The 144,179-nt window shown below is 38.8% G+C and overlaps 1 protein-coding gene across 1 annotated transcript; it reads right to left on the bottom strand.

Annotated features, from left to right (window-relative positions):
- Positions 1–75,559: 75,559 nt before the first annotated feature.
- NDFIP2 (Nedd4 family interacting protein 2) lies at positions 75,560–135,072 on the bottom strand. Its single transcript, XM_059903095.1, has 8 exons — positions 134,675–135,072; positions 103,981–104,146; positions 99,796–99,929; positions 93,754–93,847; positions 86,152–86,276; positions 80,749–80,815; positions 77,936–78,041; positions 75,560–76,521 (listed from the first exon to the last, which is right to left on the bottom strand). The coding sequence occupies exons 1-7, from the start codon at positions 134,993–134,995 to the stop codon at positions 77,938–77,940; spliced, it is 1,011 nt and encodes a 336-aa protein (XP_059759078.1). The 5' UTR covers positions 134,996–135,072; the 3' UTR covers positions 75,560–76,521; positions 77,936–77,937.
- Between the last annotated feature and the right edge of the window lie 9,107 nt (positions 135,073–144,179).

The following is a 144,179-nucleotide window of genomic DNA, read 5'->3' as shown; positions in this document are numbered from 1 at the left end:
TTAAGATAAAAGTAACTGCCAGGCAAAGCCGATCATTAGCTGTGATTTAAGAACAGAGAAAGCTTAAGGCCCTAGGGCCTCACCACTCAGAATGTGGCCCCCAGGATACAAACAGCAGGTCACCTTGGTGCTTCTTAGAAATCCCGAATCTTAGGCCCCTTTTTATGTTTATATTCATATCTACATTTAAGTGGAAGAAAGCATGGTCTGCCCATATTAACTATTACCTCCTTCACCTGATGCATGTGATTCCTTTTTATAGTAATAAAAATAATTTTCAGAACTTAGAAAAATATCTACAGCTATTTTATTTTATAACTTGTACTAAGAGATAAACATATTTTTGTTAGAACAGATCTTCAACCATTCAATGATGATGGGCTAGGCTCCCACTGAGAGGGAGGCACTGCTCTCTTCACTGAGAAGGGCAAGACTGAATCCATGTCCTCCAAGTAAAAGAGACAGGAATAAGCAGTCGGATGGAAAATGTGTAAAAATGGTATAAATAGGACTGCCCTGGTGGCGCAGTGGTTAAGAATCCGCCTGCCAATGCAGGGGACACGGGTTCCAGCCCTGGTCCGGGAAGATCCCACATGCTATGGAGCAACTAAGACCGTGTGCCACAACTACTGAGCCTATGTGCCACAACCACTGAAGCCCGCGTGCCTAGAGCCCGTGCTCTGCAACAAGAGAAGTCACTGCAGTGAGAAACCCGTGCACCGCAGTGAAGAGTAGCCCCCACTCGTCGCAACTAGAGAAAGCCCACGCAGAGCAACGAAGACCCAATGCAGCCAAAAATAAATAAATAAAACTAAATTTTTTTTAAAATGGTATAAATACAAGGTAAAAAGTGAGAAAGAGCCACAACTAATCAAAAGGCTGTTGTGCTATTTGGCTGAATAAAGAATATCCAATACTATCTTTGCTAATCTTGCTGACTTTTCACCCCTCAGAAGTAGAGGAAGGATATTGATTGGAGTAACAAATTCTGGAGTTAATTGTGACCATCAAGGAAGGATAAGTTGGTGATATAAAACTAAAAAGGAATTGGGGGTGGGAAAGTAACAATGTCATCTTGAGCTTACCATATTCACAACAAAAGAACAATGGGTACAGCTAGATTTTAGACAAGCCACATTGATCTGAGCATCTAAGATGAACACAGTTCAATTAGAGGCGAATGTCCTGAAAATGAATCATTCGGTCTATACATCTGCCCATTGTCGAGATTGGAGGAGAAACACTTGTAAAAAAATGTAAATGGCTCTAACAAGAACTCTCTGGCGATTTAAAATTTTAGAAGGTCACTTACACACAATAAATGGGTGTGTAGATGATCTAGGGTTTATGACACGCCCCTTCAACATAATTGTATTTGATTTTGGGCCCATGTGAATATGGAAATGATAGTTACAATTTTACTCCTAAGTCCAATTCATAGGAGCTTAGACTGGTGAGTTGAAGATGTAAAGTCTTTGGGAGAGGTTGATCTGTGTGCTCCCTTGGGAACTGGAGACTTGTAGACTGCCAATAAGAGAAAATGACAGACTATGCTGGTCATTTTCTGAAGGAAGAAAATAAAAGGCTGGATAAAAAAGGTGCTTTGAAGTACCATTACACGCATGACTTTGGTGGACAGCCCTGGAGGCTGGGGCAAGAGAGGATGCACTGACCATTTAAGAATCAGGGGCTATTCGCGCCTACAACCCTAGAGTCTGCCACACATCTGGAACATTTCAATAGAGGCCTCGCAGATAAGATTGACAGCTTCATGTCAGACACAATTAGAGGAACCAGGGTTTCAATCCCTGATATGTAAGATGAAAGTAAAGTAGGACAAAAGCAGAAATAATAGCAACTCTTTAGATAAAAGTGAATAGGTCAGAGATGTTTGTGAAATAAATAAGAGAGATCCACCCAAGTCACCCTCCTTTGAACCCAGCAATGTCTTGACAACCCTCACTGACATGCCAACACTTGAGCCTAAAGAAATATTTCAGCAGAATCATCCATCCAGGATTCTAGTTCTCATTATTACTTGTCATTTCTAAAGAGTAATATCAGAGCTTGTTAGTTGATCTCTATAATACTTAAATGGAAATATACAGAGATCGTGTTTAACACATGTTCCTCACACATAGCCCTTCTCCCCAACCCTCCACAGAAAGATAGAAAGAGCCTCTGATTTAATGGATAAAAGATGCTGCATCAGTCGAATTATTTAACATGTGGTCTATTTCACTTGGATTTAACTCTCAGTTAAAAAACCTTCAAATTTTTGAAACCAGTGCTGTCAGACTAAAACAATGGAATTAAAGGCATTGGTTTATACTGTTACCTCGTTCAAGTAAAGATTTGAGGTGACTTACAGCCAAAAGCATGTGTAATAAAATTAATAGTATAGAAATTTAAAGAAAAATTAGAACCCAAGAGAAGGAAAACAAAAAAATATGACTACTCTGTGCTTTATGGTTTGCAAGATTGCTGTGCATGAGTTGTAAAACCTTGCCCTGGTCTTTCTGGTAGAGAATAATTGTTCTCATTGTCATGAAAAACTATGAAATCTCTACCTATGAAATGATGTAGAAAAAGCACGTGTTGGGACTTTGCTGGTGGCACAGTGGTTAAGAATCCGCCTGCCAATGCAGGGGGCATGGGTTGGAGCCCTGATCCAGGAAGATCCCACATGCCTCAGAGCAACTAAGCCCGTGCACCACAACTACTGATCCTGCGCTCTAGGGCCCGCGAGTCACAACTACTGAGCCCATGCGCCGCAATTACTGAAGCCCACACGCCTAGAGCCCATGCTCTGCAACAAGAGAAGACACCGCAATGAGAAGCCCACGCACCACAGCGAAGAGTAGCCCCCGCTCGCCGCAACTAGAGAAAGCCCGCGCGCAGCAACGAAGACCCAACGCAGCCATAAATAAATAAATAAATGTAAGAAAAAGCACACGATTGCTTTCTTTCTTTTGTTAATATATGGACAAGGTGGGGTCAACACTGATCTCTGGCTTTTTGGAAATCCTGCAGCATCGACTATGCTACTCAAAGTGTATTCTCAGGACCAGCGGTGACAGCATCACCTGGGGGCTCCTTAGACGTGCAGACTCTCAGCTCCAACCCAGACCGGCCAAATCAGGAGCCGCATTTTCTTTTTAACATTTATAAAATTCATTTTATTTTGTTTTTAATTTTTATCGAAATATAGTTGATTTACAATGTTTGTTAGTTTTACATATACAGCAAAGTGATTCAGATATATATATATAATATCTATATGTCTATATATTATATAATATATACGAATAGTCACCCCTAGGGATGCTTCTAAGTATAATATATATATATATTCTTTTTTGGATTATTTTCTGTTATAGGTTATTATAAGCTATTGTAATATATAGTCAGGAGCTGCTTTTTAACAAGATCCCCAAGTGATCCACATGCACATTAAAGCTTCAGAAGCGCAGATCAGTGACATTAATGATCACATACTGTCTTGTTTTTACATAAATGTTTAGTATGTGTCTACCTAATCTTGTAGCAAACTATCAATTGCTCAGGGTAGAAACTAGCTTATTCCTTTTTTTCTTCCATGACACCAAGCACACCGAGAACACTGTAGCAGAAATAAAATAATTTTTCAATGAATAAATAATCATAAAGGGAAAAAAATTAGACCAAGAGGATCAAAATCAATTTATACAAGATAAAACTATAGTATGTATTATACACCTTAATAACTTGATATTATTTTAAATAACATTAATAATGACTAATATTTATTACTTATTTGTGGCAAGTACTAATAAGCACATTTTATTATCTTCTTCACAGCACTATAAAGTAGTACTATTACCCTCATTTTATAAATGGGAAAATTGAGATTTGAGATTAAACAAAGTGTCCAAATCAACTGCTCAAATGTAGTAGAACTATAGTTTAAACATAGGGTGTCTGATTACACAAACCATATTTTTAGCCACAATTGTCTAATGAGAGCGTCTTATACCTGGGTTTCTGAGTGATATAAAACCCCAGGACCAAGTAATGAGATTAGAAGGTAGGAAAGCTCATAATGGATCAAGTGATTGGACCTGATCCAAGTTGATAAGTGAGTAGCTCACATTTTTAAACAACGATAGCATGCTTATATTTTTGTGACTGTGTAAAATCACAGGCCTGCTTTTACGAATTTGAAAAGTATATTCTAATATCAATGGAGATGAGATATAGGGAAATGAACTAGGTAATAAGTCACAGTAAGAAATCTTATACATTACAATGTTCCAAACTACAAAATATTTAATGAATATTCATCCCTAGGGATGCTTCTAAGTATAAACTATCTATGTTTCCCTAGACAATAGTTGCCAAAGATAATTTATCCTTTCTACAGCTAGGGAAACTGAGGCTCCAACAGGTCAGCATGAATCAGAGGTCCCTTTGGGTGACATGTGTGTTAAGTTATCCATGTTTGTCATGATCCACTACATTTTCTCTCTCTTATTGATGGAAACCATAAAGAAAGAAGATAGCAGGTGTGTGTATCTATTTACATGGGTGTGAAATATGTATATAAGGAATGTCGGACTTCCCTGATGGCGCAGCGGTTAAGAATCTGCCTGCCAATGCAGGGGACAAGGGTTCCATCCCTGGTCCGGGAAGATCCCACATGCCGCGGTGCACCTAAGCCTGTGCACCACAACTACTGAGCCTGTGCCCTAGAGCCCGCGAGCCATAACTAATGAGCCCGCGTGCCACAACTAATGAGCCCGCGTGCCACAACTACTGAAGCCTGCGCACCTAGAACCCGTGCTCCACGGCAAGAGAAGCCACCGCAATGAGAAACCCGAGCACTGCAACGAAGAGTAGCCCCCGCTCAGAGCAACCAGAGGAAACCCGTGCGCAGCAACGAAGACCCAACACAGCCAAAATTAAAAATAAATAAATAAAATTTTTTTAAAAAAAGGAACGTCATCACAGGTGAAGGTGAATGTGTAGGTGGAAAGATACATGAAAGGTGAGGGTTGTGACCTGCAAGGAAGATGATACATTCCTCCTAAGGGCTGGAGTTTTCTTTTATTCCTCTTAACATCCCCAGTACCTAGCACTATATTTAGTACTTAGAAGGTAAGTTTTATTGTATGAGTACCTACTGTGTGCTTAGCTAGTAGGTACTCAAGAATTACCTGTTGAAACTTTACAATCACATATCTAGTTTTGAGTACCAGCCTGACTAGTACAACGATTTTAAGTTGTTTCACCCATCTATGCCTCAATTTCCTCATCTGTACAATGGGCACATGAGGTTAACTTCATTAAGTTATGAGGATCAAGTAAGATAACGTAGGTAATTTGCTTAGCATGGCCCATGTCACACTAAGTGTCCAATAAATGTAGCTAGAAATATGAACCTTCCAGTGAGGTTACATTCAACCTCAGTTTTTACCCATGACATCTTAGCCCAGCTTATGATTTTTTTCAGATGTGTAGACCAGAAAGAAACATGAACTGACTGCCTTTGAGTGGCAGAGCCAGGACCATGACAGGCCTTTGACCAGGTCTACTCCTCCTTAGTCACCATTCACAGGGAAAGGTTTTTCCTTAAGTTATTGTCTGGGTATCTCTCCCTTAGAAAGTCTCTCTTCCAGGCTCTTACACAGCCCCAATGAACAAATGGGTTTCCCACTTAAACAACAAGGAAGATCCTACAGTGGAGTTGCAGCCACAAAGGTCAAATTTGTCATCTTCATTTACGAAGAGGAACTGTATACACCACTTCCGCTGCAGAAGTAGGTTGCTCATGGTTTTGTACTGCAGGAGATCATTCATTCAACTACCCCCAAATCCAGATTTCCTTGAAACTTGGTGCCTTTGGGTTCTTTATATTCCTTTATCTGGGCCCTAAAAGGACATATCTGGTAGACAAATTACCTGGAAACTCAGGCCTTATGCTGCATACTTTCATGAATGATGAAAACAGGAGGAAATGAATCCAATGTGTCATAAAGGAAGAATTAAGCCCTGGAGGATGGCAGAGTTTCTGAGGTCATTCAGACTGTGACCATTATGATCATGTTGACCAGAGGCAGTGTAGTGAAGTGGTTAGAATCATAGGCAGTTTTAACTACAGTATGGTATCCTGGAGGGAATCCTGGTACAGTAAAAGGACATTAGGCAAAAACTAAGAAAAACTAAATAAATTATGGACTTCGGCTGATATTAACATCAATATTGGTTCATTTTTTAAATTTATTTATTTATTTTTGGCTGCACTGGGTCTCCATTGCAGCACGCGGGCTTCTCATTGCAGTGGCTTCTCTTGTGGCGGGGCACCGGCTCTAGGCACGCAGCCTCAGTAGTTGTGGTGCACAGGCTCAGTAGTTGTGGCTCGCAGGCTCTAGAGTACAGGCTCAGTAGTTGTGGCGCATGGGCTTAGTTGCTCCGCAGCATGTGGCATCTTCCCGGACCAGGGCTCGAACCCATGTCCCTGCATTGGCAGGCGGACTCCCAACCACTGCACCACCAGGGAAGCCCCCAGGTAACACTTTAACAAGCTGCATGATTTCTGTGTGCCACCAAGAAGACTCACTGTTTCACCCTGCCGTTATTAGTGTAGCTTACAACGGAAAAAGCCAGTTTCTTGCCAGGGGCCTCAGTAACATGCAGAATTCTCAGAAACACTGAATTCTATGCTGATGTTAATCCTCGGCGATTTTTTTGAAACTCTGCATGGTTTAGCTTCACCTACAAAAGACCTAACAGAGATTTTCTACAGAACAAACATCAGCAGAGACAATAATTGTAAGGCCTTTTACAAAAACAACTGTTAGGACTATTTAGAGACAGCCAGCAACGTACAAACCTGTCCCCACTTGCTGAGAAACCCAGAAGCTGTTCTGTTGAACCAGCCTAACTCACCCAGTAGACAAGCCTCCCAGCCTAGCTCATGACGGGTCTTGTCATAATTCAGCTGGAGCCACTGGTAAATATCCACCTGTCTATTACTCATTAATAGAGACAGGATGTCAGCTGTTTCCGTGACTTGGAGAAACATAGGCTTTTACCACCTTCTGGCTTACTCTCAAAGTAATATTAGAGACAATAAGGCAGACAAAGAAAAAAAGGACAGGAAGATGCAATGTCAAAAATAAAAATAAATCATCATTGTCTGATGGATATAAAGATTACAGCCTTTAACTTGCTTTACAGGTTTTCGTAATTCAACTTCAGCAGTTTGGTCACCTTCTTAGGAGATGGAGAAAAATAAAAGTCTCCAAACTGATTTATACATTAGCACATTTTATTCTGCTAAGGCTGATAGGTATTTTGATCTTGGGAAGTTATTAACCCCCATCGGTGATCTTTTGATTACATAACTGGTGCTGACATCCGTTTGGGCAGTAAATAATTTGTCATAAAATGTTTAGTTATGATATGATTAGAGACCTTCTAATTTGAATATTAAACAGAATTGCTTCCTGTCTTCAATTTTAATCTCAGGATGTACTTTCTGTGTCAGTTACCACACTGGTGGTTGTAACAAATAAATGTGCAAATTCAATGGTTCAACCCAACACAAGTTTATTTCTCACTCATCTAGCAGTCCAGGGTGTGTGTTCTGGGACAGCAGTGAGCTTTCCATCACACAAGGAATCAAGGACCCAGGCTCTGCCGGGCCCTGGCTCTCCCCTTCTCCCATTCCTTAGAACCATTTCATCATCTGCATTCAGCAGTGGGAAGGGATAGGAAGCATGAAGAAGGTACAGCCCTGATCAGATGCCTTGGCGTTGAAGCGACACACATCACACGTGGGCAAGGGAACTAGAGTCAAAGGGACTCTCACATGCAGTCCTTACTGGGAAGCCACTTCCATGGCGTCTACACCTTAGAAGGAGGAACACAAATTCTAAGAGACAGTGAGCGCCCCCCTCTGCCGCAAGCACAAACCTAAAGGGATGAGACACACAAAGCGAATTATTCCCAAATGCCTCTCCAATTCATTGGGCAATGCCTGAAATTTTACAAAGTCTTTTATTTAGGTTCAGACTGTGACCGCCTGTTACAAGGTAAACGTGCTTCCAGCTGTTCAGTTATTTACATCGTGAACGACTCTCTACTCCTTTCTTTAGAGAAGATATTGGTAGCGTGAAAGAGGCATGAGAAGAGGAGAGCCTGAATATATGGAGGGGAGAAAAGGGACCAGGAGGATGGCTGTGGAATTCCTTCCTCTGAGTTCTTCTCAAATCTATAGCCAGAGCCCTGGGACCCGCAGAGATACTTTCATCCTCAGTGAAACTGCAGACAAATTCTGACCCCGACACTGAAAACTGAGGATCCTGAATTCAGTAGCTCTGGAAACTCAAGGTCAGTCACACCTGCAGCCAGTCAGGCTCTGGTCCTATAACCAGGACTAGTGTTCGGCCTTCGGTCAGCCGCCGTGACAAAGTCCCTGCCTTAAACAATTCCTATAACTGGCTCTTTGCCTCCATATCTGAGTAATGACTTAACCTTGTGTGGCAATTTCATGAGCATCAGTCTTATATAATCTTTGCAATAATTAATGCGTAGAGGAGGCATTACTATTCCCTTCATAAAAACAAAGTAGAAGAATCATAGGCAGGTTAAGTACTCATTCAGTTAATGCAGCTATTACATGGCAGAGCCAAGACCTGAAATCAGACCTCTCATTCCCCATCCAATATTCCTTCCACTAGGAAATACTGTCTTATTTGCCTTATATGCCTCTTCCTCTAGGCCTCAGGTTTTGGGCCCATTTGCTGGCACAGTCCCCTGGCCCTCTCTGTGTCTAGAGGTCTGTTTCTTTGATGCCTTTATCCCATAGATAATTAATTATGGATCATTACTATCTGCCAAGCACTTCCAAACCAAACAGGCTGCTTTTCCTCATAGAGGTTAGTCTATTCACCAACAAATAAGTGCATACTTTCACATAATAAGTGCTACAAAGGAAACAAATGGTAAAATATAAGAAATGCAAGTGGCAGATGTAGAGACATGGGAAGAGGAAACCTGCTTGGATGCGGCTGTCAGGAAAGCCTCTCTAAGGTGTTATTTAAGCCAAGACCTGAGAAATGCTGGGTCAGCAGTGAGAAAAAAGTGGCGGTATCTGTGGGTGGGAGTCTCTGGGCCAAGAAAGAGACAGACAGGAACAAGGAAAGGGAAGGGAACCCATGGAACTGAAGCAGGGTGGGGGAGAGGAGCAAAGTTGTGTTTGGAGAAGTAACAAGGTCCAATCATGGAGGAGTTTGGATTCTGCTTGATTTGCAGTTGGGATCCACTGAAAGGTTTTTTAAACAGGAAAGTGATGTGATCACATGTATTAAAAGATTAGTCTCCCTGTGCTAAGGAGAACAGAGGGGGAAAGGGAACAGATGAAGGCACAGAGGCATTCAGTGGCCCAAGGATGAGAGGCTGGTGTCTTGGAATATGATCGTGGCAGACAGATGGAGCTCAGAGCAGAGCTGAGACGTACTTTGGAGGTAGATTGACAGGACTTGCTGATGGAGTGGCTTTGAGCACCAAGAGAAAGGGAAGAATTAAGTTTCTCTTTTCCAGCCTTTGGCTTTTGCAACAAGTTTCTAAAGGTAGTATCTTTCTTGTTTTGATATAACTTTATTTTTAAAATTTTTATTGGAGTATAGTTGATTTACAACATTGTGTTAGTTTCAGGTGTACAGCAAAGTGAATCCGTTATACATATACATATATCCACACTTTTTTTTTAGATTCTTTTCCCATATAGGCCATTACAGAGTATTGAGTAGACTTCCCTGTGCTATACAGCAGGTTCTCATTAGTTATCTATTTTATATACAGTGGTGTGTATATATCAATCCCAGTCTCCCAATTTATCCCTCCCCCTCATCCCCTGGTAACCATAAGTTTTCTTCTACATCTGTGACTCTACTTCTGTTTTGCAAATAAGTTCATTTGTACACTTTTCTTAAGATTCCACATATAAGCAATATCATATGATATTTGTCTTTCTGTGTCTGACTTACTTCACTCAGTATGACAACCTCTAGGTTCATCCATGTTGCTGCAAATGGCATTATTTTGTTCTTTTTTATGGCTGAGTAATATTCCATTGTATATATGTACCACATCTTCTCTATCCATTCCTCTGTTGATGGACATTTAGGTTGCTTTGATGTCCTGGCTATTGTAAATAATGCTGCAATGAACATGGGGGTGCATGTATCTTTTTGAATCATGGTTTTCTCTAGGCATATGTCCAGGAGTGGGATTGCTGGGTCATATGGTAGCTCTATTTTTAGTTTTCTAAGGAACCTCCATACTGTTCTCCATAGTGACTGTACCAATTTACATTCCCACCAACACTGTAGGAGGGTTCCCTTTTCTCCACACCCTCTCCAGTATCTATTGTTTGTAGATTTTTTGATGGCGGCCATTCTGACCTGTGTGAGGGGATACCTCACTGTAGTTTTTATTTGGATTTGCATTTCTCTAATAATTAGTGATGTTGAGCATCACTTTTATGTGCTTTTTGGCCATCTGTATGTCTTCTTTGGAGAAATGTCTATTTAGATCTTCAGGCAGTATCTTCTTCAAGTGCTCACTCACCCTGATGGTAAAACTTGGTTAAGCTTTTGGATTGGGGAGGGATGGGACTTGGCTCATTTTACAGTGACTGTATTTCTCAATTCTAAGATGCATTTTTTCCATATTTTAATGCGTCTTAACATTGATATCAAAGGAAAGCTCCAGAGCAGTAAGCTGTAACAACACTGTCGTCGCTTGTAAATATGTGAACTTAGCCTAGAGTAGAAGCTATCTGCTCAGATTGTCAAGTCACCTAGGTTATTCACACCAATTGCACAACAAATGGTGCATTTTAACATCTTATTTAACATGTTTGCATAGAGATTACACTATAAAGCTGTCTTGAAACAATAAGGTATTGTGCAGAAGAATAAGAAATAAATAAAATAAAGAAGGAAGACACAAATTTACCATAAGTGAACCACATATTTGACTCTGGAAAACTGTTCGTTTTAACATCAAACAATGAGCTAGTGTTTTCCAGGCTCTAAAACCAAAAAAGAGCCCAAGAAGATAAACTGGGGCTGAGAGGGTGGGGAATGGCTGGAAGAGCTGTCATTGAGAAATGTATAAATGTATTGTCTGTCACATGGCAGGTAATGTATTAAAGACAGTATAAGTTGCTCAATCCATGCATTTTGTGATTTCATCATAGAATTTTCAACGCTAGTAAAGGTTAATTTGAGACGTTCAAGTACCGAACATCTATCTGACTAAAACATTAAGCTGACTTTCAAAGAAGCTACTTGAATTCCAGTGAGATGAAATTCAATTTATTGTAGGAAGATGATATGCCAGACATTTTACTTGTAAAGTAAGTCCCCTACATACGAGCCTTCAAGTTGCAAACTTTCAAAGATGCGACTGTGCAATCGCCTGTCCAATCACGTAAGTTAGCTCACATGTCTGGGGTACATTGTCACGTGCGTGCATCCTCTACAAGTGGTTGTGCTTTTGTGTACTTTACTGTACAGTAGTACAGTATCTTTATTTCTGAGGCACAGGACCCAAACGTAGAACGGTACACAAAGGTTGTAACAGCCGTTCAGAATGCAATCCAGTGCTACCGTGTCATCTATGATGGGAAAAAAAGAGCTACTACCCAGACATCACTAGATCGTTTTTTCAAGAGGGTAGATAGAATTGAATCCAGCAAGGAACCAGAACCTGTGCCATCAACGTCAGGCGTGAGTGCAATTGCAGCTTGCCCTCTGTCTCCTATTGCTGATGATCCTTCAGCTCTACCATCTCCCACCTCCTCTCCCTCCTCCTGTCAGTAACTCTTCTTGCCTGTTCCCTCAATGCCAGCCCCCGTATGCCAGCTGTTGTACTGTATTACCGTACTTTTCAAGGTACTGTACTGTGAGACTAAAAATGTTTTCTTTATTTTTTGTGTTTGTTTTTTATGTATTATTTGTGTGAAAAGGATTATAAACCTATTACAGTACAGTACTATATAGCCGACTGTGTTAGTTGGGTACCTAGGCTAACTTTGTTGGACTTACGCACGTGCTCTCAGAACAGGACTCGTTCATATGTAGGGGACTTACTGTACTTTGACTTTCTCTGCCTTAGCAAGTAAGAAATGATTTTGATTGCCTTGTTGCAGGAAGGAACATCTTCACCCAGGAAAGCTAAACAGACATTGGGTGTCTAATGTCTAAACCCTACCCAATAGGTTATCATGCATGACAGTGAGAGAAAGAACCATTTGTATTCAGAGGGTTAATGGAACCTGAGCTCTAGGTGGGTGACCAGAGAGGATAAGGGGCAACCAACCTGCATACAGTAGCTCTGGGCTGAGCGGGCAACGCCTCAGCTCTGATGCAACGACCAACCTTGACAAACCATGCTGACCCATGCCAGGAGCCAGGTGTGAAAATAAACAAATATCAACGATGGCCTCACACGCGGTGTTCTTGGACACACCCATGGGTCTTAATTAAGGTAGCATGGAATTATATACATGCTTCACTGTAAGAAAAGCAATTACAAAAATCCCAATTCAGGAAATAAAAATGGCATCAATATTATGATATTAATGTCAAGTACCAACAAGCATCAGATATGCAGATAATGCCAATGGGATTAAAGATTTCCTTGAGGAAGGATCTATTGCTCTTTAACATTGTGTTTTAGTTGAGGACCACATCAATGAAAAATAATTTTGTTAACCCATTTTTGGTAATTATTTGAAGATGTCCAGCAATTGGTCTGGGTTGACGTCGCAGGTACCAATACTGCATTCATTGTTTGCCTGTTCTGAGCAAGACACGGTCAGTGTCATTCATTCTTCCTTAAATATCAGAATTCTGTTAAGACCACTGTGTTAGCTCAGGAAATGTTTTCTAATACATGTCAGAACCGCCCCCACACAAAAGATTTTATTCCCATTTTACTGGTATGAAAACTGAGGCTTAGAGAAGCTTTGAGACTAAAGTCACCCAACTAATAAGCACGAGAGCCAGACTCAAACAGTTTTTTCTCCTTCTTCAAAACTCTTCCTATTCTTGTTTCCATGTGGCAATCTTCCTGAGAGGTGGAAATATTTGAATGGGATTCTTATCAGCTATACCAGAACATATGGTATTGTGCTTCAAAGTATACTTCAGGGGGCTAGTTAGCCCCTAACCACCAGTTTCAACTTAGAACTCTTTCCTGGAAACTGCCTTCAGAGCCTGTTTACAAACTGCAGAAGATAACGAGTCTGAAGTTTATAATCATCTCTCATAAAGAGAATAAGTAGCTGCCTCCTCTGTGTGAGTTTAGGGACATGAAAAATGCCTCAATGTCTTCCCCAGATAACTCTCTCACCCACTGGGTGAAGCCTGAAATCCCCCCAATAAGAGCTTAATCCCTTTAATTTAAAAGTTTGATCCCGTGTTAAAATGGAAAACCCTGCAAGAAGAGTAACAAAGGATCTAAAAGCAAAGTGCCAAGCTGGCTCATTCTCGCTGCAATTATTCTAATTCTCTCTTATCCTATTGTGAATGCTCACTTATTCATGTTTTTTTTTTCTCACTTTTGCTCCTGAGTTTGGGAAACAAACTCATGCTGGAATGTTAATAACTATGTTTGTAATTAATGTCTTATTTGCCCAAAGTAATTTGCATATTTTAATAGCAGTTTTCTGGAAATACATTCTTTTTTTTTTTTTTGGAAATACATTCTGATTGGTAAAATTTTCAAGCCAATAGAAACTATTTTTGCTGATGTATCATCCCATGCTGATAATCATTTTTCAATCTCTTAAATTCCATTTCTTCTAATTAGAATATGGTTTTGGAGAATCAATCAGATTTCATATGGAAACTTGTTTTACAGTCAAAAATTCCTAGGAAATTTCAGTCTATCCCAATTGTTTTCTACAAGAAGAAAAGTAGAATTACTGTGACTCTTTGTTTGGCATGAGTAGAGGTCTTTCAAAAAATAATTGATACAATGCATTTGCTATTCCTTTTAGAAACCATGCAGAATTATTTATTTTACTACCTATAACTGAAATACTGTAAAAAATCTTATTTCCAAACCACAGAATGACATTTTAGAATTTAGAACATGGATGTTTTTATCCTGTTACACGACCAAACAGAAAGTAGTAAGTCCAAGCATTCAATTTAGTAGTGCATAAAAAATCTTAAATACTCATCAAATATCGCCTTCACTTTGTGCTGCATAGAAGTGCATGCAGGTATGAATAGAAGAAACACAGCCACATCTGTGTTTGTGAGAACAGGACCTCATACATCAAAACAGACCATATTACATTCCCATTTTCTTGTTTCCTCAAGTTCTGTCACTCATTTAACATTGACTTATTACTTACAAAAGACAATTGACAGAAGGTCTTTCCATCGGAAAGGCACAATTTAGGTCACATATTTTGCTTACTCTGTTTCTAAGTCTTGACGCAAGTGGCAGTGAAAAAATTATTCTCACACCCAGCCTGCGGCGATCAGTATGTGAAACAAAAGGGAAAAACAAATCTATAACCACCCCACTTAATCTTTAACCTTGACTTTGTCCCTATCCAATTCTTATAACTAAGAATATTCAGAGGAATTTTTTTAGATTGGAAGGAATAAAGCAAAGACAGAGAAAGAGAAAGAGGAAAGAAAATAAAATCGGTATTCTAGAGAGAGTTACACCTACTTACAGTAAAGCAAAATAATTAAAGACAGACCCTCTTTGCTTTCCCTCCCTCAAGCACACGGTTAAATAATTTGCAAAATGCTGGGGCAAAGAATTTTTGCTTTCTTCTTGCATTCTCCGCTTTCAATGTCTCAATACCTTCAGCAAGTTTTTTGGTTCATCAAATCCCCTCCTCCTATTCTATTTAAATGACATTAACATTTGCCCACTGGGAATAGGACTGATATTATCAACTTACTTGTAACAAAAGCTATGAAATTTGAAACAGACTGTGGGAAAATGTTGGCTCAATGGATAGTACTATATTTCTGTTTCTCTTTTCTGGGCCAGAATGTCAAAGAGATAAGTCTCTGAATTCACACAAGTTACTTTCCCTGCCCTGGTTGCACATTGCATGGCAGATGGCCGAGTGTGGACTAATGTTCTTTAGTAACTTAAGTGTGGGATGGAACCAAAGCCAAGTTATTATCTTCACTTTTTTTTTTTCTCTTGATCAGAGAAACAGCTTCAAAACTCATGACCCCATTCTTAAACAGTGAAATGTCTTCTTTTTAAAAATCCTCGGTCATTTTGAGTAACAAACCAGGGAAAGACTATAGTCTATGCTTTTGTCACAAAGCTACAAGAGCAAGAGGTTTTTAATAAATAGCTATTTTCCAGGCAATATTTTTCTTTCATTGAAAAATGTTTTTATAATATACCTACCAAATAGTATATAAAACATTCTTTTGTATACATTTTATATAGAATGTATATAGAGAAATAGATGTTACCAATATAGCACACGACTCCTGGGTGCCCCTCCTTGAACACCTCTCCCTTCCCTCCAAGGGCAATCACCACCCTGAATTTATTAATCGTTCCTTTCCTTTTATAGTTTTACTTTGTATATGTGGATCACTAAACAATTTGTTAGTTTTGTCAGCTTTGAGCTTTACATAAATAAAACCACGAAGTATGCATGCTTACATGATTTGCTTCTTCCACATAATATATTTTAAGATTCATCTATGTTAACATTGTAGCTTTCATTCATTTATATATACTGCTATATAGTATAAATACACCAGAATTTATTTATACATTCTATAGTTGGTGAACATTTAGGTTTTCTTTTTTCTGGTTCTTAACTCCTCAGAATCATGCTACTATGAACATTCTTGTACATGTCTGATAATGTTGCCGTGCAGGAATTCTTCCAGGAGTTTTATCAAAGGGTCCTAAACACAAATTCTACCTTTACTGGATAGAGCTAAACTCTTTTGCAAAGAGACTCTACCAGTTAACACTCCCACCAGCAGTGGATGAGGTTTCCATTGATCCATATCCTTTCCAGTACTTGGTACTAACTTTTAATTTTTGCCAGTTTGATAAGTATTATATGGTATTTCACTGGAGTTTTATGCTTCATTTTAGTGATTACTAATAAAAGTAAACATTTTCATATGTTTATCAGCCAGTCAAGTATCCTTTTCTATAAAAGACAAGTCTATTCATGTCTTACCTACTTTACTATTGAGGAAATTTGTGTATGTCTCTCTTCTTTATTAGTAGGAACTCTTTATATATTTATAGTACTAATCCTTTGTAGTTGTAGATGTTCATAATATCTTCTCCCAGCTTTTTGCTCATCTTTTCATTTTCTTTGTAGTTATCAAAAGTTGTTCATTTTAATGTGGTAATTCATCAATTATTCTATGTATGGTTTGAATGTTTAATGTCTTAAAAAATCCTTTCTTGCACAAAGACTATAAAATCATATGAAATAAGTGATGTTCTTGTTTCCTTTACAGTTCTTTTCCTCCCTTCCTCTTCTGTCTGCCACCTAGCCCATGCTAGGACCACTTTCTTGATTATAGCCCAGTCTAGTCCTACTCCCTGGGAATAATTCTCTATAACTCCTGGCTGTGTGCTCTTGGTTCTACCCTCTGAGTCATCCTTCCTTTTCCGTAAAAATAGCCCAAGGTTACAGCAGAGTAGAATTCTAAGCTTGTTCCTGTTAGCAGTAAGTTGGAAATCCAAAGTCCTCTTTTCACTTTGTGCTGGCTCTGTGCTCTTCATTCCAAGCTAGTATAAACAGATATTTAACTTACCAATATAAGATGCTAAGACAGATAGCAATAAATTAAAAGTATACTCAACACTTATATAAAGAGATAATTAAGAAAATAAGCAGTTTTAATCTCTGATGCCAGGCAGACTTTGGTCAAACACAATCGACCACTTGCTAGCTCTGTAAACATGGGCTCATGTAAGTTCTCTCTATTTCAGTTCTATTATCCTAAAATGTGGATAAGGAATGTAAATGAGTCAACATTTAAAATACTTTCAGGACCTGCTACATGGTGAAAACTAAATACATTTTGGTTATTGAAAAATTGTTCTTATTCCTTCCCACATAGCATTTATGTTCAGATTAACAAGAAAAAGTTGACAGTAAGCAAAGAAGAATCACAAGCTGTTTAGCCATTTTAACCAAGATTTTTAAAAATATAATAAGTAGTGGTAGAATTGTTTTTGCCGTTTTATATTGTTTCATTTTATTTATTTATTTATTTATTTGTGGGGGGTAAAAGCAGTATTGTTTAATGAAAAAAAGCACTGAACAGAGTTAGAAGTCTTGGCTTTTCATACAAGCTCCTCCTCTGACCAATAGCTATTTGATGTGAGTAACTCACAACCCTCTTGAGGCTTAGTTTTTACATCTGCAGAATAGGAATTCTACCCCTGCTCTGTTTTCTCTCCGTGGTTATTGTCACTATCAAATCATACAATGAGGCTGTCCAAAGGAGACAGAACCATCACTGAGTTCTGTGATGTATGGTCTCCCTTTTAGACCTCTCAAATACCCTGATTTTGAGCAACACACATATAATGAAACAGACTAAGAAAGTTTAAGTAACTTGTTTCGGCTTACTTGCTAAATAGTGGAGCTGGATTTGAATCGAGATGTGTCTCCAGCCCACACACTTTCTCACGACACTGCACTTGGAAAACGATCATCATTTTGGCATTACGTCCTGGATGGCATTAACCAGGATGAATGAGGCGGACTCAGGAAGACAGACCTGGAAGCAGGTGTGTTCACTGAGGCGAAGGTGGGGAGTGAGTGGGGCAAAGCCAGTGCTGGAAGGAGAGTCAGGGAGCCAGAGCCTAGGTGGGTAGCAGCAGCGCAGTCGGATAGATATAGGAAATCTAAAAAGAGGGAATGAAACACCTGGATAGAATGGCAGCCATAAGGGACCCACAGGTGAAGAGGCTTGCAATCAAGACAGATAAATTAGCTTCAGCATAAGGACGCCAGCAGCAGACAGGGGAACCTCTGAGTTAGAGATCACGGGGAGGGAGAGATTTTTATCTGTTTTGCTCACTGCTGTACTCCCTATGCCTGGTAGATAGTAGGTGCTCAATAAGTAATTGTTGCATAAATTTGGGGGCTCTAAGAAGAAGACAACAGAGTTCCAGAAAGTTACTGAGACAGTGAAGCTCAGTTATCAGAACTAAAAGATCACTGCCCCCTAATCAGCAGGAATGACTTACTGCCAAGTCAAGAAACCCTGTCCTACAGGGACCTCTGATTGAAAGTCAAAAATAAACCTTGGAATTCAGGTAAGGTTAGGCCAGCAGGTGGGAGTCACATGACTTGACTACAGGGTGGGAGAAAGGACTAGGGGAGAAAAATCAAGCCCATCTCCTTCTCAATCTTACCTCACGTTGCTTCATGAAAGTCCTGCCTGTCCTAACCCCATTCCAGCTGCCACCTCCTCCCTGGACCAGTGAGCGTGGGCACCCCGGTACATTTGTACCTGGGCTCTGAAAACATTTTCTTCAGGTAGCCAGATCCTGGTTCTCACTCAAAGCTCTCTTTGGAGGAAGAACCCTAGCTCTCAATTCCAGCTGGTTCCTGCAGAATTCAGTCTGTGTTTCTGTGGCCTCAATTCTCTGGTGGCCCCTTCGTTGATACGAAACGCAAATTCATAATGCGATTGTCTTTTGATACAGAGCATTGCCATCACTGAAAAGGAACTATCAGAATGTACCTTTAACTCTCCCTGGGAGAGGAGAACGTCCATACTGACCCCTCCCTAGAACCGGACCCAAGTCTGTCCTTGATGTGTGAACTTATGGGAAAGGACTGTGCTTCACACAGGCCCATCCTCAGTTTTCACCTTCTCCCCTCCATCCTCTCCATGTCAGTGATCTCTCTCTCCTCACTCCATCCCTAGAGCTTAGCAGGAATTGCCATCTTGTTTCATGGCCAGAACTGACTTTATGATGTGCAGGTGGTATCCTTATCTTGCTAACTGTTCCCAAATATGAGTTCTGGAAAGCTGCTATATTTTCAGAACCTCTTAACTCAGGATAAGGTATGGGTCCTACAGACTGTTAGAAAGCTTTGGACTTTGGTTTAAGGAAACTACTCATAATCTGCTCCAGTTATTGAAAATAGCAAAATAAAGGTCCCTGTGGTCTTTTAGTATATCGGTCTCCAAATACTGAGAAAATAATGTATCAGCTGAGTTGGACAAATGAGTTGTTTAACAATGTTCTGAAAGGAGATAACCCTTAACCAACATCATCCTCTGTGCAGTAGAAAAAGAAGGGCCATAATTAGCACAGAGGATTTACATTTATCTTTCTGTTATGATCTGAGCTTAATCAAAATATACACTGGTCATATTTATGTCTATCCAACACAAAATAATTGAGTAAAAGCAATCATTATCTATCTTTATTTTAACTCCTGATACAGATGCAAATACTCCTAGAATGTCTACTGAAGCTTAACAATCAAATTAATCATAGCAATTTCCCACAGCAGAATATTTAATTATATTCTAAAATGTGGATAAAGGGAAACAGTAAAAACATTGATTTGGAGACAGCATAAAAGGCAGATGTCATCAGTAAGATTACACTTGGAATTTTATTTAATGTAGGGCAAAAAAGAAAAAAAATGCTTTTCTCCCAACTATATTTTTTCATAGAGGACACTGGCAATTTTTGTCCTTCAGAAAATTACTGAATGGAGGAATACAAATGCTAATAAAAACCTTTTGGCTTCTTTTCAGTTCCTGACACATACTCTAGAGTTCAAGCTATGGTTATCAGGGGAAATCTATGGAAAATAAAGCTGAACAGAACTGCAGATCATCAACTGGCTTAACCTTGTCAAGTAGGGATGAGACCGGAAGTGCCAGGTGACACTGACTGACAGAAATGAAAACCCGTGAAGAAAACACACTGAGGAAAAGACAGTGAAAAACTTAATGAGATCTGTACCCAACCATGGCCAAGATCAGAGAAAAGTGATATATGCATTATGTGTTCTAGCAAACCGGCAAGTTCCAGCAGCCTTTTTTAGCCTTTCCACAACCCTCTTTACACAGTCTTGATGATGGGCAGAGGGTCATTTGGAGAGGTAATATTTCTAATTGTATAAATTATATTCCTGATGTCCTAATACCAAGGTTATTACAGTTCAAAAATCATGCAGTGAATTATGCAAGTTCATAAATTAAAGAAAAAAGGTTTGGAAACCACAGGAATTTTTAATTTCCTAGGATTTTTTATTATATATATTTTTTTAATTGTGGTAAAATATGCATAATATAAACTGTACCATTTTAACTATTTTTAAATGTGCAGTTCAGTAGTATTAAGTATAGTCACACTGATGCACAACCAATCTCCAGAACTCTTTCAATCTTGCAGAAAACTGAAACTCTATTTCTATACCCACTAAACAACAACTCCCTCCCCCGGCCCCTGACAAACACCATTCTACTCTCTATCTCCATTAATTTGACTTCTCTAGGTATTTCATATAAGTAGAATCATACAGTATTTGTCTTTTTGTGTCGGGCTTATTTCACTTAGCATAATGTCCTCAGTGTTCATCCATGTTGTAGAATGTGTCAGAATTTCCTTCCTTTTTCAGGCTGAATAATATTCAGTTGTAGCATGTATCACATTTATCCATTCATCCATCGTTGGACACTTGGGCTGCTTCCACCTTTTGGCTGTTGTGAACAGTGCTGCTACAAACTAGTCTTTCCACTTTAAGCCTATGTTTGTGCCTCAGACCTGCAATCATGAAAAACTGCCATATCAAGTCCCTCACATTCCTGCTGAATGGGAAGACTGACCACAAAAACGTGATGGGTCTCCTACTAAGATACTGAATTCTATTAAAGAAAGGCAGAGTTCCCAAACATATTGCACGCTCACAAATTTCTTGTTCTGTGCTATTGAGTGGGTGGGATATCAAAATCAGTAGGATAGCACTATGTCCTCTGAGACTTTTTTGAACCTATATAACCCTGCCCCATCTTTCCTCCCTTCTGATGTTTTAATGTGTACCTATAAGACACTTACAGAAACCTTAGGGAAGAGGTATAACATATGAACTTTGAAAAATTATATCCCACCAGGGGAGAAGGAGGTATGTCAGAATCTGGGGCAAGGGGCCAATGTGTATGACTTGAAAAATCCTGTACTTTATCCTGACACACATAATGTCTTGAGACCTACACCAGTGGGTCCCTGGCTTTAAGATTTCACTGCCCAGTTAAATGTAAAAAAAAATTCCTTAAAGAAAAACATTCAAAATTAAGCAGTTTGGAATTTAAGGAAATTCCTTAACTGTAAAAGATTTAACTCAATGAAAAATTCACTTCTTTGCTAGAACAAATAAAAACTATCTCAAGCCCATCCCACAGGAACCATTTCACCCATATGGTTTGTAACGTGCAATTAGCACCTCACTAGTTACAAGTCAAGTTCCTCCCTTCCTGCCACATGACCTTCACCAGGCCCAAGAGAAAGAGGAGGAGCTGTTAGATCCGTTTCGGGGGTAAGAAAACTCATGCGCTGGGTGGGGGTAAATGAGCTGCCATAGGCAACACGATCAGGAAATGGCAAAAATCAAACGTAGAACCCTAGACTGTTCTGTGGAACACAGAACTGAGAGTGTTTAGAAACCTTTATAGCAATTTACAAAGTACATTCTGTCTGTTGAATCTAAAAAATAAATAAGGGTTTGTACTTTATGTCCTGGTAGTTTTCATCTCATTTCTCATAATTAATTTCACTGTATTCTAAAAAGTATATCAGCCCACAAAACTTTGAGGGTTAAAGAAACTAATCCTTCACCACAAAGAGTCTGAGAAGCTCTGCTGGACTCAAATTCCTCTCAAAAGCAAATCAGCCCCTAATGGATGTAGGTGAAAATAAGCATGTATCAGGAATTCTATACACCATCTCAAAATACTTTATAAGTAATAGTTAAGAAATGCAAATATTCACAAAATATGAGACTTTTCTAACCAGCTTATCCAAAACAGCATACAAGGCACAAAGAGGTAAAGACTGCCCTTTAAATAGCAGATGTCAAGGACAGAATCTGAAAGTGAAGGTTAAACGTTACCGTCAAGGACAGAAGATGGTTTGACAAGGCATAGTTCCTTCTTCATGGCACATAGAAGAAACCGCAGCCCAGCGCAACCACTGCCCCGTTGCTGACCTTTCCAGGGGTCTCTGGTTGTCAAGCATTCCTTAGGTCACCGAACCTCCCTGCTGGAGAGAACTCCAGTGTCTCCTCGTCACCTAGGGTCACTCCACAGGTCGGGAATAAATGGCAAAAGGGGTGTCTTTGGCACCCAGCTAAATAACCACATCATCTGCTTCGTGCAATCCTGTAGTGTTTTCTTTTTTTCTTTTAGATAATAGTTAAATTCAGGTTCAATACAATTTATAGCATTAAAACCAGATTCTTTTTTGAGGTAATAAACTATGTTCTACAGTTTCTCTCTCTGGTAAATTGGTCCTTTAAAGCCACGAAGTTTATGATAGGTCTGCCATGAACACTCTTGTAAACATGAATTGTTTCATATTCAGGTTTCTTTTCGTTGCCTTAATTTTCAGGTAATTATACTCCTTTGTTCCACCCCAAGCAGCACTTTACCTTCCTTGGTATTTATACATCCAAATAATTACAGATGGTTATCAAAGCCTATCTTTGCTGTCGCTAAGCCAAGATGAACCTATTTAATTCCCTTACCTGTCCTCTTAAGTCAGTCCCTCCAGCCCCCTCAATCATCTTCCTGACTCCTTGTCTGAACGTTTTCCAAGAAAACGTCTACATCTTTCCTGGTCTCAGGCTCCCAGAACAAATGTGGTTTTCAGGTGCCATTTCATCAGGATCACTTCCCTACCCCGGGGTAAATCTCTTGAATTCTTCACATCCCTTTGGTCTTTTTCCCCCTTCCTATATCCAGCGTGGGTCCAAGGTATTTTGCTGCCCAAGGCAAAATGAGGCTTCTTTTCTTTTATGCCATGTAATTGGATTTATTTCAGAAAGTTTCACATTCTATCCTCCACCCTTCCCACTCCTCCTCCTGCTCCTGAATTATAGATACACTGCTAAATTATCTGGCTGCAAAAGACCATAAACAAGTCCAAAGCCTTGTAGTATTTGGAAAGGTCAAAGGCTCTAGGAAGCAAAAGCGTGGATCTGATCATTTATTTCTAAAAGCCTCAGGGTCCCCATCTTTAAAACTGGGCAATGACAAAAATAAGAAATTGTTTGTAAAAATAAGAAAGAATATACAAAATTATTTGTAACAGGTAAGGAATTACATAAAGTAAGTTTTTTGTTCTTTTTTATAATAATTCAGGCTTTGTGGGCTTCCCTTGTGGCGCAGTGGTTGAGAATCTGCCTGCCAATGCAGGGGACACGGGTTCCAGCCCTGGTCTGGGAAGATCCCACATGCCGCAGAGCAACTGGGCCCGTGAGCCACAACTACTGAGCCTGCGCGTCTGGAGCCTGTGCTCCGCAACAAGAGAGGCCGCGATAGTGAGAGGCCCACACACCGCGATGAAGAGTGGCCCCCGCTCGCCACAACTAGAGAAAGCCCTCACACAGAAACAAAGACCCAACACAGCCAAAAATTAATTAATTAATTAATTAATTAATTAATTAATTTTAAAAAAATAATAATAATTCAGGCTTTGCTAGAAATAATGTCACAAAATGACTTAGCAAAAGTAAATACTGCATGTGGAAGAAATGCTACCAGTAATCCAGACTTTACGCTTTCTCGCTCAAAAGGCTTCAAAGTCATGAAAGGTCTGTTGCATAAATATTATCCTGTATATTTAAGGACCATAAATATAGTCCTATCCGGGAAGGGATTTTGTGTAAGGATGAACAGTTGGCCTGCTGGACATAAGGACTGCCTCACTGGGAGTAGGGACAGCACAGAAAGCCCCTCCCACAGGTAGCAGTGCAATTGTTAAAACTTTCCCAAGTGGAGATCTGGGCCTCTGTACCATGCAAGGGAATGCATGCGCTGATGCCATATATCAGACATTTGGATGCATGTTGCTGGGATCAATAGATGCTTTGGGGAAAGACCATAAACTCCTGAGAGTGAGTGATCACCAATTAAAGTATAATTGTTCACGCCAGGGGCCTCCTTAAGCTGTACACAAAGAGACTCTCATCTTTTACAACCAGAAGGCAAGAAAAATTTAGGATCCAACCCCAGAATTAATTTAAGAGCAGCAGAGCTCCAGAAGAGGTTGTATTCTCAACCTTGACCCATTCACTACTCCAAGGTCAGGGCTCTGATTCTGAAGTGGTGGGAACATAAGATATGGGGTGAAGATATCTGAGTTGATACATTAAAAAAATCTTAAATGCTAAGATTTTCCTGAGCCTTCTGGGCCTGCAGAAGTGGTCCACTCCTCCCTGTTAAAGGCTAGTGTCAATGCAAATTGTCACTAAACAATCTATGATAAGGAGTAAAAGAGAGTTTTGTTCGAGCCAAGTTGAGGACTATAGCCAGGGAGACAGAGATTCGAGAAGCACTCGAATTGTGTTCCACTGGACTACAAAGCAGAGGAGGCTCATCTAGGCAAAAACTGCAAAATTGCACAAATTGTTTGTCAAGAACTAGGATTGGAGCTGGCAAGAAGTAAGGGTGCTTGTTAAACAAGGATTGGTCACATAGTGACAAGAGGAGACCTCAAGACCATAAGGTTGCGGCTAGGAGCTGGTAGCAGATAACTGTTTTGAGAATAGCTGGTGGTATCCTTGAATTTGATACAGTTCAGAAAATTCAAGTTCTCAGTGATGCAGAAACATGTCTGAAACCACATCCATTATGGCCACTGGGCTCCATTTTGGATGCCTGAGCCACAGTTACTCCATTTGATTTTTAAACGATTTTAAATATGTCATCACTAGTGACAGACCTCCCTTTCTTAAAAATTATGAAGGAACTTCTGCCTTACAAGATCACACACACACACACACACACACACACACACACACACACACAGCATTCTTGATGTACTCCCACTTCCTGGCCACCAGACAATAATTAGGACTAAGTCAAAATAAAATCCTGCTGAAGAAGTATTGGATCTGCTAACAAAGCAAAGAGATTATACCTTAATATTGCCTCAGGGTCCCAAGATGTACCAGCAGAAACTGGAGGAGTACAAGACAGAATTCTGAGTACCACATCAATAGGAGCAGAACATACAACTGGACTAGAAAGAGTTTCTAGGATGGCAGCTCTCTTCTGTGATACAGAACTTCACATAGTGGCAAGGATCCAGGGAGATAACACTAATACATTGCTAGGATGGCTCTGGGAAGCTTGGAGAAAGTGATAGCACTCACTAAATGAGTAGAAATGCCACAACTATCATGGTGAATAGTAAAGAAGGGGTCAAAAGACTCAGAGACGTGGGCATGCTAGAGTGGAATTTAAATGGTAAAAATGAATGCATAAATGAATAAATATCCTCCCTTACCTTGGAAAGACACATTTATACATTGCTGCAGGAATTTTCTTTCTAAAACTCAAATCTGATCACATTACTCTTCATTCTCACATACCAAACAAAATTTAATTGTTTTAGATTTATTATTTTTATTTTTATTATCTGTGCCTGGTATGTATTTGCCATATCAAAAAATACTTGTTGAATAAATGAAAGGACCTGCTAAGCTCTCAAGACTCAGTTCCTCCCACTACCTTCTCTTCTAAATACCTCTCATTTCAAAGGACAGACACGATGTCTTTCTCACCACTCCCCAAATACGACAACCGTTCACAGCCTGTGCCTTTATATAAGCTGATCACTCTGCCTCAAATGCTATCTGAACCTTCTTTCATCCATTCACCCAACAAATATTTACTGAGTGCTACACACACCCTCCCTGCCAACTCCAATTCACTCTTTATGACATCCTCTCTGAGAAGGGATTCCTGTCTTCCCCAAGATAAGCGGGCTTCTCTGGGCCATGGCACCTCGAACCTTCCCCTCTAGACACCTCCCCTTTGAACTTCTATTTGTCAGTTTACATGTCTTTCTCTCCACTGAGTGCACTCAAAGCAGGAAGACCACCCTCTAGCTCGGACCCCAGTGAACAGGAAGATGTGTTGCAGATACCTATTTCTTTCGTCTGCCTGGTCTCATTTTCAACGTTCTTGTAGCGACACTCCTGCTTCTTTGGGGAACTACTGCACTCTCCCCCTGCCCCCCACTCTGTGTGGCTCCAACAGCTAATCCCAGTTCATCAGTCATGAGTATCACACATGCCCTTAGTCACAGAGGTGGGCATGTGACCCAAGCAGGGACCTGTGTGGTCCCTGAACAGGAAGGCGCTCCCCCTTCCCAAGGGGTGGGGGGTCACTAACTTAAAGCAGCCTGTGGCCATGACCTCCTGCTCTCAACCACATGAAATAGGGAGAATGTGGCCAACGAGCAGAGAGAAGTAGAGCGGGGAGAGCAGACTTAACATTATTTTAGTCTCTGAAATCCCTGAGGCCAGATGCACCCCTAGTCATTCAGGTAAATCATCCCCCAAAATTGTTGAATGAACACAAATGAAATGTTTAAAAATGCTTTCAAAACAGTGTTCATTGTCAAAACTCAATTCAAACATATTAAATTATTCCATAAATTATTATCGAGCCTCTACTGTGGGCTGGGCATTCTTTTAGATGCTAGGCTGGCACCAGCAACTTACTCTTTTCATAATATAATGCTATTTGAAATTAGCACTTACCTCAGAAAAAGGAAACAAGCCCTTAGAATTTTATTAAATATTTGTATTTTAGAGTGATAAGCCCAGTCTTTTTTATTGTATCTATTCTTGGTTATTGGGATAATTTATGGTCTAACGTGAAAGCAGATAATAGCCCTCCAAAATGGTATAGATTTTGGATCAGTCATGCGAAAGTCAGCTAAACAGTGAACATAATATATCAAATGAGGTGAGGAATAAAAATGTATATTTTACCCACAAATGTATATATTTAACCACAAAAATTAAGATTGATTTGATTCTCAATAAGGCAAGAATGATAATGTAAGAATCGTATTACTTGTTAATGATCTAACTAACTTGCCACCTAAACGCGTTGACACATTTCCCCTGAAATAGAGTAGCATGGAGTGGAGGTACCAGATGGCATATTCAAGAGGTCAGTGTTCCTCTTGAAAAGCATGCAGCCTGAAACTTAACATCCCTAAAGATGTGATCTATCCCAAACAGAATACAGGATTCCTACCACCTGGTACTGTGAATCCTGACTGTAGAACTTTGGCATTCAAGGATTAAATACATGAGGTATAAACTCTTAGAGAATAACTCAAAACAGTGACATGTATTTTTCCCAAGGCACCAAATAACAAGGCTGGTAATTTCAAGCAAATCTCTTAGCTAGACCTATGTGTGTTTCCCAAATCTGGCTATGTCTCAGAATTACAGCTTTTTAAAACTAAAGCTATCTGGGTACTTACCTACCAGTCAGATTCTGAATCAATGGATCTAAGATAAAGCCTGAGCACCAGTATTTTTTTTTCAGTTCCCAAGATCAAAGCGATGTGAAGCCAGATTTGAGATCTAGGAAACGGCCCAGCACTCCTATCTGAATAAATCTTTCTTTTTCTCTACCAGTCATCATGCACACTCAACTTTTTTTTGATGTCCATTAAGTGAGATATAAAATTTCATCTAATATTGAAGAGATGGTTGACTTGTGTCATGAAGCTATACTTAGGAAACGTGATGTTTTTCCATATCCAAGAATTGGGGAATCCATGAAGATCTTAGAACACAACCCTCCTGAATATCAAGAGTCTACTATATCTTATAAATTTTAAGATTGCAATGGCAGCTATATTATATTTAAAATCTTGAATTTTAGAACTCACATAGACTTGGGAACTCATTCAGTCTAACTCCCTCATTTTACAGAAGAGAAATCAGAGCTATTGATGTTAATGTATTAACATCATTAATGGATTTCATTCAGATGGCAAATGAACTCTGAAATGTATATTTTAGTGTAAATTTTTCAAATTCTGCTTTGGTGAACACAGCAATCTCGCAAATCACAAAAGCCTTCCAAAATACTGAAACTGATCTGTGGAGTCCATTGTGCCATTGGGTCAGTAAATTGGGAGCTGATTCCATCTGTAAAAACCTCTCAGTTGGCAACCATGACTACCTTCCACCTATTAAAATGGTCAGTTGACCTGATCATTTATAAAGCCTCTAATTTGAAAAACAAGGAAATTTCTATAAATCAAGCTGAAAAAAATGTTGACAGAGTATTGTGTTCTCAGATGGAGCATATTCTAAAATAGGGTGGATCATAACAGGTTTGTGGCTCAGGGTTACCTCCAGGAAACACTCAAGGCTTCTGAAGTTTGATTAGTGAATCTAAGCAGACCATGTAACTTTCTAATCATAACAAACATAATGTTCAAAAAGAATACTACTTATTGGTTTTCAAGAGAATTCTACCTCAAGTGAAACTGATACAACATTTCTTGTAGACATGCACAAATTGGTTCATTTGTATACAGCGCCAGCTTTTATAACATTGAGAATAAATACACTACAAAGTTCTCAAAAGTTATCTTTAGATGTTTAATACCTGTATGATTGAGGAGACTTGTGGCTTTAGGTGACTTATAGTATGTCACCATTTTATATAGCAACACTCCAAAGAAATCTCTCAAGTTTAGACTAAGTTTGTACAAGGCAAGATTCAGTGTGAAACCTATCTCAGATCACTTCAGACATTTTTAGCATACATATGAAGCTGGCCAGAGACAGAATGCCCACACCAGATCTACCGCAAGTCTGTAGCATATGTCATTGGCCAACTATGCTTCAGATCGTGGGGGAAATATTCCTGAGATGTAGGCGATTTTCTAATTTGTAACGAACAGAGACATAGAACCAGGCCCAAAAGGGTCAGAGCTTGAAGGGGGATTACTTCTTTTGTTCATTAATTTGTTTATGCAATAATCCCATGTTAGGCACATTCATTACAAATACAAACTAGCAACTTAGATCTGGAACTTTCCATTGATAAGTTAACAGGTTATATAGTATAACCTTGTCTGTTTGAGATTTACTGAACTGGAAAAAGAAAATTTATTATTTCAGTCTAAAAATTGACTTAGAGAAAGAAAAATACATACTCTCAACTAGTTATTCATACTGTAGAAATTATTGAAACTATTATTTAGGAACTCTCGCAAGACTGTGCTCTAAGACTTTCCCAATAAGGAAAATAAATCCTCCCCTGAGTCTCAAATCAAAACCAATAAGTTCAAGTACAAAGTCAACAAGTAAGGTCATCCCATCTGTGAAGATTTCTTTAAATAGTGACATAATACAAGGTGGATCCCTCCTATTACTTATTTAGTAATTTCATCTTAGCACATCTGAAATTTTAAGAAACAGTAATTTTTTTCTATGCCATCAAGTTTACTGGTTATTCATTCATGAATAATATCAGAGGTAATAGATGCTACATTTAGGAAAAACAATGTCACATGCTATACCAGGAAGTTTTTAAAAGACAAGAATGGTTTGGAAAAAATAGAACTCAACATCATATTAAAGAAATTTTTATTCTAAATATATTAGAGGAAGTATTTGGAGGCATGGGCTCATATTTCTAGTTCAGAACTTCCTTTCAACTCTTTCTACTCAGTCAACAAGTTTCTCATTCCAAAAACACCTCTAACCTCACCTAGGCTGTATAATTTTTCTAAAAGCACTCAGTTCTCAAAATGGCCAGTGTCCCAAACCTTCCTATTTGAAAAAAAAAAAGGGCAAAAGACAAAGAAGAACTCAATCTAATGATCTGAATTTCTCTTTTTTCCTATTCAAGAATGAGAAGTATTTCAAAGTATAATGTTAGTGACATGTAGAAAAATCCTTGTGCCATAATGCACAGTATAGAAAATACTTAGGACACTTATAATACAATATTGTGTTACCTTAAAATGTTTTATTTAAGTCCCTCATCTTTCTCAAAAATAAAAAAGCTTGGAAGAACCCAACAGAAAAAGACATCTTAACAATGATTAAGAAATGAAATTATAAAATAAAAACTTAAGTATTGAGGAGAAAGCAAATATTCTAAAAACATAATTGAGAGTGAAATTTATCTGTGATCATCCTGAGAGGTAGGGATAAAATAAGAAACACAATCACCTATGTTGATCCTTTGAATGTAGAAGTGGAAGCACATCAATTTCTTGACTAAAATAGTATTATTAATATCATCTAGGATTTTATATTGTGTGGCTCAATAGCTAATGTTCTTGACAACGGTTTTCCAACAAATACAGAAGTCCTCTTTAAATGACTCTTTCTTATATAACCCCCAGCTTTCCAGAGAACACATCCTGGAGATAAAAATAGGGTCATGAGAAGAGTATTCTCCAATTCTATGCCAATTGAGAAAGTGTAACCCATGGTAAATTCCTCAACAAATGAAAAGTCCCCAAGAAGGGCCTTCTTGGCTACAATTTGGCATCCACAGTTTTCTTTCTCTCCTGTTCTATAGTGACAGCTCTGTCACTGCTGAGGCCAAAAATGGGGGCTACATCACTGTAGCTCCCAGAAGTGGCCATCACCAATGGTTGGCAAGGACATTAACGTTGTTGCTAAGAGTTGATGTCTGTCCTGAGACTGCCACCTTCCATTTGAATACACTAAGCTTGACTTTACCTTAGGGGCTTGCCCTAGCTATTCCTCTGCCTGGGAAGCTTTTTCCTCATGTCTTCATGTGGCCAACTCCCTCAGGAGCCCATGTCTCTGCTCAGATAGCCTCTGTTTCCCTGAACATGCTACCTAAAGTTATCATTATCCCCTAGTCCCTCTCTATCCCATAACCCTGTTTTATTCTGGACTTGGACCAAGTCACCAAAACAATCAATGACTCCTTCTTTCTGATTCTTCCTAGAGGACCAAAACACAAAACCAATCAAATCAAAACAAACAAACAACAAGAAAAACACTTAAAGTTGGCCAAGTTAATGGGCAGATAGTGGGATGAGTTCCTCAAAGTTGTGCAGCATCAAATAAATAAAAAGCAGTCAGTGCCCTCCTTCTATCTGGTTTTGAAATTCAGGTTTACTTCCGATGGGTCCTGATTGGACCTTGTGCAGCAATATAGCAAAATGTTAAAAGGTAGCAAATATATTTCAGGAGGTTTTTCCCAAATTAAATATCTGCACAAGGGACTTCTCTGGTGGTCCAGTGGTAAAGAATCCACCTTGCAATGCAAGGGATGCAGGTTCGATCCCTGGTCAGGGAACTAAGACCCCACACACCATGGGGCGACTAAGCCCGCAGTGCCTCAACTACTGAGCTCATGCACCTCAACTAGAGAGCCCACGTGCCGCAAACTACAGAGCCCTCACGCTCTGGAACCCACGTGCCACAACTAGAGAGAAGCTCGCGCACCGCAACGAAGAGCCCACGCGCCCCAACGAAAGATCCCACAGACCTCAATGAAGATCCCACGTGCCGCAACTAAGAGCCAACGCAGCCAAAAATAAATAAATAATTAAAATAAATAAATAATAATTCTTTAAAAAAATCTGCACAAATTAATAAGGTTAATGTACTACTAACCTCAAATTTTCCATTTGTCCCCAAAGTACAATCAATTAAACATATTTTTTTAAAAGAAAAAGTGCTGATCTCTAGAACAGAGGTGTTGGCACATGTGGTACAAATAGGAAGAATTTCGACTGAAACAAGTACATCTCTGAGAAACAGGCACTCTAAAACTTAGAGCACTGAGGAATCCAGAAAGTTTGGTTAGGTGTGAGAGGAAGTTCTTTACTTAATGGCAAGCCAGAGCATGCGAAGATGGCAGAACTATTTCATAAGATTGCACAGTGGCTCGTTACAAACTGAAAGGATTATTTAGCCGTAATCTCCGTACTTCCCAAAACAATGACACTGTGATCACAGCGCATGCCCAACACTGATAAGAATAGTCTTATTACTCACCAAGTTGACTTCAAAAAGGTTCAGGATTCATTTGCAGAATTTAAGACAAGATTTAAACAAGTAAATAAGTATTTGTTTAGGTTGTCCTTTTTGAATGTTGGCATGAAATTGAGGCTGGTTATGAAATGTTAACATGCCGACTGCCATGGCGTTACCTGAACCGGATAGCCTGGCATTGCTATTGAAGTCTCAAGGCCACAACAAGGTATATTAAACTTTAGGAAATACAGCCACAGGACACACCAGCAGAACTTGCAAAACTCTGCTGTGATATCCCAAGGACTGTTTAGTTAGTATTTATAGTTGATGTTTCCCAGCCAAGTCTCTTAGGACAAAAAAGTAGACTTGGCATTGCAAGGACTCATCTACCCTCTCAGACTTCCAGGACCAAGTATTCACGAGACTTTATGAGAGTAAACTTAATTTTTTTCCATTATAATGTCTGTTACAAAATTGGTGAGTGACTTCAGGAAAATATTTTGACCAAATCTAAAGATCATAAACAAAAAAAAGTTGGGGGGGGGATTCAAATTACACTTTTTCCTATTTCCTAAAGACAAATTTGTCCTGAGAAGTAGAATCAAACATCTTTAGTTTAAAAATAAAAACTAGGTTTAAAAAAAAAAAGGAAAGATACACCATGCTCTTTGATAGAAAGGCAAAAATATCAACTTGGATTTTTCCTAAATTAGTATGTAAATTTAGCTTAATTCTAATAATCATGCACATGGATTTTTTAAATTAGATAAACTAAATGAAAAAGAAAATAAAAACTTAGAAATAAAACAGCAAAAATAACCACAAAATGTGATGAAATAACAATAGAATATTTCTATATTGTAAAAAAAAATATGTGTATATATATATATATCTTAAATCAAGTCAAAATGCTAAAAACAAACTGGAAATATTATTTGCAATTCATGTACACAATGGGGAAAGGACAGTCTCTTTAACAAATTGTGTTGGGGAAACTGGACAGCCACATGCAAAGGAATGTAACTGGACCACTATCTTACATTATACACAAAAATTAACTGAAAATGGATTAAAAACTTGAACCTAAGACCTGTATCCACAAAACTTGTGAAAGAAAACATAGTCAGGAAGCTCCTTGACACAGGTTTGGATGATGATTTTCTGAATCTGACACCAAAAGCTAAAGCAACAAAAGCAGAAACGAACAAGGGGGACTACATCAAGCTAAAGAGCTTCTGCACGGCAAAGGAAACCACCAACAAAATGAAAAGGCAACCTACTGAACAAATGAATGTATTTGCAATTCATATATCTGATAAGAGGTTAATATCCAAAATATATAAAGAACTCATACAAATTTACAGGAAAAACAATTTTTTAAAGAGCAGAAGATCTGAAAAGACATTTTTCCAAAGAAGACATACAGATGGCCAACAGGCACATGAAAACATGTTCATCATTAATCATCAGGGAGATGCAAATCAAAACCACAATGCGATATCACCTCACACCTGTTAGAATGGATATTATCAAAAAGACAATAAATAACACGTTGGTGAGAATGTGGAGGAAAAAGGGACTCTTGTGCACTACTGATGGGAAAGTAAATTGGTACAGCTGCAGTGGAAAACAGTATGAAGTTTCCTTAAAAAATTAAAAATAGATCTACTGTATGATCCAGCAATTCCACTTCTGGGTATTTGTCTGAAGAAAATGAAAAGAGTAACTCAAAAAGATATATGTACCCTTGTGTTTATTGCAGCATTATTTACAATAGCCAAGATAACCTAAGTGTCCATCAAATGGATAACTGGATAAATAAAATGCGAGATATAAAATAAATATATATACACACACACATCACACATGCGTGCACATGCACACACACACATGTGCACACAATGGAATATTACTCAGCCATAAAAAAGAAGGAAATCTTGCCATTTGCAACAACATGTATGAACCTTGAGGGCATTATACTAAGTGAAATAAGTCATTCAGAAAATAGAAATACCATATGATTTCCTGTATATGTGTAATCCAAAAACAAAACAAACAAAAAAACCCCACAAAAAACAAACTCATAAATGCAAAGAACAAATTGGTGGCTGCAAGAGCAGGAACAGGGGATGGGGAATGGTGAAATGAGTGAAGGGGTCATTAAGTAATTTTTTTAAAAAAAGAAAAGTGGCATTCTTGGAATAGGCTGCATAGTCACAAGAAGTAGAGAGATAAAAACACTAGATATACTTATTTATTATGTGATGTGATACAAAATGGTTTGTGGAAAATGCTTTTGCGACACCATATCTATGGTGGTAAGGAACTAATTTTGGATCTAATCATCATTCTTGAAAAAAATTGTAATCCAAGTTAGAGTTAAATAAATAAATAACCTTAAAACAAAACTTTTTAAAACTCAGTATGAAACCTTACGTTATAGAAACACAACTGAGATTTTATGGATGTGGGTGGTTAAACATATGTGGGCCACTGAAAATTTAATCTGAAAACTTTCAGAATATATTTCCTTATATGTATTTGTCCATAGTAGGGTTAAAGCTTTTAATCTGCAGTCTGTCTAGTGATCAGAGAGGTAATAGTTAAGGGAAAAAAAGAAAGAAAGAAAATGCCCAAAACAAACTGAGAATAATTTGCAATTCGTGTCCAAAAAAGTCTAATTTCTCTAATACCAGGAGCTTCTAAATATCAATAAGATCAACAAAAAGCAAGCAAAGTTTAGAAGATTAGTCACTGAAGAATAAATACAAATGTCTTCTAAAAATATGAAAAGATCTTCAATAAAGAGTAATTTTAAAATGCTAAACTCTACTGAAATTCCATTTTTCACCCACCAGATTAGCAAAGTTCAAAAAGTTTGATGAGGTACAGTGATGGCAAGTATATAGTGAACCAGGAATTAAATTGCTGCTGGTGCGTAATTGAGTCCAAACTTCATGGAAAGCAATTGGCAATATCTATCAAAATTTACATGCACATACTTATGGAAATTCCGCCTCTAGGAATTCATCCAGTGGAAATACTTGCACATGTGCAAAACAATATTTACATAAAGATCTTCACTGTAACATAGTTTGTATTAGCAAAAGTTTGGAAATTGCCATCAGTAGGGCATTGCTTAAATAAGTGACAAGTCATCTAAACCATGGCAGCACACTTGCTTTTCTATATGTTGATCATTCTCCAACATCTGTTTTGCTAACAGGCCGTATTTCGCTAATCCTCTCCCCAGCCCTAGGAGATTAGTCTTGAAGAGTGTAAATCGATCATGGTCATTCCATTCTCCCTGTTGGAATACAATAAAACCTCCAGACCACTGTCTCTGGAGGAAACCAGTGGTTGGGGGATAGGAACTGAAAGGAGATTTACTTTTCTCTAAATGCCTCTTTGAACTCTCTGAATTTTTCAACAAGGATAAGTATGTATGAAAAAAAATACATAAAATTTGTAAATAACGTCATCTTCCATTTTTAATTAAGAAACTGAGGCCTAAAAATTATATTTTTGAAGGTTTTGAAAGTAGTAGCAGAAATGAAACCTAAGTCTATGTACTCTAGCTGTAAAGTGAGTCCCAGCAAGGCCCAGCCTATCTGGATATAAGGTCTGTTGTTATTTACTTTAATATCATCTCTTTTCCCTGGTGAATATGCAGAATGGTTTAAAAACTGATAACCGTAAATTCAGGCAAAAGAGTTCAAATTCTGTCTCTGCCACTCCTTGAGAGCTGTATGAGTTTAAGCAGGTAATGTACTTATTTGCACCTCAGCTTATTCATCATCAAACAAGATAACAATGAAACCTCAGGGCAGTGAGTATTCAGTTACAGCTGACCCTTGAGCAACACAGGTTTGAACTGCAGGGGTCCATTTCTACGCGGATTTTTTTCAATAAATACGACAGTACTACTTACCCCTCCTTGGTTGAGTCTGCGCACGCAGAATCGTGGATGGGCCCACCTTGGGACTTAAGTAGCAGTGGCTTTTGATATCCATCACGGGTCCTGGAACCAATCCCCCAAGATACCAAGGAAGGACTGTGGTTTAAATGAGATAAATTAGAAAAAGCTGTTAGCCTTGTGCTGGGCTTTAATGAGTACTCTAGTAGACATTGGTTGTTGTAACGTGCTCACTTAATGAAAGTAGATTCAAATGAAGTTTTGGTTCAATATTTTGGGAATTTCTCAGCCCTTCTTAAAATAACCTGAAATACCGCATCAGGGATCATAAAACTAAGATTGGGATAACTCCTTTTAAATCAGCTAAAAGAGTATTCTGGTCAGTGTTTCTCACACTTAAGCTTTGCCTGAACATTGGAATTACTTGAAGAGTTTCTTAAACTCCTGATGCCTGAGTCCTACCTTCAGCGACTCTGATTTAATTGGTTTGGGCTGCAGTCTGGGCAGCAGAATTTTTAAAGAATTTTTAAAGGTCTAATGTGCAGCCAAGGTTGAGAACCACTGGCAGAGACTCTTCATAAATCATCTGCTCTTAAGTTATCGCTATTCTCATGGTGTTGGTAGAGGTTTTGAGGGCTTATGTGTTTCCCTCAAAGATTAGAAGTTTCACCAGGACAAGAATTATCTCTTTCTTTCTTTCTAATTCTTTTTCTTTTCAACCTCTGCTTTCTATCTTTCCTTTCATCTCATTAAGTGCCCAGTTGAATCTCTATCTTCTTCTGTTGATTGATTGGCTATTAAAGATTGCACACTCTGACAGCAGCTGGAAGCCTCGCTCCTTAAGCGTTTTCCTCCTCAGGTGGTTACCTGCTTAGTGAGAATCACATCAGGTGGGGCATATCTGCCACACTGCTAGGGCTCCGTCTACAGGCAAATATTTCAGAAATGGGTCTGGTTCCCAGCCAAAGCAGTCAAGTTCCCTGTTGTTTTTCCTTTCCTCCCATTTGTTTTCAACTTTTACTGAATTAAATAATGATGCACATGAAACCATGCCCGGAAGTAACTAACTATTTTGGTTCTTGCTTTCAGGCGTTTAGGGAAGGAGTGTGATACAGCAGAAGAGCACTGGATTTGAAGTCAGGGTGTGGGTTCAAGTCCTGGTCTACCACTTACGCTGAACAATCACTTTGCATCATTGCTAGGCCTCAAATTCCTAATGCATGAGATGGGTAATAATAATATAGGGTTGTTAGGATAATGAGATTAGGTGTCTGGAAAGCACTTTATAAAATATAAAGCATGTTTCAAATAATAATTATTATGATTGTGAAAGAAATAAGTGAAAACCTTAAGCAAATGATTACATCGGTTCCATATAACAATCATTTAGCATCCCTCATTTAGAAGAGAAATAATTTCCCTTAAGTCTTTCCTTGTTTGCCAAATCTATCAGATCCTACATCCCTGTCTAAAATTTAACGTGGTTACCCGTATTCCCAACCCTGTAAAATTTGTCATCTAAACACAAAGCAAGTATGTCATTGTTGAGATATTCCATTTCCCAGAGAACTCTTAGAAGGAAGATATGATGTAAAAAGCAAAGGGAAGGCAGCTAGTAGGCATTCGCTCATTTATTCATTCCGCAGGTGTGTACTGAGAACCTGCCAGGTGTCTTGAGAGCCTGCTGGGTGGCCAGAGCTATGTGAGGAACTGTGGTGAAGTACCAACCAGGACCAGCGGAGGAAAAGTGATAAATGTTACAACTAGGAAAGATGGCGATCATCAGCAGGAGACCTCACGGAGTCAAAAACTATAGAAGTGAAGCTTGAATTCACCGTTCAAATGGGGCTGGGCAGGATTGGTGCCCAGGCATGGAGAACAGGAAGGTCTGGGCGAGAGAGAGCACGGTTCGTTAGAATAACTGAAAGAAACTGAGTATACCTGGAGTGTGTGAGAGGGAAAGTGGTGAGAGAAGAGGCTGGAAAGGTAAACAGGAACCCTAAACCTTGGAACCCCTGTCAAGGGATTTGGATTGTATCCTAGGGGCATTGGGAAATCATTAGAAGATTTGAAACAAGAGTGGGAGCCTCAGATTTCTAGGGGTTTTTTTGTGGGTTTTGCTCTGTTTGTTTGGTTGCAGTTTGGAGCATGCTTTTGAGAGGAGAAGGAACGAGGCAAGGAAACTGGTTGTAATACTCCAGGGGGAAAATGCTTGTGATCTAGTCTTGTGACAAATGGAATCAGAGAAAGGAAGGGAGCATTCTTCCTAAAACTCAAATCTGATGATGTCACTCCCACACTTGAAACCCTTCAAACTTTTCCCATTGTTCTTAGGATAAAATTTCAAAAACTCTTAAGACGGCTTAAAGGGCCCTTCACGTTCTGGAACCCCCTTCCTCCCCGCTTACACACCAACCCTCTCTGCTCCTTGTATGTACTAAGCTCTTTCGACCTTGAGGTCTATTACACATAAGCCGCCTAGAAACTTCATAAACTGTTTGGTTTACTGAGGAATAAATGAATGAAGTGAATGATTTAAGAGATAAGTATCAGTTAGGCTTGTAATTGATAAAACTTGGAGGGGAGAAGGACATCAAGGATGAAACAAATGTTTCTGGCTTGAGCAACTGGTTGGTTTAGGGAACCTCTGAAGAAGAGGCAGAGAAGATCGTTCAATTTGGCTTTTATTGAGCTTGAGATGGCTGCAAGTTATCCAAGAGGCGATCCTAAACAGACTATTGGACCTCAGTACTTAACATACACCTGATTCTGTGCCAGGCACTTTCTCATCTATTATCTCCTGTAATTAACTAAAGCCAAACGTAGACGAAAAACAATTAACTATATGATCTAATTTTAAAACAGGCGCTGCACTAATTATGCTAATCCGGACTATGAGTAGCCCACATCTATTCATCTGCGGAAATGAGAAATTTATCCCTGGAGGAGTTTTAAACTATTGATTTCAATCACTTCATTTCCAAAGTATCCCTATGGCACAATTATGGGAAGACTTAAAAAACAAAAACAAGCATAGATGGGCTGGCGAATAATTTTATTCCCATGGAGCCATTTTAGCCTGTCCCAGTCTTTTGCATGAGTAATCCTGGGGCCCAGCTCATTTTAAATAAGCCCAACAGAGGTAAAGAGGAAAATGCCCTACCACCTTCAGCTCAGCCAACATTCTGCATTCCATACCACCCTCAACATCAGTCCCTGCAAGAGTTCTCCCTTCCTACTTTTGGCAAAGTATTAAAAGCCAGACCTGTGAAATATTTCTTCTACCTGGTTTATATATTTTATGTATCTTTGTTTCATCTCCAGGTACACATTAGCATTCCAGAATACATTTCTATTGCATCCTTCAAACCTGCGGACTCTGAGTTCCCCAGCAATAGAACCAAGCTCCTTGCTCCATAATATTTTAAAACAATGTTTCTCAAAATATGATCTATAGCTCAGCACACTGGAATCAACAGGGCTGATTTCTTAAAACACAGACTTGGGTCCTTACTCCCAGATCTACTAAATCATCATTTCTCAAGACAGGACCCAGGAATCTGCATTAGTAAAAAGCTACCCAGGTGTCATATATTCACACTAAAGTTTAAGAATTCAGATAATTTTTCTTAAGTAAGGTAGACAATTCTCACTACACATCTTGCTATCAGAAATAGTTATGCCTTCTCACAGAGAAGTAATATACCAGAACAATAAATACATTCAATAAGTTAATAAAAATTTGAATCCACAGGTGAAAACAAGAGACTGTTTGAACACTCTGAATTGGACTCCTTGAAAGAAAATTTTAGAAGATTTTACCCACCTACTGCTGCCACTAGAATAATTGCTGGAGAACAAATATTTTACACAGAACTACTACATACCAGGTAAGTGTTCGCTGATTACAAAAAAGTAAGCTAATTAAAGGGGGTACTTTATTTTTTTTTTGAATTTTATTTCATTTTTTTATACAGCACGTTCTTATTAGTTATCTATTTTATACATATTGGTGTATATATGTCAATCCCAATCTCTCAATTCATCCCACTAAAGAGGGTACTTTATAATTAAGGTATCTTGTTGAGAGTAGGGAAGATTCACGTTACAGAGTAATTCCTGTGTTATGAGGGTTTTGTTTTTAGATTTTGTTTTGTTTTGTGCCTATTTGTTTGGTTTTTGGTAAGTGCTTTTCAAAGACGTTTTCTAAAAGGAATGGCAGAATTGACTCACTGAATTAAACCCTCAGCTATTGCCCACAAACCTTCATTCAATGTCTGTGTCTTTCCCATAGAAAGATTGTGTGCGTGTGTGTTTATATATATATTTAATACTCAACCTAAATACAGGTATTTCAGTGTGTTTAAAACTCTTGTTTCTGAGACAAATAAATACTGTTATTTGAGAGATGCTGGACAAACAGAGATATGTGAGACTTAATCTCTGTGTTTCTCTGCATTTTTTAAATTTGAAAAAGAGAAGACAAAATCACTTTTGTGAACATTTTCATTCACAAAGCTGCAGTCTTTTTTTTATTATTCAGATACTGAAAGGTTAATTTTTAAGTACTTTTCGTTTGCGAAATAAATAGAAAATTCTATTATCCATCAATTAAACATAGGTAAGAAGTAACAGACTTTGAACAGAGGAGAGATACATATTATGCATGCAAGGAAAATTAAAACTCGAGATGCTGCCGGGGTGCGGGGCACGTGTTTTGATGTACAAAAGAACCATTGTTCGTGTGGGACAAAACCTCCCCAGTATGGAACAGAGATAAAAAGGCGGGAGTTTCTAGCAGATCAAGGTCAACTGAGATCTATGAATAACATAAATGCTATTAATCTAGTACCGAATGAATCACGGGAGTTCAGCAGGGTATGGTTATGTGGCAGAGTTCGTGGCAGGAGTGTTTTATGTCACTTTTGTATTAGATAATGAGCATATTCATCCAGATTCCTAAATACCATCCAAACTGGCACAGAAGAAGCCTTAAGGAGCTTGAGAGAACAAATCAAAGAACTAGATCTGAAGCTCAGAAAGGTAATAGGGATGTTCAAACAGTGCGGCAAGTTACGTTTGCAGGCATCCGTACAATCTCACCCTGCAGGAAATAGCGTGAGAAAGGATTTCTTAGTTGGATGGCTAGCAGCTTATTATGTATAATGTCGCCTCCCTCATTATGTCCTAGTTTAATACTTAGAAACGACGCAGACAGTAATACCTTAAAAGACTGGATGCTGGAAAACATGGAATTCTTTTCCTCTGATGACTAATTTAAAATACAAAATGAGCTACTTCTTTCTTCAGGGAAACGTTATAAAATCAGTAAGTATCATTCTCTTTTTTTCAGATTAGAATCTACCTAAACATTTGGGATTCCTTTCATCTAAGTCTTATTGAAATATATATTTATTTTATATATATATATATATATATATATGTTTATTTGTTTATTTATTTATTTACATTCCACACCCATTTATATGTTTTTATTTTTTACTCTTTATTGGAGCATAGTTGATTTACAATGTTGTGTTAGTTTCTGCTGTACAGCAAAGTGAATCAGCCATACATATACATATATCCACTCTTACTTAGACTCTCTTCCCATATAGGTTATCACAGAGTATTGAGTAGAGTTCCCTGTGCTATACAGTAGGTCCTTATTAGTTACCTATTTACATATAGTAGTGTGCATATGTCATATATATGTGTATACATATACATATATATAGTAGTGTGTATATGTCAGTGTGTATATGTATATTTTAAAAGCACAATTAAAGGAGTTGAGAAAAGGAAAAAAAGAGTTGAAAAGGAAGGAGAACTGGGCAGAAAACAGAGGACTTGTAACTGGTGCTAGTAAACTAATCCAACAGAAAATAGGAAGGAAACAAAAGAAAGAGAAATAAGAATAAAAGAAAGTAAAAGTAAGGAAATAATATAAAGATGAATTTTTTTTAAGTAGACTGCAAAGTAGTACACTTTTCACTAAGGGACTGCATTTCCATCCACCCAGTGGAGCATAAAACCTGTAGAAATACATTAAAAACTCACAAAAAGCAAGCACCATAGAAGATTGGCCCATGATGACATATTAATTTGAACACAGCTGGCCACATGTACTGAGCTCCTACCGCTTAGACCCTGTTTCCACTTTATTCATTCTTTTATTCAATAAATATTAAATGCCTTGAATTGGGCATTGAGGATACTGCGGTGAACAAGACATACATAATTCCTGCCTCATAAAGCTTGTTGCTTTAAGATTGATTTCGGTGGTTAAAGAGGGTTGAATAGTGCTCTCCAAAAATTCACATCTATCCAGAATCTCAGAATGTGACCAATTGGAAATAGGGTCTTTGTTAGGATTTTGAGATTAAGTCAACCTGGATTCAGAGTGGGCCCTAAGTCCAAGGACTGGTGTCCTAATGAGAGGAGCAGATGTAGAGACACAGAGAAGGTGGCAGAGGGAAGGTGGAGGCAGAGATTGAAGTGATGCATCTATAAGGCAGGGAAAGTCGAGAACTGCCAGCTGCCCCCAGGAGCTAAGAGGGCAGCACGGGATGGTTCTCCCTCAGCTTGCAGAAGGAACCAGCCCTGCTGACTCCTTGATTTCAGACTTCCTGGCCTCCAGAACTGTGAGAGAATGAATTTCTGTTGTTTTAAGCCACCCAATCTGTGGTCGTTTGTGATGGTAGCCCTAAGAAACTCAGATAGTGATGCACAGAATTAATGCAGACGTCAAAACCCAGACTACAGTACCACTGAACATGTGAGCAGCCAGAGGAAACAAAAATGCAGACATCAACAAAATCCTTAATAAAGGAACCAAAGAATGAAGGTGGGCTCACCAACAGAAGGGACTTTAAGATCATCTGGCATCATCCTATTCATTTTAGAGCCGAAGAAACTGAAGGAGATCTGTCCTTTGGCTTCTTTTCTCCTTTGTCTCAAGTAAGATGTAGATGGTCTCTTCTGTGTCAGGCAGGAAATCTCTGTCTGGCTGACACCCCGAATGATTAAGCTGGATTCCCAGGGAGTGGGAAGTTCTCACCAGTAAGATAGTAACTATAAAATGCTTTTATTCTAGAGTACTTAACCTGTAGGTCACAATGGGAGAAGCAAGAAATATGGACTCCTGTCCTTTAGAAACACGTCCACAATCCCAAATATGAGACCTGTTACATTTAAGCTATGAGTAAAGTCAAACAAGTATATTTTTGGTTCCTTGGGTTAAAACTAAAGGCTTAAAACAAGGCAGAAGAAAGGGAAAGTAGAATGTTTCCACCAGTGGCATTTAAAACAAGGGCAGGATGTTGCTATCTGGCTGATAGCAGACCAGTTCTATCAAACCAGAAAAGCCGGACAACACATACACACACACACACACACACACACACACACACACACACACCCTATTTAATTATGTTGAAGGACTACGAAAGTAGCCAAAAGCTTGAGGGGGTCAAGATCCTTGGCAGAAGGAAAGTTAATTGAGAAGCTGGGGAGAAAGTGGCTGCTGAGATACAAAGAAACTGGGCACAACCGTGAACAGTCTCATGGGACAGGAGAGTCAACAACGGGAGCTCGAGACCATCAGGAGACCCGAGATGTGAGGAGCCAAGATCCCAGAGAGAAGGGAAACACGGGAAAATAAGCCGCTTTTGCTCCTGAGACGCTCCCCCGTTCGTCTGTGGTGCAGGCCAAGAGATGAGGAAGCAGATCCAGAAGGCGCTTTGCTAAGCGGCTGAAACACTGAGCAGAGCTATTGGCAGTCTTGCTGCACTGGGAGATTAAAAAAAAAAAAAGAGTATGGGGGCTGCCAACGTGGAGGTGCCCAGGCAAACATTTCAGGGTTTCAAGTGAGATTTCCTACACATTCAAGTAAGGGCAAACCCCAAGTAGAGACGCCTTAAAGATTGGAACTCGGCCCCAAATCAGCTTGTTCCCTAATTGGTTTAAGGTGATCTGCTTGTCTACCACCTGCCTTCCAGAATCTAAAGAAATTCTCTCTGAAGAAAGAGAACATCTTCGAGCCCTTGTACAGTTTTTCACATGTGAGGTCCAGCCTTCCCTGGAAGATGAGCAGACACACTCGAGAGAGAGAACTAGAAGGAAAAAAGCCATCATGGAACCAGACCCAGCTGTGATTCGGATATGGAAATGATCAGACCCAAACTCTAAAACCAGAGCAGGTTTGCACATCCCTTTACCACGGACGGTTCATAAGGCATCACAGACAAACTTGTAATGCATGAAACTAGAATGGGACCTGGCTAAGCACCTTGGTGACTCAGAAACTTCTCCTCTGAAGGCTGTTGTTCTGAGGAGGAGGAGGGAACTCTGACCATTGCCCCAGAGGCTCAGTCCTGTACCCCCTTAGTGGCTGAAGCCAGTATTTCCCAAAATACTGCCAACCTGGCAGTCTGCATAAGGGATATGCAGACCAAGTCCTGGCACAGGGATATCCTTGAGGTAACAGCTTCTGGGACCAAGACAAGCAGGCAGAAAGGAAAGTGAGGGGGCCCCTGGCTTTCCCCACTGGCAGCATCAGAAAGGCTCCGAACGGAGGGAGGAGCTCTGATGCCGACAGGTGCCAACCTGGGAGGGAACCACTGGCTCCACGGTACCAGGACAGGCGACGGGCTTTGCCCTGGTCACTCACGTCTGTGCTCTGGGTGTCTTTGCATGCTAAAAACCAAGGACAGGGGTTTTGCTCTCTCTCTCCCTTCCCCTAATGACTTTTAGTGGTGAAGCAGTTAAGGCAGTATTCCTCCTCTTGGCTGGGACTTTGCATTTTTTATTGGCACCGTCTTATCCCCGGAGACAATAGCAGATTGTGTGCCGTGTTCGCAGAGGGATCTTGTCCTGGCAGGCAGGCTTCCAGTCAACACGCTTCACATCCTCTGCAGAGACCGTGCCGCGTGCCTTGTTCCAACCTGACTTTCAAGTGTCTTTTATAAAGACAATCATCCTAATCACAGCGGGCAACTGCGTGAGGAACTTGCACAGAACTGAAACCAAAAATACTCCTAAGAGAGTCTGAGGGAGAAGCAAAGAGAGAGAGGATGCCCCAAAGAGTAGTAGGGAAGGGAACCTCGACTGAAATCCTGGGACCAAAATGCTCCTGACCTCCTGCCTGTTCCCTGATTAGAAAAAGCCCTTCTCTTCCTCATACCTCGGACCTGGTTAACAGCCTAAACAGCTTTCTGTTGGGTAATTTTAATCACAGCCATCACCCAGGTGAGAAGCTTTCCTGGCAGAAAGGTAAGAAATTTCAAGATATGCAGAACTGCCAACCAGGGCCCGAGGGTCTGTGTCCCCGACCAGCAGCCACACCCCGAAACCACAGTTCCTCCCCAACAGCCGGGGGAAAGCAGCCCACAGGTCGCCTCCAGGAAAGGCTCTCTCGGGCGACGAGAAATATGAACTAAGAGAAACAACGACTAAAGCCCTCGTATAGTAACAGTTCAGAAAGCACAAAGCATTCTGGACTTCCATATTTCAAAAACTTATGTGAAGAAGACAGAGTTTAAACATAAGGAGACAAATTCATCAAGGTACAGCAGCTTGCCAGAGGTCACGTGGCTGGCAAATGACAAAGCTGGTTATTCAAAGAAACTTTCTGGCGGAGAAAAGACAAACCCGTCATGCAGAAAAATTCCCAAATAATTTACGGAGCTGCTCTGCCGTCAAGGAGGTGGCACATACTGCCCACTCCGTATGTGTGGGCTGAGCACCGTGACGACCTTCCAGGAGCACAGCGTGGGATCGTGAGGGTAAGTTCACCGTGGAGAAACCTGACACAACCTCAGCCATCAGGTGGTCAATGTCAACATCAACACTGATAATTCACATGGATAGTATGTCCCCTTGATTGGATGTGATGAGAATGGCACTTTACCTCTGTGGTCTGCCTCCCAAAAACCCATCAACCCAGTCCAATCGTGAGAAAAACAGCGGACAAATTCCAACTGAGGGACTTTCTACAAACACCTGACCATTCTACAGACACCTGACCAAACACCTGACCACCACCTTCTCAAAACTGTCGAGTTCAGCCAAGACATGGAACGTCTAAGAAACTGTCTCAGCCTAGAGGAACCTAAGGAGACATGATGATTAAATGTACTGTGGTATTCTAGACAAAATCTAGATGGGAAAAGGTCATGCGGTGAAAACTAAGGAAATCTGAATAAATTATGGACTTCAGTTAATGATAATGTATCAATAGTGGTGCATGAATGGTAACAAATATACCATGCTAATGTAACATGTTAACAATAGGAGGAACTGTGTGCCAGGTAGATAAGAATGCTCAGTAGTATCGTCTCAACTTTTCTATAAATCTAAAACTGTTCAAAAATTAAAATTTCACTTGACTAAAATGCCCGAATATCTCTGCCTAACATCTTTCTACAACAGCACACAGTTCTGTCTCTTATTAAGCAAGCATTTTCTTGGTATGTAACTCAGTTAATTAAGTCTGGCTCCCTGACCAGACACTAGATTCTGAGAAAGCAGGGACCACGCCTGGTTTTGCTGAGCGTTTGACCCCTACCACTTTGCACAGTAGCTGGCACATAGTAGGTGCTCAATAATGCTGAATGAATGAAACTAGTTCCAAGGGTGTTTAGAACAGCTTTCTCTAAATGCATTAAATTCAAACATTCAAAGCTAGGTCAGAAAGGATGCTAAAATATTTAAAGTATCAAAACAAGAAAACAGGATCCCAGCACTGATTTCAATTAAGGTATTAATTCTGATGGTGGGGATTAACATGGACATTTAAGAACAAAGCACAAACCATATGATCCAGCAATCCCACTCCTGGGCATACATCCTGAATAGATGAAAACTCTAATTCAAAAAGATACATGCACCCCAATGTTCATAGCAGCACTGTTCACCATAGCCAAGACACAGAGACAGCCCAAGTGCCTATTGATAGATGATTGGTTTAGGATGTGGTGTATATATATATACATGTATATAATGGAATATTACTCAGTCATAAAAAAAAATGAAATATTGCCATTTGCAGCAACATAGATGGACCTAGAGCATATCATACTAAGTGAAGTCAGACAGAGAAAGACAAATATCATATGATATCACTTATATGTGGAATCTAAAAAATAATACAAACAAATCTATATACAAAACAGAAGTAGATTCACAGAAATAGAAAACAAACTTATGGTTACCAAAGGAAAAAGGGAGGAGGAGAGGGATAAACCAGGAGTATAGGATTACCAAATTCAAACTACTGTACACAAAATAGATAAGCAACAAGGATTTACACAGGGAACTATATTCAATATCTTATAATAACCTATAATGGAAAATAATCTGAAAATATATATATATGTATAACTGAATCACTTTGCTGTATACCTGAAACGAATACAATATTGTAAATCAACGATATTTCAATAAAAAATAAAAATAAAAAATTTTAAAAAGAACAAAGCACAAACTAGAGCAAGGTTACAAGCATGAGTTGGAACCCACATTACACAGAAGATGAATCAAAGAGTCAATGAACTTCAAGATACGTACAAACAATGTGGTATCACATTAAAAGTCAGTGTTATCCATGTGTACTCACAGAAATACAGCATTTGTAGGCCTGAAAGTTATCCTTTCACTTTCTTGGCTTCTTGGCTTTATTCAAAATTCTGTGTACAGTCTGAGTTTCCCTACAGAAAGAAGACAAAATATTTAAATGGTTACAGAATAGATAATCATCCCATGAAGAAAAGTTAAGAAGTTGAGAAAGGTTAGCCAGAAAAGGAAAAAGCTAATAAGTGATCAATAAAAACGACTTTATATGTAACAAGTGTCTGTAAGGAGAGACCTGACTACTTTTGTGGCTTCACAGAAACCACATAAGAGAAAAATTAGCTTAAATTGCCATGAGCCTTTTTCATCAGAAACTTCCTCTCATATCTTGGATAGCTTTAAAATTAGAATGGCCAGCCATCTGGTTGACATGGCCCTACCAAGAAAGAAGGGTGGCCTTCAGGAAAGTCTTTTAGATCCTTATCAATCTATGATTCTATTATTTGACTCTGTCTTGACTCTGCACATAACTAAAATGACGGCCACAAGGCTTTCTTCCATCACCAGCCAGACCACAATCTTCACATGGGCAGAAACCATTTCTGTTTTGTTCACCTCTCTCCTCAGCACCTAACCTTAGTGCCTGGCTTTTTGGTGTTCAATCAATATTTGTTGAACATGCACATTAATAAGTACATCAACCTTGAATCATGAAAAAATGGCCAATTATTTTCTGCTTTTTTAGACTTATGAGAACTCAAACTAGAAGAACAAGAGCAAAAGAATGTTGCTATCGTTGATTTCTATTCAATCATCTAAAAGAACTTAAGTAGATATTCTACAGAAAAGGCTAGGAAAAGGCATTAACAGAGTGCCTGACCCACTATAGTCACTATGGCAAATGTAATTTACAAAAATGGCCACGTTTAATGTATAACCCATCCCACTCGTCTTACAAAGTGACACTGACACACCTCCATTAGGGTTCACATTCCCTTTCCTTGAACCCAGGCATACCTTGTAACTGTCCTAAATGTTACAAAAATGATGCAATGTTATTTCTGAGTCTAAGCTATACAAGGCAATATATGGCTTTCTCTCTTTCCTTTAGAATGTTTACCCTTGTAACCCAGCTACCATGTTGGGGAGAAGCCTAGGCCACATGGAAAGGCCACAGGTGGTGACCCAACATCAAGCACTAAACATGTGAGTGAATGAGACTTCAGAAGATTCCAGCTCCCAGCCTTCGAGCCTTCCCCCTGGGGCCCCAGTCACCATGGAGCTATCTCTCCTGTGCTATACCTGAATTTTGGACACACCAAAATCATAAAAGTTAATATATGATTATTTTTGTCTTAAACATCTGAGTTTCAGGTAATTTGTCACACAGCAATAGATAAGTAATACAGGGGTTACTCGATGTTTGTTAGTTCAATTGGTTTAACTGGCTTGAATATCCCCAGGTCAGCTGAACAAATTTGCTGAACACCTACTCTTATATGTCTGGCACAGTTTTAGGCGCTAGGAATACATACACTTGAGTCAGGCCTCTCCCTTCTACTAGCTTCCTGTAAGGGGAATAAACACAAAGTAAAAAGTTAATTTCAGAATAATATGATCTATCTTTCTATTACTAGTGGATCCTTCCTGGCTCAAACTTGGATCCTGAAATGGGGAGCTGGTGACCCCTGTGGGCACCTCTTAAACTGATTGGCATGTGATCTCCTGGCTTTTCTTGTGATGACGAGGACAAGAAAAGTAGCTGAAGAAGGAGGTGGAGGTTATATTTGCAGTGGGCTGGGGCTCCTGAGGAGAGGGAGAGATACAGAGCAAGGACTGGCATCGTTTGCACAACCCAGGCCTGATTCTGAGTCTCTTTGAGAGGGGAGTCAATTGAGAAGTGAAGAGAGTTAAGTTTTTGAAAGATCTTGTGACACCCTCAGTGCAGTCAGGGCTGTTTCAGGGGCCCAAGTGGTAAAGGCAGAGTCTGCAAGACATCAATACTGTGTTACCGTGTTGGTTATTTCTTATTAAATTAATACATTCATGGTCTGGGGTTTTTTTTTAATTGTGATAAATTATATATACCATAAAATTTACCATTTTGGCCATTTTGAAGAGTATAGTTCAATGGCATTAAGTATATTCACAATATTGTGCAACCATTACCACCATTTGTCTCCAGAACTTCTTCACCATCCCAAACTCAAACTGAAGCTCCACGTCCATAATAACACCCCGCTCTCCCTCCTGCCAGCCCCTGGTAACTTCCATTCTACTTTCTGGCTCTACAAACTTGACTATCCTAGGTACTGGTTCACAAACTCAGGAGCAGCCCAGTGAAATCTGAGACCGGCGCCTTACATGGAGGTGCAGGGAGGGACCGAGAAAGAGGCAGCCCACTCCGGGGTGGTAGGTGGCAGTTTTAACAAGCAAGGGAACTTACTTATGAGGCTTGTCTTTAGGGGCCGCAGGACGAGTGTCTGTCCGCCCTGCCCGCCAGCATCTTAACCATTTATCCAGATGCCTTAAGGGGGTTCAGTCACGTACGCACCCAGCTGGTCTCAACACCACACTGCTCCCTCCAGCCTGCGTCCTTGAAAATGTCTCCTAGTGTGGGAATGGTGAGTGAAATATACATTCACAGCACGGGGGCGGGGGTGAGGAGCCTCCCATTGGCCGGGTCCAGTTCACGGGTGAACCAGCGGTCATGCCCTCTCGATGACCTCCTCCAACCCGCTACCCCTCACAACCTGCTCTTACAATTTTACACGCCCCTCGTTTTCCGCAATGTGCCCTGAGCGGTCAGCAAAGGGGTGTCACTAGCGTGGAGCTAGTTCATTTGGTGGCCCTCTGGCTGCACTGGAGGCCGATACCACAGCAGTGATATAGGCACGTGCAAGAGAAAAGACAGATTAAGAAAATGATTCCCAAAATAAGTAAGAATTTTTCCATCCAGAGTTCCATCATCCAAACTTTTTTTTTTTTTTTTTTTGAAAAAAGGTTTATTATTCAAAGGTTCTGGAAATTGCACAGCACACCTCGGGCTGCACGGTGAAGTCAGGGGTAGAGAAAGAGAGGCAGCGGGCCTAGGGTTCTGCTTTTATTGGGATCAAGTATGGGGACCTAGGGTTTCAAGGGCCTTCTTTTTATTGGTGAATTTAAAACACAGAATGAGAATTTAAAACGTAGGAAGAGAATAAACAAGCAGCCCAAGTGGCCAGTTATTGAAATCAATCAAGATCTCTGAAACCAGCTGTCACATCCTCTCAATGACCTCCTCCAACAGTTAAGATGGATATAAAAGAGTATTTTGGTATTATGGAATAGTTCTTTATCTGATTGTGGCAGTGTCTGTTACAATTCATAGAAATGTATATTCCCCCCAAAAAGTCAGTTTTATTATATAATAATTTTTAATGAAAAATAAAGTGCAGGCTTTGCAGACAGACTTCCTAGGTTTGAATCACGTACTAGCTCTTTATCTTGAGATATGTTACTTAATCTCCCTATTTCCTAATTTTTTCATAAAAATAATGGGAATAATAGTGACAGCACCCTCATAGGTTTGAAGTGAACATTAAATGGGGTAAAACATATAAGCATTTAGAACAACCCCTGGTATATAGTAAGTGCTCAATAAATATTAGCAATCATTATTAGTACACATATACATTATGTGGGATTGTTTTATGCTGTGTAATTTTAAGAGTATTTTCAACAATTCAGGTGTTCCTTATTTGATGAGTAGATAAACAAATGTGGTCTAGCAATACAATGAAATAGTATTCAGAGGTAAAAAGGAAGTAAATACTGACCCATGCTACAATATGGGCAAACCTTGAAAACATTATGCTAAGTGAAAGAAGCCAGACACGAAAGGTCACATATTGTACATCCTCCAAACTTTTGAATTTTTAAGTCCCCTAGGCCAGGGGTCAGATCATTCAGAGTGTTCACTAGTGTCCTCATGTGATTTAATAAAGATGACACATGAGAAGACTCATCAGGTATGAACACACAACAGTCTGTTTGGATAATGACACAGGTGCCTCCTGCACAGCAGTAATAATGTCCAAGGCCATCCTGTTCTGGAGGACAGCTTTTCTCATTAGAGATTTCAGTATTCAGTAATGACAGGCTTTGCCAGGTATTACTTAAGTCTTGTTCCAGGCCAATGGAAGGGATGAAGATCGTGGCCAAATGATTGTACCAGTGGAAAAGGGAACATGCGCACCTGGCCTTGAGGAGAGGGGGGTTGGCAATGTTTGTTACTACGGGGTGGATTCTCTCCTGTGCCCAGGGAAAACCCAGGGCGCAGCTGCCCAGTCTCCCAGATGGCAGCCGCAGCCACAGATGTGTACCATGTAACCACTGGGTCCCACTGGGGGTGATCCAATAAATACATGGGCATGAGCGGTGCAACAAGTCAATGCCACACCGGTCACTATCCTTTAATGTGACAGAATGACTGGATAGTTCCAGTGATATCCATCCCTTATTCCTGGTACAATTGTGTTGGTTCTATTTAAAGTGATTTTTCTATTCCCAACATAGGGGTGCCCAGGTGCTCAAATGTCTATTACCTGGGTGAGTGACACGAACGCACCCCAAGTCTGAGTATAGCTACCCATCGGTCTGGTGATGGAATTTTTAGGGCCCTGTCGGTCAGTAGGTTGATGCTTGCCTGTGTAGTTTAATTGACAGAAAAAGAATACCCATGCATATTGATAGCGTGTGTCACGGGCCAGGTGTCCGGGTGAGTATGGGTGATATCAGATGAATTAAGAGTGCTAGTCCTAGCTTGCTCTTCCTTAACGCACTGCTTTAGGGCCTTCCAATCCCCTTCCTGGGGTGGTGATGCCCACCATGGCAATCGTGACAAGCTAGAGAGGAGCAGCTGCCCACATACCCAATAGCTGGATTGGTTCCTTTGCCAGGCATTCAAGTGGGCCCGCTGAAGAAAAATATTTCCATCAGGTGCCCATTCTGTGACCAAGCACCATAAGAGCAGCAGAAGTCAAATGTTGAAAAGCCAGATATTTAGTAAGAACTTGTATGGGAAGGTCTTCCCCTTCTACAAGAATTACGCTTGTGGCCTGACTCTTAGATGTTAAAGGGGCTGCAGCTTTAGAGTCTGACCCAGTTGTGCAGACCCTCCATGCTGGCCTGGGGAGGCAGCTCTGGGAGGAGATGGCAGACGAGGACCCGCACCTTCTCCCCTCTCTCAGTGCTGCACGTGCCATTCCAGGTAGAGTGCATTTCAGCAGGTCCGGTTTGCAGCAAGACAACAGGATCCCAGTAAAAAATGAGGGCTTCCCCCTCAGCCAGGGTGCAAAGTAATCCATCCCTCCCAGTGGGACATCACATTGCAAATTCCAGTGGATAACGCCTTTCCCAGGCATGATGGGACCTGGTGTTCTCCGCAGCTTAGCACGTTGATCCAAGGTAAGAATCAGGACGATGGTTGTTTCCCGTGATTTGCATAACTTTATAGTGTTGGGTGTTTCAGCAGGGGTCCCCAGGGCATACGCGGCAACGCTGCACTGGTTGCTCACGCGAACGTGTAAAGGCTGGGATAGTACTTTAGTCCACTAGGCCAAGGTGGTTTTACCTGTTAGCCATTTAAGCTGCTGCTTTAATATTCCTTTCTTCCTTTTCTACCAACCTTGCTGCTTGCAGGTCATAGGGGAGATGGAACCTCCCTTCAGCGTCATGTTCTTTTACTCAGTCTTGCACGTCATGACCTTTGAAATGTGACCCTCGATCACCATCAGTTTGATGAGGTTATCTGTACGTGGTATTCAGCTCCTCTAATCCCCTAATGGTGGCAGGCTGGTTTCCGTGGCAGCAGGGGAAAGCTTGGGTCAGGCCAGATGCACTGTCCACACAAAACAGGGCATATTTAGAGCCCTCACTCAGAGAGGGAGGGGGCCAACATTATCAATTTGCCAATCTGTCCCTGGTTGGAAACTCCAGTGAACGGCTTCAGACTCCTTTGGCAGTTGCCATGGGTGTTGTTTAGAATACACAGAACGTGCTGTTACCAAATTAACCAAATCACTGTCTATCAAGGGCAAGCCGGCATCCTTGGCAATATGCCATCCCGCCCAGGTGCAATGGTTGCCACTTTTGCTAAGTCCCTAAGCTGCTGTGTCTACTGAAGGATCAGTTGCTAGGGTTCATACCCAGGCGAGGGCAGCAGCTTCCTGATTGCCAGGGGGTGTCAGCACCTTATGAGCCAGGACGAGGAAGACAGTGAGGGTGTCTTTCCACACATCCTGACCCCACAAGGACTTATTCATGATCATCCACCCCTCGGCTTCCCGCTGTCCAAGCCACAGGGTTAACCCCTTTAAAACAGCCCAACTATTAGTGCAAAGGGTTAACGGCCAGGGCTTCTGAGTGAGAACCAGCCAGACTGCCCTGTTCAGCCCACTGGCTGCTGCGGTTCGTTCCTGTTCCGTCCAGGTGGTGTCAGTGTTGGGCTAATAGAGACTGCAGTCCGTGTGGACAGATGGCCCCAACTAGACCATCTGCACGCCAGACATCAGTGGGAGTTTCCCCCCCTCCCTCTCTAAGGGCTGCAAGGGCCGCCACAGCTATGGGGCGGGGAGGGGCATCTGGAGGATCCACATACTCCACAGGGCCTGGAAGCACCCCCGTTTCTAGAGACAGTGGGCTGGCGGGCAGGGTCGTCCTGTGCTACAAACGGGTGTGTCATTTCATCAACGTGGGAGTTTAAGCCATGACAGAGGTAGGTCAACAGAACATATTTTTAACCCACCGCTTGATAGGAAGGGAAGTTCTTACCAGGATATATTGTCCCTTCACGGGAGGCTGTACCTAGAGGAGCTCTTTGTACACTGCAAGGAGCTAGTGCTCTCTGGGGGTATCAGGTTTCTGCCCTCTTCCAGAACTGAGACCAAAATCCTAGGGGTGCTCTCTCTTTCTGTTGTCTCTGCCTCACTGCCCAACCCATACCTTCCAGAGTCACACATGCCTCTAATTCAAGTGGTAGCCTGCTTGGGAGATGCCCAGAGCTTTCATCTGCTTCACTAGTTCATTTCTGCCTGCTTGAAGGGAGCTTGCTGTTCTGATTCCCAGGCCCACACGTGCCCTTTCTTTACCAGGCGGTATAAGGGACAGAGGCACTGTGCCAGGTGGGAAAGTCCTCCCAAACCCCAGAATCCCTACAAAGGCTTGCACTTCTTTCACCTTCTTAGGGGTTAGACAGGCTTGCACCTTATCATAGCTTATGGGATACTGTGGGTCTTGCCCAACTAAACGACTCCCAAAAACTTTACAGTGGTGCCTGGGCCTTGAGTTTTCTGTGGGTTTGCCGCCCATCCTCTCCCTCACAGATGTTCCAGTAAAGTCTGCAGAAGGTCCTGCAGCAGAGGCAAGACTTCATATGTTAACATTATATCATCAATGTAACAGGCCATTTTTCTGATGTGAGAAAGAAGAACAGGGCCAGATCTTGGGCTACCATCCCATGACATACATGGGATGTCAGGTAGCCTTGGGGAAGCACTTGTTGCCCCTCCCACACAAAAGCAAATGGATCTTATGACTAGGTGGCCAGCGGTGTACTGAAAAAAGCATTTGTGAAGTCTAGTACAGCATGGTACATACCTAGGACAGCAGCCAAGATATCTAAGATGGTGGCAACGTTGAGCACAGCCCCATGGGTGGGAGCATTCCCTTGCTCAGTTCTCAGTGGTCCACGATCATCTGCCATGAGCCATCTGGCTTTTTTACCAGCCATACTGGGCTGTTGAGAGCACTAAGGGCAGGACATAAAATACCCAGTTCTTGGATGGTTTCTTTTATTTCCTTATGCCCCCAGGCAGTTAACATTGTTTGACAATTACCACTCTTCCCCAGGGGCAGTAGATTTACTGGTTCCCATTTGGCACACCCCTCAGCACTGGTTTGATTACCCTAGCCTGGAGGCAGAATTCACTGACAGAGGTTTGCAGAGTTTGATTTTGTAGAATATCAGTGCCCAATCTGTTCTCTGGTATTGGAGAGATAAAAACCTCATCTTCTCGTGGGGGAGAACAACGCAACTTGCAGTGTCAAAGGGACCTTTGCCCTCCATAACCATTGATGGCACTAAAGGGACCAGAAGACTTCAAAGGGTGACCATGTATTAGAGTACATTTGGCTCCAGTCAACCAGAACCGTCACCTTTTGTTTATTTCTGGGGGAGTCAGTGAATAGTGAACTCAACAGGATGCCTCCGATCGCCTCCAGTGGCCCTCACCTGGAGGTGATCTTGGCCTGCATCCTATACCCGGGGCATGGTGGCAGGGGGCACCTTGAAGAGGACTGTTATCCCTGAGGCCTCTGCTGGAGCAGGCAGGGCATCGGGGATGGTAGGGGCAGATGGGCAGGTCTGCACTGTTCAGGTTTTAAGGGTTTCCACAGGAGACCAACACTGTGTTTCAGGTGGGTCCTGGCAGCAATGAGGTCAAACCACATTTGCTTCCGCGTTACTTTTACGAGATTCTTTACAGCCGTTTGGGATAGCCTTTTGGGTTTTTGAGCTCCCTTTCTATCTTGGGTCTCTCCCGTAGCCCGTACCCGTTCCAAGGATTTGTCAGCTTCCCCCCAGATCAGCAGTGGATTGCCTAGCATCACAGATGTCTTGCCCACCAAGGGGCTCAGCATGGATATCAGTGTCCAAGCTGGGTGCTGGTGGCGGACTGGAGTATTTTAGCCTTCATTCCTGCAGTGAATGTGGCCTGATCGGGGCTTTCAAAAACAGGGGTGTGGTTGGTCTGTCTCATTCCCAGCTCCCTAAGAACTTATCGCACCTCCTCTATAGATCTCCAGGGTCCCACGTGCCTAGCGAGGCCCCGCTCATTGGGCCAAGCCTCCCCACAGGCTAGAATCATCCGACCTGTAACGGAGTGAGGACATACTGTGACCCCGCCCAGGGGACCACGCAGGCACCACCGAAGGGCAGGGTGTGTGGCTATGTTGCTCATTTTCTCTGCCTCTTACCCAGTCATGAAAATGCCACTGTTCCCACAGCTACACTAACTTTGCCTGTTTACTTTCCCTCCCTTTTGCTGGAACTTGGCAGCTATACCAATAAGCTCAGTGGGAGAAACTTTTCTCATCATGGATGTGTCCTGACTTGGGGGCTGCCCTGTTGACTGGGGTTGTCGCTGTGCTTTTGCTTTCCTTTCTATCGGGGTCCCATGGCACCTGTGTCTTAGGGGGCATTTCATCCGTGTCACTGTCAGTCACAGCATCCTCCCCTTCACTCTCCTCACTCTCCCAGGGATTCCAGCTCTTAGCCTCCCGATCAGCCTCTGTCACCAGCTCTCGGACCTTCATCCGTGGCAGGTTGCACCCTCCTAGGGTTTTAAAACCACACCTAAGGTCTCCAACCTCGCATCCTGCTCTCCACCATGCCTGCCTGCCCTGAGCTAGTCCTTCTCTAACCTCAGCTCTTCTTCCCGCTTTCTAACTCCAGCTTCAGCCTCTAGTTGGGCATCGGTGGCCACCCAGCAGTCCAGCAGAAGCCTCCCGCCGTGCAGCCATTCGCTTCCTTCCAGCCCGCGGGGCGCCCTGCGCAGCTCCTCAAACCAGCGCGGGAAGCCAGCTGGCGCTCTCGGCTTCCCCAGACGCGCGTGGTGGTCCACGGGCATCTAAACCCAGACCACCCCTCCCCACACGGAGGTCAACGGCCAACCTGGGATTTTCCCTACAGATGCCTCTTTCCCAAGATCCATTTCTTCGGTCTCCTGGCTGGTTCACCAACTGCGGAATCGCAAACTCCGGAGCTTCCCAGATGAAATCTGAAACTAGCCCCCATACCCAGAGGGCAAGGAGAAGCCAAAGAAAGAGGCAGCCCACTCCGGATTGGTAGGTGGCAGTTTTAACAAGCAAGGGAATTTACTTACAAGGCTTGACTTAGCGGCCGCAAGACAAGTAGCTGTCCGCCCCTGCCCGCCAGCATCTTAACAGTGTGTATAGAATCCTTAACGGGGTTTAGTCAGGTATGCATCTGAATAAGCTCAACACCACATTGTTCTCAAGCCTGCATCCTTGAAAACTGCTCCCACTGTGTGAACAGTGGGTGAAATATACACTCAAAGGACAGGGGAGGGTGTGAAGAGCATCCAATTGCCCTGGTCCAGCTATTGGGTCAACCAGCGGTCACAACCTCTCAATGACCTCCTCCAACGCCAGATACATCATGTAAGTGAATGATACAGTATTTGTTTTGTGTGTGTCTGGCTTACTTCACTTAACATAATGTTTCCAAGTTTCATCCATGCTGTAGCATATGTTAGAATTTCATTCATTTCTAAAGCTGAATAATATTCTATTGTATGTATATACCACATTTTGTTTGTCCACTCATCCATGGATGGACACTGGATTCCTTCCACCTTTGGCTGTTGTGAATAATGCAGCTATGCACGTGGGTGTCCCTGCTTTCAGGTCTTTGGGGTATATACCCGGAAATGGAATTGTACTACATGGTGGGTCACTGGGATCCCTTTCTCAGAGTTTATCTCAATTCCCCTGCGTCTTCAATCTTTGCTCAAAGCCTCCCAAGCAAAACCCCATCCTGGGATGCATTCCGCCTTCACTGTCCTTGCTGCAGGTGGCTGGGCTGCTGGAACAACTCGTACAGCCACACAGATTGGCTGGAGTACGGCGTCCACAACACTGCCCATCAATTCTTCCATTGCTCTAGAACTCCATAGCCCATCCCCGCAGTGGCTATTCCAAGCCTTTACCACACTCCTCCAGCCCCACACCTTCCTGGGTTCTCTCTCCGCTCAACACCTTACTTCACCTCTTAAAGCGAGGTTCCCCAACCTCCTTCATTCACATTGCACCTTCATGATTTTTGCTCTAATCATTTACCCTGGAACTATCATTTAGTATGTCTCTTTAAATCATTTAAATCATTTAATTTTTAATTATTTATTTATTGGCAATAACAGCCGGAAGGGTCCCAGTTGTGCTATACAAGATTTTTTTTTTTTTTTTTTTTTTTTTTTTTGGCTGCGTTGGGTCTTCATTGCTGCGCAGGCTTTTCTCTAGTTGCGGCGAGCGGGGGCTACTCTTCGTTGCGGTGCGCGGGCTTCTCATTGCGGTGGCTTCTCTTGTTGCGGAGCACGGGCTCTAGGCAAGCAGGCTTCAGTAGTTATAGTACGCGGGCTCAATAGTTGTAGCTCATGGGCTCCAGAGCGCAGGCTCAGTAGTTGTGGCGCACGTGCTTCATTGCTCCAAGGCATGTTGGATCTTCCCGGACCAGGGCTCGAACCCGTGTCCCCTGCATTGGCAGGCGGATTCTTAACCACTATGCCACCAGGGAAGTCCCCAAGATATTTTTTCTATAACACAGCTATTCAAAATGTTCATTCAGACACCACTTACAATTATTACCATCAGTAAGTATACCGTAATTTGGAAAACTGTCTTCTGTGAATGAGATGAATGGCATTGAGAGCGTACCTGTTCACCCTCTACAAGCTCTCCTACATCCACACCCGGGAGATCCCACCATCTGGAATCTTAACTCCATCACCCGTTGTCCTATTAGGAAACTTGATCCATCAGGAGCCTCCTCTCTCCTCCCATATTTTGACCTCTTTCAGCTCTTCTGGTTCCCATCTCTTGTGCTAGGACTTCATCACCTGTCCCACTTAAGTCTCCATGCTCTTCTTTCATCATACCCTACCTCTCACTTCTTGCACAGAAACACTAAACTGCTTGAGTTTTTAGCACATATTGTTTTCTCTCACCTTCTTACCATTGCCCAGGGTCTTTTCTCTGTCTATAATTCCTTTCTCTACCTCCCCTCCTCATTTGAAAAAAAAGATAAGAATCTGTGGACTGAAAGAGGATAAGAGGTTTGATTTCTTTCTTTTTATGATCTCTATTTTAAATGGACACAGCATATGGACAAGTTATATACGTTTGCTCAGTTTTACCACCATCCCTAATTCCCAGCCACCATTCTTTTATAAAACTCTATTATAACATTTTTAATATTTTTTCCATTCTTTACTCTGGCATTAAAAGACCTTGTGGATGTATAATACTGACAATAACCCTACCAAGTCCACAAGTTCAGCTCTGAGTACAAAGTAAAAGAAATGTGTCCAAAATGTCTTTTGCCACAATATAAAGTCACTCTCAGCAGATATAACATATTTTTCTATGTAACATAAATTAAATCTTTAAACCATATCTTGTTGCTAAAATAAAAGTGCTCTCAAATTTTATCTAGATATCAGACAATATAAATATTTAGAAAGTTTGTTATACCTAATATAATGATCTATTACCAATTAATAATTATAGAATTACTGTATATAATATAATGCTTTTGATTTGTTCAAATTATTTGACCAAGGTAATCTTTCCTAGAAGACTTCAAATGGATGAATTTTGTCATCAAGATTTTTGTTCATGTTAATATTTGTAGGAAAAAAAAAATCTAAAGTCAAATTTTTAAAATAATTCGACAGTCTTTATAGGAAAAATACTCCCTTATAGAGAGAGACCTAAGCCTCTTGAAGATCTTATGAAATTTCTTCCTAAGTTTTATTTTTCCAAGGTCACAGGAGGAACAGAAATTTAGTTTGCCACCTCAGTTTTCAAGTCTAATACCTGCAACTTTTTATTGCAACAGTAAAGCAGCAGAAATTACAAGAACTTTCTTTCTCGCTACAGACTCCCCATAAATCCTACATTCCACTGGATTCTGGACAGTGGGTACTGGATGAGGCAAATTTCAAATGCCAGTTTTTTATAGAACATGTCTACAAAAAGATTAATCCTTTTAATGTTGTTCATAGTTATCCTTGAAACCTGGCACGTTAGCAGTTAGAAAATATCCTATACTTTACGTTTCAAAGTTCTCAACCTATAAGAACATTTTTTGTTCTTTCACATATCTCACATCATTTCATCTCAACCATAATCTTGGTTGTGTGGCAAGTGCCCTCTTCTTATTCCACTTCCTTCTGAGAGAGAATTGCCTTAGTCTGCATTTGGGGAAGCCATACGCTTCAGGGGAAGCTGGGTAATTCTGCCTCTGCTGTGATAATGAGATTGCCTTTGTCAGTGACTGGTTTGCGAATGACAAAGAAATGTGAGGGCAAATCTCTGAGGGACCTCTAGAGAGGTTTTAAAGCACACCAGGGGAACCCCTCCCTTTTCCTGCCTCTGGAAGCTGAAGCCACAGAGGAAGAAAGTGAGCCCATGAGAGGCTGTAGACCGAAGGCCCAGTCATTAAAGGGAGTGGATGGGAGGAGACAGAGGGCAAAATACTTATAAACAATAGACAATATATATAAACGTAAAATAAATATACATAAAATATAGAAAAGTGTACAATGGCACGCTGACATAGATCCTTAATGCAACCAAAACTCTAAAGCAGTAGCACACCTCAACAAGAGAGACTGATGCAAAAATCATCAAGGAATGAACTACAACTACATGTGTCCCCTCACCATGCATCCTCTCTTATCGACTCTCTTCATCCCCCCCAACTGTAGCAACTTTATCTAGTCTTGGGGCTGGGGCGTTACCTGGATCTGTCCAATATTCTTCTATGCCTCTTGTTTGTGCCACAGGGTTATTATACTTGGGTCCTTCAGAGTTCTGATTTTTGACACTGATTTTCTTACAACTCAAAATCTTTTTATCTTCAACTACTGTCCCTGCCATGAATGTCATATGTGCATTCGAGAACATGAAACTAAAATTGACTTTTTTTTATTAGTCAAGACCCTTACTAGATAGTCCTGGCATTGCTGTTCTAATAAGCAGGCGCTGAGAACACTTAGTACTACCTTCCCTGCTGCCTGGCTAGAGAACGCATGGTATGACTCACAGGCAGATCAAGGAAAGAAGTATAGATTAATATTTTAGGTTATCATCTCATTACACTAAGGAAAAGTTTGCAATTATTTTGATATCTTATTTCAAAATAAGTATGGCAAAATGTAAGACATTTTGCTTTAACTTATCCTAAATAAGTGAAATAGAACGTTTATTGATGATGTATTGATGAACAGCAAACCTATTCATGAAAACCCTGATTCATTTTTATTTTCAGTTTAATTTTGACATATTGTGAGGGTTCTTTGTTAAAGATATGATGTTAAGTTAAAACATTTCTTAAGTATATTTCCAATGGGACAACGTTATCCAACAAAAATCCAACGTTCCAATTTGCCCAGCCAATTTGATGTAGTCCTGCTGTGGAGGTAGATCAGGACTGCAACAGTATCACGGGCATCGGTCACAACCTTGGCTCTTTCTGCTGAAGAACATTTCCAGTTTGCACTGGGAGCTGAATATTTTGCTCTATATGGGAACAGCCCTACCCAGGCCGCCTGCATCCAGGGTTTCAATGCAGTTTAATCCAGTCCCTCCACACAATGTCTTTTCCCATCAGGTTATTTTCTCCTATCCTGGATTTCAGAGCCAGGTGACCTAGGTCAGCTCAGCACAGTAGTGCTTCCTTATATAAGAGCTTGATGGGAAAGAATAAAGTCTACAACTTGTCAACTCATTTCTGCTTGTAGCACTGCCAAATTTGGGGGCGAATTTCGCTTCTGTTTTGCTCTACAGGCCAATGAATGGTTGGGCCATCCTTGGGGCTCCCTTATTCGTTACTCTTCTCCTCCCATTCTGTCTGTCAAGTGAAGTTCTTTGTTCGAGACATAACACAGAAGGCACTGCCGTAAGATTACTCAGCCTGCTGTGACAGTCAGCTTGACCATTAGGGTCCCTGGAGCTGACCAAAGAACCATGATCAGAATCTTCATCCTTTTGGCTACTGTTGGAAAAAGCACTGATGTCATATTCCATACAGTTTATAGGCTGTGATTTACCACTGCCGGACAATGATTGTATTCATCGTTTAATTATTACATATAAAGCTGTCATGAACGTCTTTATAAAGAATTTTTTCTTCAGTTGAATTTTTGCCACGTGATAAATTCCCATAAATGAGATTATTAAAACTATTACAAATGATAATTATGACAATTGTATAGAAATAAAATTTAGGGTAAAACCTTTTTTAGAAAAAAAGAGAACACGACTTGCCTGAAAATTCGTGGCAACTCTGCGTGGAGTCAAGACCTGGGAGGAAAGTGTCAAAATGAAAATTGTATTAAGGTCATGAGATTAGGAGTGATTTTTTTTTTCCAAAAATTTATAAAATGATGTTAAATTTTGCTGGAATTTTTTAAAAGAGCACTGAAGTTTTCTAATTATAGGGGACATGAGTTTCTCATTGAAAAAGTATTTATTCTTATTCTCTAAAGAGTATGTGGGAAAAGAGTGGGTTTTCTTCAGAACATTACAGCTTTTAATGACATAGTCAAACTAAACTGGTATTGTTTGCTGGGGTTTCAATAGTTGAAAAGTATCTAAAGAACAGTAACAACAACAAAAAGAATCTCAGAAAGTACCCTGTTTTTATTGTGCTGCTCTCTCTCATAAACATGCACATTTGGGGAGTTGTAATAATGACTGATCTACTAATTCAACGTAACTGAATAATCATTTTTTCATATTTTAGTCTTCATTCATTCAGATTTGAATTTAGTTTACATCTTGTATGTAGATTCCAGAGGAAAGACAAAGCAAACAATGAGAAGGAAAAAACACTGAGGGTTGGGTGGATTTGCTTTGTGTGAACAAGTAATAAAACATTTCCTCTATTTGTAAAATTGTCTTAAAAGATGGAGAGTAGCATTGATGCATTCTAGTAGCTTACTTTAAATAAACATTTAAACTTAAGTCTTTATTCCTTTTGCTTCTAAGTATCATTATGTATCACTTTGTCCTTACTTGGACAATTAGGTGATCTCTAGCATTTAATAGGAAACTTTTGTTTTATGTCTAGAATGCCCACGTTCGCTAAAGTAGATACTATTTTTAAAAATTAATGTGCCTCATTCATTTCATTCTGAAATCACAGTACAACAGTGCTGTAGACTGCTGCTGTGAATGCTGGGTGGTTTTTTTTTTTTTTTTGGAGGAGGGAGGTTGTGTGTTTTGGTTTTGGTTTGGTTTGGCTTTTTGCTTAAGATTTTATGCTGTATGGTGCGTGTGTGTGTGTGTGTGTGTGATTCCCACCTTGGTAAGGTTCAGCAGGGGAAATACAAGGAAAAAGAAGTTTCAAGAAGAAAGTTTCTATCAACTCGTATTTGCCAATCTGGAAGAGAGTTTTGTAAATAGGTCACTCATTAAAAGTTTATATGGTAAATTCAGGAAGGCTCATTCCGGGGAGAACAAGCGTGAAGGTTTGATAGAGCGTTCTGGGTGGGCAGAAGCGTCTGCAGAAACCACAGCTTACGTAAACCATTGCTCTTTCAAATACCCCTCTATAGAGCCCCTCCATGAACATTCAGCTACTCCTTACCCTTAAGTAAACACACTCAGGAATCAAAGGAAGACAAACTCGGTTACACAATTAAACAAACTATTCATTCCTCATGCCCCTTTTACAGATATGTGAATGCTAAAGAATGCTGGACCTGCAGGAGAAGAGGGATGTACAATAAATTACTTAAGGAATTAGCAGTACTTTTTATTTTCTTTACTTAAGAATGTCATCTTTTCCATTTCTAAAGATTTTCAAAAGTCACCCCCAACTCTGTGGCATGATCAACAACAATATACACTAGAGATGGAAACATCTAAGATCTTTTAAAGCAGTTTTAATTTTTATGGACATGGGCAACTAAATAGATGATCTGCTTCTTTAGGAAAGCATAAAACACTTCTCCAGTAAAAGCTAAACATGATTCCTACCTCCAAGAATCTTGCTAGCTTTATTTCCCAGGTATTTTTAGAAAAATTTCAGTTTATGGGCTCCATTGTACCTCTGGACTCTTTAGTCTCATAATTCAAGGTCACTATTTCATAGTTCTCTGGGTAACCTTGTTCCTAGAATTCTCCTTCCAAGCTCCCATCACCAGGGCTCTGGCTCTTATACTTTCCACACAGCATCAAGTTCAGGGCTTAATAATCATAAGGCTTTATCTGCTTCTATTAGCATTCTTGAGATACATTAAAATAAATAGCCAATGACTAAAATTGCTTGGATTTTTCTCCACTCTAAATGACTTATAAGATTACATACTTACTTGAACAGTCACATGAGAATTTCTTGACATTACTTTTCCTGGTTTAGATTTTTAGTAACTACACAATTGAAATCCCTGTTATATGACAAGAGATTTTTGAATGAAACCTGGACGTTTCACATGATGTTTTGAGACTGGATCTTAATGAATACCTTCTGTTTTAGAGGGCTTTCTCTGGCCAGGAAAAGGAGTTGCTGCCTTGTTACTGCAGGCAGAGTAGAAGCCCAGGTCTCCCACTCGGCCTGCACTGACACCCAAGGAGGGAGCCCCCTCATTACTGCTGAGGAGGGAAGGGTGTTCCAGCTCCTCACATGGTGTCCGCTAACCCTGAGGCGGGGTGGCCTTGTTATCACTGGATGGCGAAAGTCCTGACTCCCCTCTAGGCCTCTTCTGACACCCAAGTGCAAGCTCCCTACTTGGCCTTCTCAGCCCAGTGGAGGGAGGGTGCCTCGTTACAGCCTGGCAAGCATGGAAGTCTAGGCTCCCCACTTTGTTGGTGAAGGTAGCAATGAAACCATGTTGATTTTCTGTGTGTTTGGCTGCAGCAGAGTGGCTATTGTCTAACAGTTTTCTGTCTTGTTAGGTTGGCCCTTTCCTGGTCCTTTTTAGAGAGATCAGAGTTTTGCTGGGGGCTGTTTGTGTCTGTGGCCTTTAGTGTTTCCGGGTTGCTGGCTTCTTTGGCTCAATGTCTGGGATATACAAAGCAAGGAAAACTCAGGGAACTCACCCCCATGTTGTCTCCTTGGTCCCAAGGTTCCTAGCTGGTCTGCCTTCTTCCCTCCACCTAGATACAAGTCTAGCAAAATATGTGCAAGATCTATTTGTGAAAAATTACAAAACTCTGACTAATGAAATCAAAGAAGAACTGAATAAATGGAGAGAGTTTCCATGTTCATGGATAGGTAGACTCAATATTATCAAGATGTCAGTTCTTCCCAACTAGATCTATATAGATTTAATGCAATCCTACTTAGGATAGATTTTCACATATTTGGTCAGAACTGTTTTGAAATCAAAATATTTGGGCTTTGAAGTTAAATGGAATTTGAGTGTAAATTGTGGTCATCTCATAATGGTACAGTTTCTTCAGATTTTGTTCTAGATAAAATAAAACTGGCTAAAAGATTTCAGCTGAGGATTCCAGCTTCTAGGAAGATGGAGTAAACATACTTTCCCTATTCCTCCCACTAAATACAACTAAAAATCCTGCTTTCACTACATCTGCATCAGAATTTTGCTACAAATTTTGATAACTTGTGTTTTCATTTTCATTTAATTCAAAATATTTTTAAATTTCTCCTGAGATTTCTTCTTTGACCCCCATGTGTTATTTAGACGTGTGTTGTTTAATCTCTACATAGTTTAGGATTTTCCTGTTGTCTTTCTGTTATTGATTTCTGGTTTAATTCCACTGTGGTCTGAGAACAAACATGGTATGATTTTTATCCTTTTAGATTTTTGAGGTGTACTTTGTGGCCCAGAATGTGGTCTATCTTGGTGAATGTTCCATGTGAACTTGAGAAGAATGTGTGTATTCTGCTGTTGTGGATGAAGTAGTCTATGATATCAATCGTATCCAGTTGATTGGTGGTGGTGCTGAGTTCAGCTCTGTTCTGATTTTCTGCCTGCTGGATCTGTCCAAAAATCCTGCCCTAAAAGACTTCAAATATAAGAATTCAGATAGTCTTGCGTTTGAGGCATGTGTATTGAAGACAGCTAATGGGACATCTAGTCAACAGCAGATCTAATGGGATGTATATTGTGAGTTTCTGAGGAACCCCAGATTTGGGCAGAATTGGGCAGAGGTACTCTCCCCAGGTAGTACTGGACCGTGGTTGGCTTCCCTGGGCAGGGGTGGAGCAGAGCATCCCTGGAGAACAGAGCACAACTGGAACTCCTGTGAACCACTAGCTGCAGAGAGGAAGAAGACAAGTTGAGCAGAGCATACCCAGGTATTTACATTTCAAATTTACCCATGAAATAAATTATTCCCCTGGGGAAGAGCTAATAAAGAGGTAGAAGAGGTCAGGAGTTACACCAATTACATTCCTTCCACACAGATGAAACATCAAAAGTGGTGACCTCCCACCCCTTCCAAGAGTACACATTAAATCTTAAAAAACAAAAAAAACAAAAAAAAAACCTCACAAACATGGAAGATATTAGCATTATTGGAAACATTTTCCCAGAATTTGAGGACCCAGAGATTTGCCACCTGTAGATGAATGGCTGAAGTTAATACACAGGATGAAGCTCACATGACAAGTAATTTCTCTTGCAGAATATTTTATATTCAGCCTTTACTCTTGCCTTCAGACAATGATAAACTAAGTTTGTGTTAGCCAAGAAATGGTGAGAGAGAGAGGAGGGGGAAAGGAAGAAAGGGCAGGAAGTCAGGGAGGTAAGAACAAAGAAGAGACAGGGGGAGGGAAAGGAAGGGAAGAGGTCATCACTGTTAACAAGGAGGTGTGAACAGTCCCAGGGTTTTTCTACCCAGAGTTGAGAGTGTGGTCAGTTTCAGAATCTGGACCCTGAGCAGGCAACAGGTATCTATCTCTGTAGGGCTTCTTTATATCTTATTGTTTTAACTTTTCTCTGGTAAAAATTATTTTTGTCTGGGGAAGAGAATTTGGGGTGGGGAAAAATGTATTTCTGATTAATATTAAGGGAGAGCATGAGGCAGCACTCAAAGCCGCAGTAATCACTGCAAACCCACTATGGGGAGGCATCTGTGCAAGGCTTTCCTGGTGTGGACAACCCGTGAAGCTCAGGGTCCTTCACCTCGCACGAGACCGGAGGGCAGAACCAGGGCAGGTAAGAGTGGAGACTGTGGGTTTTCTTTAGGCCTGTATGAGCAGCAGGGTCTTTACCTAGAACCCTCCTGACTCAAAAGAAGAAGCAGACTTAGTTTCATTTCTAAAAATAAAAACCAAGATCACGCATTTGGGAGCTGGATCACTGTAAAGGGGAGTGCCTATTTCAGCTGGCCATTTCCATTTGTTGTTTTACCAAGCAGGGATTTGAAAATGGCACCTGCTTCCCCTGGCAAGGTTTTGTTGATGGACAGTGTGGGTAGCATTGAATGATCTTTGAGACAGTGGTTAAATTGTTGCTGTTGACATTTCCACGAAGCCCAGCTCTAGAAGCAATTGTTGAGAAGTTCGTCACTCTGTGGGGCTCCCAACTGGAAAATGAAGAGAATGAAGGGGCAGAGTAAAGCAGATGTAAACCCACTGCTTTCACACTGCTGTTGCAATGACTTGATTGACAATCAATAAACCAGGTGCAAGGAGCTTGGATGGTCAGTAACCCTGTGGGCATGCAAGACTTGTAACTTCTTTTTCACGTTGGTGGCTTCTGATGGCCTGAGCAGTTCTCCTGTCAATTTTGGGGAAACAGATAGTTATGCCTGTGTATCTGTTTGAATTGCTCTTAAGTATCAGTAGTAAAAAACTTGACTAATAACAACCAAGCAAATAATTTATTTTTCTCATTGAGCAAAAAGTTGGAAGATAGGTAGGTCCAGGTCTGGTGCAATGCTCAATGATGTCAGGGAACCTCACGGCTCCTCCTTCCTTACCACTCTTCATACTTAGTCTACCAACTGTTGCCTCAATGGCACAAGATAGCTGCTTAAGCTCCAGATGTCACACCTGAGCCCAAGGCAGGAAAAATTTGGGAAAAGGAAAGGAGGGGCTTTAAATATCTGTTGCTTTAGCCAGAGAACCCTGGGACACAATTTTGGTACTGAAGCAAGGAAAATTAACTTTAAACCCAGAATCATTTTGTTCTTCTCTAAACCTACCCAGGCTGGTTATCCACATCAACCCCGACCCCTTTCCACCTAATAACCTGGTTCCAGAGAATTTCTCACCAAAACAGCTGTAAGAGATCAGAAGACAGGACATTTAAATGCTGCAAATACCTGATCCTGGAGCAGCCCAGCTCCCAAAGGCCTTGAAGCCACAAGTCACCTTTCATCTAGAGACTAAAGGACCACGGAAATAAGCCTTGGTTTCTCAGGAATAAACTACATTCGCAGGAAGAAATAATATTCTCCCCCGAGAGCTGCCTCCTGGAATACAGAGAAAAAGGCATGTTCTCTCCAACACTGTGCCCGGTAACATCTCACCTTGATGAAACTAGAAGTCATGCTGACATCACAGAACACAGGGCCATTCTAGTAAAATAATGTATGTGGAAAACATCTGTGAGAGTATATGATAGTTAACAGTGGTTACTTCTGGAGAGGGAGAGGGAGTTGGGAGATATGTGAAAAGGAGATATCACAATTGATTCCATATATTTCTTGTACCCGTATATTTGGAGAAGAGGGTGCTTATACTATTGCTGGCTTCTGAAGTTAGTAATATGTCAAGTGGTAAAGTGAATGGCTCCAACGACAGGTGGAGAATCTCGGACTTGATTTTTTAAAGGTGTAACCGTGTGCTGGGCACACTGGACTATGAAGTCACACTGGGCCTGGATCCTACCCTCAGCGGAAGTGGCCAGGCGTGACTGCAAATTACTCCGACCCAGAGTAGAAGGTAAGAGGTTCAGGTGCAGTATCATGGGAACTGGAAAGAGAATTAGTTCCTTTTGAGAAGTAGCAAAGAAGGAAGGGCATCATGTAAGAGATGGTAAAATATGAAATGTTTAAACATACTTGCACACTTCCATCTGTTCAAGATCTAGTTCCAGTGTCATCTCTGCAGTGAAGGGTGCCCTGGTTCTCTCAGAGATCAATTACTCAGACCCATGATGTTTGTTCCTATCTATCTCACGTTAGCACCTTTTTCTGTTTACAAATCTGCTTCCATTAGACTCTGAGCTAAAGGGCAGAAAGCATCTTACATATCCAGGGACACACACAGATCCCGGCCCTAGCAGCTATGCCATCCACCCCATCCATCCATTCATTCAATTTGTCAAGATCTGTGCTAGGTGCTGGGGAGGCAAGCAAAGATGAATAAGATAAAATATCCACCGCTGGGGACAGAAACACAAAAATCAACAGTGACGGCGCAGTGTCATAAATGCCTTGACGGGAATCACAGAGGGGTCTAAGAACCAAGAGGACCAGAGTCAGGGCAGGACGACGAGAAAGGCTTCCCCAAAGAGAGAGAATTTAAGCTCGTTTTGAAGAAGGTGGGAAGAGCAATAAGGTAGGAGACGGATTTCATGTGGCGGCAACAGCGTCATCCCTTCAAGAACCATGAACCGGCACTCAAAAATATCTGACCCCAATTACCATCACGGTAGAGTACAAGGGACTTAACTCCAATCTACGTGTTTCCCTTTCAAAGTCATAGACGTTAAAAGAATAAATAAATCCAAGACTAAGAACCCATCATTCATAAGAGAAAGCTGGTGAAGTAATTTATCCTAGAATCAGAAACCACCTGCCCACCAACCTATTTTCTGTTCACTTCCCAACCAGGATTTCAGTGCGCTGGTTCCCTGAGCGAACGCAATTAGTCACCAGTGATAGAGTGACAGCATCTCATCAACTCACAGCGGAACTCCGAGGGACTGGCCTGCAGGCTTCCGAGCTTCAGCCCGGAGACCGTGTGTGCACTTCCTCTGCCCCACCAGCTGGAGCGCTTCCACTCTTTGTATAACTGGGCCCCTTAAAATCAATGGTCATCTAGGCAACTGTCGCTTTCATTCCACTTGCCACAGAGGAGATACAGGGAGCCAGCACTCGATCAACGTGATGCGACTATAATCAGCCTTTCCAAAGGGACTGGCAGATAAAATGCCCACGTCAGGCAAGGGCTTACTTCAGGTCCTGGAGGCATCTGCTAACACCAACTGGCAGCCCAGTCAGGAAACACACAGAGCCGAAAGATGTAATAATAATGTCTACCTTTTTCTTTTGCATAAATCTCACCTAATCCTCAGGTACATATTGTGCTTCCCAACAGATGGGGAAACTGAGGTGTGTCGGTTAAGCAAATTGCCTGAGCTTGCATGAGAGCTGATATTTGAGTCCGGGGGTAATCTGGCTCCAAAACCCAGTCTTTCTGTTACACGAAGCTCCCTCTCTTAATCATCCACAGGTTCCTCAAGGACAGAGAAGGGAAGATACTAGTGGAAAAACATTATATCTTTTTGAGGCGAGAAAAATCAACTATATGGTAATTAATCCAATTCTGCTCGCTTTACGGCATTATGGAGAAAGTAACTGCCTTCTCAGCACAAACAGTTCTATTCTGTCCCAACGCTCCTACGCTGCCCTGCAGATACAGCCCTGCGGAGAGCCACGCTGTGTGTTTAAAGGCAGGAAGACCAGAAGGCTCTCAGTGAGAGAGGTCATGAAGCAAGAACTCCAGAAATGCTCATTAACCGTTTGAGATCTGTATTACGTGCCTTTTCCTTGCCCTGCGAAGTCTGACTTACGTGTTGATCCTAACACTTGTAACTTTCTATCACTTGTACACAAGGAGATAGATATAGAGAGAAACACATGATAAGAGAGGGATCACCAGGACTACTAGACCAAAATCCCACAACTTCAAACTATGGGAAGGAAACGTGCTGTCACGGGGCAGATGTATTGCACTGGAACCTCTGGAAATTGAGGCTGGGATGTTCATTTCCCCCAAATTCCCAGTTGACTATAATGCACCATATTGAATAACAATCACAGCTCTAGAGAGGTATTCAAAGAATCATTCAATCAAAAATTCATCTCTGGAGATCCTGTAGAATTAGAGAAATGTACGACCCAGCTGTCTCTTAAAAGTTCATAACTCTTCAGCTGAAAATGATATTTACGGTGAGGGTTTCAGCCATTTTGGCGAGTTACTCACTTTTTCTGGGTCTTTCCCACGTATACCTGTTATTAAACTTTTGTTTGATTTTATCCCGTTTGAAAAAAAAAGGTTCATAAATCTCAGTGAACCGACGCTTTCCATAGTCTCATCATTTAAAAAATCTGGATTTAGGAAGTGATATTTCACACTTTACTATATTAGGATGAGTGGTCACCAATGCTTGCTAGCAATTAAGGGTCTTTAGGTCTTCTCTCTGAATGAATAAAATGGGAATTAAAGGTTTATGGCCCAAATGCCATAGTTAGTCAAACCAAATCACTATGCAGGAATTTACAGGGCTGAGAAAACTAAGTTTGATGGAAAAGAAATAACATATTTTCACACTAGGGATTTATGCACAAGTACAGTTCTTATACCTCTGAAGAGTTCATCTTTCCAACAAGGTTTTTTGTTACTTTTCACATTCTGAGTCCTCCAGATTTCTTCTGCGCTTTGGGCAAACTTTTGTTGTACTTGCTGATCTCACTATGCTTCTGGTAAAGCTAAAAGAAGAAAAGAAACTGCTTTAAGGAAGGATGGCCTGTGGCCCTTCTCGCTGTCACTAAAGGTAAAGCACTGATTTAATTAAAACAAACATGAAGGAGTAGGAAAGTAATAAAGTGGGTTTGTTTGTTCTTTTTGTTTTGCAAGCTTGAGCGGAAAACCACCTCCAAGATTATGTGAACCAGTGTGTGATCTGGGCTTGCTATAACCTCAGCTGTTAAAGGGGCAATAACCCTATCTCTTCCCTATTTAGCTGTTAAATTTTTTTTTAATGGTTTCCATGAAAACTAAGTGGGTTTTTTAGAAGCAGGTAGCTTAATCTCTCAAAACAAAAACAAACAAAAAAAGAAAGCTAAGTTGAAAACATCAAGAAAGAAAAGTGAAAACAAGCAAACATGTTGAGTTCAAAATAAACATTTTCTTTTTAACTGCTTAACTTTTATGAAGTATGGAATGAGCTTTTTCTGTTTTTCTAAATAACTTTAGGGAAGGTTGCATTTTAGGTCATATGTCCCAAATAAGAATACACACCCGGGCTTCCCTGGTGGCGCAGTGGTTGAGAATCTGCCTGCCAATGCAGGGGACACGGGTTCGAGCCCTGGTCCGGGAAGATCCCACATGCCGCGGAGCAACTACGCCTGTGCTCCACAACTACTGAGCCTGTGCTCTAGAGCCCGTGAGCCACAACTACTGAGCCTGCGCGTCTGGAGCCTGTGCTCCGCAACAAGAGAGGCCGCGATAGTGAGAGGCCCGCGCACCGCGATGAAGAGTGGCCCCTGCTCGCCGCAACTAGAGAAAGCCCTCGCACAGAAACGAAGACCCAACACAGCCAAAAATAAATAAATAAATTAATTAATTAAAAAAAAAAAGAATACACACCCATAAGCAGGTCTGATCTATGGTGACGACTAATCTTTTGCAAAGTAGAAAGAAACATAAATTATCTTCATAAAGCTGATGCTTTTGCATTTATTAAAATTAAACTGCAATCTATCTCCCAACATACAAATTACTGTGACAAGTTAAATGATGTTCCCACACTCCAACCTAATTCCATGCCAGTTGTTTTCATGTAACATAAGTTTGATCATATAAACATTTTGTGAGGCCAAGGTGGTGATAATATATTGTATCAAACTGATTTTCAAAAACATGCATGACAGGTTCACATTTCCACATTTACTGAATTTTATTAACACATATAAAACATGTTTTATATATGGGCAAGGACATTCAATAATAAATGGCACATTATCATCTAACAGTTGAACTTTATCAAGAATGAGGTTTTAGAACATAATACACTAATATTTCATGACTATTTGAAGAATTAAATAGCAAACAATTAAAATAACAATTAACAGCAGTTTAAACATACAAAAAGCTCACTGTTTACTATTTACCGTAAGCAGAATCACTCCAATACAACTTCTATTTAAAAAAAAAAAAAAAAAAAAGGAAAAAAAATATAGTACTATGTGTGTTCTACAGGCCAAAAAAACGGGTGTCTAGGCAGGGCTGACTAGGTGACTAGGTGACTCCTGCCCTAATACTGCAGTTCCTTCTCTCAAAGGGCAGTGGGTTTAGGCAGTCACTTCTCAGCACAGTGTAGAGTTATACACAGGGTGATCATATAATTTCTCCTCCAAATTAGGACGCTTATGAGAGAGGAGGCACTATATAAGGTGAGGAAATAGGAATAACCAGATCTGTTATGAGCAAACCCAGGATATATATGTCACTCTAGTTAAATACAGTATCAGATGCACTATCATTACCTTTGTGCTTTTGGGGACAGTATAGACCAGTTGAAAAAAATTATACTAAATTAAGAAACCCTGAATTTTTCTCCAACTGGACTTTCTGAACTCCACTTTTCCTGTCATCAGAGGTTTTGCTGGAAATATTAGTGATTATTGTCTTAACAGGTTAAAATTTATGAACTTCAAAGGCATGGGATATATAGCTTATAGACTCAATAAAAGGCTAGAGATTAGTATTTTTTTCTATTAAAAAGAGATTTTCATTTTAACCAACCATAATAGAATTTGTCTTTTCATTTTAAATTCCTAAGATGTATCCTGAACACACTATATAGAAAATGCATTTTTACCTTAAATTCAGTTTATTTCATAAAAACATAAAAATGGATTTTTCTGGCCATAACTAGCTTATTCAAACATAATAGAAATAATATATTTTTTGTATTTAACTTCCGAGCTCCAGTTCACACTCATTCAAAAATTGTTTATAGATACCCTAACAAGGATTTTGATTTTCAATCTTTAAGGCAGAGTGCCAAGGCAATTAAGTATCTCCAAAACACAACAGCAGCTATTCTGTCCAAGCTCACAGGAAATGAAGGGAAGTATGTAGGATTTGATAAATCCAGAAGAGAATGTTGTTTTTTAAAATAATATTCTGATTCTCCCGATTGGATGCTGAGATTTAAGACTACCAATGAATTGTACCAATTAAAGAGGATCAGGTAACATCACACTTGAATCTTACAGATTTGGGGGGAAAAAAATCAAAACAAAAAGTGAAGTTTTGACATTGGGTCAACATCCACATGCAGAAACTAAGTATTAACGCCACAGAAACAAAAATAAAATTTTAATAAATTGACGTACGATAGATGATCTAGATATTTTAACTTACGATGTATCATAGCTTAATTTCATTAAAAACTATTACAAAGAACAAAGTACAGGTCTACAGGAAAATTAATGTGCAATAAAGAGATCTAGCACGAGTTCACATTTCTTCTAAGTAAATTTTAACTTTAATTAATTTCCAAATCAGGCAACTAAATCAAATATTTTGTTTCTTTACCCCAGGCTATTGTTTTACTTCAATGGGCGTAACAGGTACTTTAACCAACAATAAAAATTCTAGCAGGGGAGGAGAATAAATGAGGGAAAACAAGAAAATAGGAGGCTCAATTAGCAAAACAAAACATGTTTTATTTATCAAAGACAATGAAATAAATCAGAAAATACAGAGAAATACAAAAAAAGTTATAAAGCATAATAAATTTTATTTTTTCAGAAATGGAAAAATGACCCTGAATAGTTTTAGATGTATCTTTTAGTAGTCAGTGTCTAATAATAAACAAGCAATCAGTTTTATATGTTCTATATAGCTGTATCAACTGATTTTTAAGTTTAAAAGATAATTCCCATCATTTTTAATGTTGCATTTCGAAAGCAAAGATATAACTGAAGAGAAAACAGATGAGACATAAAATGATTTGTAAAATGTAGTAGCTTATGAATGTAAAATAGATTCCAGTTGTGATAATATTCACACACACTCTCGCAACACACTCACACCCCATATTCCACAGACACATTTCCATAACTTGAAAACAGATATTTCACATATCTCAATTCAGGAAATGATTTTTACAAGTTAATCCTACAACCGGAAAGCAAGAAGCTATTAAAAGCACAAGTTTTTATTCGCTAAATTAAACTAAACATCTAAAGGAAAAAATATTACAATGATATTGAAAGACTCTTTTTATTGGCTTTTTAAAAGACAAAATGCAAATGAGAGTATCTTATTCAGAAAATTAATTTTCAAAAATGTCTTAAATGAAATAAATATAATATCTAATACAATCTCTTCCTGCAAGAATCTCTAAGATGAACAATGCTAAAAACCAAGCTTCTCATTTGAGAAACCCTAAAACTGTCATGTCCCTTTAAAAAAAAAAAAGATTTTCTTATAAAGGACATGTGGCATACCCACATTTTCTTAAAATTTGTCCTAAAACTATCTTAAACACCCAAATTTTCTATATATATTAAGTTCACTTAATTTAAAATTAATGAAGAGATATCTAGACACAATTTCTAATAAAACAATGCAGAAAGTAATTTATGCATGGTTATTTACAGAAAGTTTTGCTAAATAATGATGTAAATATTGGTTCAACAATCTGACAAAGCCTAATAATCAGCACTGCAGGTTTCAAAAAACTTTATATATAACAAAGGATGTTTCATGTGTAGAGTTACTAGATAAATCTAAGAGCCAGAAACTAAAGTATTTGACATGGTTAATAATTTCATTTTTATTACATTAAATGTCAGGTCAGAAGTCAATGGCATTTACATGCTGGAAGACTGTTTATCACTCAACTCTTTCAATTATATCAAACACTGATTAATCAAATGTGCCTGCACTTTACTGCTACAACTTTACGGTTTCTTTCAAGTATACCCAAATCTTTCAAATGGGCACATATGCAACTGTGCAAAACAAATGAAATATAAATATTTAAGAGAATGAACAGAAACGGCTTTTAAGCATAAACCACTCTGCCATTCAGTTTTGAAGCTCTACCTTTTCTTCACTAATTTGTCTTCTGTTTTTAGTAGTCTTCTATCTTATTAAAGTTGCAGGTTTACAGACGATCTGGAAATTTCACATTGATATAAGAAAGGAGTGTCTGGTCGATGCAGTCTAGGGACAAAAAGAATTAGCCTTAAAATGTATTAAGTTGCAATTATCTAAACGACAGCATAATGAAAACCCATCTTATAGTAGTATTACATCAAGTATATAATATCCTTTTGGTAAGAATGACATAAGGTAGCATATATCAAAATATATTCTAAAGTTTAGGTTTCTAACCATCTAGAAAATATTTACATTATAGTTTAAACTCTTGAAAATGCAAACAAGGTAATCACACTGAATATTCACAGAATATCATTTAAATCAGTAAAATTACTTTGCCTTTTATCTTACAGGTAATACCGACAAACTCTTAAGGTCACTGCTTGTAAAGACATTTTACCAGTTAAAGAGAAAATGTGACATCTTCTAGGGGGAAGAAGAAACCTTAGTGGAACATTTAAAGTGATATTTAAATATAATCCAGAAATGCAATTGTAATCATTGTTCTCTTTAGCAGAAATAAGTAAATCATGTTAGCTTACATAAAACTCATATAAGCATAAAATTTAAGCAACCAAATCACAAACCATACAATTTATTTATACTTAAGTCATAGCAACTTGAAACATTTTCTACTTAAAGATACATCCAGAAGTTAAGTGTTTTAGTAGACATTTTGCTTATGCAGTTCAACTACTTTAAAAGTTCAAATCAATGAAGTGTATGATACTTGCTTTAAAAGTATCAATAGTATAGGAGTAGAGATATGAGGTCTCTTCATGTGAAGATCTACTAGCGGCACAATAAATAAATGCCTTTACTATAGACACAGCCTCCAGAAACTCACTGGATAACCAGTAAGACAACCTCTGCTCATTTCTTTATATTCCCATTTATTCAAGTTGCAGCCTTCGTTGTTGATACAAACTGGCACACATTAAGAAAATAGTAACAAAGCTCCTATTTTCTTCACACAACTTTTATTCATTGATTCAGTTTGTTAAGATCAGTGCATGGCAAATTGCTTTTCAATCACAGATTTGTTTTTTTGTTTGTTTGTTTTATCCACCAGATATCTATGTGAATTTCACACTGTTTTATGCAAAATGCCCATTCTCTCTGTGTAAGTGCTTTGTCATACTTTGTTTTCCAAGCTTTCAAATGCTGTGCTGGTGGTTACTTCATATATATCCTGTGGTCAAGCTTTAACAAGAAATTTAAAAGTCTGATTTAAAGTTTCAGTTTACTCATAATACATTTTTAAAAATTAAAATGTATGAAATTCAATTTTAAAAATGGAAGTTATCTTAAAAGTTCACAACTTCTTAAATTTCAGTAAGTGACTGTTAACAGTATAAAAATCTATTAATTATGCTAAATTTGAGTAAACAACATGAGTACACATGAAGCATTTAATATGCATCTGGTGAATTTGAATACAAAAGGAATAAACAGTTAATATATTAATATTTCTTACCTCTATAATAAGAAGAAATATCTTGTTCTATGAGCAGCTGCCATGCTTTCAGACATGTTTCTGACTTTTAGATAATTAACAAATCCTCTGAAGAAAAGCAGCAGGCCTGAGAAGGTTGAAATAATACAGATATGTTATGTTCTTACACAGAAAGGGGACACAATAAATTTTAGATAGACAATTATAAACAAGATCCTCTTGGTCTAAGGAATTTAACATGTAGGATTACAGTCATTCCATAATATATTTTACATTATAATGACAACTCTATTGTAAGGAAATATAATAAAATTTTACTGCCACCCCCAAATTCTTTCAATTTGTTACACCTAGATGTACCTAAAGTAAAGTAAATCCAGCCATGAAAATCCAAAATTACACAAAAATACACACTTACTAAATTATTTCTTAAAAAGCAAAGCTACCTAATGCATTTAAACTGATTCAACTCATAGAAATCCCATTTTATACCAAACTTTTTAATTACTATAACTACTAAGCAAACTAAGACATATTTACTGATATAAAGTATTCAAGAGAGAACATATGCACGTAATTGTTAACAATTGTGGGATAAAACCAACAATAAGCCTGTCTAGCAAGATCAGGTGCCTGTCATCTGCAAGATCTGTATTTAGCGATATGAGCATTATGCAAATAATTTACTTATTAACTATTATTTTCAAGTAATAATAAAAGACTAATTTATAATAAAAATTAAGTTGAGAAAAATCAAGAAAGAAGACTTTGGAAGCAGCCACTCTAGTGATTTCTTAAATGATTTGAGATCTATCTTCTATCTATCTCAGGGTTCTCCTCTGTAAAATAGTATTTTTAAATAATAAACATTTACATTAATAATCATTTATAATAATCACAGGTATCTTTAGTAATCAATAAAACAAAGCCTGTGAAATGCTTCAAAGTTTCAGATGAAAAATATTAGCTAAGTATAAAAAGCATCACCATTATTAGTAGAGTTAAGTCTTTGATATACTTAAGCATACAATTCTAAGGGCAACATTTATTAACTCCAGTAAATTTTTAACTAGGTAATGGTGGGCGGGAGGGCAGGGACCAAAAGATATGTACGCATGCAACTTTCCTCACCAGGAGGAAGAGTCTGTCAATTTAAAATGTAAAGTCTCAACTGAAATTTGTAACCCAATTCTAAGACAATAATCGAAGCACTAAAATAAGAAGCATGGTTATAATAAATTAGAAAGGAAAGATAGAAGAGATATACAAATAATGACTTAAACAAGTGGTATAAGTTTCACCTAAATCTGATCCCATCTGCTTCCCATATCCTCTTTCTACTTGTGACTCCCACACTGAATTCTACCCTCATGCCCTTCCAGATGCTGTTCAAAGATAATGATATTGTGATCCAAACGTAAAAGTATTACTGAAAAATGTAAACCAAAATTATTTGTGAAATCCCTTCTTTTGTCTATGAAGCTGCTGATTCTAAGACATATTTTGTTCTGCTCAGGCATTTTCCAAAATAAGCCAATTCACATCTAGAAACCGATCACTCAGCAGCTATTGTTTCTCAGCATTCTATGATGTGCTCAACACTCTTCTGAGTATTATGTGAGAGCAACATTTTGATCATGAATTAAGTTTTCACATTCCCCTAAATGCTAGATTATGGCTCTGATATGGAACTGGGGCTGTCCTCTGCATTCTACTCTGTCTCACAGTTGCCTTCCGAAGACTCCTCAATCCGCTAATAGTATTTATAAGCAAGTATCTCATTCAGTGTGCTTAAATACCTAAAAGACTTCATCAATTTTTTCAGTTTTAAGGAAGAAACTCAATAATGAGCACAGAATCAGTCAGAAAACAATTAACAATACAAAAAACTGGCTAAACTTTTGTACAAGTCTGACTCCCCAACAAAATCACAACTTTAGAATAATTTCATTGTAATTATTAGAGAAACAATCTAGGATTTTTAGTGACCTTAACCGACCACTAAGATTTTGTTTCCCCAAAGATCCAAAAGATGCAACAGCAGGACTAAATAAAAACTCAAGGAGAACACTGCCACCTACTGAAATGCTATTTTCTGGTATAAATTTATGTTACTAGAGAAATGTGGGCTCTTAAACCTAAATAGAAACAAAATGTATTCTTCATGTCAGTAAATAAACTTGAAATGTGGATTAAAGGTATAATGTGATTTTAAGATTAACTTAATTATCATATATCTAAAGAGGAAAACACAAGGGATCAAAAATCGGAAATCCATAAAATTCATCAATATTAATAAAAGACATGCCTTGTAAGAAGAAAACTCAACAGAAGTACTGTGATCATTAGGCATGAAGCCCTTCCTTATGCCTGACTGATTAATGATTAATGCAGGGTACACTTCAAAAGTGTAAAGAATGTTTCAATGATCCAAAAATAAAAGAATGGACAGAATATCCAACTATCCTCCTCTCAACACCTCCTACGATCATTAAAAGAAAATTATGCATGTATATTTTCCAAAATAAATGCTGAAGGCAACTATTTTTTAATCATTTTAGGATTTTCAAGTGTTGTAGGATTGACTTATCATTCAACCACTGATTCTGTAAATTGACAGGCTCTGAATTTTAAATCAGAAATCCAGAGTGCTACATAGAATTATCTGAATAGCCAAGATGATATAAGTGTTTGGATATGAGAATTTTACAACAGGAAAAATTTTTTCCACATAAATTACAAAACAGTATATTTACATCTCACATTTGTAGGAAACATCAAAGTTAAACTAAATGCAAATTAGTCATACTGAAATGCATTAAGAATAAACTTACCAAGTACAAGAAATATCCACCAAAGCCAATACTGTCCATTGAAATATCCAGTAAAATAATCAGAAAACTGTGGAGTGAACATAAATATATTAACCGTATTTGTGTACCTAAATTTGAAAATCATAAGTCTTAGTTTCAGAATGATCTACCTCAAATAATCTTTAGCACTTAAAACAGCACAAAAAGAGAAACAGAAAAGAAAAAAAATACTTAATGACATACACATATAATTATTTGAGAAAAAATAACAGCAAACAAACTTATGCAAAATATTTTAGGAACAAAAAATAGTTTCAAACTGCTTGTAAAGAAGAAAGATAAGTGCTATATATCTGAATCCAACATTTTCTCATTAAGGAGTTCACATGTCAGTTCTTTTTTCATAATCTCTCAAAGCCACAACTACCATCCCAAACACACTACAGCAACCTGCTGCTTTAGATATTAACACCAAAAGCCACATTAGTTTAATCTTATCAGATGGGGATGTTCTGCTGACCTCTAAAAAGAAGAGCTTTTGACCTTCTGTACACCCCCTACTGTTAATCACTGCCAAGAATACTAGGCACATAAAGACCCCCAACTCATTAGAGTCTTTTTATTTTCAAACTAGATGCTCCAGCATTCATTTCCCAACAGTGAGCTGAGAACAGCTAAATGAACCTTGAAGCGGCATTTCAACAGTTCCTATTAGTGGCCGTGGTAGACAGTTTATATTCTCTGTGAAGTGAGGATATGAACAGGCAGATGGAAGGCAGGGTTTGATGATACTGGACACAGGTATCTTTTCCTTGATTAGACTCGGGACATGATGATTTATTATCTTCGAAAAGTTTTCTTTTTAAATCAGTCTAATTTTCCTGCTTATTTAATCTACTCTGTTTCCATTGGTCTCTGAACCGAATCTGATTTAACTAAAAATGAGTTTGTTAAATGCAGATTTGTCCTCAGATGTATCTATCTCCAACTTTATAGGTAATTATTTCCAACTATTCATTGGTAATTTCCATAAAAGCTTAAAAATCTTACAGGTTTGGTAATAACAAAAATGCTTACAAATTGTAATGTTACTAGTGAGGAAGCATATCCACTAAAGGTTATCTAAATCTGTTTTTAAAAGCTTTTAAATTATTCTCACAGGAAGTATTTACAATATATGAACCATGATCTAAGTTCTCAGCTTAGAGTTTTAGAAATTACAAAGATTAGAGATTTCAAAGTACCATCATAGATGCAAATCCCACATACTCCTACACCTTTAAAATATGTACAATAAAGGAAGAACTAGAAAATTGTGGAAATATAGCTTGTAAAGTAGGAAAGCACTACACTACTTTTTAATCAAATGATTAATAATTAGAAATAAAAGGTTTTCATACAGGTTTTAGAGATTATAAGAACAAAAGGAATAAAGAACCAAAGCAATACATTTTTAACTTTCTAATTTTTAAATATATTTAAAAATACATATTTCTAATATTTAAAATATATTTAATACATAATATTACCCGACAAGAGGCAACCAGAAAAGAACAATGTCATTCTTCACCAAAAGTACTAACCTGCAGCTATTCTTTATTTATTCCCAAGTGAAGAATAGAATTACCTTCACTTTGAAGTCAAAGAGAAAAACTCACCATGTAAAAAGGATAAACTAATAAGCTTTGGGGCTCATTACTAAGTTATCAAGTGTTTCAAAATACTAAAAGTCATAGGGCTGAGCCAAGGTGTGTTTTTGGTTTTTTTAAAATAAGTAAATAACTCATGTTGACTGGTCAACTGCAGGCTGCAGAAATCAAATTTTGGAAAATAAATTAACCAACAATAAGAATTTACCTGATTTAAATTTGAAAAAAAAGAATTCATCTGATTTTATTTTATTAATATGACACCAGTATTTTATTGTTTACATACTGCCTACTTTCTAAAAGACTTGTCAGTTTTTAATAAAATATATATGCCTTCTAAAACAAATAATAGAAACATCAAAAGCCTTAGAAATAATATCAGAATCTTGGGCTAAAGATATTTACACTAAATATGAGGTTCACAGCAGCTCAGAAACAAACAGAAAAGCAGCAGTTAATTTATAAATTGCTTATTATCTAATAAAAGGAAACACCAGGCTTTCAGGAGAAAACCTTTCTCTCAGCACTGAACTACAAGGGAAATTTATTGCCTTGAGCATTATAATAAAAGTCAAAGTACAGTGTTACAGAGGCAGTACAGAATTAGGAGAACAGGCACTGAACTGAAATCAAGCTAGATTTAAATCCACATGCAAACTGTGGGACACTGAGCAAGTTATTAGACTTTTTATTCTTAGTTTCATCATCAATAAAATGGCTGGCTTGTCTCCAGCATCACTGATACAGACAGGGTTAAAGAATTTAGTGCCTGTAATGAATTATGCCTGGAACATAGTAAGTACTCACTGAATGGTGGCTATTGTTATTTTATAACAAAAGATTTTTTAAAATCCTTCTCTTATATCAATTCTCAATATACACTACAGGTATAATATTAACCTTAACTCAGTAAAGGTATTTTAAAAGGAAACTAAACAGTCCCGGTGATTAAACTTGATGCTCTTATATACCTTAGAAAACTTTGAGAAACTCCAGTCTTTGAATTTAAGGTCCCCATCTTTATCACACTGACTGGAGTTGATTGCTAGACAATCTAACCGCTTCTCAACCTGGGATTCTAAGAGAGAATTAGGCCCTAATATCCTAGAGGCAAAGGTTGCATATAATGCACTAATTTCTTTTTTATGAATGTAGAATGATACTAGCAATTCAATAACTTTAGGAGAATTGAGAAAATCAAATCATTTTCTGTGTTCTGTGACTTAGACAAGAAATCTCATTTGAATAATAGTAATTAATTCTATTATTAACATAACCAATGTTGGACATTACCTAGTTCCAACTCTTTTGAGATTTTTCTAGCAATAACTTCTGCAAAGGCAGGGACTGTCTATCTCTGCATGCCCCATAACACCTAACAGATTTATGCTAATGGTGGGAACCCACTCTACATTTTTTAAATGAAATTAAAACAAGTAATTGCCAGGGGGGCAGTTCTTACAATGGCTCTTCACCTTAGAAGAAGCCCGTCCATAGGTCCCACCAAGAATCAACTGTTTAATAACCAAATCCTATAATCTAGTCTGAACAGAGACAGGGTCTGAGAAGATTACTGAAACCCTGGGAAGTAATAAAATAAGTTTTAAAATAATGAAGAAACACATAAAATTCAAAGTTTTAATATTTTTTATAATGGGTAATTTTTTAATCTATTTGACAATGTAGGTGCATAATTGAAGTGTCTGAAGCACTTAATAAAAGCCGACATATTAGTATATGATTCTACTGCAAATTCCTCAGGAGGACTTGACTCATTCAACTAGAAATCAACGTTTAAATATATATGATTTGTAGAAAGTATATATTTTATTAGTTGTATATAGCATTTAAATGTGTGGGGAACTTTTAAGAAGAGTTATTAATTAACAAAGCCACTTTCCTAGCCTTACCTAAAGAAATCAGGAGAAGAGCTTTGTAAAAAGGAGCCAAAAGGGGCCTTCAAGAGGCAAAGGAAAAGAGCTGGGGGAAGATTATGTGAACAATACTACTGCCTGTACAATGCGTACAAAAAATTATTCGGGGGCTAGAAAAGCTGTTGAGATAGGAGAAAGAAAAGGACTTCCTGTTATCTCCCTACATACTACCTTGTAAATGATACGAGATAGACAGAGGGTGATTTCCAGGAACAACAGGAAAATGAGAAGAAAGGCTTAGAAGGAATGTAAAGGAAAAAAAGATGAGTTCTCATAACTACCTCAAAGGCCTGTACTGTAATTTTTAGCTCTTAATGTTACCAAAAACGAAAAAAAGAAGAAGAAAAAGAAAAAAGAAACAGTGAGAAGATATTTAAGTCCATGATAATTTCACTAACCAATGGAAATTTTTATGTTTTAAAACTGATTTTAGGCAGACCTACGCTATATCACAATAGTGGCAGCCAAGATTTACTGAGCACATATACTTGTGCAGCAACTGAGCAAGGTACTCTAAATGTGTCATGTTCATGCCTCACAAAAATACTGAATGGCAGCTATTATCAGCTTACCATGAAGAAACTAATGCTCAGAACAATTTAAAAACTTAAAGTTAGAACACTGATGTACAAAAAGATGAGATTCAAACTAAGATTTATCTGATTTCAAAGTTCTTTCCACTTACTGAGACTTCCCTGGTGGTGCAGTGGTTAAGAATCCGCCTGCCAATGCAGGGGACGCGGGTTCGAGCCCTGGTCCGGGAAGATCCCACATGCCGCGGAGCAACTAAGCCCGTGCGCCACAACTACTGAGCCTGCGCTCTAGAGCCCGCGAGCCACAACTACTGAAGCCGGTGCGCCTAGAGCCCGTGTTCTGCCACAAGAGAAGCCACCGCAAGGAGAAGCCCACGCACCGCAACGAAGAGTAGCCCCCGCTCACCACAACTAGAGAAAGCCCTCAGGCAGCAACGAAGACCCAACACAGCCAAAAATAAATTAATTAATTAATTAAAAACAAACAAACAAAAAGTTCTTTCCACATACTAACAAGCGCTCATATAATACAGTCATAAAATGTCCACACCACAGAGATCACTATGATAGTTAAGTACAGAAGTTAGAATAAGTCTCAAAATAATTGAGCTCATATACACAAAATGAACATTTGTGAACTACATAGGAAATTTTATGTATTTTAATTTTAGAGACAAAAGTGATAGAGGCTATCAAGACACTCACCCTGGGGAGGGGTAAGATGTGACAGGGTGAGAGAGTGGCATGGACATATATACACTACCAAATGTAAAATAGATAGCTAGTGGGAAGCAGCCGCATAGCACAGGGAGACCCGCTCGGTGCTTTGTGACCACCTGGAGGGGTGGGATAGGGAGGGTGGGAGGGAGGGAGACGCAAGAGGGAAGAGATATGGGAACATATGTATATGTATAACTGATTCACTTTGTTATAAAGCAGAAACTAACACACCATTGTAAAGCAATTATACTCCAATAGGGGCTTCCCTGGTGGCGCAGTGGTTGGGAATCTGCCTGCTAATGCAGGGGACACGGGTTCGAGCCCTGGTCTGGGAGGATCCCACATGCCGCGGAGCAACTGGGCCCGTGAGCCACAATTGCTGAGCCTGCGCGTCTGGAGCCTGTGCTCCGCAACGGGAGAGGCCGCGATAGCGAGAGGCCCGCGCACCGCGATGAAGAGTGGCCCCCGCTCGCCGCAACTAGAGAAAGCCCTCGCACAGAAACGAAGACCCAACACAGCCATAAATAAATAAATAAATAAATAAATTATACTCCAATAAAGATGTTTAAAAAAAAAAAAGACACTCACCCTGACAATAAGGATCCATTTGATCAAGGAAAGGCCAAATCCACAGATGGCGCCATACCTTCCCGCTATGGTATTGGTGATACAGAAGGATAAACAAAATCCAAGCCAGTTGAAGATAAATGCCACTGAAAGCAAGAGAAATAATTCTTTAAAAGACCACACTTAGGAAACAAATTAACAGAGACATAATATAAACATCAATAATACTTCATGACTCAATGGAAATAGCAGTTCTTTCTCTTAATTCTGTACTAATTAAGTCTTCTTTAGAGACTATAGTTTACCTTTTGCAAATGTATTAGTTATTTACTATACATTAACAAGTGGGTGAGCTTGGTTTCTTGTCAGTTTGGTCAACAAGAATCAATACCTTACAGCTTACCACCAAAAGGTGAAACTGCATTTTTTTTTTCTTTTATACATACATTTGTTATTGAAACTGCATTTTTAAACCGGTTAAAAATTAGGTCACAATGTAGCTCCCATGTGATCCTACCCAAAAAGTCTAGTCTAAGCCATCATCAGCCAGCCAAATTAAAAAGCAATATTAAAGATGAGCCGAATAAATTATAAATTACTGTTCCCAGAGCAGATACTGTTCATTGCCTTCTCTTCTTACCTAACAAACCTGTTGTTCCCCTTCCCAGGAACCCACCAACCTCTAGAGCCTGTATTTTTAGGAAAGACTGGACCCCATACTTAGCCCCCAAAGGTGAGTCCTGTCTGGGAAAATCACAGAAGGCCCAAATCCCTTGCCAGTGAATTTTTTTTTAAATAGGACTTCTGAAAAACATTCTTAAAAACACAGCAAGGAGAGGGAAGATGGAATATAGGTAAAACAACAGTGGTTTTAAATTGATCACTGTTGAAGCTGGGTGATGGATACACAGATGTTCATTACACTCTTGTCTAGTTTGAGAATTTCTACAATGAAAGTTTTTTAAAAAGAAAAGAAGAAAAGGCCCTTCTTCCACTGGGTATCACGTTTAACTGTAATACCTGGAACTGCTGCAGGGAGCCTGCTATCAGCCTGAGGATTCAACCATCACTCCAAATAGTGGGGGAGTGAAGAAAACCGAAGCAAAGCAAAGCAGAGCCACAGCACTGATACGGTCTGTGCCTGAGGTCTGCTCATCCAGGGACTTCTTGTTTTGTGAGATAATCTCCTAACTATTTAAAACAGTTGAGTAAGGGATTTCTATTTCTCACAGCAGAAACCATTCTGACATAGGTCCTTGAGATATAATCAGAGTACCTTATTTACGTCCAAGATAGCAACATCACCAAAATAATAATAGTAATAATAATAAAACTAAAGATCAATTTGAACCTAAATCTTGTGCAGTGCCCAGCCTCTTACCCTAAATATCTCCAACCAAGCCTCAGGGAGAATAAGGCAAATTACCTAGAGAAATTCTAGTTTTTCAGAATTCTAAAGACAAAGAGGAAACATTTTAGGATAAGTTTAAATGAAATGGCTATTTCTTCGAAGTAATGCCCCTACTTCTGTAATTTCTTCCTTCCTAACACTTTCTAGTCGCAGCTTTTTTGATCATTTATGGGAAACTGTACTATATGGTGTGACAGTCAGAAAAATCAATTTGAAATAAGAGACTCGTGTTTGAGTCACACCGTACTCACTCACTAGATATATGACCTTGGGCTCACTGCTGACTTCTGTTCAGCCACAGTCCTCTGATCTTTAAGTACCTACTTCACAAGATTGATAAGAGGATTAAGTGAGAATGTAAAGAGCTTAAGCATAGGACAGAACCTGGCACGTGGTGACTGCTAAAAAAACGCTAGCCGTCATCACTACCCATGCAAAATGATCTCTTCACATTACAGACTAGGTCCCATCTTTCCTGGAAAAAAAGTTCAAGAGACACTACTATAAATAAAGCTTGTTTACTCTCTACCGTACTGCACAACAGAGATAGGATATTTCCATCACTGTAGAATAATCTATTGCACATAGCCACTCTGTGTCAAACTGGCTAATATTTGTGTTAGTTGTAGGGAAAGCACATAACAAAAAATAATTTTATATCTATTTAAAGTAAAGAATTTATATTACCAAACAGCAGTAGAGATTCCCAACTGGTTGCTACCTATGTGTTAATGACAGGCTGAGATATTTCTCTCCTCAGCCCTTAGGGCGGGCAGGTGAGGTCTGGGGCAGAGGACAGACCGCCACCAGTCCTGAGCACCTCACTCCTTTATCTCAGTGTGCTATAAACATTCTATCGTTTTGCCAGCATGTCATGTTGTTGAAACATAGGAGGCACTGATGGAGAAAATCCAAAACAGCAAAACATTCCAAAAGTGTATTTTCACCTTTGAGTATGTGTAGGTTTAGCTTTGGGGAAAAAATAATTTAAACACTGTCCAATTTCTTCAAAATCAGATTTACCGATATCTATTATATGTATCATTGCACCCAAACGAGAAATAAGATTCAGAAGAACAAAAAAGTAGTTAATGAGCCACCATGTTTTCTTTATGCTCTCCGCCAGCAGTATGAATCCCTATAAATTGTGCTCATGTGATATAATTTGTTATAGACTGAACTCTGTCCCCTCAAAATTCATAGATTAAAGCCCTGACCTCCAGTGTGACTGTGTTTAGAGATAGTGCCTTTAGGCAGGTAGCTAAAATTAAATAAGGTTATAAGGGTGAAGCCCTAATACATAGGATTGGTGTCCTTATAGGAAGAGGAATAGACACGAGAAAGCTCTCTCTCTCTGCACACACGTAGAGAAGAGGCCATGTGAGGACACCACAAGAAGACAGCCAACTGCAGGTCCAAAGAGAACCCTCACCAGAAACCAAATTTTCTGGAACCTTAAATCTTGGATTTCTACCCTCCAGAACTGTGAGAAAATAAATTCTCATTGTTTAAGCCACCCAGACCGTGGTTTTTCGTTATGGCAGCCTGAACAGACAAATGCATAACTTAATCATCTTTAATTGGTTTAAGCACTAGGAAAACAGAGTAGTTGTGACTACTGAAGCATAAATAGATTCACTTTTTATGGCCCTTGGCCTATAAAATAGAAGTAAAGCTGAATAGGTCTTTAAGGTACAGAAAGAGCAAAGCATTCAATTCTGGATCCTCTGTGACATGTCTGTCTCAGTTGTCAAAAAAGAGAATTTAATAAATTGTACACTAAACCTTAAGTATGTAAAATCCATAAAAGAAATAATGTGTAGTAGAGGCAGGTGAACATATACATGCCTAAGAAAGAAGACAAGAACAGGACAAGTTAAGACTTAGAACAGCTGGGCTCCACACAAAGTCACAAGGCAAGTAAGAAGCATAGCTGGGACTGGAGTATCCAAGTCTTTTATGCCTATATCCAGTGATCTTTTTATTATATATACTACCCAAGGAGGTTAGCAGAATAATCTAGAAAGCCATATTGTACACTGTAGTTTATCCATTAACTAGTAAGGCTACACTTTAAAATTTTCAATAGCCACAAGATACTTATTAATAATAAAGGGGAAAAGAGTAACTTCATAGTGAAGAAAGCTGGCGGACACTACCTTAACCTGATGAGAGTTAACGTCACTAGCAATAAGACATATCTAGATCATTGCTTCTAATTTGATGTACTGGAAAGAACACATCATTTCTGTGGTATTCTTGAGGGGGGAAAAGAAAAAAAGGAAAGAAATGCAAAACCTGAATCTAATCATGAGGAAACATGAGCTAAATCCAAACTGAAAGACATTCTACAAAATAACTGACCAGTATTCTTCAGAAGAATCCAAGTTGTTATGAAACAAAGGAAGACTAAGAAACTGTTCCAGGTTGAGGCAGACTAAGGAAACACAGAAACTAATATAATGTGTAATCCTGAAATAGATGCTAGATCAAGAAAAGGACATCAGTGGGACAACTGGCAAAATTTGAATAAGGTCTACAAACTAGTTCGTAGTATTTCGTAATGTTAATTTCCTAATGTTGATGATTGGACTGAAGTTACATACGTTAACACTTGGAAAAGCTGGATGAAAGTTATATGGCAATTGTACTATTTTTGCAATGATTTCCTAAATTTAAAATTATTTCAAAATGAAAAGTTTAAAAGTTTTAAATTAAAAAAATTTTGACACTTGCTTTGAAAATAAACAAATGAATATCATAAATGAATGAATACCAATATACTAACATTAAGCACTTATTAATTTTTTTATCACAGAAAAATCCTCATTATATATAAATGCACCAGGTTTCAAACACAGTAAGTTCCCAGACAAAGAATAATCAGTTTCACTATACTTGATTCTGAACTGCATAAAGGCAAATTCCTGTCTTATCCTCATGCAATTCTCTTCGTTTAAACTATCAGCCATTGAGAAAAACATGAAGCTAACAATTTATTAATTTTAAGACATTTCCACTAAATTACAAGCAATGAAATGACAAAATTATTTTTCTTATAAACAGAACAAATTCAATAAAATGTTCACAAATAGTATGAGTTTCTTAATGTGTAGTTATAATTCTTAGATGTCCCCCCTTTCTGGATTCACTTATAATATGTGACCTCTTCTAAAAGCTATATAAAAACAGAGCTTTACATGAACAGAATAAGTCATCAATGCATTGTTTTTCAATGTGTAGTGCCCAGATAACCCCTTTAAGAACTGTCACTTTTATGACTCATCCATGGTAGGTACTTGAAAGAATTTACTGAATAAAGATGCTCAATATCACTAATCGTTGGGGAAATGCAAATTAAACCACAAAGAGATACTACCACACAACTATTAGATTTCTAAAATTTTTAAAACTGTTAATACTAAATGCTGATGAGGATCAGAGCATTCACTGCTGGTAGGAAAGCAGAACGGAACTGAAAGACAGTTTGGCAATTTCTTACAAATCAGAATTCACGTTTCAAAACACCTTTCTAATTCTTTTTAAAGTTACGTACAAGTAACTTAATATCTTTTTAATTATGTTTCCCTCAAGTCTAAAATGGGAATAATGCTGGTGATTAATTATTACTATAGCATGCTGACGTGAAGAGTCACACACAGTACGAAAGGCTAAACCTTAGAAAAGTTTTCTAAACAGAATCCATTACATTTTTAAGCATTAGAGTTCAAGGTCATTTCCACAGAATGTCAATTATCCAACGAACCAAACCTTAATTTCTAGCTTTTAACTAACATATATAACTGACTTCTATTTCATTCTTTTAGAGACAAAATCTCTTAAAAGTATGCTCAGATACAAGCACATAAGGCACATATAAGGCATTTTTCAGTGACACTTCAAGGGATTAGGAGAAGCAAAACATTATCAGGGGATACACACATTTCGTTCTTTACATTTTCTGAACATGGGCAAGCAATTATCTTACCAAATTTACGCGTAAACTTTTTTTAGGGTTACATGTGGTAAGAGACTGAATTGTAGACATTGAAAACAGAGAAGGAAAGAATTAAACCAACAAAAGGTTTTAATTGAAATATTCTTATTGATAATCGCTGCAGTTTTAGTTGCACAACTTGTATAACCTGAAATGCTTAAATTATAAACCACGTTAAAGAAAATCTATTTCCAGACCTTAGAAATAGACAATAAAACAGAACCTAGACAATAGCTACTGGATAGTTGAGAGTTTGGAAAATATAGCAAGTTGCAATTTGTAGAACAGCCACTAGATGGTAGTGACTACAAATAAATCTATGCTCATTAAAGCAAATAAACTGACGTACTGGCCTACAGCCTACCCAAAGAAATGTTATCAGGAAATGAAGGTGAAAAATAATTTATAATCTTACTCTTATAATACTGGTGCAGTATTTGTAGAATAGGAAGCATAAAGATATAAACTGTAGAAACATAATTTAGTAAAAATGTAATAAAAGGCAGGTAATTTACATTAATATATTAAATGTAAATATTTATATTCATATTAATTAATGTACCACCAGTGGCCAAAAATAAGGTCAACCAAGTGCCTAGGTTACTGTGCACTTACAACACTGGTGAATCAGTGAAATGTCAGATCTAAAAAATAAAGATTGATAAGAAGATAGCATGGTTAAGTGAAATACAGAAATGGAGAGATAATAACTAAGCTCTGAGTCAAGTAATTAGATGGTGTCAAATAACATGTTTTTATTCCTAAGAAACAGGTATTTATACTAACTACAAATAACTACAATAAATTTAAATTCTTTCTTTTTCCAATGAAGATTTCTTAAAAGACATAACCATGAAAGGAATTAATGTTTACGCTACTCTTTTTGTAAAGAAAATATGTGGGAAGCCTGTTATTAATATAAAGGGTTACCAGATTGAACTTAAACTAAGAAAAAAATTAAAGTTCACTAGACTAACAGTACAAAACAGAGTTATCTGTAGCCAAAGTGTTCATTTCCTTTTCATCATACTTAACATCATATCTAACTACAAATTATAACTAAAACCACAAGACATAAATATTGCATATACATTAGCTGATTGCCAACCTGAATATAATTTAGTAAATCTGAAGAGAAAAATGTAACTGCCTGCCCATCCACCCACGCATTTCTGAGCGGTTTAACTACTTCTATTCTTCAGTAGATGAAATGAAATAAAGAAAGGAAGCAAGAACCATTTCAAAATGCACGAAAAGGTAAGGGAATTTTCAGACTCAAAAGTAACTCAACTTAGGAAGTATGTATTTTCTATTTTGTCTATTATTAAAGTTGAATGTGGTACTTTACATAGGTAAAACATTCCTCAGTTCTATCATCAATATTAACTCCACAGCTGAAATAAATTAAGTCAGCGTTCTATCAAAGAAGGTATGAAAGCTTGGTCATTGAACCAGGTTGAGGGCAGAAATTAACCCTATCATAATCTAATAAATGTACTTAGTTGAATACTGGGTTTCCAAAAATTATTTTATCAATTTAAACAGTTTGAGTGTCATAATATTATTTACTGAATGTACTATGTGCCATTCCTGAGATAGGAACTGAAATAATGAAGGCTATAATGAATTCTTTCCACAAGTAGCTTAAGTCTACTTTATAAAGTCAAATGTTAAATTAAGAATGTTGCAAAAGGTTAAAAATTTACGGTTTCTGGTCTTCTAATTACTCGCCATTCCGCACAAATAAGACAAACCTTCATACTCCTGTGTCTCAAATCACATTGTTCCAGTTCCCCAGAATATCTCCTTTTCCAACCCTTCCTCCTGTTTAAAGACACTCAAGTGGAAGTCCTCCGCTCCAAAAGCAGAATTTATCATTTCATTATACATGCTCCTATAGCCCCAAATGGACATGCAGCATTTCACATATAAAAACATATTAGGCTTTAAATATGCTTATATATATATATCTCTATACAGTCAGCATCTAGCATAATAACTGCAACACAAAGTTACCTGATAAGTGTTTAACAAATTCTAGGATTTGTATCATGTGATCACAGTTAGTTAAATGTCAGGAGCAATTTACATTTTAAACAAGGTAAGACACACACTGACAGTATGTGCCTTCCCTCACTGTCTATGTTACTTTAAATACATACACAACTAATATATGCAAAAAAATAGTTTGGAAATAGTTTCAGTTTTCACTTACTGAAAAACGCCAGCATGAAAATCCCATCATTACCCACTCTGAGCTGGTCTGCATCACTGAAGTCATCTCTTGTTGGACACTCTTCCTCTTGAATCTGTAAAACATAAACTATTAGAATAGCTCACTAAACTGCTGATAATTACAACTTTATTATCTTAAGTGTAAAGATAAAAATTTAAATAAAATCTAATGTCCTCAATGTATTGTATAGGCAAAATGAGATAATGAGTACAGTATCCGATACATAATAAGTACTCAAAAAACATTAGCAAGTATTAATTTTTCATGGACACCCCTGAAAAGAGTAACTTTAAAAGTAAACACAAAAAAGATAAAAATTGAATAACATCGAATTAATGAAAATGACATCACAAAAGATGGATGTGACACTGCTGCATCACTGTCAAATGGAAAGAGGATTTTTCATCATCAGTGGTGAACTCTAAATTGGTACAAACTCTATGGTTGGCAATTTGGCAATATTCATCAAAAATTAAAACGTACGCATCCTTTGACACAGTAATTCCAGCTCATGAAATATAAGAAATTATGTATTACAGATAATTCACTGCAGCAATGTTAATAAGGGCAAAAAATTAGACACAATCTAAATGCCCATCAATAGTGGGCAACTGTCAGGAGATAATTCTCTGTGAGTCTTTCATGTTTCTACATGTCTCCCAGGTAGAGGCATTGGCTACCTTTTTCCTTTATTATCTTTTCAAGGATGTTTATATAGTAGATGGCTCTGGGGGAGAGAAATAGTATCTCTCTCCAGAGCAGAGATGTAGGCACGCTTATTGGCCATTAGAAAATACTGGGTTCCCCTGAACTCAGGGTTCCAGACTGCGAGCAGAGGCATCGCTTGGCCCCCTCTGAGTTGCCCTGCAGGACCTGAGGCTCAGGAAACTGCCGTGAGAAAATGCTAATACCCTGGCTACTACTATTGCTGCGAATAATCAAGTTTCTGTCTCTGACCCAGCAGTCCTGTGTCTTCTGGGAGCATCCACAAAACTGTGACAAGCTAATCAGTTAGCTTACAAGCAGGCTAAAATCTCAGACAGTTTATAATTCTTGAGATCAATGAAACAAATTATTGTATATCTAAAACAATGAAATTCAAAAAGCAATGTAAAGATTTAGAAATAAAGTATAATCTCCAAAATATATTAAGTGAAAATCATTTATATAGTACAATACTTTTGTGTACAAAAATAATATACACATTACTGTAGTTGCTTATAAATGTCGAGAAACTTCTCTGAAAGCACGTACAAAGTCTGTTATCACTAATTGCCTCCAATATTCAACAAATACTGATAGAATACCCATTCTACATAAGACTTTGCTTCCTGGTACTTGGGATATATGAATGTACGTAAAACAAAGATGCTTGCCTTTCTGAAGCCTATATCCCAGTGAGGGGAGCCGGATAATAAATAAGTTACTTATACAAAAGGTACAAATGCTCTGCAAAAAAACAAAAAAAAGTAAGGAAAGGATGTTTAGGGAAAAAAAATGTAAGGAAAGGATGTTTAGAATGTTTAGTAAGGGCTACAGTTTTCAATACGGTGGTCACATAAGCCTCATTAAGGTGACACTGAGCAAAGAATTAAAGGAGAGCTAAGAGAGTCAGACATGCAGGTATCTCATAGAGGAGTGTTTTAGGCAGAGGGATAAGCCAGTGCCAAGTTCCTAAGAGAGAATCAGACCTGGCATGTTACAGAAATAGCTAGGAGGCTAACATGGTTGAAACCACAGTGAATAAGAGAGAAAACAGGAAGAAATAAAGCCAGAGTCCACTAAAGGACCTTGGATTTTACTGAGTGGACTGGGAGGTCTTACAGAGTTTTGATCAAATGATTGACATGACCTGATTTACAAACTCACTATCTCCATGTTAACATATACATAACCTTAGTTGGGTGTTAATTTTCAATTTTGTGTTAGTACACACAGAGGCTCAGAGAAGCTCAGTGCCTTGCCCAAGATCACATGATTAGTGAGGTCAAGGCAGGACTTAAATCCAGGATACCAATGTTCTGTCCATGCAGTCATGGTGGTCTCACTACATATACTGCTTTTCTGAAAGAAAAAGACTTTCAAAACCATATTGCTCATTATTTAGGCAAAAAGATCCCTTAAACTATGCAATCATATATGGTCTTATGGTCAATTTAATAATCGGCAATGATTAAATACATATTAATGAATTTTTATATCATTTCAAGCTAATTCAAGAAATAAACATTAAAAGCACAGTAGAAGGCCAAAAAAACACTGTCAATATGATGGCAAGAATATAAAATTTCATACTCTTTTTGAAACACCAGTCCAAGAGATTTTATCATAGGACATCATTTTTTTTTTCTTTTTTTTAAAATTTATTTATTTATTTATTTATTTTTGGCTGCATTGGGTCTTTGTTGCTGTGCGTGGGCTTTTCTCTAGTTGCGGCGAGCAGGGCTACTCTTTGTTGCGGTGCGCGGGCTTCTCATTGGATGGCTTCTCTTGTTGCAGAGCACGGGCTCTAGGTGCGCAGGCTTCAGTTGTTGTGGCACTCGGGCTCAGTAGTTGTGGCTCGTGGGCTCTAGAGCGCAGGCTCAGTAGTTGTGGCGCACAGGCTTAGTTGCTCCATGGCATGTGGGATCTTCCTGGACCAGGGCTCGAACCCGTGTCCGCTGCACTGGCAGGCAGACTCCCAACCACTGTGCCACCAGGGAAGCCCAGGACATAATTTTTAAAAAGATAGAAGACATATGCACAAAGATGTCCTTTACAACATTAACACTGGAAAACACAAACACTCTTGAAAAGAATCTAATTGTTCACTAGAGAGGAATGGCCACTATATTATAGTATATTGATTCCATGGAATTTCACTCAACCATTAACATAACAGAAAAATATTTACATAAAATGCTTAAAAAATAAAAGATAGTAGCTATGCAATAATTTCAATTACATTAAACATTGACTTATAAACCCTAAAATTGGTAAAAAAAAAAAAAAAATTAAAATGAAGAGCTGTAATAGGACAACAGTTGTATTTTTCTTTCTGATTTCCCACATTGGCTAATTTAAAGAAAGCATTCATTACCTTAATTAACTGTTATTTATTAAACACCAAGGATGTGCCAGATAATAGCTAGGTGCTAGAAATGTAAACACAAGGTCGTCCTGGAGTTGTTCACAATTTATCAAGTGCTAGCTTTTACATCAAAAGACAAGTTACTGACACACAATTTTAAACAAGGTACAAAAAAATGAACCCTATCCACTATATATGGTCATAATATGAGACTAAGTGACAAGCCATGTTCTAAAAGTTTTATCACGTGAATCATGTGAAACAAATATTTTTCAGAGAAATATTAAAAATGGGCAATACACTTCAGTAAATCAATGAGTCATCACATAATCATACCTGCAACCCTACTCATGAGAAATAAGAAATAGTAGAAAACAGTATTGTTTCCAAGTCTCCAGGCTACCTACATTCCCCCAATGAGACTGGATTTAAGAAATAAACTTTCAGCTCATCCAGCTGAGATTCATTTACAACTGAATGTACTCAAGTGCTAATCAGACCAGTTTTTTATCTGAATCAGGTATAGAAATCCATACTGAATGATACTTTGCAGAAAGAGGGTGCTGGAGCACTGGGATAGAAACTGACGAATTTGAAAGATTTTTTTTACAAGGACCTAAGTTATAAGTTAGTCTCTTTGTACAACTCTGTTTTTGCTTTCCATAAAATTTTCCACAATTCTCACAAGCTAGAGTTACAATGGTATCGGAAATGGGTAAAAACAGAAAACTTTTCTTTATGGACATATTCCAGTTCAGGCTGGGAATCACATTACTTTCTAAAAACAAGACACTGGAAATGATGAAGGGTATTGAATAGTAACACTTCAGAGTTTTCTCTCCAAAAGGTTTAATCACCTTTATGCTTACTTCAAAGCACAGAGAACAAGACTTAATGCTTCCTACTTTCTCTTTAGAGTTCTATCCAACTGTGTAGAAGTTAGGGCAATAGAGGACCCAAGGTCCTAAGCATCCTTTAAGGACCTTTACCATTTCCAAAGTCCCTAGGAAAACACTCCCTGAGAAAAGGAGTTACTGTCCTCCTTCACTGAGAGTGTGTGCGTGTAAATATAAATGCATGTACAAACACACATGCGCTAATAAAAACTCCACACCTTAATAGATCTATCCTCCTTCTCTATAATTCTCCCCTCCCAACATCAAAAATCCTTATTGACTGAGCTATATTTATGCCACGGTCTTAACAGAAACTTACTTCCCCCTCAGAAGGAAAAGAAATCAATAATAGGGGCTTCCCTGGTGGTGCAGTGGTTAAGAATCCGCCTGCCAATGCAGGAGACACGGGTTCGAGCCCTGGTCCGGGAAGATCCCACATGCCGCGGAGCAACTAAGCCCGTGTGCCACAACTACTGAGCCTGAGCTCTAGAGCCCACGAGCCACAACTACTGAGCCCGTGTGCCACAACTACTGAAATCTGCACGTCTAGAGCCCGTGCTCCGCAACAAGAGAAGCCGGCGCACCGCAATGAAGAGTGGCCCCCGCTCGCCACAACTAGGGAGAAGCCCACGTGCAGCAACGAAGACCCAACACAGCCAAAAGTAAAACAATTAATTAATTAATTAATTTTAAAAAAATCAATAATAAATTTGAGGTTTACTACCTTTACTTATGTGCCCAAAACTATTTACGATGACGTTTAACTCTGTGTGTGTTGGAGGATGCGAGTGGGAGCAGGTCTGAAGAGGGTTGTGGCTGATGAAAGAAACCTGTCCAGGAAAAATGCTTACCCATCAAATAATCTACACGCTGGGCTCTGGCCTGATGGCAGCAGGACAAGAATGCTATATATACAAGCACCTTCTTCTCCCTTTTCCCCTCACCTAATTCTAGCTTTCCTGTGTCACGTGATATTTCTGTGTCTTTTTCCTGAACAAAATGGGGTTAACCCAGAATTTGACATCTCTAAAGACTAAAGCAAGAAATAAAGGTAACAAACTCTAGTCCTGCTTGCAGCCACATTAAAATGTAAATAATTTCTACCTTTTACCTGACTGAAGAATAGCATACATACATCTCATTGATTCTCCATTACTGAGACAGCCACTCCTTTTACCAGAACAGGAAATAACACACATGTATATCACTGACTCTGTTACTAAGACAGGGAGATGAGGGAGAAAAAAGGGCGGTGGACTCTTTGACCATCATTCCCAAATTCTAGGGTGGCATGTGTTCAAAGGACAAAAAAAAAAAAAAAAAAGTGAATTGACAAACATAATTTTGTAGGCCTGGTAACTTCTTTCTTTGTGTCTTTAACCTACCTTGAGTTCATTCATAGAGTCATGAAACTGGCTATGCTAATATATAAAAAATGAAGTTGAGACACAGATGTAGAGAACAAACGTATGGACACCAAGGGGGGAAAACTGCGGTGGGGTGGGGATGGTGGTGTGCTGAATTGGGCGATTGGGATTGACATGTATACAGTGATGTGTGTAAAATTGATGACTGATTAAAAAAAAAATGAATAGAAAAAAACGATCTATAATTATAGTTATGGACCACAGAATCTAAACTATATACGAAGGGAAATAAGGACACTAAAGAAACTTCATTGACAGTGAAGAGGTCAATGGGGTGGGGGTAACTTGAATGAGGGAGTTGGAAGTATGGGGGGTGAAGGTTAGTGCATGAGATGCCTGAAATCAAGACTTAGGAAATGATAAATTATTGGTAAAGATTCCACCTAGGATGACCACAAGCGAAGACAGGGTGCAGGAGAAGACCAACAGAAATCGAAATCGAAATGAGAAGGTCAAGGAATGCAGAAGGTAAATTTAAATAGGAGAGTGCCAAAAAATGATGACACAAATAAGTAGTAGTCAATACTAACAAAACTACAAGCACAAAGAACTATTTTTGATATTACTGAATATACATATCAATTAACACAAAGAATATTCTCAAAAGGAAATGGTAACATTGCCTTACTCTTTGAGATGTTTCTGCTGCTGCAGCTGCCATTGCAGCCGCTTTGGCCTTCTCAGCTTCATCATACGTAGGAAGAGAGGTAGCAACACTGTAAGGAGGTGGCACAGGATAAAACTCACTGTAAACGTCTGTATCTGAAGAAAAGGATTTTTAAAAAAGATAACCATTAAAACAAACTAATATTATGTTTATAGCCAGAACATAATTTAATAAGTTACAGAATGCCACTAAAGACTATCACTGCTATTTGTAGTCCTATGTTATAAGCTATATAACATATAAATTACTACTACATTGTATATATTATTTTAGTCCTATATTTATTATCAAGAGAAAGAACTGATAAATATCATCTAACAGCTGATATACCAAACAAGAACATCAAGAATGAGACTCTGAAAATGTGGGCAACACAAGGAGGTAAGAAACTCACCATATATGAGCATCCTCTATGTTCCTACTGCTATGCTCAAAGACTTTATTTGCCCATAATCTCACAGCCAAAAAGTAAAACTATCAGGAATAATGGTAACAAACACTGAAACAGCACTAGCCATTTACTATAACACTGCTAAATACATTAACCTTAGCAACTCTGAGGTTCAGTTAAGTGATTTGCCCAGTATCACACAATCAAGAAGTGGCAGAAGCCAGGGATTTCCTGACTCCAAATACTTTATTATTTATTATTATTTATTATTTATTTATTCTCATATTTACTTGATAATATATAAGACGTTAATTTTTCTACACAGGTCAATTTTAACATCTCCTAAGAAAACTCAGTATTTCTCTTTGCTAAAAGATTGATGATTTTTAACTCTTTTTTTACTCTTGTCCCTTCTCCCATTTTCCCCCCATCTACCTAGTTCTTTAGGTTTTCTTTTTTAGAAGAATTTCTCCCTCCCCAATTTTTAAGCTATTTTTGAAATATGATCTCCAGAACTATATTACAATATTAAATACAGACTGCTAATTTTTTTTAAAAACTGCATCATTTATTGCCAACTTTGGTATAAGTAAAATCATACACATAGGTCAATCAATTGATTAGACTTATGCTAGAATCACTGACATAAAAAACAGGTAGATTCTAAAAGTAGTACATACCACAATGTTTGACATCACCTCTGTGGTCTCCTCTATCATAACTACAGCATTTTTACATCTTCTACATTGTTTACAATTTTACCTATCTTTATCAGACTTTCTTGCATTTTCCACATGAAAAAACACTGCACTCCAGCAATATTTTTCCTGTTGTGTTTTAATGTACATAGGTTTTAAAATAAATATTTTTAATGCTATCAATAAGAGCTAAGGATCTGAAGTTAGTCAATTTTCAATCTAATAACAGGAAGTGGTTAGTGGGAGTATAATACTGAATGTTATCCACCAAAAGTCACAAGAGTCATAAATTCTTAGAAAAGACTTATTATTAGGATGTAAAAACACCATACACCGTCAGGTAAATAGATTTCTTTAATTCTGAAGACTAGAGTAGAAGCAAAATTTAAGTAAAAACCATGATTATGAATTTAAGCAATAACATTAAAACTATACATTTTGGGCTTCCCTGGTGGCGCAGTGGTTGAGAATCTGCCTGCCAATGCAGGGGACACGGGTTCGAGCCCTGGTCTGGGAAGATCCCACATGCCGCGGATCAACTGGGCCCGTGAGCCACAATTACTGAGCCTGCGCGTCTGGAGCCTGTGCTCCGCAACGGGAGAGGCCGCGATAGTGAGAGGCCCGCGCACCGCGATGAAGAGTGGCCCCCGCTTGCCACAGCTAGAGAAAGCCCTCGCACAGAAACGAAGACCCAACACAGCCATAAATAAATTAATAAAACAAACAAACAAACAAAAAAAAACTATACATTTTTAAAACTGGAACAATGGCATATATTATCCAAGGACATTAAAAATAGATATGTAAGTTTCTGAAAAGTTTTAAAACCCAAGATAGAAAAAATATCTCCACCAATAACAAGTGAAAGTTGGGAAGGAGCACCTTTAATTTTCACTTGTTAATTTTACTTAACTTTTCTTCTACCCTTTAAGGCAGTGGTTGGTTCTCAACCACAGAATTTAAAGTCTGGGGAGCTCCAATCCCAGCTCCTCTTCTTAGAAGTTATGTGACCTCAAGCAAATCACTTAAGCACTGTGAAGTTCCACTTTCTCATCCATAAAACTGACCCAGCGAGGCTATTACTGGCTATTATGGGATGAAATAGAAGAGTATTCAAGAGGACTCTGTAAACTGTGAAGCATTATGCAAATGTCACCTTTTATAACTCATGTTGCTCAGATCTACAAAAGCAGCCATAAAGCGACCTACTGAAGAACATAATCTCCACAGAAAACTGGCACTGCCCATGCCTAAAATATAACAACACTGACTAAGAAGCTGAAGAAAAATAATATCAACAGTTTCCATTAAACAGAAACCCAAAATTCTAGAATTACTCAGTTCTTGTGCTCAATTATAGTCAGGAATGGCCTTTTAGCACAGGTGAAAAAATTAAAAAGACCAGAAATCACAGAGGAGACTGTGAGAATAACTGAACTTCTAGGTACCAGGCTCCACTTGTTTCACAGTTGAAATTTATCTAACCTTTAAAAATGTCATGCTACATTATCAAAACTATTCCAGATCATAGAAAAATGAGAAGCTTCTCAATTCACTTTATGTTGCTTCCATAATATTAATACCCAAACCAAAAAGACAGCACATAAAGTTATAGATCACACTAATAAAGCCGCAAAAACTCTAAATAAAATATTAACAAATTTAAATCCAGGAAAGATTAGAACATGATGACAAAAAGAATTTATTCTAAGAATATAGGGATGGATTAGCTTAAAGAAGAAATCTGTTAATAATACATTTCATTACAACAAAAATTGAAGGAGAAAACCCATGTAATTTTACAATAAGGTACCAAAAAGATGACTCCCAGGTTTCTGGCCTGCTGGAGCCATTTACTGAAATGGGGAAGACTGTCAAAGGAGAAGCTCTGGTGGTAGAGGGAAGCGGCTGTACACAGCTGTGGTGGCGATACTCCTTGAAACTCTTCCCATGAAGAGGTGGAGACTAATTCCTCAGTAATCTTGAATAGAGACTAAGTGACTCACTTCTAACAGCCTGAATGTGGCAGATGTGACACTGTGACTTTTGAGGCAATGTCACAGATTCCATTTGGCTTTCTCTCAGAATGCTTGTTCTTAGAAGCCAGCCTCCATTCAGTGAAGAGCCCAGGCCACAACAAGAGGCGACATATAGTTGTTCTGGCCAACAGACTCAGCTGAGGCCCTAGGATCAGCCAGCAAACGTGTGAGTAAGGAAGCCTGCAATTACCTCCAGTCCCAGAGTCACCATCAGACACAATCACATGAGACCCTGGCAGAGAACTTCATAATGGAGCCCAGTTCCCCCCAGACCATGAGAATTAACAAGAATAAATGGTTGTTATTTTACTCCATTAGGTTTGAGGTAGTCTGTTAAACAGCAATAGCAACAGTAGCCACAACAAAGGGATTGCAATTTCACTCTCAGCATCTTCCATCATAGAATGATTAACTTAGCATTACTGGGAAAATACAAATTGTGACCAGAGAAATAGATGAGGGTAGTTCTTGAGAATGACCTGCAAGGATGAGAGGAACAGTAGCAAGCAGTAATCACTGCCTTGTATTCAGGCAATATTACCATGTGTAGGGTGGACATTATGTGTACGCTTCACCTCCATTCACATGTACTTACCACATTCTCACTCACATTCATCATTAATAATACCTTGTTTATGACTATATAAGTAAACACACACACATATGGGTACATTTATATATTCATGTGTGTATGCATTATATGTGTGCATGAATATATATGTATATATGGTTATTTCTTCCAAAAGTTATATGGCTAGTCCACTGGGAAGGGATTCTAGTAAGCATAAGAAAGTTTAACAAGCTACACTTTTAAATTAATTTTTAAAACAATGAGACAGGTAATCTATGAAATATTTTATAAACTATCTTTAGAAAAACCTTTTTTTAAAAAAATCATAAAACTGAAGAAGCCCATTAACAGACTTGATAATTACACAAAACCATACTGGTAAAAACAAAACAAAAAATCGAGCTATTAAAAACATTACTAGTTGTTTCATACTAAAAGCAACAATACCCGAAGTTGTAGGTACTTCCACAGTAATACTGCTGTAAGGTGGAGGAGAAGAGTCAGTCTCAAGTCCAGATGCTGAAGGAGCGGCCTGCACATTCTGTGGTGTTGGGTTTGAAGTTGACGGCTGCTCTACAGCAGATGATTCTGAATTATCCTCTTCATTGTGAAGCTAAGAGAACAAAGGAAAATGAAAACATTAATGTGCATCAAATTAAAAAAAAAAAAAATTTTAAAGATCGTTTCAGGCAAAGAATCATTTTTTAGCTAAAAACAAGGTAAAATAGCATTTAAAAAGATGAACAAAATCTTTAAGAGACATAATCAGTCATTAAGAAGTTTAGAATTTTTATAGTTTCTTTACAATAAGGATGAAGTTCAAACTGTTAGGATTTATAGAGGAAAAAAGTCATGATTACTAATAGATTCAAGTTCTCTCAATCCTACAATAAATATTGTCTACCACGTATCAATCACCGTGTACTGCAAAGAAAACTCCTAACACAACCACAATACCATATCTATTACACTAGTATCTAAAATAACTGGAAATGTAAAATGTATTAAGGAAACAGAATAACAATATATACACATTCCAAAAATGTGGAATACTGTGAGGAGGTTTTCCCAAGTACCAAAAGAATTACTAATAAAGCAAAATAAGTCAGTGTGCACATAAAATTCTGAAAAACGTCCATTACAACAAATTTATTGAAAGTTCAATAAATGCTAGATAATATATTGAGATCTCTATCACTTAACTCATTCAATCCTCACAACAAGCCTGTAAGATAGAGACTATTAGACTGTTATCCCCATCTGACAGATTAAAAGAAAAAAAGACAAAAAAAACCAAACCAAACCAAACCAAAACCACCCCAGACGTGTAGAGACTTAGAGTAACTTGCCAAACATCACAACAGCTAGGAAGGGTGAAGCCACGAATCACACCCAAGCAGTAGGGCTGCACACCTCTTACTTCATTTATATGGAAGTAAGGAAGGAAGGAAGGAAGGGAGGGAGGAAGGGAGGGAGGGAGGGAGGGAAAGAAATTTTGTCACAGAGCAAATCTGTGTGTTGTAATATAATGCATTTTTGGATTTTAGAAAGAATAGGTGAATTATTACTCCACTTTCTAGTAGCTTTGATAAACTTATCTTCTCTGTACCTCAGTGTCTCCATAGGTAAGTTCTGAATGCAACCAAAATCCTCCAAGAATTGTAAAGTAATATTTGAAAATCATCTAGCATAATGCCTAACACACAGAAGGCATTTAACAAATACTAGTTCCACCCTTCTTCCCTTTTATTTAATATACTTTATTTTATAAACTCAAAACCAGAAATTATGTGGTACTCTGTCAGTCCAATAAGTAGTCACTCACTTGCCTCTAAAGAATTTTTTTAAGTATGCCAAGTAAAACAGGAGGTCAATTTACTTCACTGCTGTTTGCATGTGTCTTGGTAAGCGATCACAGTAGCAAAACACTTTTGGGGGTTCATAAAGGTATTATCACTTTTAACAAAACAGTATAAACAAACCTAAAATCATCTCAAGTTTAAGAAGACAACTTTTTCCGCAACACTATGGACAAAACATGTTGCCCGCCATTCCAGGAAGCAATGAATGTTGCCCACCATCAAACATCAGCCACTGCAGCCAGCCCCACACAGCGCACCCCGAGGGGAACTCAGGATGGAGAAAAACAGGATACTGGCCCTAGATAGTTAAGAAGCATATCTAAAGAACAATTTCAATAAGCCCAGACTCTTGCATCTCCGCATACATAGAAAAGCCCTGAAATCATTAACTTAAGATGTCTGTTTTGTGTGATCAGCAGTAATCTTCTCATGTCCTACTACTTCCCCCTCCCACCCCAGCAAAAACTCCAGTGTATCCCTGTCCTCTTTGCAACAGCACCTCAGAGCTTATCTGAGAGGCTGTCTCCTGGGCTATAATCCTCAGTACGGTCCTCAAATAAAACATGTCGCAATTTTTAGGTTATGCATTTTTCTTCAGTCGACAGCACCAAAGTTTATACAATGACATCCACTCACAGAAACTGAATTCTAAGGTCAAATAAGCATAAAATCAACTCTGTATGAGCTTTTACATTTATTTACTTGCAGCACTTTTCCAAGTAGGCACTAAATGAGCACCCTCTTGACTAGCAACACTCTGCCCTGGTGTCACAAAGCATCTTCTATGTTTCCCATTACAAGGCACCCAGGAGAATTCCCAATGTAGTCATCTTTGACCACACTTTTAGGAGCAAAAATGTCAGATGAACAAGTTAAGGCAAATAAAGTACAGATAAATACTTAGTATATACTTAGTAATTTAGAATATATTAGTATATTTAGTATATATAGTAATTAGTATTACTAAACAAATAATAATGAAGGTGTCAAAAAAGAGGAAGCCACTTTTCCATATTTACTATTAATACCGCAAATGTAGACGGAATGTACTGAAGAGAAAATCCTACGTGACAAACAACTCTCCTCTAGTTCCTCACAAGAAACACCCCTACCACATCAAATATACAAATATGCTCCCCAGAATGACCAACTCTCTTCTTAAACCTGTCAAAATATATTCAAATAACTACAATAAAAAGAATAACTACAGATACTTTTACATATGATCTCAGAAGTAAAGCTTTGGAACTTATAAAACACACCAATTTATTTCAACTGCCTTACCTAACACCTCCAGTTTTGTTTTTACAAAATTATAATATAGGGGACTTCCCTGACAGTCCAGTGGTTAAGACTCCGTGCTCCCAATGCAGGGGTACGGGTTCGATCCCTGGTCAGGGAACTAAGACTAAGATCGGGCATGCCACACAGCACAGCCAAAACATATATATATATATATGTAATATATATATATTACAGTGAACAGTTGCTCTGTGTTAACAGTAAAACCCAATAACTCAGTCAACAATCTCTACCCACTGTAGCATAGAACTTCCAATTTACTTTAAATGCAACACTGTATTTTGATATCTTTGGTGTCTCCATAAATTAACCGACTGTGTGATGAGACAAAATTATTTTTAAGGAAGGACAAGAAAAATTTTAACATAAAAATTTTTCTGCCATTTGAGGCACTACCCCCTCCCCTTTAGTGTGCATTGTGCATCTGCACTGTACGTTAACTAGATCCCCTTAGAAGACGCAGGAATGCCTGCTCACTCAAAAAAATTAATTTCCATCTGGTGCCAGCAAGGTAACTCCTTAGGAGATAACATTCCTTTCTCAATTCTGTAACGAGTCACAATGACCCCACTACTCACCTTGTTGGACTATGTAAACTGTCAATATGTTACTTTGTCTCAAAAACTTAATATAACTGTGCTTTGACCTCTAACCGGCAACAGCTCTAGGAGCTTTCTGAAAGACTGTCTCCCGGTTATAATCCTCAGACTGGCTCCAATAAAAATTTCCATTTTGTTCTTAGATTGACTATTGTTTAATTTTTTCGACATTTGATTGCCTTTTAACTAAGTTCTTACAAGGGTTCAAGTTAAGTTACATGTTTATCAAATTAGACAATGCCAATTTGTAGAAATTTTTCCTTAATCATGCTGCTATGTTGTTAAATGGTTCTATTTTACATTCTATAACAATTACCTAAACAGCAAAAAAAAAGGGGGGGGGGGAGGAGTGGGGTGGGACCTACATATATTCAGTAATGAACCAGGCTCTGTGTCCCGTCCACACATCACCTCAAAAGTTATCTTCCCAGGGAATTGCCTGGAGGTTTCACTGCAGCGGGAGCAAGGTTCCATCCCTGGTCGGGGAACTAGGATCCCAAAAGCCAAAAAAAAAAAAAAAGAAAGTTATCCTCCCAGCTTGTCCTATCTACGAACCTCCTGGAAAAAAATGTGGGCAATAGCATGTGAAAATTAAAATATCTTTCATCTAGTGACCAGGGTGATGAAAAGTTGCACACTAAACCATAGTTTTTTAGTCCGAAGGGTACAAGGATGACAAGAGGACTTTGTTAAATGTATCTAGCTATCTCTAGTTTTTATAGATGTATATTAAGTATTTTTAATGATAAGGAAACTGTAATCATTATGATTAGCTAGCTGGAGGTCTAGCCTTCCTGTATATAAACTATAGTTTCTTTTACTTTAATTGGCATGTCTCCTATACATATCCCTTTATTCTATTTTAAGGTGATAAAATATTAATGTAATAACTAGAAACTTTATTTTTGAGAAGCTAGAGATCTCACTGAATGTTTTCTAAACATACCAAGATGAGAATTATGGACGTGCAATCAAGTGTTGTTTAGTGAACAGTGCCCTGTACCAGGGCCTGGTAGGTTAGCCAGTTGTATGGTCTTTTTTTCACCTTTCTTCTCATTTCTTTTCTCTTCTTTTCTGTTTCAATTTGGGCACAGAAATTGAACTACAGGGCAGAACTGTAAGATTTTGGGGAAATAAAAAACGAGCTATCTCTAAAGTTATTTTTTTTTTAAAGTTTCTAAAGAACTAATATATGTTGTATACTGCCATATTCTGACTACATTTATTACCAAAGGGCAAAACTGGGGAGAAGAGTTAGTAGTTGCAAGGAGATAAATTTTAGCTCAGTAAAAAAAGTTAAAAATTTTTAGTTAGAACTTTTTAATTTTTAGAGTACTAGCTTTTCTGTGGGGCAACAAATCCTTTCAGGCAGATTTTGGATGACTATCTGGCAAGACTGTTTTATAACTAGGATGACCATACAGCTGTTTTCCCCAGGACAGTCCCACTTTACACCTGTTGTGTCACAGCCCCATTCAATTTAGCATTTTCTCCACCCCATTCATTCTCAAAAAAATTGTACGGTAGGTCAACTGACATATAATGGGATTCCTGCCCTTTGTACAAAATTAGTAGATGACAAAGGTTCCTTCTGACTCTAAGATAACACGATTCTAGAAAAAAACCTCTGGTAGCCTCTATCATTCAATGTTGCCTTATCTAACACCTGATTTAGAGAAGCAAACAGATATGTGTTGCAGTAAAATCAATCTGTAGAGTCAAGTTACTCATTTTAGTCACCCAAGAAGAAAGTAAGCTACCTTATCTATGCTCCTAGGGATAAGGTGCTAAGAAATTTCTACAAACAGCCCAAGTGTTAAAACCAATAGCTCAGAAGATAGAGTTCCACAAAACAGTGCTGCTTAGCAAAGGGAGCTAGATTTTCTACCATCAACACTGAATTACAGCAGTCGTCCTCATACACACACATACCATTAAGCAAATGAACAGAATCTTCTTAATTTGAGGTTTACTCCCCACCAAATTTTTTCCACTAAACTTTTGCTGTCTCTGGATACCTTTCTTCTAATGAGAACTAGCCTATGATAAAGCAATGATTAGCAAATGATTCGAAAATGATACAAATGATTAGGAAAGAGTGCATAAGCAACAAGTAAACATTAAAGGAAAAATATTTACCGTGCCTAATTTTCAGCTTCTTCTTTTGAAAGTACAGAAGTTTGGTTACAGTTTTATATTTCATAATATAATACAGGCATATTTCTGCTGGTAAAAACCTTTCTTGTTAGTATGAGAGAATATCATTATTTCATGTTGTGCTACAAAGAGCACAGTGGGCTTCAGATGCTGTCACCTGAACAAGTCTGCAAAACAACTGTTAAAAACCAAGTATCATCAGATATTTTATCAAGACACAACGAAGTGTCTTTTAAACAAAAAGGATTCTTACTTCATTTTTAAACTGTTACTGTCTGCTCATGATATGTCAACTGAAAGAAAGGTGTAAAAGACTATGTACAGTATAACTGAGTTTTTTTAAGTAATAAGAGAGAGATAAACACAACACTGTAGATCAACTATACTTCAATAAAACTTCCTTTTAAAAAAGCTATTTCCTACAAATTCCAAAAATAAATAAATAAATAAGAGATTATTTGTGTAGTACATATAGGCAATCAAAATTTCTGGAAGGATACACTAGAAACAGCAAAGAGCTGCAGGTGGGGAAGAGATTTCATCATTCTCTACTATTTGATCTTTCACCCTAAACATAAATCACTTTGAATTTTTAAATTTTTAATAAATAAAACCAAAATGCAAAAGTCCTCTAATTTCTGGTTTGGCATGTCTCACAGGCAACAGTGTTAAGGTAAACACTATATCCTATGATAAAAAAGCTTTTTCCACATAAAATGTAATATCATTATAATAGCTTCCCTGGGTTTATGTATATACAACTTTCTATTAATGACACAATCTGAAACTGTAACCACAGGAAAAATATATGTGAAGAACGCAAATGAGGAACTGTATCTGTTTTTTTAAAGGAAAAATTGAGAGGGATAATTAATGGGGCAACAGAGTGATTAAAGAACAGAAGACCAAATTTATATTGGCACACTAGACAGTTCTTCTGAGCTTCTGACCTAGATATGCACTCATTAATTCATTTCTTAAAACAACATTAAACATAATCACATACTAAAAAGGGGCTCTAGGCTCTTTATGTACAATTCTTTTCGTCCCATACTGCACTGCCTAGTTGACTTCTACACACAGTTCAGGTCTTAGCTTAAAATCAAGTTCTCAGACTTCCCTGGTGGCGCAGTGATTAAGAATCCGCCTGTCAACGCAGGGGACACAGGTTCGAGCCCTGGTCTGGGAAGATCCCACATGCCACGGAGCAACTAAGCCTGTGCACCACAACTACTGAGCCTGAGCTCTAGAGCCCGCGAGCCACAACTACTGAGCCCGTGTGCCACAACTACTGAAATCCGCACGTCTAGAGCCCGAGCTCCGCAACAAGAGAAGCCCCCGCTCGCCGCGACTAGAGAAAGCCCGTGCAGCAACGAAGACCCAACGCAGACATACATACATTTTTTTTTAAAAATCAAGTTCTCAAGAAAATCTTGCCTATCTCTCAAAAGTAGATTAGGATACAATCTTAAAGCACCCTGTTCTTTAGCACACTTATTACAATAGCAATTATTTATGTGACCATTCATTTACAATCTGTTTTCCCAGCTAAAGTAAGAGCTCTACAAAACTGGAGGTTATGTCTGTCTTGTTGAACACTACAAAAATAAGCTCCAAAGTATTTGGAATCAACTTTGGTTAAAATTAAAAGAACATGCAATATAGGTCACCAGTCACAACAGTATAAAATGTAAAGACTGGAGAAATAACCTTGCTATAACCCAAGTACTTTGAAGTCTCTAACAGCTAGTTATTACCTTAGTAAGTTAAAGGAGAAAGAGTTGGAGTATATTTACATCCCAATGACCTCCAAGGAACAAAGAAACCAAACAGATGGGATAAAGATCTTATATAAATTGCTATTTTCAGAAGAATTCAGCCTCCAGTTAAATTCCTTTTTATATGCTAAAACTGCAATGTAAATCGGCTAGATCCTAAGAGTCTCTCTTTGAATACAAAGTGCTCTATATGGTACACTCATTAGTCGTGTTCATAGTCCTTTAATTAAATGACAAATACTTGATCTTATTCTTAAATGTTTATATCAACAGAAAGATACACTTTTCAAAATTCTATTTAGCTTACTCAGATCTTACCTAAGAAAATACATATTTACAAATCTGCCCTCTAATTATGCCTCTTTAGCAATAGGTCAATAAGATCTTAACACAGATTATCATAGTCCAAGGGAAAAAATGAGAGAAAAGAAAAAAAAGAAAGGAGAAAAAAATATTTTGAGTGCTGGGCTGGCAGTTTCTCATACTTTCGTTCATCTAAGGCTGTCTGTCTACAGGGCACTGCTCCCTGTCAGCCCCCATTTACCTCCTCGGTCTCCCCCTAATTTCTCAATCTAGCACACATGAATTGAGCATGAAAAGACCATCATGTATGCCATAACTGTTTATATATTTCATCATAGGAAGATGTTCTGCTTCAGCCTCACCTTTCGTGGTTTTATACCAAAATATGTGTGTTGCATAACATATTTTACGTTTACTTTTAAAAGACTGCATTCTTCAAATCTGGCCAGTACTTGGGTTTTTGTCCTCTACAACTCAAGCAGCTTTTTGAGGTGTATTTATTGATGATTATGCTGTGGTCTTAAGCAATTAAGTTATCTGTGGCAGACATGTGATTGTCTCCCTCAAATCCCGTCCATCCCTCTTTCATTACAGATTCACAGTACTGTGGGTGGGACTGCACCCACCCTGCTGTCTACGCTGGTCAGGATCATTTTCTCCTTTGGCACTGCAACTGCTTCCCAGCCAGCCTGGCCCTCCTCCTGGGCTGGGTGCCTGTGTCAAAGGCGGGCAATAAAATAAACTAAGACTGTCCACTTAGAGGACATAGAACACTGCTGTGTAAATAATGATACAGAGCAATTCCAGGGTTTAAGATTTCCTTAATTGGTTTGGGGACCATAATTTAGAAACCCCGATGGAGAAGGTGCCCCCACGCATTTTTTATAAGCAGAAGAAAATTTTAATGATAATGTTTGAATTTACAAAACTATTCAAACCCTCAGTTTTCAAAATAGCTCAATGTTCTGATTTTTATAAGCTAACATACTGGTATTTGTAAAGAAATAAATGTTCCCTGCCATTCCAGTTCTACAAGGATAAAGCCATTAGCTACTGCCCAGGGACAGCGCACCCTGAGGGGGGATTCAGGATGGTGAAAAACAGGAAACATTCTGTGCTTTGGATATACTGGCCCTTAGATAGTTAAGATACATATCTAAGAAAACATTTCAAATGACCTCAGATTCTTGCATCTTCCTATACACAGAAAAGCACCAAAATCATTCACTTCAGATGTCTTCTTTGTGCTTAGCAGTAATCTTTTTATCTTGACTACATGGTTTTCCCAGCAAACAAAGTTCACAGGCATCCTGGCTCCTCCCTTACCTCTTTGGAGCAGTTCCTCGGAGCTGAGAGGCTATCTCTCAGGCTATAGTCCTCAGTAAGGTCCCTGAATAAAACTGAACTCACAACATTTATGTCGTGTGTGTTTATTTCAGTCAACATATCCTATCCAACATAAGCAATGATAAATATAATGACAATGGCAACTTGTAGTGAAAGGTTCTTTTCTGTTTCCATAATCAAATTAAATAAGAACCCTTTGACAGATTCTCCAGAAAGTTTTTTACCTGCATGCACCAAAATAAGTCAGGAAATGTCATAACTGGTAAAGTTTAAAAAGCAAAATTGGCTAAAGAGTATACTTCATAATAGAGAAGTGAATCTCAGATATTAAAGTATAGTAATAATATTAAAATAAGCCCCCTTCTAGCAATCAAAATCTGAACATTCAAGAGGTTTTAAAAGCAAAACTATTCAGGCACCAGAATAAAAAACAAGAGCTAGTAAACTCTAATTGCAACCATTTCCTTCCAGGAAACTATCAGTTCCAAGTTTGTGCTGTACTTCTTGAGGCCCTAGAAGCTTAGAGACCCTTTAATTAGATCTGGGAATATTATTACCTTCCTAGTCAGATCATAAGCATGTGAAATTTAGGAAGTATGCTTTATTCATCGTGGTATCCCCTAAAACAGGTAGCAGAGTTTAGGACACAGAATAAGCTTCACATTAAATATGCAGTCCCCTAAGCCTCGCAGAGTTTTTCTTCTACCAAAAGGCAAGAGACAGCTTGGTCAAGTAATGGATGCACTGAACATCTCAAGATCAATAATCACAACTCATACATTCTATGATTCCCATGGTATTTTTACACATAGCAGAAACCTGAAATATTTAATCATTCAACTTTTGCGGGCAATCACCGTAACTTAATAAGTAAATATTTGTCCCCCAAAGCTTACTGAATTAAACTAACGGTGTTTTCCAAAAACCATAGATAACTGAATTAATACATGCTAAAGAAGAATATAAATTCCATCCCCACATCACCCAAGTTTTTAGAGTAACTACTCTAGAGACATTCTTACCACAGCTAGACAAGACAGTCAATAGTAAAGAAAGTCACAAAAATCACAAAGAGCTGTCCCCTCCCATCACAAAATCAAAGAGCTGGCAAGGCTAGGTCAATGCATAAACTACCTGAGACTCTTTACACACTGAAGAAAGAAGCATCAGTGACTTTGAGCACAGAACAGTAATAAATGTTCATACATAGGACTTTTATCCGTCAAAAGTAGTTTACTATTAAAGAATATAGATACAAAAACCAAAAACAGGTCACAACAGGGGTGACCTTTTGACATAAGTTAATAATAATGAAGACTCTAGGAAAAACAGATTTTATTAGACAAAAGAAATGAAACAACAGCACACAGGAAGAACATAAATTATTAATTTAAAAAGTAAATATTTCTAATAATTAAAGAAGCAAAAACGGTGTGTTAGAAGCCGAACTACTGCTAGTAAGAATATATATTCATTCAACCACCTTGAAGAGCAATTTGGCAATTCCTAGTAAGGCTGAAGGTGTGTAGGACCCAATAATTCCACTTGCAAACGTCAATACTAGAAAACACTTGCACATAAAGAGGCACATACAAGAATGCTCATGGTAGTACTATTTGCAATAGCGAGACACTGATAACAACTGTCTGGTCAGCACAAAATGAATAAATATTATTCCACGATTGTAACACAATTCATTTTAAACTTATGAATTAGACCTACATGAGTCATCATAGATAGATCTTTAAAACATATAAAGCAAGCTGAAAAAGTATAAAATAGTAAAATACTGTGACAAATACATGCTAACGTCTGTTATCTCCACAGTGGATATAGAACTATCTTTTACATCATTTTCTATACTGTCCTTTGCGCTTGAAATGTTTCATAGTTTTAATATTTACATTTTAAAAAAAAAAGCTGGCTAGCCAAGTTGTCTTCCACGTATAAAGTGTACATAGCATCCATGGGTCCTCGGGAAAAGCTACTCCATGATGAAAACCAGGCAATCAGAAAATTAAGCAAATAAAAAGTAAATAAGGAAAAATGCAATGAGAAAAGATATGGTGGTTAGCACTGAGTCCTTTCAAAGACAGAACTAATGCTAAACATTGAGCTAAAGACTAAATAAATAGCCGCTGGCAAACAGACAGCAAACCTGAAAAAGCAAAAATATAAGCAACATAAAAATCAGGAACTGGGGAAAGAAAACATGAGAGAAAGTATTAGTACCACTCACCTCATCTTTCACAGCAGGGATTTAATCTCTAATATCTAAAATCAAAACATGAGGTCTTAAAAATTACTCCAATTTCTTACTGATTTTTATACTCTTAATTTTAGTGAAATCCTACAGAACCTAACAACTCTGTGGTAAAGAAACCTTTATCTAGAATTCAGCAGTTCTTTAAGGATTTTTTTCCTTGCTGTTAAATTCAAACAAAATCGTATTTTGTATTCTCATTAAAAAAAAATAGAATAGTGGGACTTCCCTGGCAGTCCAGTGGTTAAGACTCCACGCTTCCACTGCAGGGGGCATGGGCTCAATCCCCGGTCTGGGATCTGATCCCGTATGCCACGTAGTGCAGACAAAAAAAAAAAAAGAGAGAGAGAGAGAGAAAAAAAAAAGAGTATTATCCCTTTCTTATTATATTATTCCTGTCCATAAGCACAAATGGAAATGTGTTCACCAAATGTCAACATAATTTATTTCTGGTTGGTAAGATTTGGGTGCCTAGATTGCTTCTTTTTGTACTTACACTGCCTGTATTTAAAAAAATAAGTATATATCACTTTTTATAAAAATATACTTTAGCCTAGTAATTCTCATTTTAAGACTACATCCAAAGAAACTAATCAGAAACTTAAAATAGGATTTCTTTGTAAAGCTGTTCATCGTAGTGTTATAAAAATGGAAAACTGGAAACAATCTATTCATCCAAAATAAAATAAACACACTGTATCAATATAATAGAATCCTATACGGCCATTTAAGATGGTGTTTCCAAAGGATACTTAATGAAATAGGAAATGCTCATGATACAGTGTTAAAGAAGTAACAAAATTGTGTGTGCGTGTAAATCATATATTATTCATTTATTTTAAATAAGATGAACTGTTAGCAGTTTCAAAATGACTGTTAGACAAATGGGTAGCATGGGTGCTTGAAAACTGTATTTTGTTGGGGTTTTTTTTTAACTTTTCTGTATTTTTTCTAAGTTCTCTAGAACAGAGATGAAAGAAAGTACGAAACAATCTTTTTTTGTTCTTAATGTAGGACATGTGATAAAGAGATTTCCATCTATGCTTATAGGAATAAGTTTCTACAAGTTAGAAAACTGACATTTATAAAATTGCTCAATGACACTAAAAATGAAAGAAAATCACCACAGACTTTATATCCATTCAATAACCTTTCATAATCATTCTTGTCTTTACAAGAAAAGAAAGGTACATAAACCTAGATAGATGATGCTTGTTATTTTCCAGCAACCAGTTAACAGTACTAACACATAAAGTAATACCAGCATGTAACCATTTGAGTGTGATGATATTCTAGTGAAACCCATTTGGAGGTCAAAATGATTCATAAAGGCTTTTTCTTTGTCTCTTTCCCACCTATAACAAGAGTTTTCTTCATGGTGCCCTTCTGTCTTAACTAGTTGTTAATCACATTATATATGTGTCTACATAATCTATTTTCACAGTCAGTAATATTATCTATTCCTTAGAACTTCAATGAGGATGGCACACCAACACTGTGAGCAACACACCACCAATGTTCCAACTGCTTTATTCTATGTCCAGCTGATAAAAAACCTCCACAAACTTTCCACAAACAACTCTGAGAAAAAGCTCACTAAGCACTCAGCAGAGCAGCAGTAAGCTACTGTGGCAGTAACCGTTGTATCCGTCACCATTCTCCCACTGCAGCCCTACATATAAGGAACAGACAGTGCTTCCTCTATCCAGACTAAACTTTAGAAAGCAGATACATTCACATGATCTAACTGCTATATGGTAGGAAAGTGCAAAAATGATAGGGACTTGTCACAAGGACACACGAGCAGAGAGTCAAATCTGGGATGATCTGAGCCTCAAAATGATGATAGTATGAGATTATAACCAATAGAATAAAATTAAAATCCATGAATTCATACTAATATAAATGAATAAATAAACTGGAGGCTACAGGAGTTCTTCCTTATAGAATCCTACATAATAAATGCAGAAGAAATGACAGAATTAGGAAATCACCATTTGACAACCATCATTATAACTCTTTCAGGTAATCATAAACAGTGAGTTCTAAAACCAATGAGTGAAAGTATAATTTTTTAAAGGACCTTTGTGGGGTATACTATAAAATAACTGATATGAATCTTTCCAACACATTAATATAATCCATGACAAATAAGATTAAAGAATTGTTCCAGATTAAGGGAGACAAAAAGACACTAAGCACAGTAGCTAATCATGGACTAGATCCTAATCTAAAAATAAGTTTTTTCTTTTGCTATAAAAGACACTAGTAGGGAAACTGGTAAAATATGTTTATAGATTACAGTATTGCATAAATGTCATTGATTTTGATAACTGCACAATAGTTTGCAAAAGTATGTCGTTTTTAGAAAATATACACTGAAATATTTAGATGTAAAGGGATAACATGTCTGCCACTCATTTTCAAATGCTTCAGAAAAAAATATAGCGTATGTGTATATATACACATATATACAAAGAAAATATCACAAAACATATGTGATAAAACGTCAACATTTGAGGAAACTGGGTGAATGGTGTACAGGAAATCTTTGTACTATTTTTTCCACACTTTTCTGTAAGTCTAAAATTAAAATTATTTTAAAATAAAGTTAAAAAAACAAAATGCTACATGGCAAGAAAATAGAAAAAAAATATGTTGTATTAACAAACAGATTAACTTAAAACTCTACAATCCCAGCTTCTAACTTCCACTCTATCACTAGAGACCTATATGATCATTAAAAACCTCTACACCTTCAGTCAGTTTACAGAATGATTTCTCTACATTCAGTCAAAATCCTAGTTTCCCTGGATGGCACTACATCCCTCAAAAGCCTCTCAAACGCGAAATGTTAATCCTCACACCATCCCCCCTTATCTGGAAACAAGAAGACAAAGAAAATGTTCTTGGATACAGCCAATGCTAGATCAAGAGCCTTTCTTGAAATTCACACTGTCTATACAGCCTGCCAGACTTTCTCTCATCCTGTTCTTAGTATTTACAAGGTCTAAATCATTCCCCAGTGAGTAAAACTTACAAGCCAGCCACCTACCTCCAATATCATCTCCTCTACCTTAATTCCTACTATAATACAAGACAGCTAAACCAACTTAACACTTCAGCTATGAAACAGGAAGCAATAATATGCGAAGTTGAATGGTCTAGTAACTCCATCGGTTCTCTACTTCTCTGACCTGAGAGTCATCTAGAACTGCTTCTACTAGAAACTTTTAGATTTCTACCTCTTAATTCCTGGTCACAACCTCCTGGCCTTTTTCACTCCCTTACTTCCACTAAGTCTATTCCTTGGGCCCCCCATTTGCTGCCACCTGGTTTACTTTCTATCCTACGTAGCCTGGACTATAAAGTGAAAAACTTGCATGACACTCACCCTCAATTTCCTAGTTCTCATATCCTCTGCCACAGCTACCCCACCGACACCCAATTTGGGATGAGTCTAACTGTCTACTATCTCCTGGTAGAAGGAGAGAAGCAAATCCCGTAACTGTATACACGGGCGCCAAGTACAAATTTAGTTTCCAATTCCAGCAGGGCCATCAGAACTAGTCATCACCATGGCAGGCGCTTCAGCTCCACCACTCTTCTAGCCCCCGCTTCCAACCATGGAACTCTCAGTCCAAATCTTTGCCTCCTACTTCTCAGAGGAAAACAGGATTTCAAGCAAAAACTCCTTCAGTTTCTCTCCCCTGGAGCTCTAAATTTAGCGTACGGCTTCCATTTATATTCTTCACTCCTAAATGCCAGATAACTGTACAGAGAAGATCCTGCCTCCCAAAGGATTATTTGTTTGTTTTTTCTTTATGATATGTCTCTCCTTTCTTTTCTCCACTAACTTCTTTCTCTCTGCCCACATGTATACTTAATTCACACCATACTTAGAAAAAACCTGCCCCCAGCTAAAATTTAAATTTTTATCTTGTGCTTTTTGAACTATTTCCATCTCGTCCTTCTTTTCCTTCAATGACAAACATCCTAGAAGAAGAAAAAAAAAAAATCTGTGCACTTCTAATTCCCATTTCCTACCCAATCCATTACCATCTGGCTTTCACTCAAACAGCTCTTACTAAGAAAAATGACCTTCTTTCTAATTGTTAGATCCAAAAACCTATTCATCCTATTAAAAATCTTGAATACAGTCATCCCCGGATATCCTGGTATTTATTCCAGGACCCTCCATTCCCACCCTGCAGATACTGAAGGCCCAAAGGTGCTCAGATCCCTATATAATGTGGCATAGTACAGTCTGTCCTCCATATCCACAGATTTCAGAACCCAAGAATGCAGAGGGTATGGTGTATATTCAACACAGTTGAGTGTAGTTCTAACTGGTTTTTCTTTAGCTGCCAGCGAAGTATTCCCTCTGGTTTTCCTCCTACTTTTTTTTTTTTTTAAGATTTTATTATTTATTTATTTAATTTATTTTTGGCTGCGTCAGGTCGTAGTTGCGGCACACGGGATCTTCGTTGCAGTGTGCAGGCTTCTCTCTAGTTGTGGCGTGAGGGTTTTCTCTCTCTAGTGGCGTGCGGGCTCCAGAGCGTGTGGGCTCTGTAGTTTGTGGCACGCAGGCTCTCTAGTTGAGGCACGCAAGCTCAGTAGTTGTGGCGCGCAGGCTTAGTTGTCCCGCGGCATGGGGGATCTTAGTTCCCTGACCAGGAACCAAAACCGCGTCCCCTACATTGTAAGGAGGATTCTTTACCACTGGACCACCAAGGAAGTCCCTGGTTTTCCTCCTACCTTTGACTATTCATTGTTTCTTTTGTAGGGGTCCTTACTTTCCTCTGCCAACTTTAAAGAGTCAGCAAAAACTGAATCCAGAGCTGTGGGTACTGCCTCTTACACAGAGAGTAGACTGAAGCTCCAGTCTGTGTCATTAATTAGTTTGATTTAGTTTCATTTCCAAGGGCATAAGGCAACCAATCCCATGTAATACTGTTAAAGTTACTATCACAAGCATTCATTTGTCATTTAAAAAACTGCTATAGTGTACTGTCTAGTTTGATTTCACATTCTTTTAGATAATCAAGTAGTTGCTAAATGAACAGAAGATAGTTTGATGCCAAAAAATCTAAATTTAAGTTATAGATCTACCACCTCCTGTATAACCCTGACTGAGTCTTCGAGCTTCATCTTCTTTCTGCGATTCATTCATTTTCATTCAGTCAGCCGGTTATCAGTCGCTCAACCAAATGCCTAATACAGTATGGGTGCAGGAAATAGGTGCAAATCCCAACCCATCAGTCCCTAGAACTTCTAAATTCTAACAACTAGGAGTTCTGAGGCAAGGGCATAATACAGTACGACTAGAGCAGCAACAGGGGGAATAAAGAAAATAAAAGTTTGCATATTGTATCACAGGTAAACCAGGGAGCCAACACCAGCAAGGACCAGGACTGAAATACCAACTTTCTTCAGAGTTAGTTTTTGTCCTTTCCTCAGCAAACACAGAGACGCTAAGAACAGAATCCTCAAGCAAAACTAAATACAGTAATATCAATTACCAAGACTTGCTGTTGTTGATTAGTCACCCAGGAAGCACAGAAAATGCCAAGATGCCATTGGTGGCAATAGTTAAAGGGTTCATCCATCAAAGTGTTACATGCCAAAGCAAACCCTCAAAAATTGGCTGATAAAAGTAAATACATAATCTGAATAATTTCATAATATCAAAAGCTAAATACACATACAAATACACACACACTCTCTCTCTCTCAAAAAGTTGACATTTATGTGCCCCTAAACTGATTTCTTTATTTCTGTATAAATACTTATTCTCATGTTACAATGATCACTATAATGCCATATTTCTAAAGGTACTTATCAATAAAAAAAAGAAAAAAAAACACTGTTACACCAAGATTTTCCACAACACTTGATACGACTGACATTTTCTAGTAAAAATTTACACACACGTGAATTCATTACTGCATGGATTTGCACTAGGAGCAAAGATGCACAAGACAAAAATATGTTATAACTTGTGCCTTTGAAGAAACCAGAGCGAAAATACTATCCAGAGAGAAACTGGATAGGTGGTTCTTTATGGTACTCAAATTCCAACTGTCAGCAAACCCACATCAGCACACATAATAAAACGAATTTACCACATACTTTTGGAGGGGGAGAAACTCTGGTAAACTAAGTTTTTAACTTTACCTTTTGAAAGATTGGATTTTCCTTTAAAGAGAAGCCTTAAATGTTTTAGCATACTAAAACATTGATAAATGTTAGTATGCTTAATGTTTTAGCATACTAAACATTGATAAAGGCGGATTTAAAAATATTTCATTATATACTACAGTAATTTTGCTTTTAATTAATAAGTCAGTGAAAAGCACTATGTAGGAATATATCATGTACCAATAAGCAAACTAACAAAATACTGGCACGAACAGTTCTGAGACTATCCTCAACCACCTACGTTGGACTAAGGATATGAAGCATACTGGTTAAGTACAAAGGCTTCGGAATCAACTTTTTAAGACTCAGATCTAGACTCCAGCACTTAACCAACTCTGTGACCTGCTTGGACCTCATTTTTATCATCTACAAAATGGAGTCTATTTTCTTACAGGGCTTTCACAAGGATTACAAAAAATAACACCTGTAAATACTTAGAATAATGCCTGACATAGTAAAGGCCCAATAAATGTTACTATAAAAAAACAAAAAGACAGCTTTTCATACACTTAATTCTCACAATAGTTCTATGAGGGAAGTACCTATACTATCCTTACTTTATAGATGAGGAAGCTATGGCAGAGAGAGGTTCAGTAATCAGCCCAAGGTTACAGTGCTTGTAAGTGAGAAGCCAAGATCTGAAACTACCAGGCTCATCCTATACCATCCTTGCTCTTCGTGTCTGGCATCGCCGTCAATAAAAGAAAGTTAACTATAATGAAAGTTCTGTTTCCCAGGATCTTCTAACTCAGCTGACATGTTTACAAGTAATAGAATAAAATTTGTCCTCCAAGCTTTGCTGCATAACCTTAAGCAGAACCTCCCTCAGGCAGTCTTCTATAAAATGAGATGGTTGAAGAAAATGATCACTAACTACTTCCACAATATCTGGAAACAATTTATTTTCCTTTTTCCATAAGTAAACCAAATAACCTACCCATGGTTAACTATCTGGCAAATGCAAGTCACCAGTCAGATGAGGAATTATGTAAAACTACCAAAATTCATCTAAACAGGTTTCTCGGCACTATTCTAAAAGCAAAGTACATACCCTAATTATGGACATGCAGAATATCAACACTGTATGGGCTGGGCAACATATTGTTACTTTTACATAAGAGAACTCTGGAAAACTGTTCACTTTATAAATATATCAGTAACCGCATGGATACACTTGAAATCATTCAGAAACGGCATTCATTTACTTCTTCAGTAAGTAATTACAAGGCACTATATAATGGGCCCAGAACGACACTGTATACTATTATAAACAAGACAGACCTAAGCCCTACCTCCCATTGAGTCCACAAAATACATACCATGGAAGAAGGACTATGATAGGGATGAGTGCACAGTGTTAAAAGAATACACTGAACTTGGTAAAAAAGGGAGGAAATGGAGACGGTGAGGGAAGGTTTTCTGGAGAAAAGAACATCTGAACAGATTTGAATAAAGAATAGAAATTCATCCTGGAGGAAGCAGAACGAAAAGAAAAGAGGGCAATCATATGTTCAAAAGCCAGAAGAGTCAGAAGGCAAGGGAGAGCATGGTCCGGAGCGGCGCCTGGAGAGGAGCAGGGAAAAGAGAACAAAAGTATTACAGTTCAAAACACCGCACGCGTGCAGGGCAGTAACAAAGTAAGCAAGGTGAGGTTAGCAGAGGCTCATGTTGTTCTCTAAGGTTACAAACAAAAACTTAAAAGGGTCTCAAGTGTTATTTCAAGCGTTAATCCTTCCCCTTGTGGGAAAATCACACAAAAAGTCATGCTGATATAAATGAATGCTCTACCCAAACGAGAACAAATGTTCTCTAAAAACTATTGCATTTCTTCAGTCTAACATCCAACAGGCTACAAGTCCTACGAGCCTCAAAATTAGTAAAGAAGTAAAACTATCCAGTTTATTTCCTTACTCTCAAAGCCTCTGCCAAATAGCACAATTTCTTTACATAATGTAACGGGTAAGTCTGGAGAAACATCATAGACAAACTAAACCACAGCACATTTCTAAACTTTTAAAATACTAAATCGCTGATATTCAAATCTTTAAAGTCAAAACCTTGAAATAATCTGATAGTAAATCTTAGACTACTTGCAGTATTTCCCAACTTGCACTTGGCATGTCTTTAACAAGAATTTTACCTACACCTTAATTCCAGCTAAGTGATCAAACTTTTGGAAGAAACCATAACAACAACATGGCATGAAAACAGAGGATGATTTATAACCAAATGGTAGCTAGGCGAGCCTTAATTACAAGGACCTTTTGAGTAAATTTACATTTAATAAGGTCAGCAGAATGTACTCCATAGTTATTTAAATTTATGTCAGGCCTACACATGTAGAATATGTATAAAATTCTAAAAAAATATATTATTAATACACATATAACCAGACAGCGTTTTAGCATGTAGGTGTGATATTAAGGAAAGAATAAAAAGAAAATAGTCTCTAAGTAGTCAATATAAAGCAGATGAGAAAAATCAAAGCAGTACCCACAACTCCACAGTCAATGAAGGTACTAAGCAGGACCACTGCACATGGCTTCATGGGTTCCTTACTGAACAACCCTATGGGGCCAATCATATATCACAAACAACCTGAGAGAGCCCAAGTCTCAGTAGCAAAAAAAAAAAAGAATTCTTATAAAAATGTGTGTGTGTGCGTGTGTGGAGAGAGAGAGGGAGAGGGAGAAGGGGAGAAGAAGGAGGAGACAGACACAGACACTAAGCAACATACATTAAGCTGTAAGGTAATGCAAAACACGCACGCAAACACACACACACACACACAATCTGAGAGAGCCCAAGTCTCAGTAGCAAAAAAAAAAAAAGAATTCTTATAAAAATAAGAGAATAAAATAACATAAGCAAGGTTTTGAGTCTATGGAATTGCTCTTGAGCTAGCACCACTCATTCAGTCATTCTTATCAAATACTTCCTAAGTGCCTACCATATGCCAGATACTGGAACATATAGCAGTGAACAAAACATACCTGTCCTCATGAAGCTTACACTCAGGGGAAAGAAGGAGGTAGGAATTAAACACGTAAAATACTTGAAAATATCAGGTGGTGATAAGTACCATGGAAAAAAATGAAGCAGGAAATGGGGCTAGGGAGTACTGTGAAGGGGGTATTGTGATTTTAAATGGCCTCAATGAGGTGACCACTCCAACAGAATGAAGATTCCATCAGACATGAGAAACTTGTCTTTGCTGTTCTCATCGGAAATTTTATACTCTAACTGGGGTCTCCACACCAATTCTAGTGATAGACCAAGTGCCTGCCTGATTACCAGGTACAAAAAGTAAGTGATGCAAAACAACCTTTACCACGTTCCTAAGGGTTTATTTCAAGACTGAGTGAAACAAAAATTTGTCAGAAGCATCCTGCAACAGGCCCAAACTTAAGGCCTTTATGAGGTGCATTCCTCTTTCATCTACACCAGGGGTGGGCAAATTACAGCTAGCAGGCCAAATCCAGCCCACCATCTGTTTCTGTAAATGAAGTTTTATTAGAACACAGCCATGTTAACTTGTTTACATATTAAGTATGGATACTTTTGCACTAAAGCAGCAGATCTGGCACGCAGCTGTGACACAGACCACATGACCTGGAAAGCCTAAAATATTTACTATCTGGTCCTTTACCGGAAAGTTTGCTGACCCCTGGTCTAGATCATCACCACCACCACTACCACCGTCATAGTGAGATTCCTTTCAGGGCCCTCTTCACGAACACATGACCAGTGCAGTCACACGGAACCTTGCTGCAGGAGGGCCTCATGCTTGAGGTTTAATGCTCTATGGTCACCTTTAAATTCTTAATAATTTTATCTTTGAATCCAAGTTTTATAAGTGAACTCCAATGGGACAAAAGAGCATGTGCCAGGGACTTGGTGCCTCAGCTCACAGGCAGTCTGCCTCCCCAGGAAAGATTCTCAGTCAGCTGAACGCCCTGGCTCAGCTCAACTCACCACCTCATGACTAGGAGTACGGCAAGGTGGTAGCTATCCCCATCCCAGGCTGGCGTCACCATGATACATTCACGAGCAAAGCAGTATCTAGCAAGTCCTGGCACGGAGGCTGCAATCCCTTGGGGGTGCTGTGGGCTAAGACAGCAGGCCCGTCGGAAGTGGAGACTGGCTTTCCTACCCAAGGCCAGGACCCCATGTTTTCACCTGGCAATGCACCTTGCAAGGTATGTAACCGGACTTGACTGCTTTCAACAAAACTTACAAACGAGAGTTCCATTCTTCTATCAAATCTAGCGTAAAATTGATTTCTCTGTTTTGTCCCATTCCACTGAGCCATCCCCCTTCACCTTGCTCTAGGCACACAGTTCTCTTATTTCTTAAACCAACAAGCTCATTTGCTCCATGGGCCCTTATCACACCTGAAATACTCATCAGCTAGAACATTTCCATCAAGTCTTGGCCTGAGTGTCACACCTGCAGAGTGGACAGAGTTCCCTAATAATCCTGATTCCAATCCACTGAGGAGTCAAACCCACTGGTGTGGCATACCATCTCCAAAGAGGCCACCATCAATTTTTTGCCTCCATGTATGTGCACTGCCTCTCCTTCATTGGGAAAGGGAGTTTATTTCCCCTCCTTATGAACCTGGGCTGGATTTATGGCTGCTTTAACCAACAGAATGCAGCAGAAATGACATTCTGGAGTTCTAAGCTGAAGCCTTAAGAGGAATGGCAGCTTCCTCTTCCTTCCGTGATGTGAAAGGCCAAGGTCACACTGAGAGGGCACATGAAGAGGACACACAGAGGAGAACTGAAATGATCAACATTCAACAGTGCCAGCTGAGCTTCCAGTCAACAGTCATCAGCAACTGCTAGCGAAGGGAATGAGTCATCTTGGAGGTTCCAAGCCAATCAAGCCCCCAAATGGTTGGAGCCCCAGCTAACATCACGTGGAACAGAAGAACCGCTCTGCTGATCAGAGCCAAACCAAGGAATCTTGAAACATAATAAAATGCTTGTGTTGAGTAGTTTGTTAGAAAGCAATATAAAACTAAAACACCAAGATTTGAATACCAGATCCATCACACCTAGATCCACACACATGACTGTAAATATTTAACCTCTTTATGTCTCATTTTTTTCATCTGCAAAATGAAGATCATAACATTATCTACTTCACAGAATTGTTCTAAGGAATAAATATGCTCATGTGTGTAAAGCACATAGCAGAGTTCTCAGCATATTCCTGACATAATGCAAGAAGATATTATTATTCTATTATTGCTATTTTATTATTGATAAAATGTATTATTTATACCATCATCCTACTTTACCTTCTTTAAACCATCTATTACTATCTGAAATTATGCTCACTTATTTATCTGCCTCCCCTCCACCAAAGTATGAGCCATGAGACGAGAACTTAACTGTCTTGTTCACCAGCACCTAAAACAGAATTTGACTGACAGAGATACTTTATAAATTAATATTGAATAAATGAGTTATAGGACCTCAGTTTCACAGTTAATCAATAATGATATCTAAAAACTGCTCCCATACCTTATCTTAAGTATAAATCTGACAAGAGGCACTCAAAACACAAGATACACACATAAACTATCTATAATATGTTATTTTCAGGATATAATTCCAATGCATTTACTTGTTACTGCACAAATACTACACCATTATTGGATCATGTACTGCTCAAATATGCCTAAGTGATGGCTAGCATCTGACTCAGCACCGTTCAGGTGTTCTAAAGTAGCTTACTCATTTGTATATATTTTTTTAAATGAACTGTACTCAATCAAACTAATGACACACTCTCAGTTACTATTGCTGCATGCACAGAAACAGCCAGAGAAACTTCCACGTGGGGTCCATTCAAAACCAAATTACCCTGGCAACACAAATTAACATAATACTAATCTTCAAGCTATGGAAACTTGGTTTTAAACACATCTGAGAGTGAATTTCCTCAGTTACAGTATTTTTAAAGTTTAAAATCTATATTAAAGATGAAATAAAAATCAGACATTCACAGTACCCTGAAGCCCTCTGAGGAAAAGCAGCAGTCTAGAAGGTACACAAAGATACATGAAAACACAATTCAGTATAACAAGTTCTCTAATACTGTGATTCTCAACTTTTCCTCTGCCGTGATGTAGAGATGACAGATGCAAGAAACTCATCCTGCCTCCGTCTTCCAATTATAATTTCGTAGGAGTTTTTACATCTAGGAACAGGATTTCATAAGGCAAACAAAACACAGGGGTGTGGTACAGAACTTTAGGTGAGAAATAAACACATGTAAAGTCAGGGAAGTAAGTAAGAGAGAAGACATTATGGGTGAAGGTAATAATAAGTATGTCCTGCTGAACTCCAGCAGTTAGTACATAAAAATTAAGGCGGGCAGGGGGTTGGGGAGGAGGGGGCGGGATTGCTAAGATGTGGCATTGTATAGGTATGGAAAGGTCCATTCAAGGAACTTGTATGTTAAGAAAAGAAACTTATATTTCAAAATCCAATAAGCCTGGGCTTCCCTGGTGGCGCAGTGGTTAAGAATCTGCCTGCCAATGCAGGGGACACGGGTTCAAGCCCTGGTCCGGGAAGATCCCACATGCCACGGAGCAACTAAGCCCGTGAGCCACAACTACTGAGCCCGTGTGCCACAACTACTGAAGCCCGTGCACCTAGAGCCCGTGCTCTGCAACAAAAGAAGCCACCGCAATGAGAGGCCCGCGCACCACAACGAAGAGTAGCCTCCACTCGCCTCAACTAGAGAAAGCCCGCGCGCAGCAACAAAGACCCAACACGGCCAAAAATAAATAAATTTATTTAAAAAAAAAATCCAATAAGCCCACCAGAATGGCTAAAATTAAAAAGTCTGAAACACCAAACTTTTGGCAAGGTGGTGAGGCAGCCAAAGCTTCCATACATTGTTGGTCTAAGTGTAAAATGGTACACTTGGAAATGGTACACAGACTTGGAAAAAAGTCCGGTGGTTTCTCATACAATTAAGCATACGCCTACCCTATTACCCAGTAATTCCACCAAAGAGAAATGAAAACGTACGCCCACAAAAAGATGTGCACAAGAATATTCCTAACCACTTTGTCCGTAATAGCCAAAAACCGGAAACAACCCAAATGTCTATCAACAGAGCAATGGATAAACAAACTGTCCTATATTCGTACAATTTATACAATGAAATACTATTCAACAATAAAAAGGGATGCACTTTTTAACACACAATACACACAATAACAGGATCAATCTCCTAAACTTCTTGCAGAGTAAAAGAAGCTTTGCAGACTATATGCTGTATGATCCTAGAATAGGCAAAGCTCATTCGAAGTGAAAAACAAAAACATAACAGTATAATGATCACCTGGTGGGTAGGAATGAACAGGGAAGGGTCATGAGTGAACTTTCTAGGGTGACAGTAACGTTCTATCCCAGTGGTCAGGAAACTTTCTCTGTAAAGGGCAGAATAGCAAATATTTCAGGCTTTCTGGGCTCTGCCTCAAATACCCAATTCTGCCACTGTAAATGAATGGCATGGCTACCATAAGACTTTATTTACAAAACAAGAGTTAGAATGTAGTTTGTTGATCCCTGCTCTATATCTCAAAAGTGGTTTGGGTTACACAGATGTATGTACTTGTCAAAACTCATCTAATTGGCCATGGAAGATTTGTTCATTTCACTATATGTCAATTTCATCCTAAAGGAAAAAAAACATAAAGAAATATTGAACTCTAGGCTAATGATAAGCATGTGGTTTGCAGTGAGGTACACTGATATCTGCAACTTATTCTGAAAGCTCAAAAAATAAGATGGATTGGGCTTCCCTGGTGGCGCAGTGGTTGAGAATCTGCCTGCCAATGCAGGGAACACGGGTTCGAGCCCTGGTCTGGGAAGATCCCACATACCGCAGAGCAACTAGGCCCGTGAGCCACAACTACTGAGCCTGCGGGTCTGGAGCCTGTGCTCCGCAACAGAGAGAGGCAGCGACAGTGAAGAAGCCCGCACACCGCGATGAAGAGTGGCCCCCGCTCGCCACAACTGGAGAAAGCCCTCGCACAGAAACGAAGACCCAACACACCCAGAAATAAATAAATAAATTTATAAAAAAAAAAAAAAAAATAAGATGGATTGACAGATATACGATAACACAAATGCAACAAAATGTTGGGAATTGTAGACCCTACAACTGGTATATGGTATATGGAAGTTAACTGTGCAATTCTTTCAACTTTTGTATATATTTGAAAGTTTTTTGTTTTGTTTTGTTTTTGGCTACGTTGTGTGGCTTGTGGGATCTTAATTCCCAGACCAGGGATCGAACCCGTGCTCCCTGTGGTGGAAGTGCAGAGTCCTAACCACTGGACCACCAGTGAATTCCCCAAAAGTTTTAATGTTAAAGGGGGGGGGGTGATATTCAGTAAGAGGCCACTGAAGATTTTTAAGCAAAGAAATGAAAATCAAATTTATATTCTACAAATACATTTTATGCAGCGCAAACAATACGCAGAAGGATGGTCAGATGAAGGAAGAAAGCACTAAGCAAGCTATTACAATAGTCCATGCCATAGAAAGTATCAACATTTGAGGAGTAAGTACAAAGTGAGTTCATGCAGAGAAGGAAAAGTCAGGGGAGTAAAGAGCAGAAAGCTCCTTCATTTCAGGAATGAGGAAGGAGTTTCAAGGAGAAAGTTCACAATGTCAACATAAAGGAACTTAAGCAAGAAGAGAACTGAAAAGTACCTATTAGATTAAGCAACGGACCCTGATGATGTAAAAGAGATGTGGTAAGAATGTAAACCAGATAAAGGATATTGATAAGTTCACAGGAAACAAACAAGTGATGATCAAAGGAATCTAGCTGGGCAAAGAGAGGAAGGGAAAACTAGAGAGCAACGTAAAGTAAAAGACTGAAATACTTCTTTAAAATGGAAAACAAAAGTCAACGACTGCACCTAAAAATCACCATATATTATCTCATCCAGAAAATGTACTCTCTTGGGTAAGGCAGCCTGCTATGGGCCTGAGTGTCCCTGCACATTCTTGCTGAGTGTGAAAGAAGGTCAAGGTTACCACAGCACTTAACTGCCTCTCAGGGAGAGGTGAACTAGCTTGTTTGTTCTTTGCTACAATGTTTGCAGCATGCTAAAAAAAAAAAAAAAAAAAAAAAAGGGCTAGACCCTGGGTCCTGAGTTCCTTAGCCGTGATCCACTCTGTGCTTCCATCTAGACCCATCACCGTCATGGGACCTGGTTACAAGGAAAACCAGCACAAATATGCTGACGTTCATGAGTCTGCAGGGCTGTGAGTAATAATGTCATTTGTTTCTGACCTGGGAGTCTCCTGTTTTTCTGCCAGCAACCATGAAACATTAACAGACTATCAGCTTGTAAACACGGTAAAATCAGATCTTAAGACTTTTCACTGCTCTTGACATGGGACAACAAAGAACTAGTTGATATTCACGTTGCTAAATAAAACAAGAGACAAAAACACAGTCACCAGCAAAAACTGAAATATATACACTATTTTATAGTTTATTTACCTTACATTATTCATAATATTTATCATGTACCAGTCTCTACACTATATTTTTTACTTATACTACGTTATATAATTCTCATAATAATCCTAATGAGGTAGGTAACTAATATGAGGAAACTGAGGCTTCAAGATGCTAGGTAACTAAGCCAAGGGCTCACAAATTGTCATCAGCACAACCTAAATATAAGCCCAGATAACTTTAAAAGATGTGAGGGTTTTTGTTAACTATTAATAGTCAACCTCCTTCCCAGCTGATTTATCAAGGGCAACTCTAATTCATATATAAGAGCAAAGTAGCTATATCATCACAGTATGGATAGTTCATTATTTTTATAGAAAACTAACATTTTGGAAATGTTAATATAATCAAAGTTTTCTCTAAAAATCTGTGGTCAAGGTTTAGGAAGAGCTAGGTTAAACAAGTCCAAATCACTGTCTTTACGGCAGAAGCTCTCATGGTTTAAATATGCAAATGTACGTCTTTATATGCTAATATATATTATAAATCTTCTAAGACCATCTATTATCATCATTCTGAACGATACAGTTTGGGAAACTACTGCTACAATCCACAGTGCCAATTTAACTTATACACAGAATACCTCTGAAAGCTTAGTCAGCTTGGTGGTTCACATACACAAATCCTTTAAAATGGAGAACATCAAAGTTAGAATGTGGCATAACAGCTCCAAGCCAAGTCACCTACTTCATAGTTTGGCAACACTGCCCATTTCCTACCAGACAAAATTGAATTTCCCACCAGACAAAATTGAATTTCCCATAACACAATGGAACTACCTGGCTTTTTCTGAAATTAGAAGGGTAACAAGTCAAGGCTTTTTGTATTTGTAGCTCTGTACATTGTTATCACTTAACAAAATTTGGACACTTTTAACAATGGAGGAGAGATCACAGAAAAAGTAGTTTCCACATAAAGCTTGTGAATTGGTTAATGGTAGTAAGTCATTCTGATGGTCCTAGGCATCACCGTTAACTTACCAATACAGAAAGCTAAAATTCAACTCTATGAATAAGTGGAAAATTAATATCGTATACCATTTCACCGCCAAGCATGTTTTCCTATCTCCTACTTAGTCAGCTCTAAACATTCAACAACTGAACATGTTTATTGCTCCAATGTTATTAACCATTCCAGAGTTTTTTAAAAAAACCAAAACTGAGCTAAAGTCAGCCACACAGCAGTTGTGTTCATTATACAAGCCAGAGCTGTAAGCTGTAGATTGGTCCCTAGCTTACTGCAAACCAACTCAGATGCCTTTTTTTTCCTTTTGTCCTCTGCTCTGAAGGAATGCCTCCACCCATTCAAAGTCTATGTAGGACACATCTCCAGTAGTTTGCGGGGTGGGGGGGGCATATACCTAGGTAAAGTTACTGGTCAGGCCATTCTCAACAAAACCAAGAGTTATTCTAGACAGGTGAAACTACCATGTAATTACACAGGAATTGGAATCAAAATCTGAATGTAAACTGTATTAAGATTTTCAAACACTTCACCTTACAAGGAAAACAAATTGATGTCCTACCTACTTTAAGCAAGAAGTATCTTTAGAAGGACAGATTTTTGCCCTCTGCTCTGAAGGAATGCCTCCACCCATCCAAAGTCTCTGTGGGACACATCTCCAGTTTGGGGGGGGGGGGGAGGCAATAAAATATGATACTGTCGGGACTTCCCTGGTGGTGCAGTGGTTAAGAATCCGCCTGCCAAAGCAGGGGACAAGGGTTCGAGCCCTGGTCCGGGAAGATTCCACATGCTGCAGAGCAACTAAGCCCGTGCGCCACAGCTACTGAGCCCGCGCTTTAGAGCCGGTGAGCCACAACTACTGAAGCCCACGCGCCTACAGCCCGCGCTCTGCAACAAGAGAAGCCACTGCAATGAGAAGCCCGCGCACCGCAACAAAGAGCCCCGCTCGCCGCAACTAGAGAAAGCCTGCATGCAGGAACGAAGACCCAACACAGCCAAAAATAAATAAATAAATTTATTAAAAAAAGAAAAAAAAATGATACTGTCCACTTATTTTGAAAAGAGTTGTAGAGAAAAAGAAAATATCTTAACGCTGACAGCAATTTCCAACATTTTGGTGTTAGGAATTCTTAAAAGTAATAATCATAACTACTGAAAGCAAATGTGACACTATAATAAATTACTTTAAGGCACAAATACATCAATTAAAAATGTTTTGAGCAGTGATTTGTATACGTGAACATAGTGGATTCTGATAAGCAAAACCCCCAAAGAGAAAGAATTCGAATCAGTTAACACCATTAAGGGAAACAAATAGCAACAGGAAAGAAAACAGAGTAGAGAAAAGAAATCCCACTGGTAAATGCAATAGGTATTCAATATTTACCTATTGCATTTTATTTTTACTAACATCTGCAAAAATAGGAATGCCTTAAAAAAAAAAAAAAACCACCAAATGTGTATACACTAACAACTTGAAAAATCCCTTCCCAAACTGGCAGCAACATTTTCCAAATCATTCCAAAAATACTGATAAATTTTCACAGAATTCAGAATATACATCATTTGGAGATTTTACCGGATGTAAACCAGATGAAGTGGAAGCCTCCTGAGCTTTTATCTTAAAAAAAAATGCAAAATTACATACACTGGGATTTCATCTTTCAGTAGCCTTTGCATTTGTCAAGATACACTTAATAGAAATTCTTTACTTCACAACTAAGTCTCTCCTGTGCAAATAGATCTGAAACATGAAATCTGCACTAATATATCTATATTTGTAAATTTCACAAACAGTACTATTAATTGCATCATCGGTGCTCCATATTAACGTTTTTCTCCTCTCCCTCAGTAAATAGGTTTAACTAAATTTCCACCTCAAAGTTTACAGAATAACATGCTACCTAGCTGCAACGAAACAGTCAACTACTGCTGAGTCCATTTTTTAAATAAGGTTTACGTAGGAATCTCCAATGACACCACCAGAATTAAAATCAGAGAAAAAAAATATTTGAAAATTTGACACGGAAAACATAGAGGGGCACTTTTCACTCATTACAACATACAAAGGTTTATACGGTTAAGCTGGAAAACCTTGTATTTAAAGAAAAATTTTCAAACAAGATTAGCATTTTTTTAGTAAAACTTCCTGTTTCCCCTCCTACCAAAAAAAAAAAAAAAAAAAAGTAATAGAAAACAGAATGCAATCACTTTTAATTCTAACAAAACAGAAAAGGACAAAACGACAAGGTTAACTAGAATTGAGAAACAAGTTCAGCCCCACGACTATTCTCTACAGCTGCACGATTTTTAAGCCCACATTTCTTTTTTTTTACCAAATCCACTTCCCACCCTACGTAGGGCTTACACCTGCCTCCTCCCCACCCACTCCATCTATGACGGCGACCACCTTCCCAGCAGGTATGTGAAATCATTTCCAGTATACAATCCACAGGAATATCTCTGAAGTGACTGGGTCAGGGCAGAACGAAATGATCGAGAAAGTGAGACATAAAACAGATACAAGTTTTAAAGGGAGGGGTAGGGGTGTCTAACAGCGGAGGGATGGGGACCTCGAAGGAGACTGGGGTCTGGAAAGAAAGGTCTCAAAGGAGCCACAGGCAGGCTCCATCCGAGAGGTGTGAAGGAAGCAAGGTCCTGCCAGAAGAGGCAAAAAATAAATTAGCCAGCACGTCCACTCCGCGAATAACCCGAGGAAAGGGACTCGGGGGCCACGGCGGGGGGCAATCCCGGGGTCCTCGACGGCGCAGGAGGCCCGGGCTGGGGCCAGAAACTCACCACCTGGTAGCGGCCAGTCCCCGGCTGGTGATGATCCATCCTGCCCGGCTCGGGATCCGGCTTCCGAGCGGGCGAGTGCCCTCGGCGCTCAGCCCCCTCGGTCACCCGGGTCGACGACGTCGTCGCCGCAGCGACCCTTCCGCCTCTGTTTCTGCCGCCGCGGTCGCCCAGCCGGACCACCTCACTTCCCGTCACGGCCACAGAAGCCGCCGAAACCTCCGCGTCGGCCGCAGCTCTGGGCCGAAGCTCCGGGGCGCCGCGCGCACTACTGAGCATGCTCGGGATGGTCGCGCATGCTCGCTGGGTCCTCCGCCGTCCCATCCGCGTCGCGAGTTGTGGGGGGGGCGGTTTAGCTGGGTGGGAGGAGGTGGAAAAGTCAGGCAAGTCCCAGGGAGCAATCTAGGTTGTCAGCCTGTCCGGAGTGGGCGGTGGCAAAAGGATCAGGGGAAAAAAATATCACCGTCCTTGATTGGTCTTTCCGTTTGGACGGGTTTCGCGCAGGCACAGTCACAGCGCACAAACACAGATGTCGAGGAGAGCGGGGACGCATTCCTAGAACACCTGAGGACAGGTCACCCTGTTTCCCAACACTTCCTCGTATTACTCACCCAGCCTAGGACAAGGCACAGAGATCCGTCTCTAGGACCTTCCTAAAACTCTTATTCAGAATCATTAGTGAGCTAAGGGATGTCTTGTTAGCTTGTTTTGTTTGTTCCCTTCTTGGTAGTAAGAGATTTAAGAATCCAACAGGGACTCTTCAGCCATACTCATGTATCTCGCCAAGGAAAGAGGCCTCTAGCCTCTAGGGCACTAGGTTGCTGGAAGGATGTAAGAAAATAATGAAACAATATAGGACTCTTTTGTGGTCATATTCATATCAATAATTCCAAAGGGTTTAACAGTAAGGAATCACTCCGTGTGCAACATTGTCAGTCGATCTCAGTATCCGGTTAACCACACGTGACCTACTATGTGTGAGTATTTCCCACGAGGTGCAAAGCATGTTTCTCTAGCAAGTAGAAGAGTATGATGGGGCAGAGTACTCTTTAACCCAAAGACCTGCTTTCTATACCCTGAAAACTATGATCCCACGTGACCTGGCTCAGCTCTCTTTTTCACTTAACTTCCCTCCTGAATCGCCAAAGGAGATTCCTGGAATGAAGAAGGCTACTGGACGGGCCTGATCACCTAGTTAAAATAGCAAAAATACAATAAAGAGAGAAACTCATTGAGAGATCAGCTGAAAAAATGTAAGCCTTCCTCTGATTGCTTTATTCAAAGAGGTGAGCAGTTCTTCGTATTTTTGCCGTCTTGACACATTTGGTGGTTAGAGAGTATTAATTAATAGGTTAACAATAAGAGGCAATGATATTGTCATACTTAAATGTCTTTAAACTTTCTTTAGGTCTAACTTAATGTGTTTTAGATTCTAAGATAATAAACATGACATTTCATTGTGTTACTGTACAAGAGCTCACTCTCACAATTTCACCCCAAATGGTATCACCTTTCAATGATCAAAACAACCACCAGTTCAGCAAAATGAAATTAGATTCCTACACCATTTATGGTCTATATGGTTCATTTAGAACTTAATTTTATATGCAGTTGCACTTTCATTAATCATTTATATGTCCACTTGTTTTTCAAATAGACTGCTGCTCAGGACAGAGGCCATTTTTTACACCTAGCACACCCGGAACGGTAATGGGAACATAACAGTGAAAACCAACTTCCTGACAAAAAGCAAACATCCTAAATCTTGTTAGAGTAACAGATTCTTCCAATTTTACTCTCCTCCCAAGTTTTGTGAACATTTTGCTAATCTAGAGAGGTGACAAAATTCAACAGGAAAGGGGTTCTTCAGTGAAGAGGAGGAAGAGAAAGAGGGGAAAGAGAAGTAGAATAACAACCGATACATATTGAGCCCTTCCCAAGCCAGGAACTGCATGTGTTATATCATTTCATCCTCACAGCAGTTCCATGATGTAGGCACGATTGTAATCCCGGTTTAACAAATCAGGAAACTAAGGCACCAAGAGCCACTTGTCCAAAGCGAAATCACTCGTAAGTGGTGACAGACTCCAGAGCCCCCAGTATATTAGGCACCATGGTATAATACACCCTTAAAATGAACAAAGAAACAAACAAAACAAGTCTTGTCTCTTTCTGTCCACCACTACTGTGAAACTTCTGCAGAAGACCAAAAAAAAAAAAAAAAAAAAAAAGTGATGCATCACAAAGAGCCAATCTCACTTCCTTAAATGCCACCTCCTTGATCTGTATGAAATAAGAGATTCTCATTGTTCTCTAAAGAGCCATTCTGAGCTCCTTTTGCCCATTTCGCCACGAAGCCAGTGTGACCTGTAATGGGCCATCACAAGCAGAGGCCCTGAGTTGTCCCACTAGGAGCAACTTTTTTGGGAAGATATGGGGGTAATGATATTCTTATCATTTTAGAGGCCTTAAGCAACATTTGAGATGTTGATATTTAATCTTTTGGTGGTGACAATTTGATATTTAATCTTTTGGTGGTGACAAGTCTAGTTACCTAAGGAATTGGTGGTGGTCTACCACTATAAACTCAAGTGGGATTTTAGAATTAGAGTACACTTCACTAACACCTCTTGTTCTGGCCTAATCAATATTCATCTCCAAATACACAGCCACCAAAAATTTAACTAGTGCCACACTGCAGTGTGACAGACATGGAGATAAGATGGCTGGATTCCCTGTCATGAAAGCACACTCTGCCTAGCGCCATCCAGCTGTTAGTTTTGTTGATGTTTCCTTCGGCTTGGCTTTCTACCTTGAGGTCATGCTGTCTTCAGGGTGGCACCCTGCTGTTTACTAAACAAGGCAGTGGTCTAGCCCCACTTTTGCCTGACATTGGACCCCTTTAAGGGGCAATCTCTGCTTCAGAGTTCCCTGCTGAACTAGCTGAGATTTTGTCAGCTCTGCAGTATGTTGTGACAGCTCTCCGTGCCCAATCCTTTTTGCTCTCACAGATGTTAACTCTCCAATAAAGCTCCTGCACTCATAACTTCATATCAGCATCTGCTTCCTCGAGAGCCCAGCCTAGACAAGTACCAATATTGTCGACTGAAAGAAAAACGCACAACGTTGTAGTGAGTTCAGTTTTACTCAGGGACCTTTCTGAGGACTGCAGCTCTGAGACAACTTCTCAGATAGCTCTGAGGAACTGCTCCAAAGAGGTAAGGGAGGGGCCAGGATATCTATGAACTTTTTTTGCTGGGACAAACATGTAGTCAAGCATAAAAAGATGACTGCTTATCACAAAGAACAGACGTCTCAAGTTAAAATGACTTCAGTGCTTATCTACATATGAGAAGATGCAAGAATCTGGGGTCCTTTGAAATTTTTCCTTAGATGTGCATCTTAACTATCTAAGGGCCAGTATATCCAAAGCACAGAATGTTTTCTGCTCTTCTCCATCCTGAATCCCCTTCAAGGCACACTGTCAGAAGACAACTGCTGTGCCTGATGGCTTGATCCTTGTAGTAGAACTGAAATGTTGGCAGGCAACTCTTTTTTTTATAAGATATAAAGTGATAGAACATGATTATCAAAATTATGTTAAATGACTACAACTGCCCTTTCACATAATTGATGTTTCGTCTCCAGAATAACCCTCAGTACCCTCCATTGTTATCATTTTCTCATGTGGACATAATGTATCTACAGCCTTCCTGTGAAGAATGACTTTGATTTTGTTCTTTAGAGTGATGCTGTCAGGCCAAGTCACAGGGACCCCTTTGCCTGGACATACTTCCCTGGGAATTGCTCTTACCTTCCCAGAAGCAGGGGCATTCTCTCCAGAGGTAAACCAATTTCTTATCCTCCCTATCCTCCTCTTACCTCTAACCAGGTATGCTAAACTGTGTATACATGTGTAGGATTTTTGTTGAGATTCCCACCAGTTAAAGAGCAGGAGACATGCCACTGCCTGCAGATGACCATCTACACTGGCCTAAATCACAGGGAGGCAAATGCTCCACATTTTCCTTACTTCTTCAGTGATTTTTAGTTTTTATATCGCTTCCTCTACAACATAGAACATACAACATAGAACTACTCCTCAAGTAGCTACTGATGGTTAGTGTGACCGTAGGTCCTAATAGTTCGTTGCATTTGGAATATGTATGATTTTGTATATTTATCTAGAGAATGATCAAAAAGAGGTAAACTCACATTCTCTATCTGAAGATTTCTATCTCTACCTAATAAAAATTCACTAGCCATTATTTTCTGTGTATTAAATTCTAAAGTAGATTTTAGAAAATACAAGAAACTATTGTCATTTTAGTAAATGAAAATAAGTATAATTATTACTGCAGTTTTATCTCTGTTACCATGTATGTGGATTTTTTTAAGCAGTTTGTAGGCTCGAACCTCAATTTAGCTTCACATGGTGTTCCTTATTTAACTGGTTCTGAGATTCCTGTCATCTGTTCAGCTCTATAATTTTAGAGAGGAAGTCTTGTAAAGCGAGCAACTTGACAATCAGGTATCTACTTCCTTTGTCTCTTTATTCTCCTCCAGTATGTTGAAAGACTCTTATTTTCTTTTTTTTTTAAATTTATTTTATTTATTTATTTATTTATTATTTTTGGCTGTGTTGGGTCTTCATTGCTGCGCGCGGGCTTTCTCTAGTTGAGGCGAGTGGGGGCTACTCTTCGTTGCGGTGCGTGGGCTTCTCATTGCGGTGGCTTCTCTTGTTGCGGAGCACGGGCTCTAGGTGCACGGGCTTCAGTAGTTGTGGCACGTGGGCTCAGTAGTTGTGGCGCACAAGCTTAGTTGCTCCTCGGCATGTGGGATCTTCCCAGACCAGGGCCCGAACCCGTGTCCCCTGCATTGGCGGGCGGATTCCTAACCACTGAGCCACCAGGGAAGCCCCATAGCTAATGTTCTTTATCAGTCAGAGTTCAACCAGAGACAGACCAAGAGCAGATAGATATGAAGAGATTGATTGCAAGGAGTTGGCTTACGCTGTTGTGGGAACCTGCTAGGCAAGTCCAAAATCCGTAACTCAGGCTACTGGAACTCTGGAAGCTGCTGTCTAACAGGCAGAACTTCTTCCTCCTCAGAGAAGCCTCAATTCTGCTCTTAAGGCCTTTCAGTAGATTGAATCAGGCCCACCCAGATTATCAAGGCTAATCCCCTTTACTGAAAATCAACTTATTTTGGACTTCAATCATATCTCTAAGATACCTTCACATCATGCTTAGATTAGTGTTTGATTAAATAATTGAGACTATAGCCTAACCAAGTTGAAAAAAAAAACTGACTACCACATGTTTATTTAAATGCTACAAGCAGAAATTGTCTCTGTATAATAAAGGATGGGGGGCGGTGGGAGAACAGAAAAGAGAAAAGGAGGAAGTACCAGAGAGTTAGCTTAGAGAATTAAAATAAATTTTCATGTTAAGTTATTTCCTATCAGCTTTATTTTGTGTAAGTACTGTTGTGTATAGAGGCACCACCAGGCAACAATTAGAAAAGGTTTGAATTTCGATAAGATACAATATTTTTATTTAGCATTTTCATTTTTCCTTTGTTTGGTCATGAGCAACAAATGTGAGCAAATCAACAGCCATTTTTCCTTAAGGATTCCATATTTTAAATTGGGCTAAGTTATAAGTTATTAAAATGGTCTTTGCTTTACCTTGAATATGGAAGGCTGTTCTTTGACCATACTAAAGCAGGACATTTTTGTGTTGTTATTTGTTTCCTTTTTTTCTCTGAAACCTGATAATCACTTTTGTCACAGAAGAGCAGGGCTGGCACTGAGTATATTGCCTGTTATGACAGGTTTCTCTTGACTAATGTGTGATCATCGTGTAAGAAGACAAACACTATAAGTGTGTGGGAGCTGTGGGAGAGTAAAAAATACTAGGAAAGAAAAATGTCTCCTACATATCAAGGTGTTCTTAACATGTTAAAGATCATGCACTTGCTTTCTTCATAAGAGGAACCAGGCCTTATTTGTTAAACAGCCTGCTGTCAGTATGCTGCTTCACCATTAACAACATAATACAACATTAACAAGAGGGTCGCCGTATAACAAAGTTGCCTGATTTCAGTACTGAGGATAAAGGGCATTCAACATCTGAAGGGACAAAATGATGACAGTAATTAGACAGAGTGACTTACCAGATGCTGCCTTTCTAGAACTAGGAAAAAATTCATAGCCATTACCTGGCCTTAAGATTCAAATCGGAGAAAAAAAACTAGCCTAACAGAACCAAAGTAAGCCAAGATAATGAAAAAAAAGGGGGGGGGGGAGCGGTGGAATTCCCTTTATATCTGGAAGTTATGTCCTAAAATAAATAAAATATTTATAATGTATCCCACTTCACCTGTCAATAATACGTAAAGTTCCCATGAAATATCTGTAAATTCTGCTTATAGAGAATGATCACTGAGAAATCTGGCATTATTTCCCCAATAAGGGTAAAGACATCAAGCTCAAATCTTCTTTATCTAGCGTCTTAGTCTGTTTGGGCTGCTATGACAGAATACCACAGATAGGGTGGTTTATAAACAATAAAAATTTATTTCTCACAGTTCTGGGGGCTGGAAGTCCAAAATCAGAGTGCAGCAGGATCTGGTTCTAGTGAGGGCCCCCTTCTAGGTTTCAGACTGCTGACTTCTCATTGTATTCCCACAGGGCAGCAGGAGCAGTGAGGGATCTCTCTAGGGACTCTTTTATAGGGAAGTTAATCCCATTCATGAGGGCTCCACCTCTGGACCTAATCACATCCCAAAGACCCATCTCTTAATACCATCAACTTGGGCATTAGATTTTCAACATTTGAATTTGGGTGGGACACAAACGTTCACACCATACCATCCAGATACTGACTTTTAAAAAGAAAAGCATCAATGTTACAAAAACACACACATACACATAAATATAGCACATAGAGTAGAAAATCAAGTTTAGTTTATTTTTGGTTTGAATGGGGCAGATGATTTGGCTCACTATAGGCCCCTGAAATTTCTTTAGAATCCAATTGTTTGGAAAAGAGGGAAATGTTTGTTTTCATGGAGCCATAAAACTTTAGCATTTGAAGGGACCTTCCAGATCACCCACGCTTCATCTTGAAAACAAGGAGACTGAGGCTCAGAGCGGTGAATGCAGCCTTAGAGTGCTGTCTGCGAAACTGTCACTCCACTTTCAGCTTGGTTCAAATGCAGTAACTCATAAAACAATCCAAAATACTCCATTGACTGTTCCCACCACATCCAGCGAGAAATGGCCATCCAAAACAGTACAAATAAAAATCAAAAATTTAGAACTCCGACACATCAAGAGCTCAACATGTGGGACTTATCTGGTGGCGCAGTGGTTAAGAATCCACCTGCCAATACAGGAGACATAGATTCAATCTTTGGTCCAGGAAGATCCCACATGCCGCGGAGCAACTAAGCCCATGCACCACACCTACTGAGCCTGTGCTTTAGAGCCTGTGAACCACAACTACTGAGCCCGCGTGCCACAACTACTGAGCCTGCTCCCTAGAGCCCGTGTGCTGCAACTACTGAAGCCCTCGCACCTAGAGCCCGTGCTCCGCAACAAGAGAAGCCACCGCAGTGAGAAGCCTGCGCACCGCAACGGAGACCCAACGCAGCCAAAAAAGGAACTCAACATGTCAAAATTTCTTTGAAGAAAAAAAAAAAATTTCTTTGGAAGAAATATTATAGTCAAATGTATTGCCACCAAAAAGGGTTAATTCTGAAATAGTTGCTAATTCTCTCAGGGGTTGCTGCTTTGGAACAAGTAAAATATCTTCTTTTTAAAATACAATAAATGGACCCTCCAAAAATACAGTCTTTGAAAGCTGAGTAGATACCTAACATTAGTTGTATGCATGCAAGCTTAAACACCAAACAATCCCAACCCCATATATACATACATGTCCATTCATATAAGGTTGGGATATAAAATGACCTAAACACGTAAAGTTAGCTCCTGACCATGGGATTTTACCGTGATTCCTGAGACAATACAGCAGCACATACATACAGTAGCCTCTAGCTACACGTGACCATTTAAATTCAAATTAATAATATTAAAAATTTAGTTCCTCAGTGACACTAGCCACAAGTGTTTAGTGGCTACCGTGTTGGACAGCGCTGATAAAGGACATTTGCATCATCACAAAAAGTTCCATTGGACATCATTGCTCAAACAAAGATTGTGTTACTATTCACCTTAATCGCCCTCATTTACCTCCTGAATTATCCACATAATTTTCTAATAGCTTTTGTCCCAACTATGCCATATCTTAGCAATGAGGCTCCTGAGTAAGTCACTGAACCTGCTGAGCTGGTTTACTCATCTTTAATATCAGATCCTTATCTGTCTCACAGGTTGTATTGAAGTTCAAAGGAAATGTAACCGTACAAATAAAAAGGGTAATTGTTACTGAAGACCCTTTTCCTTTCTTTCATTTTCCAGTGACTGCCAGAAAAAAAGTGATGTTTAATAACTTTTACACTTAAAATGCGTAATAAATATTACAATATAGGGAAGATAGAGACTACCTAAAGGAACACAGAAGCTGGTTAGGCCTCCCAACTAGGCCACATCTTATTTTTTCTAGGCCAAGTGACTGGACTTATGCTCTACGTGAGTCATCATAAAATAAGTAATAGCTCCAATCTGTGTAACCATAGAAAGTACATCAATTGTTGTTATCCAGGAATAAAACTATTCCATAGTATATTTGTCAGCCATTGTAATTATCGTAATAATGGCTAACATTTGTTGAAAGCTGCCACCATTTTTGCTAAGTGCTTCATATATATCTCACTATATTTCACAGCAAACATATGTCATAAGTGCTATTGTTATTACCATTTTACATATCAGGAAACTGAGACTTAGAATCTTAAGGAATTTACCAGAGGTCACAAATCAGTGAAGGAAAGGAGATTTGCTGGGTTGGGTTTTTTTTCACTTTTAACAATTTTTTTATTGAAATAAACATACATACAGAAAAGTAAAATTCCTAAGTGTACAGCACAAAGATTTTCCATAAACTGAACCTATGCTACCAGTACCCATTAAGAAATGGGATATTTCCAGAACCCCAGAAAACCCCTTGACCCACTTTCTGGCTCTACTCCCATACAAAGGGTAACCATAATCCTGACTTTTAATACTTGTATATAAACGTTTGACTTTATCTACATGGAATCATACTCTGTGTACCCTTTTGAGTCTGATTCTTTTGATTAACTTTATGTTTGTAAGGTTTATTCATACCATTGAGTGTAGTTGTAATTAGTTAATTTCATTGTTGTATAGTATTCCATTGTGTGAATATACCATACTTTATTTACCTGTTTTACTGAATAAATACAGCTGATAGACATTCGGGTTGTTTCCAGTTTGGGATTTGTATTCGTTTCCTAGGGCTGTGGTAACAAAGTACCACAAACTGAGAGGCTTGAGCAGCAAAAATTTATTTTCTCA

The sequence above is a fragment of the Balaenoptera ricei genome, chromosome 18, assembly GCF_028023285.1.
Source record: "Balaenoptera ricei isolate mBalRic1 chromosome 18, mBalRic1.hap2, whole genome shotgun sequence".
Taxonomy (NCBI): domain Eukaryota; kingdom Metazoa; phylum Chordata; class Mammalia; order Artiodactyla; family Balaenopteridae; genus Balaenoptera; species Balaenoptera ricei.
Note: the sequence above shows the minus strand (reverse complement) of the source record. Positions and strands in the feature narration are given on the sequence as shown.

Excerpts from the sequence above, each read along its gene's own strand:
- NDFIP2 (XM_059903095.1), bottom strand. The coding sequence starts at position 134,995 with ATGGGACGGCGGAGGACCCAGCGAGCATGCGCGACCATCCCGAGCATG. Across the intron at positions 99,930-103,980 it reads GGAAGTACCTACAACTTCGG|ATACAGACGTTTACAGTGAG; the intron begins GTATTGTTGCTT and ends CCTTTTCTTCAG. Across the intron at positions 93,848-99,795 it reads CAGCAGAAACATCTCAAAGA|ATTCAAGAGGAAGAGTGTCC; the intron begins GTAAGGCAATGT and ends TATGTTTTACAG.